Source organism: Neofelis nebulosa, chromosome 1, assembly GCF_028018385.1.
Source record: "Neofelis nebulosa isolate mNeoNeb1 chromosome 1, mNeoNeb1.pri, whole genome shotgun sequence".
Classification (NCBI taxonomy): Eukaryota; Metazoa; Chordata; class Mammalia; order Carnivora; family Felidae; genus Neofelis; species Neofelis nebulosa.
The window spans coordinates 76,910,176-77,054,354 of record NC_080782.1 but is presented as its reverse complement, the minus strand read 5'-3'; the positions used below and the strand labels follow the sequence as shown (position 1 = coordinate 77,054,354).

At 35.5% G+C, this 144,179-nt stretch overlaps 1 protein-coding gene and 1 long non-coding RNA gene across 9 annotated transcripts; both read right to left on the bottom strand.

Moving 5' to 3' along the window:
* Positions 1–8,289: 8,289 nt before the first annotated feature.
* Positions 8,290–37,645, bottom strand: LOC131509879 (uncharacterized). 6 transcript variants are annotated; one of them, XR_009260755.1, is made up of 7 exons: positions 36,422–37,645; positions 34,956–35,081; positions 27,870–30,107; positions 27,500–27,680; positions 27,197–27,388; positions 18,701–18,812; positions 8,290–8,423 (listed from the first exon to the last, which is right to left on the bottom strand). It is a non-coding gene; the product is annotated as an uncharacterized LOC131509879 (long non-coding RNA). The 6 variants fall into 6 exon arrangements; XR_009260758.1 differs by having other exon boundaries at positions 18,701–18,807; XR_009260762.1 differs by lacking the exon at positions 18,701–18,812.
* A 13,318-nt stretch (positions 37,646–50,963) lies between these two features.
* SLCO4C1 (solute carrier organic anion transporter family member 4C1) lies at positions 50,964–139,805 on the bottom strand. Of its 3 annotated transcripts, none has more exons than XM_058726167.1 (13): positions 139,514–139,805; positions 135,167–135,430; positions 98,818–99,000; positions 94,173–94,269; positions 91,778–91,899; positions 88,951–89,069; positions 86,745–86,889; positions 86,193–86,388; positions 80,475–80,628; positions 76,452–76,642; positions 75,035–75,099; positions 73,408–73,545; positions 50,964–52,360 (listed from the first exon to the last, which is right to left on the bottom strand). In XM_058726167.1, the coding sequence occupies exons 2-13, from the start codon at positions 135,369–135,371 to the stop codon at positions 52,185–52,187; spliced, it is 1,791 nt and encodes a 596-aa protein (XP_058582150.1). In that variant the 5' UTR covers positions 135,372–135,430; positions 139,514–139,805; the 3' UTR covers positions 50,964–52,184. The 3 variants fall into 3 exon arrangements, with proteins under 3 accessions (XP_058582150.1, XP_058582143.1, XP_058582147.1); XM_058726160.1 differs by lacking the exon at positions 139,514–139,805 and adding an exon at positions 138,912–139,488; XM_058726164.1 differs by lacking the exons at positions 50,964–52,360; positions 139,514–139,805 and adding exons at positions 63,744–64,048; positions 138,912–139,483.
* Between the last annotated feature and the right edge of the window lie 4,374 nt (positions 139,806–144,179).

Here is a 144,179-nt window from a genome sequence, read left to right as displayed (position 1 = left end):
GTTGGAGAGGATGTGGAGAGACGGGAACCCTCTTGCACTATTGGTGGGAATGCAAAGTGGTGCAGCCGCTCTGGAAAGCAGTGTGGAGGTTCCTCAGAAAATTAAAAATAGACCTACCCTATGACCCAGCAATAGCACTGCTAGGAATTTACCCAAGGGATATAGGAGTACTGATGCATAGGGGCACTTGTACCCCAATGTTTATAGCAGCACTCTCAACAATAGCCAAATTATGGAAAGAGCCTAAATGTTCATCAACTGATGAATGGATAAAGAAATTGTGGTTTATATACACAATGGAGTACTACGTGGCAATGAGAAAGAATGAAATATGGCCCTTTGTAGCAACGTGGATGGAACTGGAGAGTGTGATGCTAAGTGAAATAAGCCATACAGAGAAAGACAGATACCATATGTTCTCACTCATGTGGATCCTGAGAAACTTAACAGAAACCCATGGAGGAGGGGAAGGAAAAAAAAAAAAAGAGGTTAGAGTGGGAGAGAGCCAAAGCATAAGAGACTGTTAAAAACTGAGAACAAACTGAGGGTTGATGGGGGGTGGGAGGGAGGGGAGAGTGGGTGATGGGTATTGAGGAGGGCACCTTTTGGGATGAGGACTGGGTGTTGTATGGAAACCAATTTGACAATAAATTTCATATATTGAAAAAAATAAAAATAAACATTGCCCTGTATGACTTTTTGCCAAATGAGGAAAGAAATTTCCAAGTCTTCTTCTTGCCCTAGTTTCTCCCTCTTGTATTCTTGCATTCCCAAGTAACGACTTTTTCTTTTAGCATCTTTTTAGAAATTCTATTGGATCCAAGATTAAAGGGCAATGTGTAGAATAGGGAATTAGCAGTTATGAGCAGTTATTTTGGTTCAAGTAATGTGTGAGTGTTTTATAAATACATTATTTGACTTCATATCAACTTACTGAAGTGTAGACTGTTTACTCCACTGCATGAAAAAAAAATGCATATAATCGTGGGAAAGAGATGACACTCTACAGACAGGCTACCTGGACTGAAATCTTAGCACTGTACCTTCTTGTCTTTATGGAAATAATGGCCCCAAAGATCAGGCACATTGGAATTTATTTATATTTTCTAAGTCATTTTCTTTTTTTCAATATGTAATTCATTCTAAACGCTTCATTTAGAATAAAGGTAGACTGAAAATTGGTCTTTCACTGCTCCACCCAGACCTGTGACAATCAATAGCAAAGGTGGCTGTTGTCCTTATTAGTTCAAAGTATGCGGAAGACAGAAAAAGGCCCCAAAGATGTCTATATCTTAATTCCTGAAACTGTCTATAACTTAACTTCTGAAACTGTGAATATTTTACCTTACATATTCACATTTAGAAGGATAAAAAATTTCAGGGGGAGGAGCCAAGATGGCAGAACAGCATGGAAGTTTTTTTGGCATCTCATGTCCATGAAAGACAGCCAGATCAACACTAAACCATCCTGCCCACTTAGAAAACTGATTTGAGGATTAACACAAAAATCTGCACAACCTGAACCACACAACTCACCAGGTATACGGTGCTGAGAGGTGAATTGGGGGAGAAAGAAGCCCCGGAGAGCAGGGAGCTGGTTTTGCTTGGCGGGGGAGGGGGGGGACGGGGAAGTACATGAAAAGAACCTCCCCCAAAAGCAGGTGGAGAGAAAGTGGAAAAGTGGAAACAGCCACAGGAAGTGAAATAAAAAGGGAGAAAGGAGAAAGGAGAGGGTTTAAATTCCTTTAAGACTCTATAAACAGAGAGCACAGAGTCTGAAACTCCACAGCTCAGTACCTGGTAGTGCTCTGTTGGGAAGGGCAAATCTCCAGGAACACAGTGGGGTCCAGGAAGTCCTCGGGCCACACGAGAGAAGCAGTTCCACTGCTGAAATGCATTTGGTAGAAGCTGTGTATCCACCTGGTCCCAGCGGACCCCAGAGAACAACCACATTCGCTGGTGCTGAAACAAGGTCCTTAAAGGTGAAGCCTGGTGCCAGATGTGTGTTGTGATTTTCCAAAATCCCTGAAACGCTGCTGCTACACGATCACACAAACTTTTTCTGGGGCAGGCTGGCACTCAGCCGCAGTCTCTGGGCATCAGCTACAGCACAGTTCCATGAACCTTCCTGGGTATGGCCGGCACCTGGCCATTGCTTGGTGAGACCCTCCCCCACAGCATCTCAGTGGGTCAAAGCCGCAGTCCCTCAGAAGTCAGGGGTCGGGAAACGCAGCTGCATCTGAGATAAAACTCAGGAGGGAGGTGCTGCCTGGCAACCTGACGGCTTGGTCACAGACAGAGTAAAAGTGGGGAGTGGACAGAAGCTGGAGATAAAGGATGGGTGTGCGATTGCTGGTCAGGGAGAGCACAGAGTTCCAATACTACACACCGGAGAGCTGGGTGAAGCCATTTTCACGAGACCCGCACTTGCGCATACACACCGCAAGCGTCACAACAATTCACCCCAGTAAGCTAAGCAGCGCCATCTAGTGGAGAAAGGAGCTGTTACACTAAGCCCCACCGAACGCGGCCAACCTCGCTCTTTAAGAACACCACAAATCACTCCTTCTGCTTATTTACAGATTATAAAGTGCTTCATAGTTTGACTTGAAGGGGAAACGGATGTAATTTCAATCGTATTTCAGTCTGTTCGCTGGTCCATCTATTCAATTTTCTTTTTTTTCTTTCTTTGTCATTTCTTTTGTTTTTCTTCAATACAGAAAGAGAAAAAAATTTTCATTTTCAATTTTTATTAAAAATATTTCATTTATTTTTTCTATTTTTTTTACTTTTTTGTAAATTTTACAAAATCTATTTTACTTCCATTATTTGATGTTATACTATTTCATTCTTTTCATTTTCTAAAATTTTCAAACATTTTCCTTTTTTTATTTTTCTTTTTTATTTTTTTGCCTTTTTCTTTTTTTCCCCCTCTAATCTGTCAAGCACCTTTCAATACCAGATTAAAACCACCTAGGGTCTAGCATCATTTATTTGATTTGTGTATGTGTGTGTTGTTTATAATTTTTTAATTTTAGGTTTTTTTCCTTATTAATTCCTTTTCTTCCTTCAAAATGATGAAACAGAGGAATTCACCTCAAAAGAAAGAGAAGGAAGAAACGACAGCCAGGGACTTAACACAGATACAATCAAGATGTTTGAACAAGAATTTGGAATCATGATAAGTAGCTGGGGTCTAAAATAGATTAGAATCCCTTTCTGTGGAGATAAAAGGATTAAAACCTACACAGGATGAACTAAAAAATGCTATAACTGAGCTGCAATCTTGAATGGATGCCATGGAGGCAAGGATGGATGAGGCATAGCTCGAAACAGTGACATAGAGGACAAACTTATGGAGAATAATGAAGCAGTAAAAAAGAGGGGGACTAAGGCAAAAGAGCATGATTTAAGAGTTAGAGAAATCAGTGATTCATTAAAAAGGAACAATATCAAAATCATAGGGGGCCCAGAAGATGAAGAGAGAGAAATAGGGGTAGATGGGTTATGTGAGAAAAACATAGTGTAAAACTTTCCCAACCTGGGGAAAGACACAGACATCAAAATCCAGGAGGCACAGAGGACTCCCATAAGATTCAACAAAAACTAACCGTCAACAGGTATATCATAGTCAAATTCACAAAATTCTCAGGCAAGGAGAGAATCAAGAGAGCAGCAAGGGAAAAAAAGTCCTTAACCTACAAGGAAAGACAGATCAGGTTCACAGCAGACCTATCCACAGAATCTTGGCAGGCCAGAAAGGAGTGGCAGGATATATTCAATATGCTGAATTGGAAAAATATGCAGCCAAGAATTCTTTATCCATCAAGGTTGTCATTCAAAATACAAGGAGAGATTAAAAGTTTCCCAGATAAACAAAAATTAAACGAGTTTGTGACCACTAAACCAGCCCTGCAAGAAATTTAAAGGGGGACTCTCTGAGGGGAGAAAAGACGAAAAAGAAAAAAAAGAAGAGAGACCAAAAGCAACAAAGACTAGAAAGGAGCAGAGGACACCACCAGAAACTCCAACTCTACAAGAAACATAATGGCAATGAATTCATTTCTTTCAGTACTCACTCTAAATGTAAATGGATTACATGCTGCAATCAAAAGACATTGGGTAACTGAATGGATAAGAAAACAAGATCCATCTATATGTAGTTTACAAGAGACCCACTTAGACCTAAAGATACCTTCCAGTTGAAAGTAAGAGGATGGAAAACCATCTATCATGCTAATGGTCAAAAAAAGAAAGCTGGAGTAGCCATACTTACATCAGACAATCTAGGCTTTAAAATAAAGACTGTAACAAGAGATGAAGACGGGCATTATATCATATTTAAGGAGTCTATCCACCAAGAAGACCTAACGATGTAAAAATGTATGCCCTCAGTGTGGTAGAACCAAAATATATAAATCGATTAATCACAAACATAAAGGAACTCATTGATAATAATACCATAATAGTAAGGGACTTCCACACTGCACTTACAACAATGGACAAATCATGCAAGCAAAAAATCAACAAGGAAACAATGGCTTTGAATGACACACTGGACCAGATGGACTTAACAGATATATTCAGAACATTTCATCCTAAAGCAGTGGAATATACATTCTTCTCCACTGCAAATGGAACATTCTCCAGAAAAGATGACATACTGGGACACAAATCAGCCCTCAACATGTACAAAAAGATCAAGATCGTATCGTGCATATTTTCAGCCAACAACGCTATGAAACTCAAAATCAACCACAATAAAAAAATTTGTAAAGATAACAAATATTTGGAGACTAAAGAACATCCTACTAAAGAATGAATGAGCTAAAACCTCTGGGATGCAGCAAAGGTGGTCATAAGTGAGAAGTATATAGCAATCCAGACCTTCCTAAAGAAGGAAGAAAGGTCTCATATACACAACCTAGCCTTACACCTTAAAGAGCTGGAAAAAGAAGAGCAAATAAAACCCCAAAACAACAAATACATGAAAAAATAAAGATTAGAGCAGAAATCAATGCTATCGAAACCAAAAACAAAACAAACAAAAAACCCAGTAGAACAGATCAATGAACCCAGAAGCTGGTTATTTGAAAGAATTAGCAAAATTGATAAACCCCTAGCCAGTATGATCAAAAATAAAAAGCAAAGGTCCAAACAAATAAAATAAGAATGAAAGAGGAGAGATCACAACCAACACAGCAGAAATAAACACAATAAGAGAGAATATTATGAGCAATTGTATGCCAATAAAATGGGCAATCTGGAAGAAATGGACAAATTCCTAGAAACATATACACTACCAAAACTGAAACAGGAAGAAATAGAAAATTTGAACAGACTCATAACCAGTACAGAAATAGAATTAGTAATCAAGAATCTCCCAAAGAACAAGAGTCCAGGGCCCAATAGCTTTCCAGGGAAATTCTACCAAATATTTAAGGAAGAGACAACACCTATTGTCTTGAAGCTGTTCCAAAAAATAGATATGGAAGGAAAACTTCCGAACTCTTTCTATGAAGCCAGCACTACCTTGATTCCAAAACCAGAAAAAGACCCCACTAAAAAGGAGAACTATAGACCAATTTCCCTGATAAGCATGGATGCAAAAATCCTCAGCAAGATATTAGCCAACAGGATCCAACAATACATTAAAAAAATTATTCACCACGACCAAGGGCGATTTATACCTGGGATGCAGGGCTGGTTCAATATCTGCAAAACAATCAATGTGATCCATCACATCAATAAAAGAAAGGACAAGAACCACGATCCTCTCAATGGATGCAGAGAAAGCATTATTACAGCATCCTTTCTTGATAAAAACCCTCAAGAAAGTAGGGACAAAAGTATCATAACTTGAGATCATAAAAGCCAAAAATGAAAGACCCAACACTCATATCATCCTCAATGGGGAAAAACTGAGAGCTTTCCCCCTAAGGTCAGGAACAACACAGGGATGTCCTCTCTCACCACTGTTATTCAACATAGTATTGGAAGTCTTAGCCTCAGCAATCAGACAATACAAAGAAATACAAGGCGTCCAAATTGGCCATGGGGAGGTCAAACTGTCACTCTTCACAGATGACATGACATTCTATATGGAAAACCCAAAAATTCCACCAAAAAACTTCTGGAACTGATCCATGAATTCAGAAAAGTGGCAGGATATAAAATCAATGCACAGAAATTGGTTGCATTCCTATTCACCAACAATGAAGCAACAGAAAGAGAAATCAAGGAATCAATCCCATTTACAACTGCACCAAACACCATAAAATACCTAGGAATAAATCTAACCAAAAATGGTGAAAAATCTACACTGAAAACTATAGAAGCTTATGAAAGACATTGAAGACAGAAAAAATTGGGAAAAGATTCCATGCTCCTGGATAGGAAGAACAAATATTGTTAAAATATCAATATTACCCAAAGCAATCTACATATTCAATGCAATCCCTACCAAAAGAACACCAGCATTCTTCACAGAGCTAGAACAAACAATCCTAAAATTTGTATGGAGCCAGAAAAGACCCTGAATTCGTAAAGCAATCTGGAAAAAGAAAACCAAAGGAAGAAGCATCATAATCCCAGACTTCAAGCTGAATTACAAAGCTGTAATCATCAAGACAGTACGGGACTGGCACAAGAACAGACACTCAGATCAATGGAACAGAACAGAGAACCCAAAATGGACCCTCAAAGATATGGCCAACTAATCTTTGACAAAGCAAGAAAGAATATCCAATGGAATAAAGACAGTCTTCAGCAAGTGGTGCTGGGAAAACTGCACAGCGACATGCAGAAGAATGAATCTGGACCACTTTCCTACACAATAATAAACTCAAAATGGATGAAAGACCTAAATGTAAGACAGGAAGCCAAAAAATCCTCAAGGAGAAAGTGGGTGATGGGCATTGAGGTGGGCACTTGTTGGGATGAGCACTGGGTGTTGTATGGAAACCAATTTGTCGATAAATTATATTACAAACAAAACAAAACAAAACAAAACAAAAACCCTTGAGCAGAAAGCAGGCAAAAACCTCTTTGATCTTTGCCACAGCAACTTCTTACTCAACATGTCTCTGAGGGCAAGGGAAATAAAAGCAAAAATGTACTATTAGGACCTTATAAAAAAAAAAAGTCTTCTGCACAGTGAAGGAAAAAATCAGCAAAACTAAAAGGCAACCGATAGAATGGGAGAAAACATTTGCAAACGACATATCAGATAAAGGGTTAGTATCCAAAATCTTTAAAGAACTCTTCAAACTCAACACCCCAAAAAACAAATAATCCAGTGAAGAAATGGGCAAAAGACATTAATAGACACTTCTGCAAAGAACGCATCCAGATGGCCAACCGACACATGAAAAAACGCTCAACATCACTCATCATCAGGGAAATACAAATCAAAACCACAATGAGATAACACCTCACCTGTCAGAATGGTGAACATTAACAACTCAGGCAACAACAGATGTTGGTGAGGGTATGGAGAGAGAGGATCTCTTTTGCACTGCTGGTGGGAATGCAAATTGGTGCAGCCACTCTGGAAAACAGCATAAAGTTTCCTCAAAAAATTAAAAATAGAACTACCCTATGACCCAGCAATTGCATTACTAGGCATTTAACCATGGGATACAGGTATGCTGTTTCGAAAGGGGCACATGCACCCCAATGTTTATGCAGCACTATCAATAATAGCCAAAGCAGGGAAAGAGCCCAAATGCCCAAAGATGGATGAATGGATAAAGAAGATGCGGTATATATATATATATATATATATATATATATATATATATATCTGGAGTATATACACACACACAATGGAGTATTACTTGGCAATCACAAAGAATGAAATCTTGTCATTTGCAACTATGTGGATGGAACTAGAGAGTATTATGCTAAGCGAAATTAGTCAGAGAAAGATAAACGTCATATGACTTCACTCACATGAGGACTTTAAGACTCAGAACAGATGAACACAAGTGAATAGAAGCAAAAATAATATAAAAACAGGGAGGGGGGACCAACCATAAGAGACTTTCAAATATGGAGAACAAAACAAGGTTCCTGGAGGGTTTTTGGGAGAGGGGATGGGCTAAATGGGTAAGGGGCATTAAGGAATCTACTCCTGAAATCATTGTTGCACTATATGCTAACTGACTTGGATGTAAATTTTAAAAATAAAATAATAATAATAATAATAATAATAATAAAATATTAAATATTAAATAATTAAAATAAAAAAACAAAAACAAAAGAAGGATAAAAAATTTGAGAGTTTATTCTAGTTTATCCAGGTATTTCCCTATATAAATTCTAAAATTCAGAGAACCTTTCTGGTTGAGTCACAGAGAGGAGACGTTGCTGGCTTTGAAGATGGAGGAAGGGAATCACAAACCACAAAATGCAACTGGACTCTAGAAGGTGGAGAAGACAAGAAAGTGAATTTTCCAGGTTCACTAGAGTCTCCAAAGTATACCAATGCAGTGAGACTGATGTTGGATTTCTAACCTACAGAACTGTAAGGAAATAAATATGTGCCATTTTGAGCCACTAAAGTTTTGCTGATTTGTTATAGCAGCAATAGAAAAACAATGCAAAAGTTAAAAGGAAAGGTACAACTTTCAAGTTCACAGCATTGCCAGCAGTAATCATAGAAAGAAAATTATTTATATTTTTTGTTTACTTTTAGAAAAATGAAACTCAAAGAAGAAAATCTTACCAGCTAAGAAAGGGTATTGTGTACATCTATTTATATGTGTAATTACTGCTCTTTAATTCAATTGTGGAGAAGAATCAATTATATACTAAATATTTTTTTTGTTTAACTTGCTTGGAAGAAAACTGTTCAGCTATTATTATCTTTTAAATTTGTCCAGGTTTGGATGCATTAAAAAACTGGAGGCATTACTCTTCCAAGTAATTTTTATTATTTTTTAATGTTTATTTTGGAGAGAGACAGCCAGCAGGAGAGAAGCAGAGAGAGAAGGAGACAGATAATACTAAGCAGGTTCTGCGATGTCAGCACAGAGCCTGATGCAGGGCTCGAGCTCACAAATTGTGAGATCATGACCTGAGCCTAAACCAAGAGTCGATGCTTAACCAATTGAACCACCCAGGTGCCCTTCAACTAATTTTTAAAATAAGAAACATCAAGATTCATTTTTAAACTAACTCAAAATTACTAGTTATATAAAGTTATTTAAAATACAATAATGATACCAGGAAGAATTTTGATATGCATGCATGAAGACATTTATTAGCCATTTACCATTACTCTAGTTTGTGCTATACTCTGATGTCTTCAGGTTTAACAGCCTCCTGCTGTCCTTATAGGAATGTATCCAATTGTGTAGACACAGAGTATATCAGGTCATAAAGGGAGGTCAGGTCATAAAGGGAGAAGCACTTACTTTAGCAAATTTTAGTGTTCTCTGCACTCCGTTTCAAGCAAAAACTAAATATGCAAAAACACAATTTTGCTTTTTATGGAAGCTTTTTTATGATCATTATTAAGGTCCCTAGTTAAAATCTCCTTAGGCTCTACCCTCTCTCTTTAAAAATAAAAAATATCTTCTGTAATTTGTGTGTTATTATTGTGACAACTTGAAAATAAATAATGACAATGTATAATCTCCTTCTGTTAATTAAAACACAAAGCAGTTTCATAAAAACATCTCTTCTCTTGGGTGTGGTGTGGGGATAGGGGTGGGGAGACAAAACAACCTCATCCAGAATTTCTATTATTGATCCTTTCTCTTTAAAACCAAAGGAGGGGCGCCTGGGTGGCGCAGTCGGTTAAGCGTCCGACTTCAGCCAGGTCACGATCTCGCGGTCCGTGAGTTCGAGCCCCGCGTCAGGCTCTGGGCTGATGGCTCGGCTCGGAGCCTGGAGCCTGTTTCCGATTCTGTGTCTCCCTCTCTCTCTGCCCCTCCCCCGTTCAAGCTATGTCTCTCTCTGTCCCAAAAATAAATAAAAAACGTTGAAAAAAAAATTTAAAAAAAAAAAAAAAAAAAAAAAAAAAAAGAAAAAAAAAACCAAAGGAAATGACATACAATAAAAGACAAAAATATTTTACATTTTTCATTTTCCCTTATATGTTTATATTTTTCATTTCATTTCAAAATGTTAGAATAAATTTTTATTTACAGCAGGGAAAATAGAAGAAATCTTGGTGAGAGAATTTTTAAATTTAGATCTTGAAGACTAGGCTTTCAGCAGTTGGGAGGGGAAAATTGCAGAAAACAGCTTTTAAAAAATGATGATTATGATAAGAGTTTCAATTTACCGATTACCTACTTTGTTCCAGTATATTGCTTTTGTCCTTTGATTTTATTACACTTACTATTTTTTTTAGAACAGAAAAAGTTTAGTGAAATTATATCCATTTTACAAATTATGAAACTGAGGTTATGATAACAGTAAAAGGCCACCCAGGATCACCAATCAAGTATTTGAATTATACATTTAACAAGCAAAGATGTAATCCAGATCCACTTGATAGTAAACACAAATGTGCTTTGCACTGTGAAAGATGAGATCACTTCTTATCAGTTTATAGGCATTTTCTGTTTTTTGGGAGAGACAGACACTGTGCCATAGTGATATAGTCTCCCATTAAAATAAATCTTTTTAGGGGCGCCTGGGTGGCTCAGTCGGTTAAGCATCCGACTTCAGCTCAGGTCATGATCTCACACTCCGTGAGTTCAAGCCCCGCGTTGGACTCTGTGCTGACAGCTCAGAGCCTGGAGCCTGCTTTTGATTCTGTGTCTCCCTCTCTCTCTGCCCCTCTGCTGTTCATGTTCTGTCTCTCTCTGTCTCAAAAATAAATAAAAAAACATTTAAAAAATAAATAAGTCTTTTTAAATATAAAATATTTTCTTAAAAAATTATAGAGTAAACATGAGTATAGAGGATATGCAGATATGGTCAAAATTGTGATGGTGATACACTAGTTAAGAAGTCTGGGCTACACTGCAATATGTTGAGCCATTCAAAGCATCCCAGCCCCCTTGACATTCAGTGCTCTACATAAGTCATAGTTATATAAAGTCTAAGATGGCGCCTGGCCTCTAAAATGAGACACTTCAGCTTCAGTCAACTTCACTCCAAATTTAACTCCTGGGGGCACCTGGATGGCTCAGTCAGTTAAGCATCTGACTTCTGTTCAAGTCATGATCTCATGGCTCGTGAGATCCTTGATCACGAGGTCAAGCGCCATGTCAGGCTCTGTGCTGACAGCTTGGAGCCTGAAGCCTGTTTCGGATTCTGTGTCTCCCTCTCTCTCTCTCTGCCCCTTCCCTGCTCCTGCTCTGTCTTCCTTTCTGTCTCTCAAAAATAAATAAATGTTAAAAAAATAATAATAACTCCTGACTTGTCTTGACACAAGAAAAGTCTTTGATAAACTGAACGTGTCCTAAATTTATAAATCATTGGTCAGGATGCTATTGCAAACATTCAAGAAATTAGCTCTGTTCTGCCACTAAATATTTCTGTGGACTCTGAAGTTCTAAGCATTTTTTGGAGACTCAGCATTCAGGGATGAGATCCTCTAATACTCCATATTAGATTTAATGTTCTAAATCATGGAATCAACACAGATCATCGATTTTTGATCATATTTTTTTTCATCGTAAGAAAAATAGATGCTTTTCTTCTTCGTGAGGAAGCTGTGAATTATTTTGGTAAGTATGATACTGAAATATCAATTCAGACCTCCACATATACTCAGGATAAGATGTTAGAGTGTATATCAGATATACTCAAAAAATAAAAATGTATTCAAGCCTTTCTAGGGTTAGTTTCCAGTATAGTTTTTTCACAAAATGCAAAAACTATTGGGCATTTTCACTGCCCAATGGGGAATATACTCCATGGCTCTGAATGCTACCAGTGTGAAGCACCTTCTAAAGTTCACAATGAGCACAGTGTCTCAGCTGGCATCTGTGGGGAATGCTTGTTGAGTACCTAAGGAATCACAAGTACAAAGCAGGACTCTCAGCCTGAATATTTGCACTGGAACACCACCTAAAAGTATTCCTTAGTCATAAATTTGTCTGGGATACTGATAATTCAATTTTAAATTACATGCCTACATTATGAATCCAGGAATCTTAGTTTGTTTAAAAAGGACCCTTACCAACCCCAAATGCACATCAAAAGTGGAACTAATTATTCTACTTCCTCCCTATTTCTTTCTCTTCATTTTTCCATCTCTCTCTTTTTCATTCGCAGACACAGATACTTACTCCTGGAAGCTATTTCTTCTAACAACTATGAAAAGGAAATATGATGCCTGGGCAACGAGGGTTCAAAATGCTCATTTTCTAGAGGTTCAACACTCGACACCATGTAGTAAAATGATACATCCATATTTTAAATTGTACCTTCAGATTCAAATAAATTACCAAAGTACATCATTTCTTTCATAGATTCAGTGAGTAATACAATAAACCTTTATCAATGGCTAAGGTGTACACGTATGACACCCCTGAGGCTAACTTGATTACATAACACAGATGTTTCTGAAAGCTTTGAAAAAATCAGAGGGAAGTGGAAGATGTAATCTAGGGAAATGAAATAATTTCAGTCTCTGAATGACAATTCTTTTAAGTTTGTCTATTTATTTTGTGATAGACAGCATGAGCAGGGAAAGGGCAGAGAGAGAATCCAAGCAGGCTCCATGCTGTCAGCTCAGAGTCTGAGGTGGGGCTCAAACTCACAAACCATGAAACCATGAGCTGAGCTAAAACTGAGAGTTGGACACTTAACTGACTGAGCCACTCAGGTGCCCCAATAACTATTTTTTAATAACTTAGAAAAAGTACTATTATGACCATAAATGGATTAGACAAACTTTCTATCTTACTTGCCTTCACAAGTCCTCAGTTATTAAATGTGAATGACGTTTGGAGATGGACAGGCTATTGATATTCAATGAAGCCTAAAAATACAGATGTTTCTTCCTCTAAAACTGAATTTATCATTTATAAAATTTTTACTATGGGAAAAATAAATTCAAATTCCTTATATTCCATAGTTCCACTGTAGTCATAAAATATATTTACTACTCTAAAATATAATATAAATACAGTAAGTCACAATTTCTGGGAACTTACTACCTTAAATATTAGTATATAAAATCTATTTTTTCCTCATTAAATGATTGCTGCAAAATCTTTAACCAAAATTACGAATTCAGCTGGCCTCATATGATGCATCCATCTCTTTATTACAGCAAGAATAGCAATATGTGGAATGTACATCACAATTGAGACCATCAAAAGTATATTTCCTATTATAAAACAATCTCAAACTTAACATAAAGTCTTTTAAACATTTCAAAAATGTTTATACTATTTGAGTGGGTTGACATGATACTATTCTTCCCCAAATGCTTGAGTGTGTTCCTCACTCACAAAGACAGTTCTGTACTCAATCCGGTATGAAAACTGAAAAAGGGATATATATATATATATATATATATATATATATATATATATATATACACACACACACACATAGCCACTGGGTGGCTCAGTTGGTTAAGCATCCAACTTCAGCTCAGGTCCTGATCTCACAGTTTGTGAGTTGGAGCTTTACACTGGGTTTTCTGTTGTCAGTGCAGAGCCTGTTTCAGATTCTCTCTCTCTCTCTCTCTCTCTCTGCCTTTCCCCTGCACTCTCTCTCTCTCTCTCTCTCTCAAAAATAAACAAGCACTTAAAAAAAAAAAATAAAATTGTTCACCAGTTTTCCCCACTAAAAAGCCAACCTCATCCCCTTTGTAATAAGCATTTTGTTGGAAGTTATTTTGAAACTGTAAAAATCCCATTCCTAATCAAACGTTCAAGTTACCAGTTTGCTTTTTATCAGTATGAACATAAGGATATCCATTCCATTCAATGGGTCATGATCCTTGTTATTACTATTAAGTCTCAATTTTTTTTCCAGGTTTGACCTTTGGAAACTCATCAAATATAGCTCCAATGTACTTTCAACGTATTCCCATTATTCTTGAACACTCCTTTACTTTATGGTTGAAAAAGAAGTTCCAGTCTCATCTGGTGCATTTCCTACCCAGCCCTGGTACTTCTTCATGGCACTTTGGTTCCTTTTTAGTGGAACAATGTTCAGAAATCAAGGGCACTATGTTAGTAATTGTTAGGGAGGTGAAGCTATTCCCAGTCATTGTCAGGGGAAAGAGCTAGGGAACATATGTAGATGAAGATAGAGGTACACACATGTACACACACACATATCCCATATATGTACTTTTGTTATTACCTTCATATATCCTATAAAACCAAAGTGTATTGCTAGTTTGTGATTTTTTGCTTCATTTACTTACCTTTAGAGCGACGAAGAACAAAGAAAATTACTTCTTATGTTTCTGCTTCATTGCCAGCAGCCAGTATTGTCAGGTTTTTTTATTTATGCCATACAAATAAGTACATAATAGCATCTCACTGTTGTTTTAATTTCAGTTTCTCTAATGATAATGTTGAATACCTTTTCACATGCATACTTACTATATATTTATCTTCTCTGATTTGTGTTCAAGCGTTTTGCCCATTTATTAAGAATTGTATAATTTTCTTATTTTTGAGTTTTAAGAGTTTTTTTATATTTTGTGGTTATGAATCCTTTAACAGGTGACTTGCAAATATTGCTCATACTCTTTTGTTACTTCATGCCTTTAACAGTTATTTTTTTCACAGCAAAAATTGTCTAATTTTGACAAAGGCCAATTACCTTTCTCTCTGTCAGTAATAACATATTTTAACTTGGTGTCTTAAACTGATGTTCACTTGTGCCCTGGGGCTGCAGCTTCAGCTGCTTTTCTCTCTGAAACTAGGCTTCCATTTGTTAAGGTAGTGAGGGCCCCTAAAGCCTTTCACACAGTGCTGGCTTCTCTTCTTCAGGACTCCACCATGGAGGCAGGCTTTCTTTAGTCTCCCAAACTACCTCCAACCACCCTTAGGTTCCTGGACAAGATCCTGAGAGATGATGCAAATACGCCTTTTGTCTTTAATATGAGTGAGGGATTATCTCCTCAAGGTTGTCCACGTTCAGGCTTCGGCAATTTGCTACAAAGTTTAAGTGGATTCCTATATGCCTATAATGTGTCCAGCATCTCAGCTTCCTGTACTATGCACAGTTAAGATTATTCTTGGGTCCTATAGCTCTAGAGGGACATGTTTTACATTAGATGTCAGGTAATTTGTCCTGTGACCAAAAAAGCTAATTTTTTTAATTTTATTTAGCTTGTTCTTAAACTTGGTTGAGGACGACCCACTCTTTCCAACTTTCTTTTCTTTTTTTTTTTTAATCAATTAATTTATTTGAGACAGAGAGAGAGCAAGAGAGAGAGGATGAAGGCACAAGCGGGGGTGGGCCAGAGAGAAGGAGAGACAGAATCCCAAGCAGGCTCCACACCATCAGGGCAGAGCCTAATGTGGAGCTTGAACTCAGAAACCCTGAGATCATGACCTAAGCCAAAACCAAGAGTCAGACTGACTGCGCCACCCAGGTGCCCCTGTTTCCAACTTTCTATACCCTAGGCAGAAGCAAAACTCTAGATCATCTTCTAAATGGGTTTCTCATTAAAAACCAAGCAATAAAGTCCTCAAAAGATTAACAAAATGTGCTATGTATGTATCTGTATATGTATACACATGGATACATGAAAATGAGAAGAGACGTTTCCATTTTATTCTTATAGTAAATTACAAAAAGGTTAATGAAGATTTTCAGAAACTCTAAACTGTAATGCAATTTATTACACAATTTAGGCTAATTTCATAGTTGATTTATACATTGACATTTTATATTAGATGCCAGTGAGCATAATGAGATATAAAATTACGGGACTGCATAAAGCTTGTGAAGAGACAGGAATATATATCAAATATAAGTTACTGTTCAAGGAAATTGCTGATTACCTGTCCTTTACTCTGGGTTATTAAAGATTAACGTTTTCAAGCATAACCTGAGAAAAATATAGTCTGGGGATCCCATCTCTGCTATCTCTCTAGACACTAAATGAACAAATAGCAATACTTTATGAATTTTACACCTCAAATAGTTCAGAGTGCTTTCTGTATTTTGCCTCATGGCATAAATTTTATAGCTTTACCTAAGCCAACTACTGAAACAAATAGTGTCTCCCTCCAGAAACAAAACTTTAAAAAAAAAAGCCAAAACCCCTGAAGAAATTTTTAAAAATATCAAAATTATGTTGTCATCTCCTTGAACATGCAACTAATGATGCCATCAACACAGCATTGGCTGTGGATAACAGACCAGCAACAGGACTGCCCACTACTGATAGGCCAATTAGAAAACACACTAAGAAAGATTTAACTGTCATGGTACCTGGGTGGCTCAGTTGGTTAAGCATCCGATTCTTGACTTTGGCTCAAGTCATGATCTCACTTTTTTTGAGTTCAAGCCCCACGTTGGGCTCTGTGATGACAGCACAGAACCTGCATGGGATTCTCTGTCTCCCTCTCTCTCTGCCCCTCCTCCACTCACTTTCTATCTCTTGAGAGAAAGAAAGAAAGAAAGAAAGAGCAAAAGAAAGAATCTTTTTTTAAAAAAAGGCTAAGATAAAGAGTAGCATGAGCACTCAAACTTCGTATGTGAAGAAGACAACATGGAAAGGCATGTTCATGGTGTCTTGAAGCATTCCTCACTCAAATGAGTAGGATTCAAGCCATGCCTCTATTGACAGCTTGGTGTAATATATTCCATTAGCTAAACTAAGTTTTTCATCAGATCTATTTGGGAGTTTACAATTAACTCTTCACTGTGAATTCCTCCACATTTTGTAGAAAATGCTCAATTTGAATCATGAGATAAAAACAAGCATCCTACCGAGTCGCAAAGAAACTTACACTTAAAATGGCACAAGTATGGAAAGGACATTGATTTGGATTGTGCAGCAATTTATCTAGGATGACACAGATCCATACACAAAACTCACAGAACAGGATAGAATTTCGTTTCTTTTAACCCTCTCAAGTTACGTATACAGAATTTATGAAATTTACCCTTTGTTTTTCCAGGTTAGTTCCTATCAATCCCTTTTCTCTCAAAAAGAATAAAATAACTCCTCCTTTTGTCCAACTCTATCTTTTAAACTTTCTGAAATTTCAAACTCTGTTTAGGGTCTATCAGTATACCCATCCTTCACCACTAAATTAACCCTTTCTTGCCAGATGTGCACGTTTTCCCCTTTGCACTGCTGTGTTCTCCAGTTGTTCATTTTTTGGAATCAGACTTTTGTTTTGTTTTTCTTCCCAACTTCCTAGATTCTCAATTTGGGATATTTGCCCAAAGATGCTGATGTTTGAAGTTGGAATAAAGCATACCCTGTATCAATACTGAGTGAGTCTGAATGAAAATTTTCCTGGAAGTTAAGGAGTTAAGCACTAAAATTCAAAGGCAGCCTCTGTGGAGACCAAGACTGTGATTCAGTTAACTTTGGTTGAAAAATGGACACTAGATCTATTTTGTTCAAACCAAATAATTTAAACCTTTTTATTACATTGCTAGAGAAATAGAATTGTTCAGAAAGCATAGTACTGATGAATTAGGCTATTGTGACTTTAAATTCAACTTGGAGAAAATCCTATGCTACCATTATAAGACGTTTATAAAAACTAGGAAGTAGTTTATTTTTCTACAAAGGCTGCCTTCAACCACACACCGTTTTATCTGTTTCCATTTCCATATCCCATGACTTCTGTATCCCATGACTCCCATGAGTCATTCTAAGGTATCAAAATCCAGGCTCAGCAACTAAGATTCATGTTCAGGTACTAAGCAACTTCATCTGTTCTAAGTTAAAACTTTAATCTCTCTTTCAAGCCAAAGCTTTCCTCCTCTTGCACAATCCTAAACTATTGTTCAGATCTCTGGTGGGAGAAGTACACTCTGATCTTTCACTCCCACTTGACTTCTTTCTTTCCCAGCTATTTTCTGGCTTTTCTAGAGCCATTGAGAAACTTAGAGAAACCAGGTAAAATTTATATTTGCACTTCTCTCTTCCTGACTCATACTGGATGACCTCCAATGTCCTTCCAAATGGCAGGTAAAAAAATATGGGCTTTTTGTGTGGGAGAGGTAAAGTTCTTTGAAGGCCCTATGAGAACTTTGGCCTTTCACTTTTTCTAGAGATAGGCTATCACAGTTGACCTGCAGTCTTGTGATTCACCCATGCTCAATTGATGCTCGCTGAAGTATGCAATACAACCTACTTTTGGATTCTCTTTGCCCAAACAGGTTACCATATTGCTTTTAAATTACTATCTTCGGAGTGCCTAGGTGGTTCAGTCAGTTAAGCATCTGCCTCTTGATATCAGCTCTGATCTTAATCTCAGGTTCATGAATTGAAGCCATGAAGTGATAAATTTTTATGATAAATATCATAAAATATATGGTAAATTACTATCTTTGACAGAAAGAGTAAAGGACAAAGCAGATCTTTTGCATCGTGCCACCTGATTCCAGTTTCTTTCTTATTTTTAAACTTCATGGTAGTTCTTGACTAACATTTGTTTGTCAATGATTCTCTCTTGTAAATAAAGTATACTAAAAATAAAAGACTGATACTTCCCAAAACACCAGTATATTCTAAAGGAGTAAAAAATGTTCATTCTCAAATATACCATTGCAGTAAATAAATACATACCTGAAAAGAGTCAGCCTCCTTTCTTTTCTTTGGAAGTATTTTATTAATGTCCGCCTGTAAGGCATCTGGAAAGAATCTTGAAGTATTCAGGTCTTTACGATCTAGATCTATCCTTCCAGGATAATGAAAACACCAGCAATGTCAAGAAGTTTCTTTTTTCACAATATTAAATGTAAATACACAATCACAAATTCCCCTTACCTAAATTTGCTTATTTTCTAACTGACCAGCCAACAACTTGAATGCCAGTTGTATTCAGAATAATGAATTTGAAATTGCCAGTGACAAAATTTCCTACTGTCAACTTCTATTTATATAGGGGAAAAAATAGAAGGCAGTGGATTTTACTGACCTGACACTGAAGCTTTTTATAATTGCAGGTCCAAAACATTGTACAAGGTGAAATGCCAAATAATTCACACATGGGCAAACAAAGACCACAACAAGAGGAAGCAAAGTCTATGCATACAATTGTTTTCTACTTAAATGCTTTACACATGCTCGAGTTTGCCTGGAGTGCCAGACTCCACAGAACCAGGTAAATACATAAATACAATTTGTATACTACATCAAATAATACACACTTAACAAATATTTAGCTTTGTATATTCTGTTTATAACATACCTGCCTACTTCAACGAGAAGAATGTCTTATAAGAAGGGGTGTGGTTCAGGGCTGCTTCCAAGGCAGAAGGGACACGGGGAAAACCATACTATAGTAATCTTTCTCTCACACTGTTTCTTATGGGTAAAACCCAGTAGAAACAAACATTAGATATGGTCTAGAAAGGCTAAACACATGCACACACATACAGAGAAATGCTTGTGAGTTTCCTGGCACTCTCTATACTTCTTATATGCTCCTGCCAGTTAACTCTCCAAACTTCTGCACTGTGTCTGTTTGGTCTAGGATGAAGACCTGAATAGAAAACATCATACCCCTCCCCTCCATGCTTTTTGGCCTTTTGTTTGGTTGGGCCAACTGAGTGCCCAGCGGGGTGCTGGAGGGAAGGATAGGGCAGAATGCTAAAAGCATAGTTGGGATATTTATTCTCCAGCTCCCTCTCTGAGAAATCAGCATGGATTGGCAGCACCCTTCAACCCAAATGAAGGTCACGGTTTCACTCAAGGTGGCTCCCTTCCACAAAGCAGTCTTCTTCCAGGTTGCAGAAGCCCTCCCTTTCCCTGTTTCTCCAAGTCAAGAGTGGTAACAGCTGTTACTCACTCCATGCTACAACTTTCTACCACTTTTTAAAATATTGTTTTTATTAAACCATTCTTAAATCATGCCATTTGGAGTGTGTCACAGTTTCCTGCTGGAACCTTGACTAACAGACATGAGGGTCACCATTACACCTGCTTCATTCCCCACCATACACTAAGTTGTGGGAATAATGCATGACAAGGGCACATAGTAATTATTTAATTCCAGAAAGGAAGGTAGAAAAGGAGCTAGGGAGGGAGGAAAGAAGGAAGAAACCTGCCTACAGGGTTTACATTTAAAATTAACAATGGAAAGGCTTATCTGCTTTTGTATTCCCCCTTTTGGTTATTACCTGGGGGGGGGGGGCAGCACTTAGACTAATTGTAGTGAGTCTCTGTCTTAAATCTTCCCTCCAACATCTCACCTGGACTCTAAAAACAGTATTGACTGCTTTCTCTGTTTTGATTTTAGATCTCCTATAATTCATTCTCTGTAAAGTTGTCAGGGTGATTTCTCTAAAAACGCATACTTTACCCCTGCAGCTTCTAAGCTGCTCACAGTCTTGTAGGTCAAGTCCAAACTCTTGAATGTACCACAAATAATGTGCTATCTCTAGTTTCTACCATCCTCTTTAGACTTATCAAATCATTAATGTCAACCCTCAAAACCTTGTTCCAGGATACAATTCTACTATGTAAAACAGCAAATGTCCAAAATTACATTTAGACATTGTTTTAAACTTAGGAAATAAAAACAAACACAAAGTACATACATTAGTGAGCAAGAAAGGGTAGGGACTTTAAAATGTGGGCCATTGAAATAAACTAAGGGTGGGGCACCCGGGTGGCTCAGCTGGTTAAGTGTCTGCCTTGAATCTGGCTCAGGTCATGATCCCAGTGTCATGGGATCAGCCCTAGGCTGGGCTCAGTGCTGAGTACAAGCCTGTTTAGGATTCTCTCTCTTTCCCTCTCTGCCCCTCCCCCTCTGCTCAGGAGCCAGTGCGCACATGTGCTCTCTCCCTAAAATAAAAAATCAAATTAAAGTGGCATTAAAAAAAAGAAAAACTAAGGTTGGCAAAGGACTAAAAGAATAACTTTAAAATGTCTTTTGGATCACAAAATCCCATTAATCCAGATCTAAGTTACTATACTAAAACTAGAAGTAAAAACTCCGTTGAATGTTTAAATTTATTATTTAATAATTTGCAATATAAAGTACAGTTCAACTTTTTAAAAGGGTTATTCTTCTATTTGTATATCTCAAACTTATTTCCTTTTTTTTCTTTTTTCCCTCTCTAAGTACCTGTTTCAGTGGAGGAACACAGCTCATCCAAGGGGATGCCCAATGGAATACATAGATTTGATAAACCCCTCCCCCACAAAAAATCACATGATAGGAGGTGTTCCAAAAAGCAATTAATCAACAGAGTAGGACACACTTATTGTGTTGTTCTTATCGTGATGTGCAAGCTAAACACCATGCTTTTGGTTGTTGCTATTTCACAGATCTTGCAGAACATAATTACAGAATTATAGACTGTCTACCAGAATAGTTGTCTAATCTCAAACAGATCACACACAGCTTGTCCCATTTGTTTTGGTCCCCTTTAATATCAATTACAATGACTGTCAGTTTGACACAATTTTAGAACAAAGATTGTAAGATTATACCTGGTTATCTATCACCCACAGAAGGAAAATACAATGTTTCTCATCTCTATTATACTAGCCTTTTTCCATCTGCCTTCAACATTTATAACTGTCTAAGGAAACGAGGTGTCACAGTGATAAGTTCCTGTCAGTGAAAACTTCAATAAAACAGCTGCATATTTTCATGCATAAACCCCTCATCTATTGATTTCACTTAGGACACTCTTGGTTACAAGCCAACTCACACACACTTAAGTCAAAAGGCAGCTGTTCACTATAAGAATGTTGAGTGTAACTTTGCATTTTGCCGTCAAATTAATGACTGGGTCCCAAATGGAAATCAGAAGCTTTAAACATTCCCAATTTTAATACAATTACCCCAATTGTTAGTGTTATAGATTAAGTTCTCCAGAAAGCAAACTCTAAGACAGAGTTCAGCATACAAGATGTTTTGGAAGGAGCACCGCCAGGATCAATTGTGGAAGGGAAGATAAAGAATTAGAATTGAGCAGAGGAAGAGACCAAAGCCATACAGGTTTTACAGGCTCACCAGACCCAAGAATCATCTGGAGCTAAAGTGATCCTTCAGCGTTGTCCCGATTTGGAACAAAATAAGTGAGCCTTATACTTCTGCCTCCTTCACTCATTAGATGTGAACTGACCCTGGAAGGGCATGACTTTAGGTGAGACGGCTATGTCATTGAGACAATCACTCAACAGGTGAAGACTATTTGCTTCAGCACCTGGATAGTAAGTCTTTCCTTCAAGAAAGATCTGAGTGGCACATATTCCTGTCTATGTGGACCCCCTTTGTACCACCAAGCTCCATCCTCATGTATGCCCAGGAAACATCATCCTCTGGAATCTAGTAAGCCTCAATTTTGTAAGAAACGTAAAATAAAAATACGAAGGTTAGTAGAAATAGCTGCCCAACCCACCATCAATACCAATATCACCTTCCTTCATTACCTATACTAGACTCCCCTTGCAGCTGCCAACTCTGCTGGTCTCCAGGGCATATCTGGTGACATGACCCAAACCCTCATTCCAGAGAGGACTGGACCCCAAGTCACTGTGCTGTTTTCAAGCTAGAATTGCTATAACTGTTCATTTACAGTAAAAAATGGGCAACAGGAATGTATTAGTCTGTTCAGCCTTCCATAATAGAATACCACAGACCAAGTTTGAATAATAGTTCTGAAGGCTGGAAGTCTAAGACCAAGGTCGATTAGAGTCCATTCTTCGAGTAGGCCTTTCTTCTTCCTGGTGTGCAGATGGCTGCCTCCTCACCAAACCTTCACATGGCCTTTCTCCTTTACACATGCAGAGAGAGCATATTCTCTGGTAGCATAGCTCTTCCTCTTCCAAGGATACCAGTCTTATTGTATCAGGGCTCCTCTTAGGACCCCACTTAATCTTAATTACCTCTTTGAGTACTCTATCTCCAAGTGTAGTCATATTAGGCATTAAGGGTTCAACACACAAACCTGGGGGGAAGGGATACAATTCACTCCCTAAGAAGGAAGACCTAAGGGATACCTAAATAGTTTATCTTGCCCTGCCCCAATTGTGTAATTGAAGTCCTACTTCCTCCTGATGATCAGGATCAATTACTCCTGCGAAATGGTATCTCCACTTCTCACCTATTAGTCTCTGGACGCAAGAAGTTCAAAGCGTCCAGTTGGCTGATGTAGATTACAGTCCAATGGGATACAGGCAAATGTGTTCTCACTATGGGGACAAGGACATCTGGCCCTGAAGGCTAGAGTTGCAGGGAGAGGAAACATCCAGCCCACTAAGGTAATTATGAGTAACAGTAAAGGAATTCACTCCTGCTTCTCTACTCTTGAGTTCCGTCAAAGATAACCATAACTGAGCATTGGTTAAAGTGGTAAAAATAGATTGTACTCAGTAACTACGGACAGTAGGGGAAAGAGTTGAGCTCCATTCTGATTTGTGAAAAGGCAATTTGGGCATTTTAAGGGAGAATGAGGGAGGGAAGAGACATTATGCATATAAAACACTTCTTAAAGTTTTAATCAACATGAATTAGCTATTGTCTGCATTTCCAAAACAGATAGTTGGACACAAAATTTTATCTGTGGCTTTGTGACAGGACCAAGATAACTGGTTCCCATGGATAACTCTCAATGTAACAACAACCATGAGTATTACAACAAAAAATAATAGTATTACAGTAACAATTGTTGCACGATGTCTGTGTGTCAAGGACTATACCAAGTGTTCTACATGGATTACTTCCTTAATCTTTACAAACTTTCTATTAGGTAGTTACTAAATATGTGTGTATACACACACACACACACACACACACACACATACATGCATGCATATATATATACATATCACACATATACACACTCTGGCAGTGTGGAGCCTGCTTGGTATTCTCTCTCTCCCCCTCTCTCTCTGCCCCTCCCCTGCTTGCTCTCTCTCTCTCAACATAAATAAATAAACTTTTTAAAAATTAAAAATAAACACATACCTGCATATTTCAAATTGTATGATCCTAAATACATTAAATATTTTTCTACAATGAATCCTACATTCTACAATATAGATTCAAACACCTAAAAAATAAATTTTTCATAAAGTAAAGTTCACCATATATTCTCTCACTGAGAAAAACAATGTGCTTTTGATGAATTGTTAAATGACTTAGTTATAAAAGAACAAGATTTATTGCCCTACAAAAGCTAACTCCTTGATGGAATTTACTCTGTCTTCATTTCAGAGAAAGAAAAATAAAATCAAAGTGTCTGCTATTGTCCTCCAGTGCCAGTCAATGTCATTTGAAACTGCCTCGTTACTGTGTAAAGGCCGAATCCATGAGCTTGCATCAACCATTACACTCAAGTATGTTAGAGGAGAAAAGAAAGCAAAATGTGTGGTTATGGAATCATACATTGCCCAGGCCTGCATCATTCTGACCATAGAACAAACTACTGAACCATGGAAAAAACACTAAATATATTGTGGGATACAGTTTCCAGTTCATCTTAAGTATTTGCTTCAAGTGGATTCCATGGTCTTTAAAGTCCTCTAAAGTCAATAAAATAAAGCTCAATAACTTTTGAATTTAAATCATCACATTGCCATCTTGTGGCCATAGAAGAGAAAACTGATGATCAATAGGAGCCTCTCCCTCTGCTTGTAACTTGGGTTATAAGGACACGATAGCTCACCTGCGTGACTTATGGGAGGCTAAAAAAGCTCTGTTGCTCTGACTGGCAGCTATAGGACCTGATAGAGGACAGAACTTTTATATAATATTGGGATGTGATTGCTGAGCAGAAAAACACATTTTCCAAATGAAGTAGAAAGTAAGTAGAAAGTAAGTTAAAATCTGAAAAGGTCTTAGTATGAAGCATCATACAGTGCTCCATAGAAAGATGGTGAAGTCACATTTGCTCAGGAACCTCTACTGTTTTCTCTAACTTGGACAACTACAGAATGAATGCTTTTCAAAAGTGTAACAGATTGGACATCCAATTCATGCAGTTGGAAATCAAATTTAAAGCAGAAACCCCTCAAAGCAAAGTGTCCCTGTTTGGCTGACTTGAGACTCCACTCAGGTGTGCATCAAGACAAATACCAAGGCCAGATTTCTTGTCTTAAATTCCCAAACCTATTTTGAGTTATTAAAAAAAAAAGTCTTTGAACTTAAATGTCATGCCTTAGTATGGCTGCATGTTAACATCTAATTACATTTGCCTGTGGATTCATTAATTCATCAAAATTTGCCAACTTTACTGTTGGAAACATATAACAAAAGTATGAATTCTGTGAAGCACGAGTTGCTTTTCTAACATATGACAAAGCTGGGAAATTTTCAAGAGAAAGATGATGCACATAGGTAACCAAATAAGTAGCTCCTGCTAAGTTAGCTGATGAGGAGGGGAATGTATAGTGGTCGAGAAATGACTCAGAGGAGGAAAAGGGGAGCAAAAGGCAGGGCAGGGCATTTAAAGAATATACAGGCTCTGTAAGATTGTGTTTTATACTGCCTTAGTTCAAGAATGCTTTGCAGTCTATGACCCATGATCATCTCTGTGACATTCCAAGGAAATTTGAGAGCAAGTGGCAGTTCCCACGAAGCTGGCCCCATGACTGGAATGAGCAACCACAGGCTGGAGAGACTAAAAGACCTCAAACTTATCTGGTAGAGTTCCTCTACAAGTGAGTGCTCCAAAAATATCTATTAGCTGCTCCCATACCTAAGTTATTTATTTCTAAAATTTCATTATTCGTCATGTAAGAATTCTGATGAATAATTTCCAGGCAATAAATAGTTCTTGCTATCCTTCAACTTGCTCCAGCTAGTGAAACTATGGAAAACCAAACCCTAAACTGTTTATTAGCTTTGAAGTGCCATTTTCCATTTCCTTTAAATCCCGAAATGTCTATGAATCTTGAAAGTGTCACATGTTTCCTTACTATAGTCTTCCATTGACTTGAGATAGTGGATTTTTATAAACAACCGAAATGTGTGTCTCTATTTCCACTTCAATAGAGAAGGTCTCCTGTATTTATTTCCTGTTAAGAGGTAGGTAGTTAAGATTAGAATTTAGGGAAAATTCACTGTTCTTATATACACGGATGCTCACTTTAGAAGTTAATAGAACCATCACTCCATCTCAGATAATGGTCTACCCTTTGATTATTTGTAATTGCTTGAGAGTAGTCAGCAGATCTCTAGAGACATTTGGAAATGAATTTACAAAATTGACTTGCTCTTGAAATAGAATGAAACAATAAAGATAAATCATTTTAATAGGAATCAAAATTCTACTCCTCTCAAATGTAAATTCTCTGAAGAAAATGTATTTTGGGGAATCCTTATAAGGATTTATAAATCCTTATAAATCCAAATATCATTTCAGGAATTTTTGACTTAAAGAAATTGAAAATAACTTCTGAAGAGGAGACATTCTGGCAAGTCAAAATTCCTGGGTTCAATTTTAATTGACATCTTCATTTAGGTGCAATAGTTGATGAAAGGAACAAGTTCTGGTGTGTCTGGGTGGTTCAGTCGGTTAAGCATTTGACTTTGGCTCAGGTCATGATCTCATGGTGCATGGGTTTAGGCCCCATGTTGGGCTCTGTGTTGACAGCTCAAAGCCTGGAGCCTGCTTCAGATTCTGTGTTTCCTACTCTGCCCCTCCCCACTCTGTGTCCTTTGCTGTTTCCTACTCTGCCCCTCCCCACTCTGTGTCCCACCTGTGTCCTTTGCTGGGAATCAGAGTTACACAGGCATGATGGATGTTTCCTGGAGGAGGTGTGCAAGCAGGTTAAGTTTTGTGGCCTAAACTGATCTTTATGAGAGAAATGGATGCATGAAGTATTAGCCTATTGTCAGACTAGAATCTGGGCCAACTGGCAGATGGGCCTGCAGGCATATATAAATGATCTTCGTTCATGACATATTAGACTTGGTTCTAAGAAAATGTAAGCTAGAATCAGAAAATGAACATGCTCTCCAGTTCTGCTCAATACTCTGTAGCCCTAAGGACTATAGCCCCCCCAACTCTGGATCCCAATTTTCCAAGTATCAGAATCTAGGTTTTGGCACAGACATTGGCATTGACAAGGTGGGCATCAGCTATAGTGACAGACACATACCCATGCTTTTCACAACCAATAGCCATCATGGAGAGGGTTGGAGCTGCTGAGGAAGAATATGGCAGATGTTGACATGGTAACTGGAGAGAGACAATTCTTTTATGTCTTCTGCTCTCTACTCTTCTGGTAGATTCACATGCACAGTCTAATGAAGAGCAAGGCCTCTACTACACAGCAGCAGCATTTGGTTATCTGATAAGGTAAAAATATACACCAGAGAAATTACCTTACTATAAATCCATAGCCTGTCCCCTCCAAAATGCCCCATAAATGTGTAGAGTAGTACGGGTACAGATTACTCACCTGAAACCTTTACCAAGAGAAGACTGAGTATTGTATTGCAAAGCAAGACTAGCCCTTTGTATTCTAATTTCTTTATTCATCAGCATAATTGCCAATTTACTCAGACTTCAGGATTTTTATTGTTGGTGATGTGTATTAATTTGAAAGCATGTGATAATCAGTTGACCTCAAAGTACAGGCTCTGAAAAAAATTGTGTGTTTAATCTGACAGTGCAATTGATTTGAAAATTATAATTGGTTAATGAATATAGAACACTTGGATCACATTCATTTTTCTATTACTTTCATGGGTTTTCTTCAATTAGTTTTACTATCACATATTCCTTTTCATTTTTAACTCCACCAAAATGGGGAAAATATGGACACTCACTTGAATAAATCTCAGAATAACAGGCGTATAGACATCCAGAGTTGCCTTGGACAACAATGAGCATGAGGCTGCTGGTGTTCCACTGAGGGTGTTGTTTTGGTGACCAACACTCTTGAAGCCCTGAGATAGCCAGATCTGAAAATTAGATCACTCTGACAACTCTGTGATGGCTCAGGAAATTCTCCAACTACGTCAACATCTGGCTCTAACCCTAGTGTCTTGTCTTCTCATGTTGCCTGTCCCTCAGCAGAGCCTGAGTTAGGCTGTAAGTACAGGATGAAGAATAAAGCCAATATTAGGCAGGAAGACAACCTAAGCAAATTGGAGAAATTTGACATTTACTTAAGATAACCACTAAAATAACATGTAAAGACTGGTGTGATTGAAGATTAAGAGCGATCTACCTATTCCAGGAAAGGTACAGACACCTATCAAGCTATCATTCTCAACTCTGGATTGAAAGAACATTCTCCTCCCCTCCACCTTCTCCCCAAAGCTTAATAGGCTGCCTCATGTTTTTCAAATTCCACATGGAGTAGCCCAAAAAAACTTTTTTTCAAATTTTACTCAAAATATATTGTATTTCATTAAGAGCCATTCAACACAATAATTCAAGGACATAGGGGGAAAAAAATCTAAGTCTGGAAATTATCTCATGGACTATCCAAACACACAGACTAGAAGAAGTATAAATTGTATCCCATGATGATGATAAAAAAGCAGAAATATTTTCTCATTTATATCCAATATAAAAAATGTACCTTTTCCTTTTCCTAACTAGATTTCACTGATATTTTTGATAATACATTTTCCCTTGTTATTAAGGACATGAGAATCACAGTCATTTATAGTTTTGAAGACATATGTAGTCCCTGAACATAATTAAAACTATATCATTTAACAATGATTATTGTTACTGCATTTTATTTGTTACCCATGCCTTCCTTTAAATTTATTTTAGTTGAATTCAGTTAACTATATCTGTTATTGTTACCTACTGTGTTTTCAAAATCTCTAGCCTGCAAATGCCATGTTTTTGAATCACACTGGTTTTACATAATCAAATCTGGGACTCCTCACCATTAAGCACAAATATTTAGATCACTCTTATTACTATAATTGTATTGGGATTGATTTCAGTTTTCCTAATTAATATTTTCTACTTCCATGTTCTCTTGACAGTTTAAAATTTTGTTTTCAAGTGTACCTGAATGGCTCAGTCAGTTAAATGTCCAACTCTTGGTTTCAGTTCAGGTCATGATATCGTGGTTTGTGAGTTCCAGCCCGGAATCAGACTCTCTGCTGTCAGCATGGATAGATGCTGTCAGCATGCTGTCAGAATACTGCTTTCTCAGGATTCATAGCAATAGATGACTCAAGTACAGGGAAGTAAATCTAAGGTGCTAAATCTGTGATCATGGTCATTTGATATGAATTGAAATTAAAACGTATTCTCTCACTCTACCCACTCATTACCCAGCTATAGAATCTCACTCTAGATACATAAAACATAAGATCACTGCCCAAGAGAAACCAAAGGTCCACACCTGATGCTAGAACTGCTTCACAAATGATAGGTGTTTATTTAATAGACACTTTCCCCCCTAGCTTCTTCAATTCCATGTATCCTTTTCTTCCACTCATGAAACAAACAACCAGTGTAGTTTTCTTCCCTTTTAAATACATTTAAGTTCTTGCCAAAAGAACTTACCCCCTTTAGCTCTCTTTGTTCAATGAATAAAATTAGATACCTGTTGACCATTTCTGGGTTTCCAGTAATAACTTCCCCCTGACCATTTCATATCCTTCTAATTTTGTAATTGAAGAAAAATGGCAGTGATAAGTTTTAAAGTTTGCCCCCAACAAATAAAATAGTGAAAAGAGGTTCTAGATTTTAGTTTTTCACCTTATTCAAATCCATTTAATTAGGGGGAAAAAAGTTACTTTATTAAGATGTAATGTTTCACCTTAACTTTATAAACACAAGAATAGTTATCCCAAACTATGATTAAGCTGACCTTAGATGTAGTAGCATAAGCTAGAAGAAGTATTTGTATAAATGTAAAATGATGTGGAGCACCTGGGGGCTCAGTTGGCTGAGCATCTGACTTTTGATTTCAGTTCAGGTCATGATCCCAGGGTTGTGGGATCAAGCACCAATTAGGGGTCTGTGCTCACAGCATGAAGTCTGCTTGGGATTCAAATTCTCCCTCTATCTCTTCCTCTTCCTCTATCACTCTGCCGCCAAAAAAAAAAAAAAAGGAAAGAATGGTGTAACTTACAGTCCTATCAAAATATCAAATATCTATGAATAAACAATGAAATATCTGTAAAAACTCTACACATAAAGTTACAAACTATCACAGAGTGGAATTAAGACATAAAAAAATGGAAGGATAAAACACTTGAGAATCAGAAAACTCAATACTATAAATATACTATGTCTCTGTTAATTGATTTGTAGATTCAATGTCACACCAATCAAAATCCAAGCAGTTCTTTTAATGGAGATTCCCAGGTTGATTCTCACATTTCTGTAAAAAGGTGGAGAAGCATGGACACCTAAGACAGTGTTGAATAACATACACTTATAGGACTACAGTAGTTAAGACCATGTAGTACAGGGGCAGATAGAACAATACAAACAAGAAACACATACAGATAGAACCTGATTTCTGGCAAAGTTGGCATGAAGAATAATAAAAACTAGATATCTTTCTAATAATTTTTGCTGAATTTATTGGATATGTGGATATCCATAAAGAACAAATAAATTAATCACTATCTCACAACATACACATGTACTTACATACAAATCATAGTGTCCTATAATTTAATCTTGTTGGTGATTACATGGGTGTAATCTTTGGAATTACTTTGGAAAAAGATCATCAGAATTTACACTCACGATTTACCCATTTTTCTCTACGTGTGTTATACTTCATGTTATACTAAAAAGTATATTCTCAATAAAGTCCTTACATGGGGTGCCTGGGTGGCTCACTTGGTTAAGCAACCGACTTTGGCTCAAGTCATGATCTCATAGTTTGTGGGTTTGAGTCCCAATTGAAGCCTGCTTCGGATTCTGTGTCTCTCTTTCTCTCTGCCCTTCCCAGCTCATGCTCTGTCTGTCTGTCTCTCTCTCTCTCAAAAAATAAATAAACAATAAAAAAATTTAATCCTTATAGATTTCTTTTATAAATTAATGATATTAATGGCCTATCTATATGTATGCCTTCTGCTCTGAAATTTTGTAGATGCCAATTAGTCTGCTATGGGTTGCCATAGTAAAATACCATAGAGTGAGTGGCTTAAATAATTGAAATTTATCTGTTACAGTTCTGGAAGCTGGAAGTCCAAGATCAAAGTGTTGGCAGGTTTGGTTTCTCCTGAGGCTTCTCTCTACAGTTGTAGACTAAAACACGGACTGGAACTTTTTAGCTCACTGTGTCCTCACAACATTTTTCCTCCATGCATGTTCATCTCTGGTGTTTCTTTCATTTCTTGTAAGGGGGCCTGTCATATTGGATTGGAGACTCACCCTTAAGACTCATTTAACCCTAATTATCTCCTTAAAGGCCTTGTCTTCAAATACAGCCATACCAGGGATAAAGGCTTGAATTTTGAGGGGACACAATTCAGTCTGTAATATCACCCATTCTGATTTGGGGACCCAGATGTGTGACTTGCTCTCCCAAACTGGATGTGAAAAATATGCAGAGCCATAAGTCTGGATTCAGGATAAAGATACGACAATGAGGAGGTAGCCAGCCATAAGTGCATCTTTCCAAGAATATAATAAAAATCTTAATGACTCAATAAGAAAGAAGGAAAGAAAGAAAGAAAGAAAGAAAGAAAGAAAGAAAGAAGAAAGAAAGAAAGAAAGAAAGAAAGAAAGAAAGAAAGAAAGAAAGAAAACCACAAAATAATACCTTACAAACAACAGCAAAGATGAGATGGAAGGAGACAGTGACATACATGTTCATATGCCCTCGTCAAGGTTTTGGCCCAGATTATAGTCAGGGGACAGTATACTGGATACTTTGAAAGGAATGTTAAGGCAAGAAAGGTTTGGGAATCTAAAAAGAAATTAGTTTGTAGGCTGATTCACAAGATCTTCTGGCAGCCATATTAAGGTATGATGAACCACATCAAGTCAATAAATATGAATTATGCATGCACCATATGCTTAGATCTGTGCTCAGTATTTTTAAAATATATATGGAAGATTAAAAACAAAGTATATGGAGGATAAAATATTCTCCCTTCTTTCAAGGGATGCATGACCGTTATGGAGAAAGAGGACAACACCATTAGTCTTACAAATAATGGGCACAAATGGTCAGATGTAGGGCTCATATAATCAATTGTAAGGAAACAGTGCCCCATGATTTTGCTGCAATGCTGTGATGCAAACCTTGTTGTAAAATTAAGGTTGACATTTAAAAAGGAACACCCTGGGGCACCTGGGTGGCTCAGTTGTTTAAGTGTCCGACTTCACCTCAGGTCATGATCTCATGGTTTGTGGGTTCAAGCCCTGCATCAGGCTCTGTGCTGACAGCTCAGAGCCTGGAGCCTGCTTCCGATTCTGTGTCTCCTCTCTCTGCCCCTCCCCCACTTGTGCTCTGTCTCTATCAAAAATAAATAAATGTAAAAAAAAAAATTTGTAAAGAAACACCCTGCCCAATATGTTACTGCAATATGTTTCAAAGTATATTTGTACATAAATATTTCATTTTCAATATGTCCATAAAGCCAAATGCCATACAGATTCCCAGTCTCCCTTCTATGAGGCAACACATTTTTAGTTATGGAAACTGAATTCATATTAACCACTGAATAAGTATGTATCTACTAGATTCTTAAGAAACCGTTGACAGGTAGAAAGCAATTCAATAAGAGATGCCTGATCTCAAACCCTTTGGAAGGATTTGTTGATTTTATAATTGACTTAAATTTGAGAGGGATAACTGGCTTATATGTTGTTGTGTTTCTACATGGCCTTAGGCAAAAAAAAATTTGAATGCACAGTCCATTTCTCCCTCTTTTGTGTGTGGTTTTAAAGCCAAGAGTACAAAATATACTCTATATTTTGCTTTTCATAACTAATAGTTTGTGCTGAAGGGGTTAAGTTCAAGGCATATTTCACTACACTTTATATAACACTTATAGGATAATAACCATTTTCAATTATATCTAGTCAGGCATCAAGACTCAACAATTATTTTTGTAAAATCTCATTCCTATTCTTGCAAGTAAGCAATTCTTTTCATCTAAACCATGTTTTTCAAAGTGGAGTCAAAATTGTCCGTGAACATATAGGCTTTCGCCAAGGCAGAGAGCTCTGAGGCAGACCTGTATCTTCAATTTATCAATTCATATTCTCTCTGTCCTCCTCATTTCTTTCTCTGTTTCCATAGAGATCCTTATTGCTTTGCTTTTTTTTTCAGTTTCTCCTTCTCTCTTCATTTAATGGTGTTGCCTCTCTATCCTTTGTCTCTGTCTCCCTTCCTTCTTATCCTTCTCTCTGCTTCCCTCTCTCCTTCACACACACCCACAAGCATTATTTTATTTTCCTCTCTCTCAAACGTAGCACCAAAGAAACCAGAGCCAGACTTCAAGAAGTTTGTTCCACCCGTACAGTGTGACCTTGGGGGCAAAAAGAAGCTACTCATGAACAAATAAAAATACTCTGAAGCAACTGCAGTTCTTATAATCCAAATAATTTGTCATGAACAGGTATGGGTCAATATGCACAAGGTCAGGCCAATAACAGTACCTCACTCTTCTGTCCAAACAGTGCCAAGTGCTGGGCAAGGTATGCAAACCAGGCCAGATGCAATCCTTCCCTGGGGAATTTTCTAACGGAAAAGACCCTCTACCTCTCAGGATCTGCACTGAAAAGATACAATCCAGGGATGCTCATCACCATGCAATCTTGAGGATCTTAAAGTCTTCAACTAATTGGATGAGGCTCATCTATATGATGGAGGGTGTTCTGCTTTACTTAATGTCTACTCATTGTAAATATTAAACATATCTAAAAAATACCTTCCCAGCAGCATCTGGACTACTGTTTGGCCATAATAACTGGGCACCATAGTATAGTCAAGTTGACACATAATATTAACTAACCATTGCTGATAGTATGTGAACTAATCGTGTACAGATGATTTTAGAAAAGACATCGATCAACTTTTTGAAATACTTATTTATGATATTTGTTTTCATGTGACTTGAAAAAGCATAACTAAAATACCAAACCTATGATATTAAGCAGATTATCGCAAAGAATATTTTCAAAGCTATGTAAGATAAAATAAATGTATTAATTAAGTGATAGTCCAAGCTGTATGTGTCAAAAATTTGAAGGTGATACTAAAATTACTGAAATCTGGAAAATCCCAGCCTAAGACCTTGTACCATTACAGATGAAAATATCCTTTACTGTTAATAAAACTAGTAGACATTTTCCAAGGTAGATTTTGATGAATTAAAGTCATATGCTAAGGACAGCATAGGAGACACATTCTCTGCAGTTGGAAATGACCAATGATGTAAAAGCAGAGATTGGGTAGGACCTCTGAGAAATATTTTGACCTTTGCCCTTCCTTTTTCTACAGCTTAGAAAGATGCTATAATAACTCCAACAGCCATACTGAACCACAAGTCAAGCTTAGGATGAAAGCCACATGCTAAGCGTGGTAGAGTAGAAAGAAGAAGTAGTCAGGGCCCTATTATTCATGACACCAACATACTATTCCTTGGCTTTCCACCTCCAATTTCTTATACCTGAAGAAAGAAATAAACCTTTCTCTTAATGAAGCCACTTGAACCGGATTGCTGCTTCTGGCAGCTAAGTGCCATTCTTAGTGCAACAGGAAGGACTTCGAAGGAAATTGGAAAAGGAAAAACACTTTTACCAGCTGGTAAGTTAGGAGGAGATGTTAGAGACAGGGCATGAAAACACACTGCTAAAACCATTCTAAAACAAACCCTAACTCAGGAAAGAAAGTGAAAGTTTTTGAAATATTTAAGACTAGTTGACAATGTTATCATAGTATTTTTTTCCATTTCAACACTTACTCCGTCTTGAATCTTGTTTTAGTTGAAATGTGATATAGAAATGTGAATATGACCCCCCCCCCGAAAATGCTCAATAAGGCTTTGATCTTGGACAGTTCTGGGTACAAACAAACCAAAACTGAAAAACTGCAAAAGGAAACATGAAAGGGTCTATATGAGCTAAAGGATTAAAAATGCAAATTATGAGGACACACACACACACACAAACTAAAGAAAAAAATCACTAAAGAAAAATTAACACTGTCCTTCCATCTTACGGATAATTTAATATTTGTTAGCCTTTCATGGTGTTTACCATTATGTTAAATTCAGAATAATAAAATCTGAATTCACCAAACTTATAGGCTTATTTATATTTTCTTAAAGACTTCTTCACTTTCCATAATTATGATTAATAGTGAAATTTTCTTGTGTGTAGAAAGATATCAAACAAAATATCAAAGTGAAATAAAATAATTTTTAAATAAGTACTTACTGGACATTTGAAGAGCACAGTACTTTATTACACGGAGGGTGATTATAAGCAGTTTCTCAATTGGAAATAAGGTATGAGGTTAAGACCATGGCTCTTTATAGTACACATGGTAATAACCATGAGGATGAGCTATTGCAATAATAAAATATGCTTCTCTTTAGTTTTTTTAATATAATTTATTGTCAAACTGATTTCCATAAAACACCCTGTGCTCATCCCAACAAGTGCCCTCCTCAACACCCATCACCCACTTTCCCCTCTCCCCCACCCCCCATCAACCCTCAGTTTGTTCTCAGTATTTAAGAGTCTCTTATGGTTTGCCTCCCTCCCTGTCTGTAACTTTTTTTCCCTTTCCCTCCCCCATGGTCTTCTGTTAAATTTCTCAAGATCCACATATGCGTGAAAACATAGGATACCTGTCTTTCTCTGACTAACTCATTTCACTTAGCATAATACCCTCCAGTTCCATCCAGGTTGCTGCAAATGGCCAAATTTCATTCTTTCTCATCACCAAGTAGTATTCCATAGTATATATAAACCATCTTTTTTATCCAGTCATCAGTTGATGGGCTCTTTAGTTTTTAAAACAAAATGTATCCTCATTGTTTAGAATGTTAGAGATTTTCTTTTGTTACCTGGGATTCAGTGCTTATCATATACTTTGTTTCTCAGTTTTATTTCTTTCATGGCCACTTGCTTGCCACATTCTAATCTAAGGAGGTCAAGGAGAAATACTAAGAGAAGTGAAGGAGTTTTAAATGAGATGTATCGCTTAAACTTAAGAAAGTCAAGAAAGAGTTCTTAGCTCAGTGCTCTCAGAGAGGGCCATATACCTGGAAGGGATTGAGAGTAGTGGACATTTTTCAGAAGCTCTCTTTCATGGATTTCTTCTCCACTGCCTGGGGCCAGACATCAGAATGATTCACCTCAATGATTCAAAACCTGATTCAGAGATCTAGTTAAAAGAACTTTGTATTTCTTATTATCCTACCTTGTTTCCAGTGGCAAAATAGATCATTCAGGATAAATTGGAATGTGTGAAAGTACAAGCAAGTAGATTGGGTCAGAATCATTACTGCCATCAGAGGGGAGCCTGGTATATCAGAGCTTTTATTAGTCCTTATAGTAAGCAAAATATCCTAAACAAGTAGAAACGTGTTAATTAAATGCACATATTGATTGCTCACACTTCATATAAACTTTAAAGCGATATCCCACCTTTGCATCTTACCTGTCATATTTAAGTCCAGAGATCTAATCTTCCTAAATGTAAACAAAGTAGTATTTTCCCCGTCGACCCTACAACTTTCAAATCACTAAGAACACTAAAATTATCATGGAATATAATTTTTGTCTTAAATCCTATTAGGGTTCTCAATCTAAAGTTATTTGAGTCCTAAAAACCAATCTTTCATCCTTAGTTTTCATATGTACAACATCAGATGTTAATAAATGTCATCACAAACGACCCTGTCCCCTTCAAGCTTATTTTTCTGCGTTTGCCTTACTCCTACATCTTCTCCTATTTAGCAGAATTACTTGAAGTTCTTGTGGCTCATTAACTAAATTGGGCTGAAGCTACTACAATACCCAGGTGAGAAGCTATGTGGCCTAGGCGAATGTGGCAGCAGTGGAAGAAGAATTGAGAGTTAATCAAGCTCAGGGTATCATTTTTAAGATTGAGACGATTTCCCTGTTCATGGTTTGGTCATGGTTTGGTTGTGAAATAGAAGGTGTCATTTATGGAGACTGAAGGACTCTCAGGTTTATGGCAGAAAACAATTCAAATAATGACGCTTGATAAAGAGCTCTATTACATATTCAAGTACAAAAGTCAAGCAGGCATTTATAGTTACTGACATCTGAGTTTAGGAACACAATGAATGCTTGAGATATAAAGTAGGGAATTACAGGTGTAGAAGATGGTATTTGAAGCTTTGAAATTAAATCAGACCATCTGGATGTGAGTGTAAATAGAAAAAAAAAACAGGAAAGAAAGAAAGAAAGAAAGAAAGAAAGAAAGAAAGAAAGAAAGAAAGAAAGAAAGAAAGAAAGAAAGAAAGAAAGAAAGAAGAAAGAAGGAAGGAAGGAAGGAAGGAAGGAAGGAAGGAAGGAAGGAAGGAAGGAAGGAAGGAAGGAAAGAGAAAGAAAGAAAGAAAGAAAGAAGAAAGAAAGAAAGAAAGAAAGAAAGAAAGAAAGAAAGAAAAGAAAGAAAGAAAAAGTTGTGCCGATAAGCACCATATTCTCCAAGATGTAGTGATTCAAAGAAGAGAAAAACGTGCAGGTAGTGTGCTACATGAGGGGCAAGTCTTTCCTAACACCACAAGGGTCTCTGTCCCAATTAATGGAGTTTGTAGTAATTCTGGCTACGAGTTAAAAAAAAAGGAGAAGAAATCAGAGGAGTCTAAAAAGGAAACACTTGTGAAGTAAGAGTAAAATTATGTGTGCAGGGTTCTGAAGACTGTTGTAACCCAGAAGTCAAGTAAAGAAAATATTTGAAAAAGGTGAGATAGACCAATGGTGTTAAATGTTAAGAGATCCTGTAAGGGAACACTATGGATCATCCACTGGGTTTCAAAGATAGAGATCCCAAAGCACTTATACAAGAGTAACTTTAGGGGCACCTGGGTGGCTCAGTCGGTTGAGTGTCCGACTCTTGATCTTGGCTCAGGTCATGATCTCACAGTTCATGAGATTGAGCCCTACATCTGCACTGACAGCGTGGAGCCTGCTTGGGATTCTCTCTCTCCCTCTTTCTCTGCCCCACCCCTGCTTTCATGCTCTCATTCTCTCTCTCTCTCTCAAAAATACATAAATAAATATTTTTTAAAAAGTAACTTTAGTGGAGCAGTGGAAATGCAACTCTGATTAGAGTGGGTTGAAGAGAGAATAGGAAATGAGTAAACAGAGAGAATGAGTATAAAAGAAGGTATTGGACCTAATGTCTGCAGATATTGTTTTTGATTTTCACAATAGCATAAAGTTATAAATTACAGAGAAAAATAAGAACACATTGTGGCTACTAGGAAAACCTCATTCAGAGCTTTCCTAAATGTCCTGAGTCACAAACAGGCATGAATAAAGAAATTTGCTATCCCCTCAGCACTGAAACCGGTTATAGTATATAAGTCACCCTAAATGTGGGGCACCTGGGTGGCTCAGTCAGTTGAGCAGTCAACTTTGGAGCAGGTCATGATCTCAGTTCGTGGGTTTGAGCCCATGTTGGCCTCTGTGCTGACAACTGGGAGCCTGGAGCCTGCTTCAGATTATGTGTCTCCCTCTCTCTCTGCCCCTCCCCTGCTCATGCTCTGTCTCTGTCTCTCAAAAATGAATAAACATTAAAAAATTACAAAAATAAATGACCCTAAATGTAATTGTTCCTCTACTCCAAATGGTGTGGTACTGTTGGAGTTGACAGAAACAGAGATAGAATAGATATATATATCCAAATGTGTGAATAATGGAAAGAAAAGATCTTACAGAACTCCATGTGTGGTAGAAATACAGTCTGAGCATTCCACGTGGTTTCTCATATCACAGTATTATTCTTAAAGTGTCTTTCTTATTTTTCACTTATTCTATTATTATTCACTTATTCTATTATTATTCACTTATTCTAGATCATTCATTTTCATGATGTTTCACTTAATTTATTTGAGAAAAAGAGAACGAATATTTACATGAATCTTTTAACATTACTGGGAAAAACAAAGTAACGATCTACTCTTAGAAGTGCCTATTTATTAGCATTTATTTATGCAAGTAGGAAAATAAAGGCAGGTCATGTGTAAGAAGTGCCACGTTTGTTAAATACCTCCTGATTTATATTTTTCTCTTCATAAGCTTCTTTCTCCTTTCAATCACTATATACCACTAGGATCTCAAGAAAGGAAATAGATAAATATCATTACAGAAAGGAAACACTGATTTAAGGGAGATCCTGACAGAAGACATCTTGGAAAATAGCTGGGGATGACAAAAAAAAAATTGACATGTTGAACAATCCCAAAGAGAATACATTACCAAGTTATCAGAATTAAAATTGTTTGAGTTGCTGAATTTGAATGAGTTTACTGTATTATAAATTAATATAGAGAGGTTGGCATGGAAGGACATGAGAACTGTGCTAGCCTACAAGGTCATAGCATTGTAAGAAAAAGCAGATAAATTATAGGAAGTGAACACTATTATTTGAATACATAAATATCAAAACATAAATATTTAGCCCTAATACATGATTTCACATAATGGGTTTATTATTCCTAGAAAATTTATTTTGTGAGGAAAGGATGTTAGTCCAATGCCTTACCTCATAATTCTTCACCCTTTCTACATATTAATATGGGGGGGGGATGCAACTTTTCCCCTTTAAAACAAAGGTTGATGTTAGCATAATTCAAGCCTCTCTACTTCCAAATTTCAAATGATGAAATGCAAATTTTGGAATACCAGGAATGACCAAAAGGATTTTTTAAGCATGTGACTTCAATTAAAACTAGATGATACGTTAGGCTGGGAGAGAAAATTTGATTTGGTAAAAGCAGCTTCTCCACCCTCAGTAGGCTTGCCCTTGCTTTTATGACACTCAGTAAGAAGGCACTTTACCTTTGTTTTTCGATTAAGTACGACTTGTCCATGTTCCTGATGGCTCTCCGGTGTCATCTTTGTACTGTAGCGATGTTATAGAAGAAAACACAGAGCTGATCCATATCATTTTGAAGGCAATCTTTTTCTACCTATTGATGGGCCAGTTTCTAAAATAGTATAACTGAAGATGGAGATTAAGCTCCATTTTCCTACATGACCCTCATAAAATATCAATGACAGAGACAAATAGCAAGAATCTGAAAGTATGGCAGTATTTTACAACTAGAATTTTTTTTGCTTTTTTTTTTTTAATTCTTAAGTTTTTCTATTAGGATGTTCCTTTAAAGGCTGAATCAATGATGTCAAGAACTTTTCAGAAACCCCATGCTCTGGATTTTGTGATTACAATAAAGCTTTTGCACAGATGCCTGCTATTTACTTACTTATTTGTTTTGCTACACAAAGAAAAATCTCATTCCTGAAAGCAGAGATGCTGACTTGATTTCTCTAAACTTAGAGAATTAGAATATTGTGAAAATGGAAAAAAAAAAAAAGATCTCTGGATCCCCAAAGTTACAGGTAACAAATAGCGTATGAAAGAACAGGGCCAAATAGTCAAAACTAAGAATGAATAGCATATTATTATTACAGTAATTATTACAAAGAATAAAATATAATTATGATTAATTAATACCATATTTAATTACATAAACCCATATTTCTTCTCATAATTTCATTCTAATCGAAGGAAAGGCAAGTGGTATGCAAGTATCCAGGCTCCGATCTATGGATACCCCTAACAAATCCTTTAAATCTCACCATTAAATAAAGAATAGTAACTGCATTTAAGAGCTCCTTTTATTTATGGACATAGTTAATTAAAAATAAAAGAGTACCCTTAATTGAGAACTCCATTTCCTAATATTTATTCCTTTGAACCACCTAATTCCACAGAGGATAATGTGTATAATCATGAGAGAAAAAACGACAAATCATCAGACCTTTCTTTTTAAGTTTGGTAATTTTCAAGAAACTTTGTTCTCAGGCATAAGGAAAAACAAGTGAGAATATTTGTATTCTCTGTAGTTTACCCTTTTCCATTTTCAAGGCTTTAACCAGATCTTTAATTTTTTTTTTTTTTTTTTTCTGAAAGAGTTTTGCAGGGTAGGAAAACAAAATCTGCTTGAAGCCAAATCTTTGCTCTGTTTTTTGAAAAATATTAGTCTGGTGAAAACATTATTTTAAGTGTGATGGGGAGTGGGGGGAGAGGAAGAGACAAATCTTTTAGAGGGTTATGACCATTCATATTGGGAAGTAAGCCAAAGGAAAAAGAAGTCAAATTAATGCAGTTTTCTTCCCTCTGAGAAGACAGCAATCCTGAAGAGTATTTTAAGCCTTTTTTCAACATTTTCCCACCTCTTCATATTTGCCAGCAGTGATAAAAGCCAAGAGAATGCATTGAAAGGGTGGTAAAAAGGTCAATTGAAGATTAGAGGAAGATAAAGAGGCATCTGGGGGTAAAGTAGCATTTCTATTTCTCTTCTAAATTCTCTGACAGTGGCAATGCTGGGCCAGTAAACTTTGATGTGATATAACTTTATTTCTGATTTATTTTGTGAAGAGAAGTAAAAGTTATAAAAGGTAAATAGTGATTACAACTGATTTATTTATACTGCTGTTTCTTTCGTTTTATTTATCAGTGGGAAAAAAGTCAAATGTTGTCAAACAATGTAGATGATTTCCTATGGTCTTCTACTTACCCAGGGCTTCTGTTAGTATTCAGTACATTTTATGATGCATGTTATTATTTCTAAGTATTGAAACCCATTTCCTGGACTACGTTTAGTTATAGGTTGTTCAGAACAATTATTTACTGGATCTAAACCTGCCTCAAAAAGATACTTTGTGTGTGTGTTTGCAGGGAGAAGAGAATGAGGTTTCATGTTACTGTACCTTAAGTGTATTCTTTCATCATTTTATAGTGGTTAATTTGAATAACAAAGTCATTTAATCTTCTCAAATCTCCATTTCCTCATCTATTAAACTCACCTGAAAAGGTTGTGTGGACTCAAGAATTTAACATAGGTGAAGACATTTGGACTGGTTTTAGGAACATAACAGGTTCTGAATATATCTGATCTGTATTGATTTCGTCAAGTGCCAAATATGAGATAATTTGAATGCATGCAAGGATATATACGGCGTGTTCTGTACTCTACATTTTTTTTTCATTTTTTAAATTTATTTACTTATTTTGAGATACAAAGCATGAGCAGGGGAGGGGCAGAGAGAGGAAGAAAGAGAATCCCAAGCAGGCTCCGCACTGTCAGCATAGAGCCCAATGTGGGGCTCAGTGCAGGGCTCAAACTCTGGAACCTTGAGATCATGACCTGAACCAAAATCAAGAGTTGGATGCTTAACCACTGAGCCATCCAGGTGCCCCTGTACTCCATTTCGGAGGCACTTTTTATACCTAGGCCAGTAGCAGACCAATAAGATATAACCAATAAACTTTTTACATTTTAGCATTATGTTTCTGATGATGATTTGGGAGAGGTCCCTTACGTTAATTCCTGTCTGAACCATCGGGAACCTTTCTACCAACTTTTTCAGCACTGACTGAATGGTCAGCAACACCAGCACTATTGACAATACCGGAAGACTCAAAGTTAATTGGGCTAGCAGTCTGCTTATACCCCATGGATTGACTTCCCCCATACTTCTCTTCTCCCCAGTTGTGGTACTCCATCATGATTTTAGTCATGACCTTTCTTTTATTGCTTAGGAAAAAATTACTAACAGGTCATGGATAAGCCACATAGAAAATAGCAAGCTCATAATAAATACGCCATGGGACAAAATGATTGGCAGATAACGCCCTGGTATAGGAACTAGGTGGATAGAGGACACATTTACTAGATTTGTGTGACAAGGAATGTAATTTTTATGATTTGTTTAAGGCAGAGATTTCCACATCTTCTTTAAAAAAATAGGCAATATGATAAAAGAAATGTATGTTTTATGCTAGCACTATGAGGACACTTTGACATTTCTTTCCATTTTCTGACAGCTGTTTTTGCAAGTTTCTCTATAATATTTCCATAAATCAGTAGCTGAGTATATAAAATTATGCAGTCTCCATAAAATCACAGAAAACCTTCCTTAGGTAACTAACTTCAATATTTTCAAAGTCTTTGTTTTATATATTTTATTTTATTTTTTTTCAACGTTTTTTAATTTATTTTTGGGACAGAGAGAGACAGAGCATGAACGGGGGAGGGGCAGAGAGAGAGGGAGACACAGAATCGGAAACAGGCTCCAGGCTCCGAGCCATCAGCCCAGAGCCTGACGCGGGGCTCGAACTCACGGACCGCGAGATCGTGACCTGGCTGAAGTCGGACGCTTAACCGACTGCGCCACCCAGGCGCCCCTGTTTTATATATTTTAAATGTTAGCTTAAAATGTTGGTTTAAATTATAAGCAATCAACTTCCTGGCACTTTCAGCAGGTTCCATATATGGGTCAAACCTGCTCCCATGACTAGAAAATTCCCTCAGGATGCCAGCAAGTAGGGCAAAGGTCTGTGAATAAGCTCCCTAGGATGTGCTGAGGGAATGTGGTTGGGCATTGACAGTATCTTAGTTTAGTAAGAAATTCTAGAGTCCAAAGATTTATGATTTGAATCTGTGTGACCTTGAGGCAAGTAATAGAATAAGTATAGTCAACAAGACGAGCAATGTGTAAATCCAGTTTGGGTAGCACTGAGTATGTGATTCTATTTGGAGAATCAGAAACGCATGTCTTGGACTTGAGAACTGATTCAGGCAACTTATATACAATATAAACAAGAAGACAGTTGGGAACAGGAGAAAAAATGACATCCAGGAGGCAAGAAAAGAGAAAAAAAAGAACAAGCTTAAAGTTTAAAGAACCATATATTTAACAAAATGTCATTTGTATTGGCATTAAACTAACAGCATTATGCTAGTTTTGCAATATTGGAATTTTTTATCCAAGATATTTTGCGTCTCACATTGATTTGGAGATGTACCGAAGTTCATGGAACATTTGGTTTTGCAATATTAAATTTTCACCTATCACTGATCTGAGGGTGGCTATATGAGGAAATGTACAAACTAATATTTACAAAAGTAGATATAGTTCCCCAAGACCTTAGTTTTCAAATGTTGAAGAATAAAATACTCTTTGACTTTCAGAAACAATACCCTCAGGAAAGCCTGAGAACAAATGTAAAAAACTGAAGTCAAAACTAAGTTCAGGGCGCCTGAGTGACTCACTTGGTTAAGCATCTGAGTCTTGATTTCAACTCAGGTCATGATCTCTTTGTTCCTGGGATTAAGCCCTGCATCTGGCTCTGCACTGACAGTGTAGAGCCTGCTTGGGATTTTCTCTCTCTCTCTTTCTCTCTCAAGTAAATAAACTTTGAAAAAAAAAGAAAATTAAAAAAAACAAAAGTTTTATCTTAGTTAATTCTGAGTGATTAAAAACAAGATACTTCGTTGAAAATTAGTCTGTAATCTTACTTATTTGTACACACTATCATACACCCCAGATTTTCCCTTGCCTTTGTTCAATATTAATGCTGTTTTAATATTCACGAATTCATAAATAACATAAAATAACACTATCACTGTAAGTTAGCCATTGTTGGGATTGCACATGTTACTGTTCCAGGCAGTGTCATAGTTCAGTTCCAAGAGCCTCATATTTTGTGACTAGAGAAAATATGATGGAATACAAGCATGTCAGAAAGGTACTAGTAGGAGGGAAGAGAAAAAAGACTGCGAGGTCCTTTTTGGGAGATCCTTCAGGCTTGTTATTTCTCGTGGTAGCATCTTAGCAACATTATGAACTTTTTCTTTTTTAGTTTAATTTTAAAGCTTCTGATATACAGATATTCAGTGAATTCAGTAGATGATTTCTCATTTTCTCAATCTTAAAGCTTCAGACTTGATAAAATGAAGGAAATTTTCAACTTTTAATGTTTGTGGGCCCACCCTGCTCAAGGAGTCTCAGAGGAACCATACTTTAACAGTCACCCAAATCAACAAAACCTCAAAGCACACGGACTCAGTTTCTGCCCAGAGTACACATTGTACAACTGCTTCATTAACAAATAACCTTGGAGGAAACATTCTAAACATAAAGATACCAGTAAAACCTCCCTAGTTCCCACAGGATTGGAATCATGCAGTCCTGCATATATTAAAAGCTTAAGATAAGGTCTGTTACTTTCTGCAATGCCTTTTGATTTGTAACTCTTTATGTAAAAAGTATATACAACCCTGAATGGTCCTTCCGTGGAGCACTTTCTTCTTTGTGAATGAAGATCCTGTATCCTGGGCAGCGGTCCTAACTTGGACTTGAATAAAACTCTTTTCCTTTACCTTTAATTTTTTTAAAAAAGGTGTATTCATTTGTATTGACAGACTGCTTATCAGTAATAGAGAAATAATGATTACTTTGATTTTCAGAGTACTTTATTGTTGTGTGTACACAGACCTTTTTAATTCACAAAGCTCTGTGGAGCACATAACTCGTAAGGCACACATTGACCTAAAATTTATTCCATGTGAATGACTCACAGAGTCTGCCTTTCTGACCAACTCCTGATTGTTTTAATGCCATAAGCTGCCTGTATCTAGTTTTCAACAAAATAATGTGCTTCTGAGCATAAAAATGAAGTATTCTGTTCCCAGAATACTTCTACTACTGTGGTAAAAAAAAAAAAAAAAAAAAAAAAAAAAAAAAAAACTTTACCTAAAACTCAAGGTTTGATTTCTTCTATGAGAAAAAAAAAAAAAAAAAGAAAGAAAGAAAGAATATGTGTGTGGGTGTGTGGACACTGAAAACTTGGAGTTATATTTAACCATTCATAGCAAATGAATCTAAAACACTTTTTTTTTTTAAATAAATGCTGGCAAGCATTGAGCCTATATCCATACAAGGTAGAAAAAACTTGGCAATGAATCAAGACTTTTTGCATTCCCTTGACTGATTACATTCTTCATTGTTTAGCTAATTATTCTGGCATCATGTGCAGACACAGAGTCCGTGTACATTCCATATTTTCTGATAAATCCCAAATCTCAGAAATCAGGATTTTGAACAAAGTCTTCAAACAATGGGCTTCCCTTTGAGATACATCAATTCCTGTGCATCTTTTTCATAAATACATGCATGAAATAGAGTGAAAGATGATATGCTATCAAAGGTGTATCAAAGTTTAAGAAATTGTAACTGAAGGGGGGCGCCTGGGTGGTTCAGTCAAGTGCCTGGCTCTTGATTTTGGCTTAGGTCATGATCTCATGGTTTGTGAGTTCAAACCCCACCTTCAACTCTACACTGACAGCACAGAGCCTGCTTGGGATTCTCCCCTCTCTCTGCCCCTCCCAAACTCACTCTCTCTGTTTTTCTGTCTCTCTCTCAAAATAAAGAAATTGTAATTGAAGGAAAATTTTAGACATTCCACTAAAACACCCACAAAACCCTTTGTAAGTCTCTGTTATTCTCCATGAAAATAGTTTCCCTGAATAAATCAAAAGGTTTTTAACTTTAAGCTTTATATAAGTAATATATACATAGAGTTTGAAATGTCAAACAGTGCTGAGATCTTAATAAAAATAAGTTCCACTAACACTGACCTCTTCACCCCACTCCCCCACACATATACCAACCTACTGACTAGAGATTAATTATTTTCAAGTTTGTTTTCTGTTCCTTCTTATTTACTAGTTACTAAATAATATTATTTGTTGTTAATTCATTGTCAGTTATAGATGGTATCCACTAATTTCTTATTAAGACAGGTAAAAATATATTATTTTTATAGAAGTAACATTAACACACAATGTTATATTAGTTTTAGACGTACAACATAATGATTCAACAAATCTATCCTTAGGCTATGCTCTCCACAAGTATGGCTACCATCTGTCACCACACCACGCTATTACAATACTATTGACTATATTCTTTATACCATACCTTTCTTCCTCATGACTTAATTCGTTCCACAACTTGAAGCCTTTACCTTGCACTCCTCTTCATCAATTTTGCCCATCACCCTCCAAAATATCATATTTCTTACGTATTGCCCTCCATTGATTACCTACTGTAATAATTTTTATCCAACCTGTATTCAGTCTTTTATTACTTGTATTATCACATGTCTCTAAAATAAGTATTATAATTATGCTTCTATTTATATCAATCTTGGTGGTGGTGGTGTTTTCTGGCAATCCACCCCTTCCCTTCCCTTCCCTTCCCTTCCCCTCCCCTCCCCTCCCTTCCCTTCCCTTCCCTTCCCTTCCCTTCCCTTCCCTTCCCTTCCCTTCCCTTCCCTTCCCTTCCCTTCCCTTCCCTTCCCTTCCCTTCCCTTCCTTTCCCTTTCCTTTTTATTTGTATGTTACTTATTTTTGAACCTTGGGCTGTTTTATCCAATATTGTGGCCATCAGTGTCTAAAACACATTATCAGATTCTATTTGCGAGGCTCATGTTTTCAGTTCCAGCCTCACAAGTAACTATGCTAAATTTTGTATGTTTGTATCCTTCAGCTCAGCTCCTCATCTCTTCTTTCCTCTTTGACTAGTTACGGTCTTCACTGGTTAAATTTTGCTGGAGAGTTTACTTCCCTTATTCCGATTATTTTTGAAATATCCAGTTGAGGCTATTAGAACCTATTGTAACAAGGAATTTTGAAACAACTCAGGAAATGTAAACAATTCAATTAATCAATTTATCAATAAATACTGATATTTAATCAATAAAAAACCTGCTTGATATTCTGTGGGAGAGAATGGGAGAAGTTTGTTGGACATGTTCAGGTGTATAAAATAATAACAAGAATAATAGAATCTTTCTCTTTAATTATTAAAACATACTATCAGATACCATGGGAAGCATTTTTCATAGAGAAGCATTGGGTAAAAAAGCTGTCAGTTCTGAAAAAACATTAGGATTCTTATTTAAATCAACATGTTTAGGAGTAAGCCTCAGACATAGCATTATATAAATCATTAGGCAAATCTAATGTGTGAGCCAGGTATGGAACTTGAGACAAGAACCTGGGTTTGGAGATCAGTTATACTACTTAATTGTTACTTGACATTCTTAAATTGGTTTAGTTCCTTCATCCCTAAGAAAACTGTATTATCTATATCTTATAGTTATGTAAAAATCATATATGAAATCTAAAATAATGATTACTTTTTCTTGAGAATAAACATGTACCAGGCGCTAAACTAAATAGTTTTACACATAGCTTTTAATAGGCATTCTAACAGTACATGGCAGATATCTACTTGATCTAAATATAAAAAGTAGAAGCTTAGAGATGTTGAAAGTGTCACTCAAGGTCACACAAACAGTATTTTAGGAAATGGTTTTCAAACACTGCTATGGTCACTGAAGAACTTAAACTCTTAGATACTACATTGGCAATAATAGGCCCTTAAGAAGTACTGGCTATTTTAATTTTATTTGGAGAGGCTAGCTGGGTTATTGGTATTCTTGGCTAAACTTATCACCCTCATAGACTGAGAAAAACTCTCTGGAAATGCCCTCTATTCCAGACAAATAAAGGGCCCTCATGTTACACTAGCAGTGTTTCCTCAGAGGACCTCTCTGCCAACCATTGAATCTGAATGAATCTGAATCTGTTCCGATTCAAAAGGACAAGCTCCTCGGTCAAGTTCTTAACTGTAAAACAATAGAAATGATCTGAATCACTCCTAATGGGGCAAGTCATCTAAACTCTCTGAGCCTTAATTTAATAGAAAATTTAAAAATGAGGTGTGTCTAAACGATTTTAGTTACTCAAAAATTCCATCTAGTTTCATGATTTTCCATCATTTTTATCACATTTTTTCTTTTCTGTCTTACTTTTAAGAAAAAGTATGCCTCACAGAAATTTTAGAAGTTATATCAGAGATCCCTTGGTACCTACTTGTTGACATTCAATTGATGCATTTAGGTACAACATTGTCTTATCAACCCTCAGGCTGACACACTTCATGAATGATAAAATGAGTCATACACTTATTATTTCACTATTCTTCAGTGTGATTTAAAAATACTTTTTTAACTTTTATATTGCACAAAATAATTTCCCATGGAAATGTGATTGAAAGAAGAAAGTTCTAAATGAAAATAATAATTTCGTAACTCAAAATTGGAATCACACCTGCATTAAAAAAAAAAAACACAAAACACCTGCAATTCTTCCAAGTGTTGATAAACAATTCTACATTATTTCTGTTTCTAAAATTAATTGGGAAGTAAGACATCTGAGATTAAAAAATACATTATTTTTGAGTAGCATAGTTCAAGAGTAACCCAATGTGAAAAAAAAAGCTAGTTTTTCTGTTCTGATTTCTACACCAAACCTCCTTATAACTGAATTTTCATACTGTATTTCAATAAAAACAGAATATGGAAATGAATTGGTTAGTCTTCCTGACATAAGTATTTATTACAATATTTACTCGATAAGAAAACTTAATAATATAGTATGACCGGAGTCCAGAACCTACTTTGCAAATTAATTCCTACCTATTATAAACTTGAAAAACCCAAAGTCTTTTTTCTCATATAATTTCTAAAAGACATGAAAATTATGTGTACTTTTTTAAAATCTTAGAATTTTGCATGTCATATTTGGATGTAATTTAACATTTTAAAATATTTTATTTTATTTTCAATTTTGTAAAGATACATCATTCGAAGTTGCATAATTTCCTTCAAAATTTCATTTGTCTAAGAGATCTTGTTCTTTTCCTTGACTATCTTAACCTCATATACTTCCATTGGTATTCCATGTGTTATTTTTTATGTTATTTTTTTAATGCTCTGTAATCATAATTTGTCAAACAGTCCTGCAAAGAGAGTATCTTTCATACTTTTTAAAATCATTATGTTCTTCCACGATTACTACTGGATGATTTACAATGTCACTCTAATCTATCTTTCTTTTTTTGGTTTGTTTTTCAATCGATTTCACCCCTCCTCCTCCACACCTTCTCTCTGGAAACCACCTGTTTGTTGTCTGTATTTAAGAGTTTGAGTTCATCTTTTTTATTTGTTTTGTTTCTTAAATTTCATGTATAAGTGAAATCATATGGTATTAGTCTTTCTCTGGCTTATTTCACTTAACATTATATCCTCTAGGTCCATCAATGTTGTTGTAAATTGCAAGATATAATTCTTTTTTGATAGTTGAGTAAGATTCCATTATATATATATATATATATATATATATATATATATATATACACACACACACATACACATACACATATATATACACACACACGTATATATGTATATATATATGATATTCCATGATGTCATATAATTTTATATATATATATATATATACATATATATATACACATATATATATGTGTGTATATATATATGTATATATATATATATATGTATACACATACACATACTACATCTTCTTTTCTATTCATCTATCAGTGGACACTTGGGTTGCTTCTATAGCTTGGCTATTTTAAATAACGCTGAAATAAACATAGAAGTACACATATCTTTTTGAATTAGTATTTTCATTTTCTTTGGGTAAATATCCAGTAGTGGAATTACTCAATCATACACTAATTCTATTATTAATTTTTTGAGGAACCTCCACAAGTTTTTCACTGTGACTGCACCAATTTACATTCCCACCAACAATGCATGGGGATTCCTTTTTTTTCCACATCATCATTAGCACTTGTTATATCTAGTCTTTTTGATTCTAGCCCTTCTGACAGGTGTGAGATGATATCTCATTGTGAATTTGAGTGGCATTTCCTTAATGATTAGTGATGTTGAGATGTTTTCATGTGTCTGTTGGCTATCTGTATGTCGTCTTTGGATAAATGTCTATTCAGTTCCTCTGTCCTTTTTTTAATGGGATTGAGTGTGTGTGTGTGTGTGTGTGTGTGTGTGTGTGTGTGTGTATGCATGTGTGTTGAGTTGCATAAATACTTTATATATTTTTGATATTAACTTATTGCATGTATCATTTGCAAATATCTTCTCCCACTGCATAGGTTGCCTTTTTGTTTTGTTAATATTTCCTTGTTCTTTCCTTTTCCGTGCAAAATCCTTTTTATTTTGGGTGTAGTTCTGATAGATTAAATTTTCTTTTGTTTCCCTTGATTGAAGAAACCATGTCATTATTATACTGGACTAAAGGTTAAATCCATTTTGGATTTGTTTTGTGTGTGGTGTAAGAAAGTGGTCCAGTTTCATTCTTTTGCATGTTGCCGTCCAGTTTTCCCAACACCATTTGTTGAAGAGGTTGTCTTCCCCAGTGTATATTCTTGCCTCTTTTGTCATAGATTAATTGGCCATATAAATTTAATCTTGTCCTCTTCATGTTCTATTCAAAATTTGTTACTCCTTTGAAATATTTCTAAGATACCAGTCTCAGATCTATGAAGTTGAATGACATGGTTTCAAAAATACTGACAAAGAAAACTTTATCTTCTTTCAATTTCCTTCTAAGATCACTTTATGTCCTGAAGTATCAAACCTATCAGAAAGACTATATTATATACCACCATGTAAGATTGTCTAGTCTTGGTAGCTGATAGACTCATCAAATTCATCTCCTGTCTGACCAGAAGTGCATTCAAACCTAATTAAACATAGTGGACTGCCATATTGTTTTTTTTAATTAAGGAAAGGAATATTAAACTAATCATTATATTCATACACTGGAAATCTATGAGGTTGCTTGAACAGTGGGTTAGATATACCTAGAGAGTTATTGACTATGTCCATGAGATTATAAATGAAAGGTGGAGGGAGGGGGGTGAAGTAGAGCAACATTCCTTGTAACACGATTGCATTTTCCAGTTTTATAAAATTAAATAGACAAAGATTGAGAAAGGACTAAAGGGATAATAGGATTATTTTGTTTCAACACTCCTATAACAATATTGTAATTTTAAGTAATATGGAAAAATATCAATAAAGTATAATCTCCTGAAAAGAAAGTTCCAGAACCTGACTTGAACATGATTTCTCATATCTTACAAATTTTAAAACTTTAATTATAAAGACTTTTTCTCATAATTTAACCATATGTCTTCTTTGTCAGTTATTTAAAAAAAATTCTTCTTTCATAACACTATGGAAAGTAGAATGAGATATTAAAGTTTAGATGCTGAATTTGACTCTCTGGAAAGCCACATACTCTAAATTTGTTAAAATAATGTGAAAAAATAGGTATCATACTTACCCTAGGCACTAACCTTGTCATTTTTCTGGCATGCCACATAATCCCTGTTAGATTGCTCTTCATCTCTAAAATCAATTTTTAAAAAATGAGTTTCATACCTGCCTTCTAACTTTTAGAACATTGTGGTAATGTTATAGAATACAAATCATTTCTTCAACATATAAAAAAAGTGAAAATGTCTATAAGTATAAATCTATAATGATCATAATCTGTAATGTTTGAATAGGTCCAAACTTGGAGGAGAATTCTGTCTAGGATCATACTCTAAAACAAAGGCCAAAACCTCAGGAAATATAGTAAAAAACAGAATCTCCTCCCAACAGAAGGAGACAGAAAGAAACTACGACCGCAAGTTTTCTAAAGTAACTGCTCTAAGAAAACAGAGAGAGAAGAAATATTTTCCCCAGGGAAAATTAAGCCTCTTATTTTCTATTTGTATTTGCCTTTATACATCACACTAGGCCATAACAAACTCACAAAGGTCCTGTGGAATATTTAAAAGGGTTTTTTAAATATTTATTTATTTATTAGTGATCTCTACAATGTGATACTCAAACTCACAATTCTGAGATTAAGAGTGAAACACAGCAGGGGTGCCTGGGTGGTTCAGTTGGTTGAGCGCCCGACTTAGGCTCAGGTCATGATCTCATGGTTCATGAGTTCAAGCCCCGCGTCAGGCTCTGTGCTGACAGTTCAGCGCATGGAGCCTGCTTTGGATTCTGTGTCTCCCTGTCTCTCTGCTCCTTCCCTGCTCACACTTTGTCTCTCTCTCTCAAAAATAAATAAAGATTAAAAAAATAAAAGAGTAAACACAGCAATATTCGACATCTATTATAATCCATACAGACTGCTAGCTTGAGGGATTCAAAATCTTAACATTTGACTGCACTATATTCCTTGAGATGATGCCATATCTTTGCAAAGCTAGGTTTTCAGCAATCACTATGATAAACAGCAAGTACTCATGAAAACCAATGTGGGATAGGAAAAGAGGATGGCAGTGTCAAATCTGATTACAGGTTTGAGAAGTTGCACTGTGTCCAAAACATGCATACATTAACAATTGTGATTAAGAATGAAATAAAAATATAAGTTTTCTTTCAATGTGCATGTGGTTTCTGTCAAATAACAAACTTTTAGGTAATAAATATTTATTAAATTTTTGGACCCATTTAGAGATCAAATATAATTGTTAGCCACTTTTTTTTTTTAATTTAGGAGGGGAGGGGCAGAAGGAGAGAGAGACAGAGACAGAGACATAGAGAATTCTAAGCAGGCTCCACACTCAGAGTGGAGCCCAAAGCGGGGCTTGATCCCGCGACCCTGGGATCATGACCTGAGCTGAAATCAATAGTCAAATGCTCACCCAACTGAGCCAGCCTGCTCCCCCTTAGCCACTTCTTTGGGTGGAGATGCACCATGGAAAAATGACAGACACAGCTAGTTCGTTGTGAACCCCCTGGATCAATACTTAATCTCTGCAAAACTACTGTGCAAGAGAGGAATACAGTACACTCATATCAATCTTGTGGCTCTTACCTTCATAACTTTAATGAGAGAAAGATATGTGCTGCCACCCACCCATGGAGAGTTAAGTGCAGACTCATTTGAATGAGAATGATTCTGAGACAGACTTTCGATTTAGGATACATCTGGGATGGCACCAAATTTAGGTTTTGTTTCCTCTCCCTATCACCAGAATCCAGTGATGTCTTGTCATTAGAATAATAGAAATTATTATTATAATGGGAATGAGCATATGATTCACCTTTATGTGAGCATGAAAATGAATTCATGAAAAAAATTACTTATCATCAAAATGGAAGCATCCACTCCACAGAGGGCCAGACTCCCTGGGCCTAGCAATTCACTGAAAATTGGGGAAATTCTGACAACACATCCTTCATCAGTTAAACAATTATTAATGTGTTAAGTCTAGCAAATTTGTGACTGGAGAAGACAGTACACTGGAAAAGGCCTGTCTTCAGTTAGTCAAGTATAGCCCATTGCATCTCCATTCTTTTAAGGTTTCATGTGTATAGATTGTGTGTCTGCAGTATAGCTAATTATCTAGGCATTAAAGAAAAAGGAGAAGAAAAGGCAAAAAGGAATTAACCTGTATGCCATTGTATGCATCTGTGTTCTCCTATAAATACTGGATTCATGAACCATTGCCAATGAAGGTCATTCACTTTAACTGGAATGAAACACAATAGCAATGTAATTTTCTTAATCTCCTGTATGACTTTCCTTCCATGCATTACATTTCCATCCCTCATTTCTTTTGTCTCATTTCATGTCTTCTATTATAGTGGCTTTAATATGCTTACTCCCCAATCTCTTATTGGCCCACATTCAAACCATTTACTGTAGGTAATTAGCTTTACTATGTCTGAGCCTGTGTTATCTCTGCCTGTTCGGTTCACAGCAGCCTTTTTATGAGTATTCTTCTTCTATCAGAATTTAAAAGAGTCAAAATAGGATCAACGTCTGTTGAGGACATTGTGGCTTAGTTTTTCAGTTTCAAGCAACCAAATGTGATGTTATACTCTTTTGAGTAAGAACACAAATCATTGACCGATGTGTTGTTTAATTAAAAAATAATAGCTTAAGTCAGACCAAATTTAACAAGGGCTACTATATTACAGAGTCTCTAAATCTAAAATCAAATACCAAGAACCACAAGGATATGCTATATAAAATATGCTTAGAGAGACTCCAGGGAAAATTGAAATGAAATCAAAGAATTTGCATCCCCTTGACCAAGGCAGCCTTAACATTTTTCTCAGCCTAACTAACCATTAGACAAGCTTCTTTCTGACTCTAGGCCCCTGCCCTTACTTTTCTGAGAACATTTCCTTTAGAAAACTGGTCAGTAAATCCTTTCCCAGCCCCTTTGAAATGTAAGTATTTTTAAAAGGTTGCCTATTTTACAACCTAAGGATGTCTTTCTCAAGACCTGGGAGCCATCTTTTTGAAATGTAGTTATCAAGAAAAAGAGCACCCCTATCCTCATTTCCCCCCATTTTTGTGGAAGGACAGAAGCCTAACTTCCGTGGACTCCTTGATCTCAGTTGTAAAACTTCCTGTGATGAAGTTATGATTTTACTTATATTTGGAATCTAAAAACAAAACAAGTGCACAAACCACAAAAACCCAGAAACAGAATCATAAATACAGAGAATAAACTAGTGGCTGCTGGGGGGAGAGAAGGAGCGATGGGTAAAATAGGTGAAAGGAATTAAGAGGTCCAAACTTCCAATTATAAAATAAATAAATCATAGGGATGAAAAGCAGAGCATGGGGAATATAGTCAAAAATACTGTAATAACATTGTAGGGTGACAGATGATAACTATACTTATCCCAGTGAGCATAACTTAATGTATAAAATTGTTGAATCACTATGTCATACATATGAAGCTGGTATAATATCATATGTCAACTATACTTCAATTAAAAAAAGAGAGAAAATGTTTACTTTTCCTTTTATAAAAGCCAGTTGGCAAACACAGATGGCCTATGATCTTTGTCTCACCCCCAACTTTTATTTTTATTTTTTCAATTTAAATTCAAGTTAGTTAACATATAGTATGTCCAAGTATTCTTTCAGGATTATTGGTTTCAGGAAAATTTAGTGATTCATCACTGGCATATAACACCCAGTGCTCATCTCAACAAGTGCCCTCTTTAATGCCCATTATTCATCCCAAGAAGTGCCCTCCTTAATGCCTATCACCCGTTTAGCCCATCCCCCCACCAACTTCCCCTCTAACAACCCTCAGTTTATTCTCTGTATTTAAAAGTCTCTTATCATTTGCTTCCTTCTATTTTTATACTATTTTATTTTCCTTCCCTTCCACTATGTTCATCTGTTTCGTTCCTTAAATTCTACATGAGTGAATTCCTCTGACTTATTTTGCTGAGCATATACACTCTATTTCCATCCACGTTGTTGCAAATGGCAAGATTTCATTCTTTTTGATTGCCAAGTAATATTCTTCTTTATCCATTCATCAGTTTATGGACATTTGTGCTCTTTCCATAGTTTGGCTATTACTGCTATAAACACTGGGGAGCATGGGCCCCTTTGCATCAGCATTTTTGTATCCTTTGGATAAACCCCAACTTTTCGAAACCATACTGCCTTTTGTTTCTGCAAAGTTGCATTCAGACTGAGTTCTAATCTCTCTTCCTTATTATAACAACCTGAACAAAGTCTTCCTTTCCTGTTTAACTTCACTCAGTGCAATTTTTGCTTTGACACATTAATGCCTGATAATATTGTTTTTAAAAATATTCAAAACCATCAGTTTTATCTCATAGCTTTTCCCCAAGGCTTGCTCTGGTCAATGAACTGGGTGTTGCAGAGTTGGAAAGTAAGAATTCAAGAAAATAAGCATTTTCATTTCCAGCTTATATTAACAAGTTATTCATTTCAAATTATTATATTATCATTGATTCATGAAAGAAATGTTTGAAAATAAAAAGTAAGTCAGGAAATGAAACTTAATATTTGATCATTCTTGATTTTTCCTTAATTATCTCTTGACAATACACAAAGGTAATGGAGAAATAAAAACATGGTCTAAATCTAGACCTGGCATTCTATTTTATTCTGCTATCATAGTACAACCCAATACATATTTACTGAAGAAATTTAAAACTGTTTATATGTTATCCTTTCCTTTAAATTACAACGATCGTATGCAATATTTTTTGTTGGTCTATGGTGAATTGTCAAGATGAGGATTGTTTATGGGTTTGGAGTAGGATAGATGGCGAGTTTAGAACGTAAAGGCAGGGGAGTCTAGGAGTCAACTGGGTATAGCCACTCATCAAAATGGAGAAAACAAGAGAAGGAAGAAAGGAGGTGGAGGAGGGTGGGAAAGTGAGGTACTTGGTGAGTTCAGTTACTGACAAATTGAGTTTTGATGCCTGTGATTTAGCCCAAGAAAGATGTCCACAATAAACCTGTATATGGAGAGGCAGATCAGGGCTGGCATTCGACATTTTGAAGGCATGAGGGGAGAGAAAGGATTTTCTGCAGAAGGGAGAACCTTGAACTCTTCAGATGTGAAAGGGATGAAAGAGAGCAGAGATTAATATTCTACAGAACAGAGGGAAATTGATTGAGCAAAGTCCTGAGAAAGAAGTTCAGGGGGATTCAGAATGGATGAAGGAACGAGGTTGGTAGTTTACCTTGAAAAATGAAGATGTCTTTTCCACTGAGCTGAGATGAAAGACAAATACATGTTAATCTGAAAGCAGGATGTAAAGAGATGTGAATAGAAACTGAGAATAGTCCTATTTAATAGTCTCTCTTCTCTATAAAGTAAAAAGCAGTATTACCTATGGAAAAGAAGGTTAGATGCTTCTAATCAGGGCTTCTAAATGTCTGTTCCATTAGGGAGATAGCTCTAACTAAACCAGTTTGGGCACAGAGCTGTGCAAGTCATTTGTGATCAGGTATTGCTTTGTAACATCACATCAATCCATCACTTGCTAAACCATTAACACAGCTGTCACTCTCCTGCATTAAAATCCCAGACAGAGTTGCTGAGTCACTTCCATTGTGTGTTCTGGAACCCATTTGAACCCGCCATATTATATTTCTTTGTAGATTTACTGACTGTAAGCACTGGCTTGAGAAGGGGACAGGAGAAAAGGGACTATATTTCTGTATTAATTATCAGTGCTATGCCTGACACCAACTCTTCTACCCAAAAAAAAAAAAAAAAAAAATGCCTGGTGATAAAAACAAACTGTATTTTAATATGATTGATTAAATACAGTTCTATTTACAAATGTCCCTGAGGACCCGAAAAATATAGACAAAGTGCCTCTCTGTCTCTGTCTCTGTCTCAATCCCCCCCCACCCCCGCCCCCAGCATCTTCCCCAATTTTTGGAGCTCAAAACAGCCTGGCATTAAGTAAAGGATCAATGTTTCTGGAGGCTGAATGCTTTGACTTTTGGCTTAAATCTTGAATTGCTTTACTTGTTAACTCTTTATATACTTATGCTTTACTTTGCCATTTGGATGCTAAGTTTTTGAGGAGAGAAACTCTAATCACAACACTACATGTTAAAGCCCCAACTAGCATAAAAAGAAAACTTTGAGAAAGGCAGTTTTATAATAAAACTATATACATAATATATTTGGCTAGCCAAAAGGGTTTGGGAATATAAACACGCTTGAAATGTCCTTTCAACAGCAAGTATATAATAAGTACAAGAACACATTTTCAGATTCATTGTTTTCAGATTCATTTTTAAAATTCTAGTTTGAAGTGGTCTTATAGAAATCGATGGGAGGAAACCCCAGTATAATAGTAGGAAATGTTAATAATTTTAATATGTAAAAAATTCATGCTTAGCAATGGAAAGACAACCTCATCAAAATATTGATTTTTTTGGCATTTCTTTTCTAAGTTTTTTAAGGATTAATTCTAAAAAGAATTGGAAGATAATTTAAATAGCTATTTGCTATTTAAAAATAAAATATAGATTAATATCAAAAATTCACTCTTGGTCTATATCTAGAGAGAAAAACTGTTAAATTGGAAATATGTATCATTCTATTTCTACATGAGAAAAGAAGTCAAAATAGCAAAAGTTGAATCCACCAATGATTCTCATTAGTTACCAGTTTCTCTTCTAACTGGAAATCTTTCCAATGATCTGTAATGAGAAAACAATTCTGGAAAAGTTACTAAAAGGATATGAACAATGATAATGAAAAAAATGCAAATGAAATTTTTACCAAAGAGCCAGAAATACTCCAACAACAAAAAGGTTTCTAAAGCAAAACACTTTTTTTACTATTATAGTACAAACAACACCGCCACCTTCTGGTAAAAATATAAATTGCAACCTCGGAAAGGATTTTTTGTTTAGTGCTTCAAATTTGCTTATTTACTAACTATAACTTCAGAAAATATAATTTTTAGCATTGACAGATATTGGATAATTCCCATAAATAAAAGTTGTGTTTGGGGTTTAAAAAATATCTACGTAGTTAACGTCAGCATACCAATGATAAAAACAAAAGCATGAGACTTGGAGCCACAGATACCCAGATTCAAGTTCTAGTGCTGACACTTACTAACATTTTGGCCTTGAAAACTTAATTTCCCTGGGCTTTAGCTGTCTCATCTAAGAAGAAATTGATAAGACTGTAGTGAGTCAAAATGTGTAATACATCTAATGCATTTCCTCATATCCAACAGATCCACAATAAGTAATATTTTCACTAGAACTATGTGGTCTTTTCTTTTTTCAGTTTAAAGTGTTTTGTAAGCAGTATTACCCAACTGGCTTTGCTGTTTATAATTTTCCGACTTTCAAACTGCTTATCAAAGACATATGGTAATTATCTTTACACCATTCACTCATATAAAAGGAAAGCCAATAATCTATTTAATCAATTGAAAAGCAGGACGTATATACCACAAAGAAAATAAGGCAGACAGTTGATAAAGTGATTCATTTTTTCCTTTTCTTGGGCAAGCTTCTGCTTTGCTGACAACTAGCAAAAAGATGTGCCAGAGTTTCTGTAATTGGGAAGCCAGATGAGTCCGCTGTTTCCACATTCTTTGGAAGATTCAAGAATATAGCTAAGGAGCATGTACCAGGAAGTCTCTGTCTTATGTCGGTCAGTGCCTTTACCATCTCCATTGAGCTATGTCAATTCTCTATTTTTCTTATCAGAATTTATCCCATTACATCACCATATGCTGCCATGCACTCAACCCAACTACTCTTGGATCTCTCCATGAAATAATCCTGTAGTGGGTGTTATATCCACATTATTACTGAAATAGCTCACTAATGCAGGAAAAGAAGGAATCTAGTGATGTTCTCTGATTTTTTTATTTCTAAAATCAAGAGCCTTTAGAAAAATTTAAAAACAAGTAACTCTCCATTGCTTTCCAACTTTCTACCACCCTTTCTTCCCCAACTCACTCTACCCCATCCCAGAGAGCACATGCTTCTAGAAAAAACCTCAGTAGTATCTCAACTCTCAGCAGTTTCCAGCAATGATTACACTTTAGAATAAACTAGGAATTTTTAAAAACTATTTTGAACGATGGAGAGGGAGAGAGAGAGAGGGAGAGGGAGAGAGAGAAAGAAAGGATAAGCAGGGGAGGGGCAGACAGAGAGAGAGAGAGAGAGAGAGAGAGAGAGAATCCCAAGCAGGCTCTGGGCTGTCAGCACAAAGCCCAACTCAGGGCTGGAACTCACCAGTGGTGAGATCATGACCTGAGCCAATATCAAGAGTTGGATGCTCAACTGACCGAGCCACCCACATGCCCCAGAATAACCTAGGAAATTTTTAACAAAGCAAACTTAATCAGACCTGGATGGCACTTGACATTGTTAATTTTTAAAGTTCCACAGGCAACTTCCATTTTAGTCATTGCCAACCACTCAACCCAAACTCTAGTCAGAGAAAGAGTTGACACAGAATCTGAAGCAGGCTCCGGGCTATAGGCTGTCAGCACAGAGCCTGATGCAGGATTCAAACTCACAAACCAGAAAATCATGACCTGAGCCGAAGTCAGATATTTAACTAACTGAGCCACCCAGGTGCCCCCCATACGTTGAGAAATTCTTATCTTCAGATGTTATGAGTGCAGCTATTCTGCCGAGGCTTCTGCTCTGTGTATTTTGGTCCCTAGACTTAAGCCAGGAATTTCTAACTTTGTTCCTTTCCTCCCTCACCATATTGGAATACATACTCCATTCTGATGGGACTGAACTAAGAAAACATCCAAATAGGCAGGAGACACTAGCAAGATCCTCTTAGGGAATTCTCTATAGACTTGGAAAGACACAACAATAGTTGGCTTTTCAACATTGTTTTTAGTATCAATTCTTTTTGCAAATCAAATATATAGTAAAATGCACCATTTTAATATGTACAGTTCAACAATTAAAATATATATATATATACTACCATAACAGAGAATGTTCTACCATGCCCTTTTGCAGATGTGGTATTAATTATTTCTTTAATGCTAATTTGCTGGTTTACATCATCATTCTATAGATAATTAATATGTTAACATAAGATAAGCTGGGTAAAGCTTATAGGAGAATTGTTTGTACTATTTTTACAGCTTTTCCTAAGTCTAAAATTATTACAAAATAAAGCATCAAAAAAAGAAAGTCAAATTAAATCTGAAAAGAAAAATTTAAATGCCAATTATTTGAGGACGATTTTTATAAGCTGTTCATTTTAGCAAAAACACTAAAATGTTTTGATACCATTTACCCATGCAGTTTTTATCACTCACATGTAATGTGTAAGTTAATGTTTATTGTTTTGGGTACAAAAAAAGGCCGAAAAATACTGAAATATGCTGCAGTGCAGGAAAAGGACATTACCTCTAAAATTAATGTCCAATCTGATTTCTTTAAAAAAATAGTACTGAGTGTTTTGATAACCCAAGAGGACTTACATACAAAACCTTCACACAACACATTACTTTTGCAGTTTCAGATAACTGACAAGCAGCCATCTGCAACTGTATACTACTAACATAAATCTTATATGTCCATCTGTCATCCATGAAAACTATAGTATGGAACAATATTTTAGCGTGTATTTCATAGTGAATGCAGTTTATATTGAATTAAATACATCTATTGAGATACCAGAAATCACTGAATTAAATTACATTCACCAAGTTCAAAAGTACACTTATTTTCCCTTTCCCAACCATCAAATGTGTGTATTCATAAACAGATATAAAACATACTGCAAAATCTATGCCAATTAATAAGGTTAAATACTTAACAACCTAATACAAATATTCTCATTTTTAAAGATACATATATACATTTTACATAATTAAAGAAAATATTCAAAGAAAATATACAATTTTACTTATATTTTTCTCCAATTTACAAAGCTAGATCAATTGTATACATTCTTTCCATACATAAGAGTGTATGGAAAGTTACATTTTTATGTCCTACAATTAAGGAAATCTAAATATTAAAAATAAGTTTTAAGACATATATCCAATTATGTACAAAAATAACCACAGGTCAACTTATAATTTCAAGTTCACTTTAAAAATCATACAAACTGTGAAAAAACAATACTATGAAAAAATTTTGTTCTTAAAGTAGCATACCAACACATATAATCTAGTTGATCCAAAAGTATAAATAATAATTATAAATTACAGTAGTGTCTAAACTGCCCTGTCATAAAAGGAGGTATTCTTTGTAAATATGTGTAAGAGTCTGACTTCATTAAAGTGCCAAAATTATTTTCACTTTACCCATTTTCATTAAAAATTTATAAAAATGTATCATCTTATAAAATTGAGCACACTGAATGCAAAGAAACCCTTGATAACTAAAAATCATTATGAATGCCAATTATTAAGTGACTTGTTCATCAAATATATGCATATATAGGGTGATTTCTTCTTCTCCCTAAATTAAGTATGAACTTCAACATTTTTCTTAATCTGTTATTCACAGATCTATTTCCTCCATATTCTGAGTAGACAAAGCTGGCTTCAATCTGAGCTAAAACAAATGGAGTGGTATCATGTTATATGTGAAATACTTTATCTTTCAAATAAATGATCAGTAGAAAAGTGGAGTTTAATGTATTAATCAAACAACATTAATACAGGCCCACTATCAGCAAAGTACTATTTTAAGTGCTGTAAAAATAAATAATATAGTAGGTGACAAGTTTTTAAAATGAGAAAAATTAAATTACTGAGTATGTAAATACTGATCAACAGTTTATTAAGAAGTCTTTTCAAAGAAAGCCACTAAAATGTACCTAAGTCATTTAAAAAAAATCTTTTCATATATAATTGGCACTTTACTGAAGTTGGTATTTCTCCCGGAAGACATATAATTGGATAATACTATTATGGAATCACAAAAGGAAAGTGTTAAAAATAAGAAATAGTAGCAAATTACTTCCTGCAATTCTTGATTTAAAGTGAAAATATGTAAATATAACGCTATTCCTGAATTCACTGTATACTGGGATACAAAGAAGATAATCAATCTATGTTCTAATAGTTCAGTAACCTTTTGTGATGGACAGACTAGTGTATATAAATTTAAAAACAAAGTAGCTGGTTTTAAATTAATTAGTTTTCAAGAATAGTTCTCAAAAATCATCACATAAATTTGGTTAAATTTTTATACCATAAATTTTCTAAACAAGCCCCAACTACTGGTAATGATAATTAAACTAAAACAAGTTGCAAGAAGAATAGAAATACCACTTTGTTTTTAAGATATAAACTTTTAACTAATCACTGGATTTTTTTCTAGTTTAGTTTATTAGTTTTTTTATTTCACACCTGTACAATGGGAAGTGTGTGTGTGTGTGTTCTGAGGTTTTTGGTGGGTTCTGAAGGCACAAGTCTGTTTCTTATATTAAAACAAAAACAAACACATTCATAAATATACAGGAAATGCATTTAATTATAAAATACCAACTTTTAAAATATGATTGTCCATATCGGGTGGATAATGCTGCAATGGCAATGTGAATTCTTACAAATGAAGGCCAATTTTCCGGTTGTAAAATGGTCTCCTTTTGCTATTTCACCCTTCATTTCCTGCATTGCTGAGATCACATTCTACTGAAACAGTCACAACTGCATTCTGACTCTGAAATGATACATCTGTGTCTAATGGTGGCGGCTTATACAAAATGATTGCACACCCATTGAAGAAAATGGTGATAATTTTACAAGTAACACCTAAATACAAAAACAAAAATTAATCATGCATTTGGGTCTTTAAGTATTACAAAAAAATTAATTCTCACTGAAAAATTCCTCATGAATAGAAACTACTTTAAAGAAGAGCATTATTTACAGTTCTATATTTTAAATATTAAAAGTTTTACAAAGAAAGGTGATATTCTTCAGTAAAACATTTCTATACAACTCAATGAACTAGTCTTTATTTTCTCTTTTTTTTAAGTTTATTTATTCTGAGAAAGAGAGAGACAGAGAGCACACATGCAAGTGGGGGAGGGGCAGAGAGAGAGATGGAGAGAGAATAGCAAGCAGGTCCCCCACTGTCAGTGTAGAGCCTGACGTGGGACTCATTCTCACAAAACAGGAGAAGATGACCTGAGCCGAAATCAAGAGCTGGATGCTTAATCAACTGAGCCTCTACTTTCTTTTCAAACAGTAAAATGTACGATAACTGTTCTTTTCTTGGTTATGCTTGTACATTCTTATAAAATAAGTATTACAGAGAATTAAATAAATCCATGTTTCATTTCTAATTTTATTATCATTGTATGTATAAAAAATTACAAGGAATGAAGCCAGTGACAAAATATAATAGCTTACTATATCCTTGAACCTAAGTAAGTTGTAGAATTTTCATGTCCATGAAGGAAAACAATTCTTAAGATAAAAAGCCTCTGGGCCTCTTAGGAGAAAGCTTCCATGAAATAGATCACATTGAATACTCATCCAAATTTAAGTATCAACTAAAAATATGAAACAGATTCACTTCACAAATTTTGTTTTCAAAGAACTCTGATTCTGAACTTGGCTACATGAAGAGAAACTATTTCTAGCCAGAGTATAAGCATTTAAGTCACGGTTGAATAAATTAAATGACCTCATAATGTAGTTTTTACAATACCTAAATGTATTAGCCATTAGTATTTTATTCAAAATGCATATATGAAAAATAGGAATTTTCACTGAACTATGCATTTATAGAATTACATGTAGGAAGAATAATTACATAGGGATTATTGTCACAATGTTTTTAGAAAATTTAAAGGTATGTATGTTTTGGGGAAAAATTCTCATATTCATCATAGAGTAGGAAAAGGAACAAATTCATTATCTGTAGCTTTTGGTTAAAAAATACAAGCATAACAAATTAAATAATTTTTTAAGCATAAAAACACAGTGAATAAAAATGTTTAATAAGTAAAAGTGGTGGAAAGATTAATTTCACCTAGTTAATATTTATTCTATCATATTTTTGAATTTATGTATTTATTTCTTCAGGGGGCATTTTATTATTCTGTCATTATAAATTCAGACATCATTCTCTAGGTTTAAACACATTGAAGCTTAATAAGCTATCCTGATACATATACCAAAATACAATCACAGTCACAACAAACTGCACAATATGTAAATATATACGTGTGTGTGTATTGTATCTAGGACTTCTGAATTTTTTTATTGAATTATACTGGCATAAGATTTGTATTAGTTTCAAGTATATAAGAATAATTTGATATTTTTAAACATTATGAAATGATAACTACCGTAGGTCCAGTTACTGTCACCACATAAAGTCATTACAGTATTATTGAACATAGATCCTATGCTGTACATTACAACCTGTGACCTATTTTATAACTGGGAATTTGTACCTTTTATTCCCCTTCACCTATTTTGCCTGTCCACTCCTTCCCTCCCCTGTGTCAACTACCAGTTTGTTCTCTGTATCTACCAATCTGTTTCTGGCTTGTTTTGTTTCTTTTACTTGTTTGGCTTTTTTTAGATTCCACATATAAATGAGATCATATGTTATTTGTCTTTATCTGACTTATGTCATTTAGCATAATACCACCTAGGTCCATTCATGCTGTCACAAATAACAAGATTTCATCCTTTTTATTCCTGTGTAATGTTCCACTATATATATAGACCACATTTTCTTTATCCATTCATCTATCAATGGACACTTAGGTTACTTTCATATCTTACCTACTAGAAATAATGTTGCAATGAACATAGGAGTACATATATTCATCAGATTGGTATTTTCATTTTCTTCAGATAAATTCCCAGAAACACTCAGAAGTAGAATTACTAGATCATATTTAGTTTAGAATTAATAGATCTATTTTTAATTTTTTGAGGAACCCCCACACTACTTTACATAGCGGCTGCACCAGTTTGTATTCCTACCGACAGTGCATGAGAGTTCCCTTTCTCCACATCCTCACCAACACTTGTTATTTCTTCTTTTTGATAATAGCCATTCTGATAGGTGTGAGGTGATAGGTCACTGTGTTTTTGATTTGCATCTCCCTTATGATTAGTGATGTAAAGTATCTTTTCATGTGCCTGTTGGCCATGTGAATGTCTTCTTTGGAAAAACATCTATCAGATCCTCTGCCTATCTTTTAATCAGGTTGGTTGTTTGCTTTTTTGTTGTTGTTATTGAGTTATATGATTTCTGTATATAGTTTGAATATCGACCCCTTATTGGACATCTCATCTCCAAGCATCTCTTCCCATTAAGTTGCCTTTTCATCTGTTTATGGTTTCCTTCACTGTACAAAAAAAGTTTTTTAGTTGAATGTGACTACATTCCCTTTATTTATTTTTGCCTTAGTTTCCCTTGCCTGAACTCAGAGATCCAAAAAACTACTGTTAAGGCTGCTGTCAAAGAGCTTACTACGTTTTCTTCTAGGAATTTTATGGTTTCAGCTCTTACACTGAAGCCTTTAATACATTTTGACTTTATTGTTGTGTATGGTGTAACAAAGAGGTCCAATTTCATTCTTTTGCATGTAGCTGTCCAGTTTTCCCAGCACCATTTATTGAAGAGACTGTCTCTTCTCCACTGTATGTTCTTGCCTGCTTTATTGTAGGTTAATTGAGCATATAAATATGGGTTTACTTTTGGGATTTCCTTAGTGCAATTGAAAAAGTTGTTTTCTTGATTTCTCTTTCTCATAGTTTGCTATTAGTGCAGAGAAATGTGACAGATTTCTGTATACTAATTTTGTATCCTGCAACTTTACCTAATTCGCTTATTATTTACAATAGTTTTATGGTGGACTTCCAATACTATGTTGAATAAAAGCGGTGAGAGTAAGCATCCTTGTCATGTTCCTTATCATAGAAGAAAAGCTTTTATCTTTTTACTGTGGAGTAAAATGTTAGCTGTGGGTTTGTCATATGTGTCCTTTATTTATTGAGGTATGTTCCCTCTTTACCTACTTTGTTTAGAGTTTTTATCACAAATGGATGTTGAATTCTGTCAAATGCTTTTCCTTCAATTATGGAAATGATCAGGTTTTTTATCCTTAATTTTGTCAATGTCATGTGTCACACTGATTGGTTTATGGGTACTGATGAACTCTGCATCCCTGAAACAAATCCCACTTAGTCATGGTTTATGATCCTTTTAATATACTGCTGAATTAAGTTTGATACTTTGTTGAGGACTTCTGCATTTATGTTCATTAGGGATATTTGCCTGTAATTTTCTTCTTTGCAGTGTCTTTGGTTTTAATATAAGGATAATGCTGGGCTGAGAAGGATTAAGTATTAACTCTTTAAATGTTTGGTAGAATTCACCTGTGAAGCCATCTGGACCTGAACCTTTGTCTGTTGGGTATTTTTTGATTACTGATTCAATTTCATTACTAGCAACTGGTCTTATTCAGATTTTCTATTTCTTCAAGATTCAGTCTTGGAAGACTATTTTTCTAGGAACTTATTCATTTCTTCTAGGTTATCTAATTTGATGGTGTATAATTGTTCATAATATTCTCTTATGATCCTTTGTATTTCTGTGGTGTCCACTGTAATTTCTCTTCTATCATTTCTGATTTTATTTGTTTGGGCTCTCTTTGTTTCTTGACGAGTTTAGTTAAAAGTGTTGATTTTTGTTGATGTTTTCAAATAACCAACTCTTCGTTTCATTGATCATTTTTATTTATTTGTTTGTTTATTTATTTATCTCTTAGTTCACTTACTTTTTCTCCTGGTCTTTATTATTTCCTTCCTTCTATGAACTTTGGGCTTTGTTTTCTTTTTCTAGTTTCTTTAAATGTAAACTTAGATTGTTTGAGATTTTTATTGTTTCCTAAGGAAGGCCTGTATAACAATGAACTTCCTTCCCTTTTACAACTGTTTTTTGCTGCATCCCCCAAATTCTAGAACATTGTGTTTCCCTTTTTATTTATCTCAAGGTATTTTTTTAATTTCTCTTTTGATTTCTTCTTTGATCCACTGGTTGTTCAGTAGTGTGTTTTTATTATTTTATTATTTTATTTTAATTAATTTATTTTTAAATTTATATCCAAGTTAATTAACATATAGTGCAACAATGATTTCAGGAGTAGATTCCTTAATGCTCCTTACCCATTTAGCCCACCTTTCCTCCCACAACCCCTCTAGCAGCCCTCTGTTTGTTTTCTATATTTAAGAGTCTCCTAGTTTTGTCCCCCTCCCTGATTTTATATTATTTTTGCTTCACTTCCCTTATGTTCATCTGTTTTGTATCTTAAATTCCTCATATGAGTGAAGTCATATGGTATGTGTCTTTCTCTAATTTCGCTTAGCAAATACTCTCTAATTCCATACATATAGTTGCAAGTGGCAATATTTCATTCTTTTTGATTGCTAAGTAATACCACATCTTCTTTATCCATTCATCCATTGATGGACATTTGAGCTCTTTTCATACTTTGGCTATTGTCAATAGCATTGCTATAAACATTGGGGTGCATGTGACCCTTCAAAACAGCACACCTGTATCCCTTAGATAAATACCTAGTAGTGCAATTGCTGGGTCATAGAGTAGTTCTATTTTTAATTTTTTGAGGAACCTAAATACTGTTTTCCAGACTTGCTATACCAGTTTAGTAGCATTTTTTTTTAATCTTCACATATTTTGGAGTGACTGGGTGGCTCAGTCAGTTAAGCATCTGACTTTGGTTCAGGTCATGATCTTACAGTTTGCGTGTTCGAGCCTGATGTCAGGCTCTGTGCTGACAGCTCAGAGCCTGGAGCCTGTTTCAGATTGTGTGTCCCTCTCTGTCTGCCCCTCCCCAGCTCACTCTCTCTCTCAAAAATAAATAAACATTAAAAAAATTTTAATAGAAAAATAAATAAATAAATCTTGACATATTTTGTGAATTTTCCAGTTTTCTTCTTGTAACTGATTTCCAATGTAATACTTTTGTGGCAAGAAAACATACCTGATATGATGTCAGTCTTCTCAAATTTATTGCAACTTGTTTTGTGACCCTGCATGTAATCTATTCTGGAGAATGTCCCATGTGCACTTGAAAAGAATGTGTATTCTGCTGTTTTGGCATGGAATGCTCTGTAAATATCTTTTAGGTTCATTTGATATATTTAAGGCCATACTTACATTATTGATTGTCTATCTGGATGATCTATCTACTAATGTGAGTGGGGTATTAAAGTCCCCTACTATTATTGTATTACTATTTCTCCCATTAATACTGGTGATACTTGCTTTACATATTTAGGTACTGCTATGTTAGGTACAGAAATGTTTACAAATGCTATTGGATTGATACCTTTACCATTATGTAATGCCTTTGTCTCCTGTTCCGGTCTTTGTTTTAAAATCTATTTTGTCGGAGGGGCATCTGGGTGGCTCAGTCAGGTAAGTGTCTTGACTCTTTGATTTTGGCTCAGGTCATGACCCCACAGTCCATGAGATTAACCCCCACTCTGGACTCAGCATGGAGCACAGAGACTTTGGATTCTCTCTCTTTCTCTGCCCCTCCCCTGCTCATGCTTGCTCTCACTCTCTCTCTCTCTCCAAATAAATAAATAAGTAAATAAATAAACTTAAAGTCTATTTTGTCTGAAGTAAGTATGCTATTCCAGCTTTCTATTTTTATGGAATGTCTTTTCTATCCCTTCACTTTCAGTCTGGGAGCTTATAGTAGCATATACAAGGGTCTTGTTTTTTATCCATTCAGCCACTATATGTCTTTTGATTATAGAATTTAATTCATTTATATTTAAAGCAATTACTCATAGGTACGTACTTACTGCCACTTTGTTAACTGCTTTCTGGCTATATTTGCAATCTGTTTCTGATCCTTTCTTCTTCTCTTTTTCTCTTCTCCTGTGGCTTATTTTCTTTTATTTGTTTAGATGCCTTTCTCTTTTCCTTTGTGCATTTACTATAAATTTTTTTACATGTGTGGTAACCATAAATTTCACATATAACATCTTACGTATATAAGTCCCTTTCAAGTTGATAGTAACTTAATTTTGAACACATTTCAAAACTTTATACTTATACTCACATTCTCCACATTTTAGATTTTTGATAACACATTTTACATCTTTTTACTTCATGTTTCCTTAACTAATTATGCATTTTAAATGAACTTTACTATTTTTATCTTTTACCCTTAATACTTACTTTATTAGAGGTTGATCTACTATCTTTATTATTTATTTACATTTACTGGTGAGATTTTTATTCTCATGTTTTCTCATTAATTAGTGTCTTTTCTTTTTAGCTTAAGAGAAGTGCCTTTAATATTTCTTGTAAGGCCGGGTTAGTGGTGATGAACTTCCTTTAGTTTTTGCTTACATGGAAAACTCTTTATATCTCCTTTAATTCTAAATGATAACCTTGCTGGCTAGAGTACTCTTGCTTGACAGTTTTTTCTTTTAAGGTTTTGAATATGTCATGCCATTCCTTTCTGTCCTGTGCAGTTTCTGCTGAAAAACCTGCTGATAGGCTTATTGGGTTTACCTTATAGGTAATATATTTCATTCCCTTGCTGCTTTTAAGATTCTCTTTTATCTTTAACCTTTATCATTTTAATTATAATTTGTCTTGGTGTGTCTCTTTGGGTTCATCTTATTTGGAACTTTCTGGGATATCTGGATGTTGATGATCCAGATGAACATCCAGATGATCCAGATGTTGATGAATCTTCCCTTTTCTAGATTAGGGAAGTTTTCGGCCATTATTTCTTCAAATAATTTTTCTGGCCCTTTTCTCCCCTCTTCTCCTTCTGGGGCCCCTAAAATGCAAATGTTACTCCACTTAATGTTCTTCCAGAGGTCCCTTAAGGTATCACTTCTTTTAATTCTATTTTCATTTTGCTCCTCTGAGTGTTTTCCATTGCTGTCCTCCAGATCACTGATTCATTCCATTATTTTGTCCATTCTGCTGCTGAAACCCTTAGAATATTTTTTAGTTCAGTTATAAGTTATGTCCTGTACCTTCTTATATTTTCTACATTTTTCTTGAAGTTCTCGCTATTCATCCATTCTTTTCCCAAAATTGGTGAGCATCTTTATGATCATTGCTTTGAACTCTTTATCAGTAGGCTGCTTATCTCTATTTCCCTAAAGTCTTTTTTTCTGAGAGTTGCTTTGTTCTTTGGTTTGGAATATATTCCTCTGTCTTCTCATTTTGCTTATCTCTCTGTTATTAGTCTATATGTTTTAGGTACAATGACTACCTTTTTCAATCTTGAAGTCGTGGGCTTGTGTAAGAGCTGTTTCATGTGGCCCCAAAACATAATCTCCCCTGGCTACAGACACAGGCCCCCAATGGATATCCTTTTGTGGGCACTAAGTGCTAGCTGGCTACAATAGGGACGCAGCTGCTTTATGGGGTAGGTAGGGCTCCAGGTGCTTGGCCAATCCAGTTTTGGCTTGGCAGCCATATGGGTAGGGCAGTGGTTAAGGTGTTTGCCTGATCCAGTTGGAGCTTGTCTGCTACATTGGGAGGGTGACGCTCAGGAAGTTTATCTTTCTAGTTGTGGCTAGATCTCTACAGTGGGTGAGGAGGGTACTGGGAATTTTCTCAGCCTGGTTACAGTGCAGGGTGCACAAACATGACCTCTGGTGCTAGTAGACGAGAGGGAGGGCACAGAAAATGACATTCAAAGACTGTCACCACCAAGTTGGGATGAAATTACAAAAATGACACCTACCAGGGCTTCTGTCCCTGGATAATGTCACCGCAGGTTCCTGCCTCTCTAGCAGCCACCTTAAATTTAGTAAGTGGGTCTTCTGTGCTTATAGTCTGGGTGTTTTTCAATCTGTTGCTTTTGTGCTGGGTCTCAGAATGAGTGGGTCTGCACATAAGCCCTTTAAGAGTGGGATTTCTGTTCCCTATAGTTCTGTGATTCTCTTGATCTTAATCTCTGTTTATTTTCACAACCAGATGTTTTGAGATCTTGTCTTTCCAGTGCCAGTCCTCAGGGTCAGGGTGCCTATTGTGCAGCACAATCCATTCACTAGTTGAGGAACTGCTCTTTATTTTGGGGATCCCTCCCAATTGTGGAGTTACTGTGTCTGGGGTGAGATCCTCAGCAAGGCCACGTCTCTGCCTTTCCTACCCTACTTAATGCATCTCTTTTGTCTCTTGTTATGGGGTGCTGTGTCGAATGCTAAGATCCTTTTTAGAAAATTATTCTATATGTAGCTGTAAATTTATTGTGCCCATGGGAGGAGATGAGTTCAGGGTCTTCCTATGCCACCATCTTGAAACCTCTACCTCTATTTTTAATTTAAATATTTTAATATTTTAGGTTGTTTTTAAATTTTTAAATTTTAACTCTCGCAAAACACATGCATTGGCGTAATCAATCTTCTGCAATCTTAAATGTCATTTATTGCTTAACCAAGACTTTCCAAGATGGGCTACCAAAGGCAAAAAGGGTTAAACATCATAGCTAACCTTTTAAACTATAAAAACATTTCTTACAACATGCCTCCGAGCCAAAAGATACTTCCGTACCTCAGCTCTAAGTACTTTCCAAAGAGCAGGTATCTAGATGACAATCATTCCAGAGAGTTTTTCAGAATTGTCTTTTATCTTTTTGTCAGACTTTCAAAAAAATTTTTGACAGAAGTTGTTTTAAAAAATTACATGTGATTTCATGAAAGGTAAAATGTTATTCTCTTCTGAGACTGAGCCTAACAGACTCATTAAAACCTTTCATCACATGCTGTGTTAACTGATCTCTATAGGATACCCCAGTAGCATGGACTAATAAACATTATAAAACTTAAGTAACTGGGGTGCCTGGGTGGCGCAGTCGGTTAAGCGTCCGACTTCAGCCAGGTCACGATCTCGCGGTCCGTGAGTTCGAGCCCCGCGTCAGGCTCTGGGCTGATGGCTCGGAGCCTGGAGCCTGTTTCCGATTCTGTGTCTCCCTCTCTCTCTGCCCCTCCCCCGTTCATGCTCTGTCTCTCTCTGTCCCAAAAATAAATAAAAAATGTTAAAAAAAAAAAAAAAAACTTAAGTAACAATAAGATTTTTTTTTTCTTCTGACATTACCAATTTAATCTAAAGTTATCAAGAAATCACCACTTACTTATGGCTACTAGCATGTAGGCCATCTTGATGTTATCATAAATCCAGCAAGCGCCTCTAGTTCCACATTCATTAAAATCCCACAGAATACACGTGCTGTCTATTGTGATACCAAATATAATTGGTCCAGGTATTGTGCCTAGAAGAATTATATGTGAAATACACATCAGTAAAGATTATAGCCTACAGCTATAGATTTTTATATACATGGTTATACATATATTTTATATAAATAAGACTAGGAATTAATCTGCACATATATAAATCAATCAGTTCATGTACAAGTAATAGGGGTATAAAGAAACAGATAAAACATTCTAAAATAATTATATAATTATTATGTGCTTCTAATCAATGCAAAAATTCATTTTAATAAGAATATCTGGCATGCATTAGGCTAACATTTAGCTAAGTAAATATTTTAATTTACTGCTTTCCTAATTTAATGAATATGTTTGAAATTAGCTATTTTAATTTTAAAAAATCAAAATTATTGATGCACAAGTGCTAAACTACAGTATATGTGTTGTGTGCATGTGCATGCATGAAGAGTGCACATGTGTATGCACGCACATGCACATACATATACATTCATACTAACATGCTTAGGAATACTATCTCAAAAACACCCCCTCCCTCGCATGAAGTCACGAGGCTCTAAGCTGCCACATCTTTAGGAAGTTTCCAACTGTTGCAAATCAAATACATGAAGTGTTATTTCTTAGACAAAGATTTCAGTTACATCCAGTCTGTTTTTTCATGACCTGAAGCCTGACAGAGTCAAAATAGCACTGGATTGAGAATAAAGTTATCATTTTCCTATTCTCATTTTCACCACAAATTGTGTAACCCTGGGCAAATCCCTGAATCTCCCAGAACCTTAGTTTATTCACCTGAAGATGGGAAAGTTGGTTCAGGGGATTTCTAATGCTCCTAACTTTTGGTTTTTAGTTTTATAAATGATCTTTATATTATGGGTATAATATTGTGGGAATAATCATACACACATATAATTATATGTATAATACAGTATTTCTGTCCTTCTGTTTCTTCCTACATCTGGAAACTTATGAAATTTTCTATAAAATCTTTCTTCCATCAGTTCTTAACTAGCCACAATATGTATACCAAATTTTAATTGAAATTTGTTAACTCATTATTTTTCATTGCTAATACGATATAATTATGCCCCAAATGGAGATCAATGCTGGGATAAAAGGAATTGCAATAGTTATAAATATGATTCTATCATAATTTATGTTGATAATAGGTTTTACATGAATAGGAAAAATTTATGTATTTTACTGTGCTCAATTAAAAATGTGTTGATGGTCCTATGTTATATTTATAATAAATATGATACACTCTTTAAAGTTATATTTGTAACAGAATTGGAAATGACAGTTAACCAATCAGGTAGGTTAAAGAGTAAAGTCATTATTTTCTTATGTGATCTGTAAACAATACTACATCTCAAATATTAGAAAACAACTTTCTTCAATGACAATTACATAGTTTTCTATGGCATTTAAATTATTTTCTTGGCATATCCCTTAAGTGAATTAATCAATAATGCTAATCAACAAAAATAACCAACAGTCACCAATGAATTAAGAAAAATGGCATACCAACTAATCGAAGCAGCATAAACTGTATTCCCAATGCTAGGGACCGTTGCCTCTGATTAACACACCTAAAGATATCAAATACGTATACGTTAACTAAAAGTGGTCATATAGTATATTTGCTCTTAAAGCCAATTTATTTTTCTACCAGTTTAGCATTTCTAGATTAAGTAAATGTTATGTGCATGAAATAAACAAACTATATGTAACAGCTTATACAGAGTTGAACCTTTCTGGAATTATAAAAGAAGAAAAATGTTACATGAACTAAAACACTGCAAAACACCAAAAAGAATCAAAGTTCGACAAATATATCGAATATGTATGAATTGAAACAAATGTAAAAAAGAAAGCACATGCATTAATAAGACTTGTTTTTTACTATCCCTTAAGTCACAAGTCACATGACTTAAGTCACAAACAAATAAATATTACTCTAATTCTTACTAAGTTTTGAGACAGAAACCATACATAGGGGATAAAGTACTAATTCAGGTTTTGTAAAACCGTTGTTGAGGCTCAATCTGATTCAACAATGATTCTTTAAGTAATGACTATCAAACATGAAATGAGACATGATACTGGCACACAAGAGTTAGACAGGAAATAAAAGAGACCAACTAGTTCTTAAAAACAAACATGTAGTTGAAAAGTTTTATAGATAATGTTCCAAAAATGAAGTTTTAAAAAATCACTTTCTCAGTTCTCTAAATAACTCCAATTTCCACATAGGATAATGTTACCAGACTATTTAATATTTGCAGACAGAATCTCCAAAATTTCCATTGGACAAAAAGTATGTGAAAAAGTAATGAGTATCAGGGAACAAAAACTGAAGAGTAAAAGAGCTAGAGGTTGTTAGCAAAGACATAGAAAGACTGATGAACTTACGAAAGGGCAGATTTTTTATCAAAAAAAAAATTGATAAGTATTTTTATCAAGTGTTGTGAAGGAAGAAGAGCAAATTGAAAGCTCAAAACACTGCCAAGAGCCATGTGGCATCTAGCTTCTCATCTAGTAGAGCATTGTTTTGAGAAGGTTGAATATCATTGCACCTACTATATGAGGTAGAATTCAGGTCATTCTGATTCTGACATATGCGGAATACTCTATATTTCCATCATACTCAAACACGGTTGAATAGCTTAAACTGAAGCCTGATGAAAGAGTCAGAGAAGCTAAAGTCAAGTATATTCCAGATAGGCAATATTAAGACACTTTCACATACATGATCCCATTTAAACCTCATATATCTGGGGTTCAATGAAGTAGCTTTTCCAATGTCATAGAAGTAACAATGTTATAAGAACTGAATTAGTTTTAGAACCAGTGGTCAATATATGAACCAAATGAACCTGAGTCTATTTTCTTTACACTCAAATTGTCTTAGGGATGGCAAATTTCACAATATAATACATACCTTAGGATGGACACAGTTATAGGAGTACCAGCCATAAATGTAAAGATAATTGTAGCAAAGAAAATGCCAAGGAATATGGGCAAATTTGCACATCGACTTTCACATTTTCCAGCTTTAGCTTCAGAAATAAAACTTGCCGAAGTAGGAGTTATTTCTGTATTCCTTGCAATACAGGAACAATTGTAATATTCCTACAAATATTAGACATGATGATATTGCACGTGCTTATCTTGAAAACATATTTTATCATTGTAAGTTAGGTGATTTACAGACATGGCAATCATTTTACACAATCTTAATCTTTGAACAACAAATAATGCTACAAAAGAGTAATTAACTCTTAAGAGATTAAGTAAGTGAAAATAAAGGACCACATTTATGAAGTAGAATCATCTGTATTTGAGTTGTGTTCACTGCTTCAACTTGTAACTATTACTGACTCATAACTTATAAAATAAATGGGCAAGAATATACCAATTATCTGACCTCACCTTCCAGACTACTTTTAATAAATCATATTTGTTCAAATTATTTTCTTGCTTTCTTTTCCATTATAGAAGGTAAAGAAGCACACTATCTACAATAGTTTGAAAGGACAAACACTATAATTTTAACAAATGTCACCGCAAAATTAACTAATATAACACAAGTCTCTAGGAAAAAAAGATGTTGCTTTCAAGTAAACAACTTTACTATCATCTTCTGAACTTTCTGTAATTGCTTTACTAAAAGCAAGTTCTATCCCTTCTAAGATGACATATTTATGACAATGGTAAGCTAGAAGTTATTGCTTCATTATCCTAAAGGCTATTTTATATATAAATATATAAGATTATGTAATATATACTTACATATAAATTAATAATACAAACTGTTGGAAGGTAACATGTTAAAAGATTAAAATTATTACTTTTGTAGGAAAGAAATTCAGAGTTTAGGGGTGCCTGGATGACTCAATTGGTTAAGCTTCCGACTTCGGCCTAAGTCATGATCTTGCCATTCCCAAATTCAAGCCCCGCATTGGGGTCTGTGCTGGCAGCTCTGAGCCTGGAACCTGCTTCAAATTCTGTGTCTCCTTCTTTCTCTCTTCCCCTCCCCCATACTCACTCTGTCTCTCTCTCTCTCAACAATACATAAACATTAGGAAAAAAAAATTCAGAGTTTAAGAAGTTTGTTAGGCATAACTACTTTTTAAATGTTTTTTTACAGCTCAATTGCATTCTTACTATAAATCTTTTTACAAGTCTAAGGCCTCAATAAAGTCATAACAGAGCCATAGAAGTCAAAGGGAAATAGTACTTTTTTTATTCTAAAGGCCAGAGACCTTTTTTCAGTGCTAAAGCTAATCTAAGGCCAGTGGTACTGACACAGGATATCCAAATATGCAGATGACACTCCCAAAATGGAATATTACATACTCAGCATCTGGATATATCAAATAACGAAGAAATGTAGCCTTTAAAATTTTAAGAGAAAAGTATTTTCTATCTTGATGAAACTGTATACCTCTCTTAAATAAAAAAGTATACAATTTTACCTGCAATATAGCTAGCTCTTACTCAACATTTGCTTTGTTGTTTGGGTCAGTGTAAAAATATAAGACTAATATTTCTGTGAACAAATGTGCATAGGTATTTACTGTATTATTATCAATGCATTTTGCCTATCTGAAATATTCCATAAGAAAAAAATCCTGTGAAAAAATGAGTTGTGACATGGACCAGATAGACATGAAAAGCTAGAACAAATAGAAAATTTGTAAGTCAAAATAACTTGCTTTTCCTAAACAATCCCTAGAAGACAATTTGCTACTTAAGATGGAAATTACAGTACTTGGAGAAAAATATAAATATCAAATTAATTATATCAAAATAACCAATACCACTTCAAGTATGTTCTGGGTATTAAAGTTTTTTTTTTCTTTTTTTGGTTTCCTTATGCAGGATAATATTTGTGTCTAACATTTTTAGTTATGGGAGTAAAAGTCCACAAATATCTTTTTGTTGTGATCTACTGGTTAGAGTTATTCAATAGCCCTTAGCAATCATATTTTATACACAAGAAAATGTTACCTACATACCTACCTCTGAAAGTAATAGTTACCTATCATTCAGATACTTCTGATTCTGTAACATGCATCATACTCATTTGTGAGTATGTAAGTTTGTGGATCAATTTTGTGGAATTTGATCCCTTATAAATAGCACAAACACCTAATTTTCTCAATCTGTTTTAAAACTAAAGGAAGCCCAGATGTGTACTGGTTTGAAGGCATGATAACCCTGAGACCTGAGATCTTAAAAATCTTCTGGAGGCCATTTATTTTTCATAGGTACTTTATGGTAATGATCTAGTTTTATCCCATGGATTAAAATTGCACATATGGTACCCAAGTCCGTTAGGTCTACTATGATTCACCACAGACATTTTTTTGACACATTTTTCAATGTTCTTAGATGATTGTTTTAAAATCTATAAGCTAGGTAATATGGAAAAAAATGTACATTGTTCCTCATATTCTCACACACCCTGCAGGAAGATCAAATCCTAGTATGTTCAGATAAATTTCTAATGTATTTATTACACACAAAATCATTAAAGATATGTGTACATGTATATGCACACATATATTTATGTGTGTGTTTATGAACATATAAATGCATACAACCACACACATACACACACAAACACATCCAAGTTGGCTTTAGAAGAAATCTGAAGTAATTTTATAGATTCTTTCAATTAGCTTTTTCTACTTATTTATGTATAAATCTTTTCTTACAGTCTTAAACTTATCTTTATATGGTAAAAGAAATGCCATTTCACTAGTCTACATTTCAAATATTCAAGATTGTACTGTTTTGTCATAATTGTTATGTATCTTACTCATTGTGGTCTCTTATTTCACAGTATATATTTCTCTCAGATCTTTTTAAAGTTATCACATTACATTATTAATCCATAACATATTATGTACTACTAATAATCTGAATGCTATTTTTCCCCAAACTCTTAAATTTAGCTAAGATGAAATCTTTAGATTATAGATATAGTACAATAAAATTCTATTGGATCTTCTTAAACTATTTAGCTGTTTAAAAAAATCATATCTAGGTAAACTAATATGCATTCTAACCTAGAATTAAAAGTAAATTTGTATTTGAGAATTAATGATTTGGGGCATTTTTTTTTTTTTTTAAATTTTTTTTCAACGTTTTTTATTTATTTTTGGGACAGAGAGAGACAGAGCATGAACGGGGGAGGGGCAGAGAGAGAGGGAGACACAGAATCGGAAACAGGCTCCAGGCTCCGAGCCATCGGCCCAGAGCCTGACGCGGGGCTCGAACTCACGGACCGCGAGATCGTGACCTGGCTGAAGTCGGACGCTTAACCGACTGCGCCACCCAGGCGCCCCAGATTTGGGGCATTTTAAAATGAATCTGTGGTGCATCAAATAAGAATAATAAATATTTATTATGTTTCTAATATATACACTGTAATTAGTAAGAATAGAAGTTCCCTGACTTCTAGGGGCATAAAGCATGGTTGAGAAAATAACACAATGTAAAAAGGTAAATAATATTTCATTACTATAATAGAAGTGATGTAACAATATGTAGGTGATTAACTGCCAAATTTATTTTTCAACATTTAATGCATCTGAAATATAAAGGAAGAAGAGTCTTTTCCAGCAGGAGTGCTTAGGGTCTTTAAAAAACAAAAAAATGTATATATGCATACACACACACAATTAAGAACACTGTGCATGAGCTCTACCCTCTTAACAAATTTAAAGTGTGTAATACATTATTGTTGACAATACATACAATGTTGTATAGCAGATCGCTAAAGTTTATCCATCTAACTTGACTGAAACTTTATGCTGGCTTCTGAATGAAGGAGGTGGGCCAGCAAGGGAAGAACAGACAGGTACTGCATAACTCCACTAGAAGGACAAAGAAGGTCATCCATAAATGTACAAACACACTACCTCATTAAGGTAAAGCAGAAGACCCAAGTTACCTTTGGCTGTCTTTTTAAAAGAGAATTTTTACAACCTGCAAAGCAGGGAGAGAAATACTGGACCCCATCTCCTCCACAGACAGGATAATAATATGATTGAAAGCAGTTACAACCGGCATTACAAGGAGCAGTCAAGTTTCCCAGTTCTCCTGTCCTGTCATCAAGAAATGAAATGAGGCAAATTATCTATATTATAACTTTTAATGAACAGTTCAGAAGCATTGTTAGATCTTGCCCTTCAGTCATTTATTTACTCACTCAACACATACTTAATTACTGAATGAATAAAACAAATCAAATGTCTGCCTTTTCACACAAAATTTAATTTCTTGTGGGAGAGAGAGTCAGCATAAACAATACTTATATAATACAATGTGTCTCAGTGATAAGAAAAACAGGCAGAGTAAGCAAATAAAGCAGGGTTTCTCATTAGGTACTACATTATTCTTTGAAGGGTAGCAGGGAGGGAGTGCTGCTTTTGTGGATTATAGGATGCCTAGCAGCACCCCTGGCCTCTACCCATTAGATGCCAGTAGTATCCCTCAGTTATGACAACCAAAATGTCTCCAGACATTGCTAAATTTCCCTAGAGTGTGGAAAATTTTACATCTACAAGGATGAATAAAATAATGGTATTCAAAATACTCATACTCATTTTATCAGTGGGAAAACTAGGGCCCAGAGAGATTAAGCTTTCTATCTTCACCAAACATTCCTGGTTCCCAGGCTCAGTTTTGTTCCATGCTGCCTTTTAATAGGATGCAATATCTTTGATAACATCGTTATGTTATCTTCAGGGTTACCCTAACCAAAGATACTTCTCCAATCCCTGTTTGTTCATTCATTCAACCAATAAACATTGAGCAAATGCTAGGCCCTATGCTAGGTATCAGGAATACAAAGCTGAGTAAAGTACTTGCTGTCCTCAAAGATTTCACAGTCTAGGAGCAGAGATAGACACAGAAAATTATACACTAATATGGTGAACATGGTTACAGGTATTTGCAAAGTGTACTTTAGAAGCACTGAAGGACAAGCTGAAGTTTAGGTGAGAGTCTTTAGGAGCTACTACCTGAGAAAGTCTTAAAGGATGAGTAAGAGTTAGCTGGATACATGGGGAATGTGAAGGGCACTTCAGAAAAGCTGGTAGGTACAAAAGCATAAAGGTGAGATATAGCTTCCTATATGGACAAATATGAATGATGTCTGAGGCAGTGGGTGATCAGAAACATAGTTGAAGAGGGGTCAGAGACCAGATAATTGAGGGCCTTATCGACCTGTTAAAAAAACAATGGGTTTTAACCTATTTTTGAAAATGTAATCAAAGTATTTTTACACTGGAAAGTGACACTGTCAAAAGCACATCTTAGAGAAATAATGCCAGGAGTGATGCAGAGTATAAATGTGAAGGAAGGAGACCAGTTATAATATGCCAAACAGTAATTTATGACAATTGACAATATATAGGAGAACCAAAATAGAACATTTGATTAAAGGAGACAGATTTGGGAAATATTTTGGCTGATTCTGGATGTAGAATCATCTAAAATATTGGGGGTAAGATGTGGTGTTTGAAGATGGGTATAGGAGAAAAGAGTCAAGAAACTATTATTAGAAAAATAGTCAATGCTTGAAAAGTTTATTAAATGCTCTTAATATATACATATTGTTTTTAAAATACATAACACATTTTAAATTTCCTGAATATTTAAAATATACACGTGTATAAACATACACACCCATACTACATACTGTCTAACTTGGTGTTTTGGTAGAAAAAGAGAACTAGTTTGGGGAGGACATGATGAATGAGGTTTTATACATACTGAAGTTTAAGAGTATCAGAATTTGGTGAAGAAATATGGCCTGGAGCTAGATATCTAATATAGTTTGCATATAAATGTGGCTGAAAACATGATAATGATAAGATTAGCCATATAAGGAGCATAGAGCAAGAGAGTAGAGGTCTCCAGTGTCCATTTATTTCATGAATACATAGTAAGCTCCAATATTGTGCTAGACTCTACTCAAAGTGATGAAAACATATCTAAAAGAAATAAATAGAAAAAGGGAGGGAGGAAAGAAGGAAATGGAAAAGGAAGGCAGGCAGGTAGGGCAGAAAGAAAAGGATAATAAAATCCCTTCTCATCACCATGAAGCTAACTTCCTTGCTTTCCACTGCAGGTCAAAATCAGTAAATGAGTGATTTATCTAAGAATTATAAGAGAATAACTGCTATGTTGGAAAATGATATTTAAGGGGTAGGTGGAGAATAAGGAGTCAAGAAAGAGTAAAGGAGAGAAAACAAATTGGAAACAAATCAGTGGAAGTTGGAAGAAAAGGTGATCAAAGAGTGAATTGTAAATAATTCATTACTCTGCCTGGAGTCTCTTCCTCTAATCAATTCCATAGGCTGCTGCTAGATATCTTTATCAAGCACTATTTTACCCACAAAAGCAAGCGTTATAGTCTACCTACAACTAGCTTACAATATAGATACAGAAGTAAGGTTACTACAGAAATACTACCCCTTCAATTCTAGAAATGGCGTCTACACATTTTTAAACTTAACTTTTCCAACATAAAATTCTCACACTATCAATATGTGATTACTAAGAACATGAAGGTGTATGACAGTATGATGCAAACCTAAGGAGAAACAGAAATGTAGCATATATTCCTTTTAGTTAAGTGTATATAAACTACTTAAACCTATATATTTTATAAAGGTTAATTTCATGAGGTAAAGGGGAAACTATTATTAGAAAAATAGTCAATGCTTGAAAAGTTTATTAAATGCTCTTAATATATACATATTGTTTTTAAAATACATAACATATTTTAAATTTCCTGAATATTTAAAATATACACGTGTATAAACACACACACTCATATATGTGAGCAACACATTTATCACAAATAATAGAATTTAAATGTCAATTTCTTATTTGAATCCCAACTATTCTATAATTATGTCTCTACTGTAAGGAAAGATTTCCCTAAACCTATCATAACATCTTAATAGGTACGCATCTTTAAGGTGCTGTTTCGTAAGTAAAGCAATTCTCGCTATAGACCAGATAGAGAAAAAATACTGTGTGTACTAACTACAGTATTTCATATTTCACAAGGTTCTAAGTAGAAAGTAAAACACAAATCACAATTATCAACACTGATTACCAGAACAAACCCAGAGTCAAGGCAATATGAAAACAGTAGGAAGCTTTAATAACTATTTCTAGAAATGACAGTCTGCTTTCAATTGTTGTGTCCACATTAAACATTTAATAATAAATTAATGTAAAATATTACAAATATTAAAAATATCCTCTGAAATGATTAGAACTGTTAATCTTAATGTTTTTTTTTTAAAGTTTCATTCATTTTTGAGAGAGAGAAAGCATGTGTGCATGCACAAGTGGGGGAGGGGCAGAGAGAGGGAGACACAGAATCCAAAGCAGGCTTCAGGTTCTGGGCTGTCAGTGCAAAACCCTAATGCAGGGCTCGAACCCACAAACGGTGAGATCATGAACTGAGCTGAAGTCAGATGCATAACTGACTGAACCACCGAGGTACCCCAATCTTAAGTTTTGAATATATACTATTTAACAGGATTTTAAATGAACCTATCAATAAGCCTAATTCATTAATTCATAGTTGCAAAGCTGTGTTTAACAACCATAACTTCTTTTTCCTCATAACTAACAAGGTATGTTTTGTGCTTCTTAGTCTGTTTCTCTTTCCATATACTACTTTTTTTTTTTAATATATGTGTTTGTTGGATGAGGCTATCGTGAGTAAACTACGGTATGGACATTTTAATATGCAGTGTACAGAGCTAACATGAAGAATTTGAGGGGCACCTGAGTGGCTCAGTTAAGCGTCTAACTCTTGATTTCTGCTCAGATAATGACTTCACAGTTCCCGCGTTGGAGCCCCGTGTCAGGCTCTGCACTGACAGTGTGGAGCTTGGTTAGGATTCTCTCTCTCCCTCTCTCTCTGCCCCTTCCCCACTCAAGCACATGGGTGCACACTCTCTCTGAAAATAAATAAATGAACTTAAAAAAAAAAAGAATTTGAGGCCACAGAGGAAAAAAAATTGACAATGTCTCACCTATTCTGTGACATTAAACTCTACCTCCATCTTCATTTATATCTAAATAAATACACACAACTCAAACTGACACCTTCTCTCTTGTCTTCCCTTCTGATTAGGCAAAGGACAGCTTATCTGGTAGGAACTCTTGTTTAAGGCAGAAAATAGCAAATAGATTCACATCCACATCATTCATCTTTCAAGGTAATTAAACTAGTGGTAAACTATCCAGAACTTTCTGTTCTAAAAGGAATATACAAAAAACAAGTGGTTTCTCAGGATACGTTTGGGTAAAATTTATAGGTGTAAAGTCAGGTCTGCAGTACTTACCTGTACCTACCTTTCAACATTTCCAGATATTTTTTCATTTAGGAACATGACCTAAGTCCCATTGGAACTGGTTCCTGAACCTACCAGCCTTTACTAGGCATTTATGCCTAACATACTCCCTCTGCCTTTCCCTCTTCTCAAATTTTTAACTCTCATAGCTTTTTTTGTACCCTTAAAAAATATGTAAACCAATTTCTCTGTTATACCATGAAACTTTTTCTGAATCTAATCAAAGGATACTGAAAAGCTCTCCTTCTTTTGAATTTCATAGCCCTTTGTGTGTCTCTCATTACCTAATACATTGTTCATTTACCATTTTTTTCCCAATCACTCCTGCTACATTGCAAACTCCTTTAGAGCAGGGATTTTTCAGCCAGAGGATGTAGTAAAAAAATGTTGAATAAATGTAATAGAGGTGAACTTAACATTGCTTTAGAATGCTCAGCATCTCATTAATGTAAAAGAATGACAGAAACTGCAAATCACAATCGTTACTGGCAAACTCATCCAACAAAGTACATTCTATTTAGGTTATTGGAATGCCATACTCTACAGAACTGTGGAGTCCTTGACCTAGAGTACCATCTCCCTTACCAGCCTCAAACACATTCAGTGAAACAATTAAAGCAACACTGCAGGCTATGAATGCACCACTATGCAACATCCTCCTGCCTGATCCGCTAATTCATGCCTTAGGATTTCAAAACTAAACATACAAGGCAAAAGTAAACATACAAAGATAAAATGGTCATACCAGTTACAGGTGGAAACATGTTTACAGGTCATAACAAGAAGTCATTTATTTCTTTACAATAACCATGAACTTCTAAAGTGGAAACAATAATCATTAGTATAACCTAGGACTAGCTTCATTTTAATTTATCTGCAGACTATTTTCAACCCCCCTAATACACTAATGTCACCATAGAGGCATCTCCATTTTTAAAGATTTAAATCAATAGCAACATATGAAATTCTCCCTAGGATGTGAATCCTTTCAGGGCAAAGATTCTGTTACTTTAATCTTTGTATCCCTGAACATAGTTCAGGATACATTGCCCAGGATAGAATAGTTGAGTAGTTACTCCTTAACTGCTCTCCAGATAAATACCCAACATTTAATAAGATGTCAAATTATTTAAACCAGCAAAACAAGAAAAAAAAAACCTTACATCTTCTTATATACGAAAAAGCCAATTTTTCATTATTTTATTCAAGAAAGCATATACTTGAAAATACACACACAGCTTTTACTCTCATATCAATATCAAAAAGTACTGAAATATATTTACCCATTATATGATTCAGACACACCGGCAAAAGGCTCATTTTCACAGTTGGCATAAACAAATACAAAACTCAGCACAAGCGCAACTAAAGATGTGAGCAAAGCAAACTTCATTGTGTTTTTACATGTCATTTTGAGTTTTGAAACAAGTACACCACCTAAAATCTGACCAAGAGCAGCTCCAGGAATTAAAACAGCCCCTGATGAGAAAGAAGACACAGAGAGTGAGAAAACATACAGGTGTAGTCAGTTACTCACATGACAAATTGGGAAACATCAAAAACAAGCACCAGTACTATTTTAACACATGAATGCTATCATGTGATTTATAATGTTTTGAATATTAAGATCAACAAATATTCTCTTTAGCTATACAGCCTCTGTATTTCGTGTTCATACAACAGACTATTAACAGAAAATCTGAAACTTTTATCAAAATCAGTAGTTTAAATTTCAAGAAGTGGCTATCCAAAATGATATATTATTCTAATAAAAATTTAATGTAGTAAAGTAAAATTATTAGATTAAATCTGAACAAAGAAAAAAAATGGTTTACCTCCAAGGGTAGCTGCAAAGCTGGAAGACAATCCAAATTGATTTTCTATAAATTTAGGTAAAAATGTAGCAAATCCAGTAGTAATTAAGGCTTCTGAGGAAGTTGAAAAAACTAAACACATAAAGACAGTATTCCTCATCAAATTCTAAAGAAAAAATATAGTTCACCAAATGAATAACTATGATTATACTGCAAAATGTAACATTAAAATGGCAACATGATGAAATGGCAAATTTTTAATAAACACAGTATAACTATCTATAAAATTTCAGCATTTCCTCCAGCATAAAAATGAAATATTAATAGCTTGATATATACAACATTGAGAAAATTTATATGTGGAGCACCTAGAGAATTGACAGGTAATTGATTCAACAGTAGGGTGACTGTGCCTTTATCATATGCAAAGGATGGGGTAAAGGAGGTAAAAGCCAGGTTGGAAAGGTTTTCTCCAGTATATAATAAACTTTCATACATTAAATCTACCCCTTGTCTGATGTTTTGAATTCCCATGTCTACTAAATGAAGAACTTGGTTATAAACACAGATGAGAATGGTCTCTTAGTATCAAATTTGTATTGTTCTATGAGTAAAGGACTCACTAGTTAAGAAACTTAGATAGTTATAGAGTTCAGCAATTTTAAATAGGTGGATACACTGCTGGACTTCTCAGAATCTTAAACTATCAGAGGAGAGTACAGAGATTAATTAATCTAATATATCTGCCCACAAAGTGAAAACCAAATTATACTTCTGGAATATTAAGTGAAAAAAAATTTAATTAAATCAAGCAAAATACACACACTCACAACCACTCACAGGAGTCATGAAGAGGCAAGGCAAGAGAGTTAGAAGTCAGATCCAGATGATCTAACTTAAGAATAATAGTAGTGACAAAAAAGAGAAAAGTACCTGAACGAAAACTTTCAATAATTTTTAAAAATAATAATGGCAGAAAACATTTAAATCTTCAGGTTTAAAAAGATAATGGATTTCTAGCAAGAATTAATGGGGAAAAAAAACACATACTTAGGCATAACCTAATATATTGCCTGAAATCAAAGATAGATGGAAAAAAAAATGAATCATACTAACTTGGATGGAACTTCTCAACCACAACACATTTAACGAGAAAAGAGTAAGATAACATCCACAGAATTCTGGGACTAAAAGAGTATGATCAGAAAAGGTCCATTTAGTCAGAAATATCATTCAGTATTCAAGGATACTTAGATGCTACTCTGTCTGAGGAAAACTAGCAATAAAATACTGAATCCAGAGGGATCTGAATCAGAATTGAGACCTCAAAGCATGAAACCATAAGAATAAAAAAAAGCAGTAATATACATAAAAATGGTAATATACATAACAATTTATAAAATAAATAGAAATATATGACCTAGAACATAACTATTACAAAAGAAAATCGTTGTTGGGATTAAAAATCATGAACAATGTCAGAAAAACATAAGAATATGCCTGCATGGGAGGGAATAGAGTTAAAAGGTAAGATAAATCAATTAAAAACATTTCAGGCTTTCATTTAAGGAGGAAAATGAAAATGATTGAGAAGGAAATAATTTCAAATCTTGAAAAGGTAAAATTACAAACTCCCGTATGTACAAAACTTTTATGATGCTAAATGAAAGAATGTTTTTCTGTGCAAATACAACAGAACAGACCATAACACTTGTTTCTTTAATCTCAAATTCAAACCAAGTAACCACTAACTGCCACCTATTTCACAAGGGAAAAATACTGGTTAGACATTCTCTAATATATATTTATAATTTAGTGATAACTGATCTATTACATAAAGGAAGTGGCATGGAATAACGAACTATAGTGCTAAAGAGAAACCACTGAATATTGATATTGTTATTAAGACAACTCATGTTCTTTCAACCATTCTATCCTGGAATAGTTCTCATTTACTCAAAGCATAATAAAATTAAATCTGAGGAGTTATTTATTTATAAGAGCTAGAATTATAATAAGTAAGCAAAAATGTAGTAAGTAAAAATATGTATATATATATACTTATTTATATGTATATATAATATAAATATCTACCTATATATGTGGAGGAGGGTGTGTGTGTATATGTGTGTGTGTGTATGTGAGAGAGAGAGAGAGAGAGAGAGAGAGAGAGAGAGAGAGAGAGAGAGAGAGCGCGCAAGCATGTATGTGTATAGTGTTATTTTACCTTTAGGGCAGCTGGAAAATCTTTAAAGCTTGTTCCAAAACTCTCCTCGGTGTCTTTTAAGGAACTACTCTTATCCTGGTGAGTCTGGGAAATTCTTTCACCTTGAATTTTTGCTGTACCTAAAAAAGCAGTAAATGTACTTCTTCTATCACTTCATTCTTCATTTTTTTAATGCTTACTTTTAATTTTTTTTTAATTTTTTATTCTGAAGTTAGTTAACCTACAGTGTAGTCTTGGGTTCAGGAGTAGAACCCAGCAATTCATCACTTACATATAACACCCAGTGCTCATTCCAACAAGTGCCTTCCTTAATGCCCATCACCCATTTATCCCACCTGCCCCTCCCCCATCAACCCTTAGTTTGTGCTCTGTATTTAAGAGTCTCTTATGGTTTGCCTCCCTCTGTTTTTATCTTATTTTTCCTTCCCTTCCCCTATGATCATCTCTTAATTTTCTCAAATTCCACATGAGTGAAATCATGTGATATCTGTCGTTCTCTGACTGACTTATTTCACCTAGCATAATACCCACCAGTTTCATCCATGTTGTTGCAAATGGCAACATTTCATTCTTTTTCATCCCTGAGTAGTATTCCATTCCAGTGTGTGTGTGTGTGTGTGTGTGTGTGTGTGTGTGTGTGTGTGTGTACATTGTGTGTGTGTGTGTGTGTGTGTGTATATATATATATATATATATATGCATACATACATACCACATCTTCTTAATCCATTCATCAGTTGATGTACTTTAGGGCTCTTTCCAAACTTTGGCTATTGTTGACAGCACTACTATAAACATTGGGGTGTATGTGCCCCTTCAAATCAGCATTTTTGTATCCTTTGGATAAATTCCTAGTAGTGCAATTGCTGGGTTGTAGGGGAATTGTTTTTAATTTTTTTGAGGAACCTCCACACTGTTTTCCAGAGTGGCTGCACCAGTTTGCATTCCCACCAACAGTGCAACAGGTTCCCCTTTCTCCCTATCCTTGCCAATACTTCTTTCTTGTTTTGTTAATTTTAGCCATTCTGACTGGTGTGAGGTTGTATCTCATTGTGGTTTTGATTTGTATTTCCCTGATGATGAGTGCTTTTAAGCATCTTTTCAGGTATCTGTTTGCCATCTGGATGGATGTCTTCTTTGGAAAACTGTTTATTCGCCCCATTTTTTCACTAGATTATTTGTTTTTGGGGTGTTGAGTTTGGAAATGCTTACTTTTTAACTGACACACACTTCTACAAGTTTATAAAACCATAACATAAGAAGCCAGTTCCTCTGTCAACAAAATTGCACAAACATTTACGTATATAATTTTTTCTGAGAGCTAGAATTATTACTATCAGCTAAGGGAGTTCCAACCAGTCTAAAAATTAAGATGAGACAATTCTGTTCCAATGATATATTTATCCTCTTTATTTAAAAATATCTCTTAGGGGCGCCTGGGTGGCTCAGTCGGTTAAGTGGCCGACTTTGACTCAGGTCATGATCTCACAGCCCGTGAGTTGGAGCCCCTCATTGGGCTCTGTGCTGACAGCTCAGAGCCTGGAGCCTGTTTCGGATTCTGTGTCTCCCTCTCTCTGACCCTCCCCCATTCATGCTCTGTCTCTCTCGGTCTCAAAAATAAATAAACGTTAAAAAATAAAATAAAATAAAAAAATAAAAATATCTCTTAAATTCTTTTCTTCTTTTTGAATGGTTCTCTTTTTCATCCATTATATATTAAACAATGTATGTTCAAGGTTCTTTTCTTTTACTCTCTTAAGTTCTTTTTTTTTCATTTTTTTAATGTTTATTTTTGAGAGAGAAAGAGAGACAGAGCATGAGTGGGGGGAGGGCAGAGACAGAGGGAGACATAGAATCCGAAGCAGGCTCCAGGCTCTGAGCTGTCAGCACAGAGCCCAACATGGGGCTTGAACCCACGAACTGTGAGATCATGACCTGAGCTGAAGTTATACGCTTAACCAACTGAGCCACCCAGGTGCCCCTACTCTCTTTAATTCTAACATGCTTCACAGATGAAGTATTTACCATGTATTATCATGTCTCTTTGATTTTTAATAATGGTACTGTGAATAAATCTGAGAAAACAGTCAATACATGGAATTATAAATTGGATGGCCCGGGGTAGACGGAATCAGTGAGACCAACTACTTCTACTCTGCCAACTTTTCTTTTGCCCATTCCCAAAGTTAATCATCTACCTTTTACATGTAATAGAAACAACTATTTAATCTTCAGCCTAGAGAAAAATACTTTTATAGATAATTTGAACTACATGATTATATAGAAGCAAAGTTTTCCAGAGAAGGGGAATGGATGGATATTCTTTTCTATTAATCTTTTCTTTTTGGACAAACTGTCTAATATTGAAATATGGTGAAAAATGAGTATACTACAGCATTACTTTTATGACGATTGGAAAAAAAGTACTTGTTCTCTCATCAACAAATAACATCAATGATTTAAGGCAGATTAATTATTGGGTAGTGAGTAACTGAATACAAACTAATAGTTTGAAAGATACTTGTACTTTGCATATACATAAAGCAAGATTCCAGACAACACACAGGAAACAAATTTAGTTAAGTATATAGTAAGAAAGTGCCTACGTACAGTTTTATTGATTTTATTACCTGGAAATAAAGGAAAACCATAAGTATTAAGATTGCTACCCAGTATTTCCTAAAGACAAATGTTCAAAAGTTTGCATAGGCAGACAAATGAAATTCTATAGAACAATGAATTTTCTAGGGTTCTTATCAACTATACAAAAAGCAACAGTTGGCCTAGAATTGGAATAAAACTCTTTGATTTTAACAAAAATGAATACCTGGTAAATGTTTTGGGAAGCATAAAAAAGGAATTATCAAAGACCAAGCAAAGAGCCAACACAGAAGAAATCCAATCCACCATGCCCCCAGCCATCGTGGATCATCTTCAGTAATATCTATGCTATACGACAGAAAAACAAAATGTAAAAGTCAACGTTACCTTGTTCACTAAAATTTAGTTATGATAACTATACTTTGTAATTCAAGTACATATATAGGGGAATATTATTACAACATTCAACATTTAAAGCAGAGTCACTGTGATGAATCAGACAACAGAAAGCAGGCATAAATGAAAACTACAATAATGGTTTACAAAGTATATCAAAATGGCACTATGACATAAAAGTGTAAAATATTTAAGAGTAAATATATATATGCTAAATATCTGAAAGCATACATAGAATTTCTAAACTACCTAATTTGGCTAAGTTTTTCTTCTCAACTATATTGATTACATCTTATAACAAATCACTGATCTGTGTTAAAAGCACATACACTGTGTCTTAAGGCATTCACTTAAACATAAAATTCATTTTATTTATTTATTTATTGAGGTGTAACTGGCATACGATATTATATTAGTTTCAGGTATACAATATAATGTGATATTACCATATATTACAAAATGATCACATTAAGTCTAACATCTTAGCTGCAGAAGTATTTTTCTTGTTTTGAGAAATTACAAGATTTACTGTCTTAGCAACTTTCCAATATTCAGTACAGTATTACTAACTATAGTCATAGTGTTGTATATTACATCCCATGACTCACTTATTTTATAACTGTAAGCTTGTACCTTTTGACTCCCTTTACCCATTTCACCCATCCCCCACCTATAACATATAACATATCCAAATGGTAGCCACAAATTTGTTCTCTGTATCTATGGGCTTATTTTTTTGTTTGTTTGTTTGGTTTTTTTTTTTTTAGATTTTACATATATATGAAATCATATAGTATTTGTCTTTCTCTGTCCGACTGCAAAGTTCTTCTTAAAGTAATTTCTTTTTTTTTTTTTTTTTTAATTTTTTTTTTTTCAACGTTTTTTTATTTATTTTTTGGGACAGAGAGAGACAGAGCATGAACGGGGGAGGGGCAGAGAGAGAGGGAGACACAGAATCGGAAACAGGCTCCAGGCTCCGAGCCATCAGCCCAGAGCCTGACGCGGGGCTCGAACTCACGGACCGCGAGATCGTGACCTGGCTGAAGTCGGACGCTTAACCGACTGCGCCACCCAGGCGCCCCTTAAAGTAATTTCTTAAGTTTTATAACAGTTCCCATCATTTTAGATCAAGATATTTCTGGGGCTCCTGGGTGGCTCAGTCAATTGAAGGTCCAACTCTTGATCTCAGCTCAGGCCTTGATCTCAGAGTCATGAGTTCAAGCCCCACAGTGGGCTCCATGCTGGGCATGGAGCCCACTTAAAAAAAAAAAAAAAAAAAAAAAGGTTTCCCTCCCAAACACACCATTACTACAACTCATGTAATTCTCCACTGAAATTTAAAACCTTTCTTAAAAACCCAGCTCTCTGTTTCAAGGACTTCATCTGCACATCTTCTTATATAGTTTCTAAAAATTAACCTGGGACTAACAGCTCAAAGAGCAAATCACATATCCATGAGCACATTTTCTATTCATTACTCACAGTCACACAAAGGATTGCACGGTTTTGATTCCTAGTGGTAAAATGAGAAAATATGGACTCACCAAAGGTTACTGACTTCTCTATATTCCGGAAAAAGAGAAGGTAACTCAGTGGTTAAAAGGAAGATTTGGGAGTCAAAGGTCTACTTGGATTTATGTCTTAGCCACTTAACAACCTCTGTATATCAACTACCTTATAGGATTATTAAGAGAATTAAATGAAGAAGTATGTAAAATAATGTAACACACAAAACCTATAAAAAAACTATAGAAAATAGTATGGGATAAATAAATATTACCTCTTATTATCCTCTATGGCCAGAGCTGGAACCACACAATTGCAATTCTTATGACCATATCAAAGCTACTACAGCACTTAGTTTGAGAATCATAGACTTTTGAGACTTTTCAGGCTATCTACATCCAGCTAAATCTACTAAAAGCACAACTAATTTTGATTAAATTCTTCATTCTGAGCAATGCATGAAGTCCTAGAGGTGTATTTTGAAAATTTTCAGATGACTATTAAGCATCCTTATTTATGAATAAATTTATTATACTAAGGGGTGGTATGGCATTAATTCATGAAGTGCAGATAAAGTATTATATAAATATTGTGTGTATTCAGTTCTGTTTCCTGAAAAATCCCTCATGCTATCTGAGGAAATTCTTTGAAAACGTTCTATGATGTTAACATTATTAAAATAAAATAAACATATAAAAGAAAAAGAGATGTCGCCTTGCCTTTGTCCCATGTTCACATCAATGTACATGCTTAGCAGCTGTCCTCCCAACACATAACCAATAGCAGGGCCTAATACTGACATAGAATAGCCAATTCCTGGAAGAACAAAGACATTGAAGATAGTCAACAGTACAATTGTGCTTTGAAAAGCTTACAGCAGTGAAGAGAAATATTTTACACTAGAAAAATCATGAAATGATTAGAATTACACCAAAATTACACATTTTCAGTAAAAAAATACCATTGAATAGTACTTGTCAAGTCAAACAGCTTAAAAAATATTTTAAAAATAAATATAAAACATTTTAAATATAAATATTTATGTAATTCAGTGTATAAATTGTTAGACTGCAATAACCGCAATAAATCTAAACTATAAATTCATGGAAATTTACGTTACGTTACTTGGTGGCAGAGGTAGTGCATCTACTACTACCCTTTGTGGATGGTGGTATTAGTTACTGTTCACAATTCTTATGGAAAAAATGATGTGAAATGAAAAGCCTTTTCTATTGTGTAGACACTCCAAAAGCAATCTGTATTTTGCACTACAGCAGCTGATTTTAAAACCTGGATCTGGTCATTAGTCTTTTTCATAAAAGTAAGCCATTAATTTAAATTCCTACACTTAGTGAATCTTCCACTTTAACTTGCAGCAGAATTAAACTAACCTTATTTCTCTGATACTTAAATTTTTGCCATACATAACATTTAAATTTTTACCAAAAAAGATGTGTACATTAGTATCTTCATATATTACCACTTTCTGAATTTTTTATTAATTGCTGAGATTCTCATTCTCATATACAAAAGAACAAAATATAACATATCCAAAGATAAGCATGTGTCAATGGCAAAAATGACTTATATACTTGACCAAGTCTCCAAAGTAGAAGCCATGCAAGATGATCTGGAAACATATAAGAATTCTGAAGGACCAGAGTCAAGATTCTGAAGAGGGACATCTAAAAAAATGGGACTGATTTTTTTCCTACATATATTGGCTGATTCTACAAGAGACACTGGGGGTTAGCAATCCTTGGTAGTGTCTGGGAAGGAAGGAAACCAAAGTTGTAGTTCAGGGCTCCTAACTTGGAAGTTATTAACTTCCTCTACCCTACATTTTACATTGGCACCTAGGAGGCTATACTCTAAAAGTAAGGGTGAATTACAAATAGACTTGCTCACAAAGTAAATACAGCTTTGCTTCAAATAAACTCAACCTGCGAAGTCAGATAAAGGGCATCCCAGACTGCAGTGTTACCAAATATATCAGAGATTGGGAGTTTATTAAAAGACAGAGTGGGGTTTGGATAAAAGTGGTACAAGTATAAAACACCTTTATCAAAGTGAAATGAAAGAGATCCACAACAGATTCCTCAGAACTAAAGATTACCAACTGGAAAATACAATTAAATCAGTAAATATTTATCGAGAAGCACAAAAAATAAAAACAAAGGATAAAAAATACAGAAAAGAGTAAGAGATGAAGAATGCATTAAAAAAAAAAAGGCTTAGCATACATGTAATTGGAGTTCTAGGAGAGGAGATAATAGGAAAGAAGTTATATTTAAATAAATAATTATAGGAAATATCCTAAAGCCAATGAAAGTACAAAACAACATATAAATCCAAAACATGTAAATCCAAGTCATATAAATCCAAAACAAGTTAAATAAAAGGAATTTTGCACCTACACACATCATATAAGTAAAACTGAAGAAAATCATATCAAACAGAAAAATCTTAAAAATGCAAACATATATAAGAAACATTGGAAGTGAAAAGACAAAGAAACAGTATTTTTAAAGTACTGAAAAAAAAAAATCAACGGTCAACTAGTTATCTATTCCCAGTGAAAATATTTATCAGGGAAAAGCGTTAAAACAAATTTTTACTTAAAGAGTTCTAGAACCTTTGTGATAAACAGGAATGTGATAAAAATATCAATTAATTTCAGAATTTCATAATATCAAGTTTGCATATAAGGTCATTAGTAGATGAACAGTAAAGGATATTGATAAAAGGAGGAAATTGATAAAAGCGAAGAAATGAAATAATAAACATTAAATTATCAAAAAGAAAGAAAAAAGGCTAAGAAATAAGAACATAGAGCAAATATGTTTTGCACATGTTAAGATGAAAGACTTAAACACAAAATAACATTAAATGAATTAAAAAGTTGGAATTAAAGAACAAAGATTGTTAACCCAATGAAAGCATCAAAGAAATAAGGGAATAAAGGGTGAATGGCCTGGAAAAGATTGTAAGGATTGAGATGTTACATTAACTACTTTTTTTAATTCACTCTAAAAGGTAGCAAATTTTGATTGTTTTCTTTTTGCCCCTTTTTGCCTTGTTATGTATAAAATTTGTTTCATAGAATAATGTATGCTACCAAAAATAGATACTGTTTTAAAAGAAAGAAAGAATGGAGGAAGATTTTGGAAATGGGGAAATAAAAAGAGATAAAAAGCATAAAAAAGGAAGTTTTTCACACAACAAAACTTAAAATACCCACTAAAAAATACTGGTTATCTGAAATTGAAAAAAAAATCAGGTATATAAGATACTATAATTAAGTGTTCATATTTTCCTTAACATAAAGAGATAAAATGTGTTTCCCAGTTTTGTTACTTCTGTTGTTTTCCTTTGCTCTCAAAAATTACCATTTGATAAATTCCTACAGTATAAGAAAGAGTTAACATAGCAGGCCTGTGACTGTTAACTTTAGAAAGACCTGTTTGCAAGGCTGGCCCTTGGCTGGCATTTGGGATTTATTTAACTGTCCAGAAGGATGCCACCATTCCCTAACTAATTAGGGTGCCTGCCTGACTGCACCTACACTGTACAAACAATATTGTTTTGCTGACCACTTGTATTCCTTTTAAGAGTCTAGAACTTTTAATACATGCAAGGCAAAGGGTCCCTACATGATCAACCCCCGATAAAATCCTTGGACATTGAACCTCTAATGAACTTAACTGGTAGAAAACATTTCAAACTCCTTGCTGGCAGAATCAATTGTGAACTGTCTGGCTCCACTAGGAGGAAGCTAAATCTTCAAAGCTTGTACCTGGTTTTTGTCTGTACTTTTCCTTTTGCTGATTTTCCTTGGCATCCCTCCCTGTAATAATTCACAGCTATGAATATGATTATATGCTAAGTCCAGCAAGTCCTCCCAGAGATTTATCAAATCTGGGACAGTCCTGTGAGCCTCCACTCTACCTACCGTGTTTAAATAATTTTTGTAAAACTTCCTAATTTTGTGTTACTAACATATGAAGATTAAAACTGTTTTATGAGAATTATTGATCAGAAGAGGACTTCAGAAAGGAAATATGCTAAACTGAGAGAGTGAAAAGCATCATTACTAGCTAATTGAAATAAAAGCATTACTAATTAGTTAATGAAAGAGAAGCTATACAGATCAGCTAGAACTTGTAGAGAGAGACAAATGAGACTTTGCAGAGAGACCAACACAAAACAAGTAGAGAAAACAACTAGAAGTGTAATGGTTTTCATATTAAGGAAGAGCCTAAGTAGGTTTAATAGTCTCCATCAGGGCTGTTTTGAACATACTTGACTTCCAGTTACTATAGCAATAAGTTCTTGTTATATACCAAATGTTTGTGTCCCCTCAAATTCCTATGTTTAAACCTGGGATGTAGGTTTCCAGTTTGATGGTAAGAGGTGAGATATTTGGAACTGATTATGTCATGAGAACGGAGCCTTCACAAATTAGATTAGTGCCCTTCTAAGAAGATGCCCCAGAAAGCCCTTTCTTACCTGTCTGCCATGTGAGGACACAAGAAAAAGATGGCTGTCTATGAACCAGGAAACAGGCCTCACCAGCTCCTGAAACTGTGGGTACCCTGATCTTAGACTTTCCAGCCTCCAGGACCATGAGAAATAAATTTCTGTTGTTTACAAGCCAACCAGTGTATGGTATTCTGTTACAGCAGATTAAAAGAACTAAGGCAGCCCCCTATATTAGAATAATAAACTGATAAGATGAAAACTTACAGAATGTGAAACACATTAATTTGATGTAAGGCCACACACAGCCTAGTACACTCTACCTTGCAAGAATATCACAGAAGGAATTTAAGAGAAACTTACGTTACCAAAAATTAGGTTCAGCACCGCCTTTCCCCTCACCCCCCCTCCCCCAGCCACCAACCCAGAATTGAGCCACACATAACCAGGATTAGTCTGAAATGAAAAGTCCACAGAGTTCTGGGTACTATCTTGTGGTTTCTTTTGTTGACTCTAGTTAAGTCCATAAAAGATTTAGTAAATCAGGTAGAATGGCCAACTCAATCTCCCCACCCTGTGTAAATTAACCTGGAATTCAATTAATCCAGACAGCCTACTGCTTGGATGGCAGTTCTAGGAGGGCTGGCATGCCCGGAACAGGATATAGAGCGGGATGTCAACAAAACTCATAACCGCATTCAACTGAAGGACATGTGTCAGTAAACAATCTAAAAGAGTAATATTGCTCTATCTAATATTTAATGGAAATTGAATAGAAATGCCTATGAAATTACAACTTTTCATAAGCATATGTTATGCTTTTAGTTATCAATTTAAAAAGCAATGAAATGATACTGAAACATTTATTTTATAGAGAAAACTTACCTATGTAAAGAGAAGATTTGTGTGTGGGCACAGAATCATCAATAAAAGCTGTTCCCAGGGTATAAAGAGGAGTTCCTCCTGTTCCCAGCAAGAGTTGTCCCAAGATGAACACATACAAGTAGTTAGAAAGTGAAGAACTTGAAGAGGTACAACTGGCTCCATTCCTTGTTGCTGAGCAAGTATCTTTGGGGCAAAAAAATTAAATTGTGAATTTACAGAAATTTAATTTATCTATCTGTCTTTATAAATCAGACTTGCCTAACATAACCTTCTTAATTTCTTTCAATCACTTCACTTTATTTTTAAAATACATTACTAAAGAAAATTTATTAAATATTATGTTAAAATATAGAAAACATAGAACAAAACTGAGAAACATTACTTTAAAAATCATAATTCACAAAGTTCGGGGTAAATTAATGTAAACACAATTGAAGCATGTGGTGCCAGGGAAGGAGTTTTCAAATTAAGAAAACAAAAAAACAAACAAACAAAAAAAATTAGCCTTTATTTTTCTTTCCAAGTTATAATACAGTATGAGAACCATAATGAATTCATCAATCAATACTTTAAACACATGTGAAAAGTATACTTAGGTTATAGTATATTTTGGCTAAAACAGTAATTTCTCAATGTTTACAGCAAAGCCATAATATTTGAAGTTATGTCTAATTCTTTATTGTAGCTTGAACTATTTTATTAAATTTATTTTTTGAAGCAACCTTTGGCTCTAGAGGATATTCTTCTGAATATCATCAAAGGAAAAATGCTTATCTTTAAGATTTGATTAAAATCTTAAAAATCACACTCAAAGACTGGATATTATAGTAAATCTAGATTTCCTAAACTCACTGGATAATATTAATGAGCAATGATGCTTGTTAAAAATACATTCCCAGCCCAGGACACCTGGGTGGCTCAGGTTGTTAAGCATCTGGCTCTTTCTTGATTTAGGCTCAGGTCATGATCTCACAGTCATGGGATCCAACCTTGCATAGGGCTCCCCATTGAGTGTAGAGCCTGCCTGGTCTCTCTCCTTCTCTCTCCACCCTTTCCCTTCTCATGCACTCTCTAAATAAATAAATAAATAAATAAATAAATAAATAAATAAATATTAAAAATACATATATTCCCAGCCCTTTCCCTTTGAATCTGGTGTAATATCTAGGAATCTGCATTTTAACAATAGCCTTAGCTAATTCTATTTTCACTTCCTTAATATCAGATCAAGATTACTTCCTGAATGATGTAAGACCCCCAAAGCACCAATCCTGAAGATTCTTTAACTGATTCATGGCCATCAACTTTCAGATTCAAATTTTATGTATAAAATATTTTATTTACTTATTTATATTTGACAGAGAGAGAGAGAGAACACGCACACAAGTGCAGAGAGAAGCAGAGGAAGAGAGAGAGAGAGAGAGAGAGAGAGAGAGAATCTTAAGCAGGCTCCATTCTCAGCTTGGAACCTGACCATGGAGCTTTATCTTATAACTCTGGGATCATGAGAGAAGCCGAAATCTAGAGTCAGATGTCAACCGACTGAGCCACCCAGGTGCCCTTGCACAAAATACTTATTTTTTTTAATGTAAAATATACCCTATAATTTTGTACATATTCAGATTATAAGAGGTTGATGAATATTCAGGCCGATAATTTGTATCTATAACTGGGCTAAATCTGCATTATTTGTGTTACCTCCTTTGCCATGTCAGATATTTGAACTGTGATTTCTGGTTTCATCATTCACTTTCTTGGAGGTAGTAGATTAGACTAAGAATAATCTCATTATTTGATACATTGCAAAATTGAACATACAGGTATTTCTTAATTTATTATTTTTCATATTTTTTTATGATAGGTAAATATATTTTTTTACTAATCTGGTAGGTATTTTGACCATGTGAGTATTCTCTGGGGTTTTGGTGTTTGTTTTTTTCCAGAAGAAGTAATACATAAAGTTTCAACATGTTTGTTTAAGTAAATTTTAAATACCACAGAAGATCAAGAGAAAGAAAAAATTCTCCCTTCCCCCACCTGTCTCCACTTTATGATCTTCCATGTAACTCAGAGGGAGGTAATGACCTTTGTTAACAGCTCTTTTAATTTTTTTCAGACACTTTCTCACATATTCACATGTTTCCTATCCATTTACTATTTTTACACAAGTACAGTCATACTAAACATACTACACCTATACTCAACAACTTCCAATTTTCACTTACATCCCGGACATCTTTGAAATTTAACTGTATTTAAATTTCTTTGTTGGTACTGTCATAACATTCCATAGCATAAATGTCTTCTAATGTATCTACTTAATCCACAATTTACACTTAATAATTAATAATTAATAACACATACTGGGGCATCTGGGTGGTCATTCGGTTAAGCGTCCAACATCAGCTCAGGTCATGATCTCGCAGTTCATGAGTTCAGTTCCATATCGCACTGTTGGCTGTCAGCACAGAGCCTGCTACAGATTCTCTGTCTCCCTCCCTCTCTGCCCTCCCCTGCTCACACATGCTCTCTCTCTCTCACTCAAAAATAAATAACATTTAAAAAAAAAATAACACATATTATTATATTATAAATATATTTAGGTCATTACAAACATGTTGTGATAGGTATTTTTATAATTTCCTTGGCATATTTATGCAAGTCTATATGTAGTAGATTCCAAAAAGTGGAACTGCTAAGTCAAAGTGTATAAATATTTGTATTTTGATATTGTCAAACTATCTTATCAAAAATTTAAACAAATATGCAATCATACCAGCAACACAGCAACATCTTCCATAATAAAATTAAATTACTACCAATCTCACTGGTTAAAAAATACCAAACACACATATTTTTTTCAATTTAATTTTTAAGGTCATCAATAAGCATTTTTTATTTTATTCGTCATTTACATATTTTTTCTATGAATGTTTCAAATACACTTTCGAGGTCCTAGCTTTGATATTTGCCTTATAAAATCTTCCCTTCTCCAAGATAATGTACATAGTAACACGATTTTATCCTAACATTTTACAGTTGACCTGAAAACGATGCAGGGGTTGGAGCACCAAACCCTGCACAGCTAAAAATCCATGTATAGCTTTTGGGTTCCCAAAAATTTACTAATAGCCTATTTTTGACGAGAACTCTTATTGATAAACAGTTAATTAACACATATTTTGTATGTTACATGTATTGTATATTATTTTCTTACAGTAAAGTAAGCTAGAGAAAAGAAAATGTTAAGAAAGCCATTAGGAAGAGAAAATACATCTCCTGTACTGTATTTATTGAAAAAAACCTGTGTGTATAAATAGACTCACACAATTTAAACTCATGTTTTTGTGTTTTTCAATTGTATTTTTAATTCATATGTAATAAAGTTTAGTGGGAAAAGACAGAGATGCAGCATTCTGTTGGATTAACCAAAGAGAATCTTTTATTAAAGACACTCAGTTTTGTTTTTTTTTTCATAAGACAGAGCTGAATCTTTTTTTTTTAATTTTTTTTAATGTTTTTTATTATTTATTTTTGAGAGAGACAGGGACAGAATGCGAGTGGGTTAGGGGCAGAGAGAGAGGGAGACACAGAATCCAAAGCAGGCTCAAGGCTCTGAGCTGTCAGCACAGAGCCCAACATGGGGCTTGAACCCACAGACTGTGAGATCATGACCTGAGCCAAAGTCAGCCGCTTAACGGACTGAGCCAGCCAGGCGCCCCAAAGACACTCAGTTTTATGTCACTGATCTTTGCAGTCTTTCTCTGGCTCAAATCTCTTGTAATTACTTCAGCTCTCTAAGCCTTGAGATATCAATATCTCAGCCCAGCTATAACCCATTTCACAGTACTGCATAAAAGACTCTTTAATACTTAACATTTTCTTTTATTATTTTCCCCAAGTAAACAAGGCCAAAGATCTACTTATGAACACTACTATATCCAATATACTACTCTATTATTTCTGAATAATTTATTTCTATTGCTTTTCTTAGAATTGATAAAAAGAAATGACATACTAAGCCACAGAAAGGCATGGATGAATCTTAAATGCATATTGCTAAGTGAAAGAATCCAGCCTGGGGAGGTGAGGTTAAGACAGTGAAGTAGTACGTGGTTGCCTCATCCCTCGAACACAGCTAGATAAATATCTAATCATTCTGAACACCCAGGAAATCTATCTGAAGACTGAGACAACAAACTGCACAACTAGAGGGAAAGATGAGGCTACAATGTAGAAGGCAGAAGGTGTGGAGATGTGATTTAGGGGAGAAAAGGATCATGGGTGCCAGGGAAGAGAGGGGAGCCCTGATCATGGAGAGAAGTGAGAGTCTGAGAGATTGGAGGGGGGGTGGGGGGCAGGTAGGAGGAGAGCAGTGTACAGGGGATAGCACAAGAAAAACACTTCCCTAAAAGCATGGACTGGGAAAATGAGAGGGGCTGATTATTGTGAGTTTTTTCAGCCAGTGGAGCTCAAAAATTGGAGTTTTAGAAGTCTTCGCTGTGGGGGTGTGGAGCCCGGCAAGTGAAGATGTGCCCCTGTGGAGAAGAATGGAGGAGGCCTGGGAGTAGACAACACAATCTGAGGAACCCCTGGGACAAACTGTGAGAAGACAGTTTTTGCTTCTTGAAGTATATCTGGTAGAGATGTCATTACTTCTCAAGGAACGAAAGAGACAGCAGGCTCCACTGCACTGTCTGGTTCCTTAGCATAGGGGAGAAACACCTGCTAAGGGTAGCAAACTTGGACTCTTTTTTTTTTCTGCATTTTATAATCCACATTCCTGCCTATGGGTATGACTGCACTTCTGGGACAAACTGGCACCCTCCCCAGTGCAGCAACCCTCCCTGAGAGGACCAGCACAGGTCCACACCACACTGGGTCTCTAAAGTTTGGAGTTCTAAAACTCAGTGTGCCTGAGATAAAACACAGGTGCAGTGCACTGCTAGGAAGGCAGACAGTCCAGATACAGACAGGGTGAAGGTAGGAATTTGAGGGAAGCCTGGGAGACATGAGGAAGAATGTTTGCTCTTCTGTAAAGGCTTCCCGGACAATGGTGGGATCGAGCTCCCCTCCCTGGGGAGGAAGGAGAGGGCTGGCACCATTTCTCTCACCCACCCATCAGCATGGACAGACTTTGTGGAGCAAAACAGCACCAATAATGAAGACCTCAGCCACTACACCAATTCCCACACCTCTGCACTCTGCAGGTGCTTCTTTACTAGGGCAAGTGTGCCTGAGAACCAAAATAGTGGGTCCTTCCCCCGAGAAGACCAGCACAAACTTCCCCCCACACACCAAGTCAACCGACCACAGAGTGCTGCAAAGCTTCAGCTCTAGTGGAAATAGGATGTAGTCTCTTTTAACAAGCAGACCAGACAGAGCACACCTAGTTAAAACCCGCCACCCTCTGGACAAGATCCAAATACTTCCCATTGCAGGCAAGGAAAACCCTGCAGAAGACTGCCCTAAAAAAGAGCAGACAAAACACAGCAGCAGAGTGCACACAGCATACACTAGAGACACTTCTTGAAGCACCAGGCCCTAACAGTATATGACCTCTTCTTCACAAAGGCATTTTTGTCAGGAACAGAAAACACAGCAGGTTTTCGTAACACAGACAAGAAGACAGAGACCTAGACAAAATGCCAAGATGCAGGAATTCATCCCAAAAGAAAGAATAATAAAAGGTCACAGCCAGGGATCTAATAAAAAAAGATAAATGTAGAGGTGCCTGGGTAGCTAGATCAGGTAAGTATCTGACTTCAGCTCAGGTCATGATCTCATGGTTCGTGAGGTCGAGCCCCACATCAGGTTCTTGGCTGTTAGTGCAGAGCCTGCTTCAGATCCTCTGTCTCTGTATGCCCCTCCCCCACTTGTTTTTTTACTCTCCCTCTCTCTCAAAAACAAATAAAAACATTAAAAAAAAACAAATATAAGTAATATGTCTGATCCAGAATTTAAAACAACAATCATAATGACACTAGCTGGGCCTGAGAAAAGCATAGAAGACACCAGTAGTCCCTTACTGCAGAAATAAAAGACCTAAAAACTAGTCAGGCCTTAAAAAAAAAAAAAGTTATAACCAAGATGCAAAATCAACCGGATATAATAACCACAGGATGGGAGAAGCAGAGGAATTAAGTGACACAGAAGATAAAATTATGGAAAATAATGAAGCTATAAAGAAGAGGAAAAGAAAAACACTGGATCACAAATGTAAACTCAGGGAACTCAGCAAAGCCATAAAGCATAATAACATTCCTATCTTAGGAGTCCCAAAAGGAGAGGAAAACAGAAGAGAGCAGCAAGTTTATTTGAGCAAATTATACCTGGATATTTCCTTAATCTGGGGAAGGAAGCAGACATCCAAATCCAACCACAGAGACCTCTCATTAAAATCAATAAAAGCAGGCCAACACCAAGATATACATAGTAAAATTTGCAAAATACGGACATAAGGAAAAGTCCTAAAAGCAGCAAGGGAAAAGAAATGCCTACCTTACAAGGGAAGACATATAAGGTTAGCAGCAGACCTATCAATAGAAACTTGGCCACCTGAAGGGAGTGACATGATATATTCAACGTGCTGAATGGTAAAAATATGTAGGCAAGAATACTTTATACAGCAAGGCTGTCATTCAGAATAGAAGGAGAGATACAGAGTTTCCCAGACAAACAAAAACTAAAGGAGTTCATGACCACTACACCAGCCTTTCAAGAACTGTTATAGGGGACTCTTTGAATGGGGAAAAAAAAAGTGACAAAGACTACAAAGGAACACAGAAAATCGCCAGAAACAACGACTTTACAGGTAATACAATGGCCTAAATTAATATCTATCAATAATCACTCTGAATATAAATGTACTAAATGCTCCCCTTAAAACATATAGGGTATCAGAATGGGGAAAAAAAAAAAGATCCATCAATATACTGCCTACAAAAGACTCATTTTAGACCTAAAGACACGTGTAGATTAAAAGTGAAGGCATAAACAACAATTTAAAATGCTAATGGACATCAAAAGAAAGCTGGGGTAGCCCTACTTATATCAGACAAACTAGATTTTAAACCAAAGACTATAACAAGAGATGAAGAAGGGCACTATATCATACATAATAAAGGGGTCTATCCAACAAGATCTAATAATTGTAAATACTTACGCCCCCAACTTGTAAGAACACAAATATAAAAATCAATTAATCACAAACATAAAGAATCTTATTCAGTAATAGTAGGTGATTTTAATACTCACTTACATAAACGTAAAAATCATCTAATCAGAAAATCAACAAGAAAACCATGGCTTTGAATAACACACTGGACCAGATTGACCTAACAGATACTTTCAGAACATTTTATCTTAAAGCAGCAGAGTATACACTCTTTTTGAGCGCATATGGGACATTCTACAGAATAAATCACATACTGGGTCATAAATCAGGCCTGAATAAATACAAAAAGACTGAGATTATACCATGCATATTTTCCTACCTATGAAACTTGAAGTCAACCACAGGAAAAAGTTCAGGAAGACCAAATACATGGAGGTTAAAGGACATCCTACTAAAAATGAATGGGTTAGCCAAGAAATTAAAGAAGAAATTAAAAAAATACATGGAAACAAATGAAAAATGAAAACACAATGGTCCAAAATCTTTGGGATGTAGCCAAAGCAGTAATTAAGAGGTAAGTATATAGCAATATATAGTATATAGCAATATAGTATAAAGGTCTATCTCAAGAAGCAAGAAAAATATCAAATAAATAACCTAACCTTACAACTAAGGGAGCTAGAAAAGAAGCAACAAATGAAGCCTAAAGCCAGCAGAAGAAAGGAAATAATGAAGATTTGAGTAGAAATAAATAATATAGAAACAAACAAATAAACAAAAAACAGTAGAATAGATCAATGAAACAAGGAGCTGGTTCTTTGAAAAAATTAATAAAATTGATAAACCCCAAGCCAGACTTATCAAAAAGAAGAGTGAAAGGATCCAAATAAATAAAATCACAAATGAGAGAGGAAAGATCTCAACCAACATCACAGAAATACAAACAATTATAAGAGAATATTATGGAAAATTATATGCCAACAAATTGGCCAATCTGGAAGAAATGGATAAATTCCTAGAAACACATAAACTACCAAAACTAAAACAGGAAGAAACAGAAAATTTGAACGGATCGATAACCAGCAAAGAAGTCAGTGTAATTAAAAATCTCTCAACAAAAGTCCAGGGCCAGATGGCTTCCCAGGAGAATTATACCAAACATTTAAAGAAGAGTTAATACATATTCTTATCAGTTTTCCAAAAAATAGAAATGGAAGAAAAACCCAAACTCATTCTACCAGGCCAGCATTACCTGAATTCCAAAACCAAAGACCCCACTAAAAACGAGAATTACAGGCCAATATCCTTGATGCACACAGATGCAACAATTCTCAACAAGATACCAGCAAATCGAATCCAACAGTACATTAAAAGAATTATTCACCATGAACAAGTGGGATTTATTCCTAGGTAAAGGTGATTCAATATTTTCAAATCAATCAATGTGATACACCACATTAATAAAAGGATAAGAATAAAATGATCCTCTCAGTAGATGTAGAAAAAGAATTTGACAAAGTAAAGCATCCATTATTAATAAATACCCTCAATAAAGTAGGGATAGAAGGAACATATCTCAGCATCATAAAGGCCATATACAAAAGACCCACAGCTAATATCATCCTCAATGGGGAAAAACTAGTTTTCCTCCACAGTCAGGAACAAGAGGAGGACATCCACTCTCACCGTTGTTATTTAACATAGTACTGGAAGTTCTAGCCTCAGCAATCAGAAAAAAAAAAAAGAATAAAAAGGCATCCCAACTGGCAAGGAAGAAGTAAAACTTTCACTGTTTGCACACAACATGAAACTCTATGTAGAAAACCCGAAACACTACAAAATATGCTAGAACTAATACACAAATTCAGTTAAAATCACACGATACAAATAAACATACAGAAATATGCTGCATTTCTATATACTAATAATGAAGCAGCAGAAAGAGAAATCAGGGAATCGATTCCATTTACAATTGCACCATAAACCATATGATACTTTAGGAATAAACATAACCAAAAAGGTAAAAGATTATCCAGACTCTGAAAACTATAAAACACTGATAAAAGAACCTGAAGAGGACACAAAGAAATGGAAAAACACTCCATGCTCATGGACTGAAAGAACAAATATTGTTAAAATGTCTATACTATCCAAAGCAATACATACATTTAAATGCAATCCCTATCAAAATACCCCCAGAATTTTTCACAGAGCTAAAACAAAAAATCCTAAAATTTGTATGGAACCACAAAAGACCCTGAATAGCCAAAGCAATCTTTTAAAAGAAAAGCAAAGCTGGAGGCATCACAATTCCAGACTCCAAGCTATATTACAAAGCTGTAGCCATCAAGACAATATGATACTGGCATTAAAAAAGACACATACAGATCAATGGAACAGACTACAAAACCCAGAAATGGACCCACAACTATATAGTCAACTAAGCAGGAAAGAATATCCAATGGAAAAAAGTCTCTTTAGCAAATGGTGCTGGGAAAATTGGACAGTGACATGCAGAATAATGAAACTGGACCCCTTTCTTACACTATACACAAAAATAAATTCAAAATGGATGAAAGACCTAAATGTAAGACAGGAAACCATCAAACTCCTAGACAAAAACACAGGCAGAAACCTTTTCGACCTCAGCGGCAGCAACTTACTCCTAGACGTGTCTCTGGAGGCAAGGGAAACAAAAGCAAAAGTGAACCAATGGAACCTCATTAAGATAAAATGTTTCTGCACAGTGAAGGAAACAATCAACAAATAAAACTAAAAGGCAACTGATGGAATAGAAGATATTTGCAAGTGAAGTATCTCATAAAGGGTTAGTATCCAAAATCTATAACTTATCAAACTCAACACCCAAAAAACAAACAATCCAGTGAAGAAATGGGCAGAAGACATGAATAGACATTTTTCCAAAGAAGACATCCAGATGGCTAATAGACACATGAAAAGATGTTTAACATCACTCATCGTCAGGGAAATACAAATCAAACCTACTATGAGATACCACCTCATACCTGTAAGAATGGCTAAAATTAACAACACAGGAAACAACAGATGTTGGTAAGGATGCAAAGAAAGGGGAACCCTCTTACACTGTTGGTGGGAATGCAAACTGGTACAACCACTCTGGAAAACAGTATTGAGGTTCCTCAAAACATTAAAAATAGAACTACTCTACAAGCCAGCTATTGCACTACTAGGTGTTTACCCAAAGGATATAAAAATATTGATTCAAAGCGACACATGTACCCCAATGTTTACAGCAGAATTATCAACAAGAGTCAAATTATGAAAAGAGCCCAAATGTCCACTGACTGATGAATGAATAAAGAAGATGTGGTGTATACATATACAATAGAATATTATGCAGCCATCAAAAAAAAGAACGAACCTTGCCATTTGCAACCACATGGACAGAGCTAGATTTTATTATGCTAAGTGAAATAAGTCAAAGAAAGACAAATACCATGATTTCATTCAACTGGAATTTAAGAAACAAAACAAACAAACATAGGGAAAGAAGAAGAAAAAAAAGAGAAGGAAGCAAACCATAAGAGACTCTTAACTATAGAAAACAAACAGGGTTGATAGACGTGGGTGGGAAATGGCCTAATGAGTGATGGGTATTAAAGACGGCACTTGTGATGAGCATCTAAGTGATGAACCCCTAAATTATACTTCTGAGCCCAATTTAACTCTATATGTTAACTAATTAGAATTTAAATAAAAATTTGAAAAAAAAAAGAAAAGAAAAGAAAAAGGGCATTAGAAAAAAGTTAGGGAAACCTGAATGAAGTATGGACATCAAGTAATAAGTATAAACATTAAGAGATGATATATCAACACTAGTTCATTAATCATTAAAAATATAGCATACAAAGTAATAATGATAGGGAGAAATTGAGGCACCTGGGTTGCTCAGTCCATTGAGTGCCTACTCTTGATTTTGGTTCAGGTCATATTCCCAGGGCCGTGGGATGAAGCCCCATGTCAGGCTCCATGCTGAGTATAGAGCCTGCTTAAGATTCTCTCTTTCCCTCTGCCCCTTTCTCCCACTTGCTCTCTCTCTCTCTCTCTCTCTCTCTCTCTCTCTCTCTCTAAAATAAAGTTTAAAAAATAATAATAGAGGGAAATGGTTGTGGTATATTTGGTATATTTGGAAATTCTCTCATACCTAATACTACCTTCACAATTATTCTGTATATCTAAAATTGTTCTAAATACCAAGTTTAGTAAAAAAAAAAAAAAAAATTACAATTACAACTAAAGTCTTACACTTTCATAAAAATTAAAAATAAAAATATACAGCAACAATATTAATCAGGCAGATAGTATGAGACATGTAAGAATAGACAGAAAAATGTAGAAGAGACTTTAATATTCATCTTTCTCAGTACAAGAGTGAAAATTATTAAAAACAAGCAAGGACACACTATAAACACCAAATGTTGGCTAACTTGACAATAGATTATATTTAAAATAAAAATAAAAATAAAATAAGCAAGGATAGATAAGACCTAAACAATATTATCAGTAACACTGCATGTAGGAAAACATGTCACATTCTACACTATGATGAAATTTTGTCTTCTATTTTTAGGTCCCAAGAACAATTCTAAAAAAATTGACCAAATATTATGCTATAAAAATATTTATACACATTCCAAAGAGTAAATAACAATAACATTCTATGACCAAAATGAAATAAACTAGAAATTTATAATGCAATAGAAAATGAAAATGCACATAAAAAAAGTTGAATTCAAAAAATTTAAACTTAAAAAAAATTTTAACTCTTAAGTTATTTTTGGATCAATAATTTTGGAATTATGAAAATGCTCAGAAATTATGATACTAAAAAAATACATCAAAATTCATATTCTACAACTAAAGTAGTACTTATAGGAAAGCATCTCATTCAAACAAAACAAGAACCAAATAGAAAAAGGAAAATAAAAATTTTAAATATATAAAAGTAAGTCACACATCCTGAGTTACCCCCAACACTCATACTACTGGAGCAACATGAGCTTATGATAGAATATCTATGGAGGAAATAAAATGCAAAAGAATATCTAGAAAAAAAACACTAAAAAGGGAATAGAATGAGGAGGACCCTCTAATTAAAGCAATAAAGAATTAACAAATGACTAGAAATATGATTAATGAAATAAAAAATAATGTTAATAAAAAGTAAATCCTTTGAAATAATCAATAAAATAAACCACTGACTAACATAATGAAAAAGCAGAAATTACAACTATACAAATACACGGAAAAAAAGGAAATGAACTAAAAGGAGATGACTTTTTAAAATTCACAAGAGACTACTTAGAGCAAATTTCTAGCAAATATATTTGAAAAACAAGAAATTAATTCCCAAGACCAGATAGTTTCAGAGATCAATTTTGCCAAAACTTTTACATACCTAATGCTATTCAAATTATTCCAGAATATAGAAAAAGAATTAAAAATTACCAAAATATTTTTTAAGTTATTCATTTATTTTGAGAGAGAGTGAGAGAACGAGAACATGAGCAAGGGAGGGGCAGAGAGAGAGGAAAAGAGAATCATAAGCCGGCTACACACTGTCAGTTGTAGAGCCTGATGCAGGGCTGGATTTCAGGAACCATGAGATCATGATCTGAGCCGAAATCAAGAGTTGGACACTTAACCAAATGAGCCACCCATACACCCCATAAATTACCAAAATACTTGGTAATATTGATACCACATGAAAAAGATCAACAACAGCAGAAACTAATAGACCAATCTCATCTCTAAGTATCAATACAAAAAAATTTATTAGCAACAAAATCCAGCAACATATTAAAAAAAGGTAGCATGACTCTTTAAAGATGTATGCTTTAGAAATTTATTAAGAAAATTTAATATATTAGATCTAATTAGAAAACTCAACGATCACTTTCATAGATTTTAAGTAGACATATGACAAATGTCAACTACAAATCACATAATCAACATAAAACAGGAACAGATATGTCTCTAACATGATCAAATAAATATATGGGCATGTAAGTATGGATATATACATACATATGCATATGCACATACATACTACTAAAGTCAGAAAGAAGTAAGACAAGGATACTATCTTTGCAACTTTTCAATATTGTATTGTGGGGAGAAAGAACCTTGAGGCCTATGATCAAGGATCAAGAGGTAAAACTAACTCTATATGCAGAAATTACAAATTCTTTCAGGAACAGTGAAAAAAAATCAATGGAAAAACTACTAAAAACAGTAAGAAAATTTAGTAATATAAGTTTATTTATAAATATAAAATTAATATATGAAAAGTCAGTAAGTATCACATGTTCAAGTTGGATAATGTGATAGAAGAAAAAACAATTTACAATAGAAAAAAGAAACTAAATACACCTAAATAAATGTGAACAAGCTGTATGAAGACTACTGCCTACCTAGAATCACAGTGAAGCAAGTGAGGTGGGGCAGAAAAATACAGTTTGTCACAGAGGTGAGGTTCCACAGAAAGATTCTAAATATGAACAGCAATCTCTGTATGTGGGGAAAAAGGTAAAAGCTCAAAAATTTACGTATGAGGAACATCCATCTCAACTAGAGAGAATCCCTGCTTGTCCAGAACAGGGTTCCAGTTCCTCTCCTACATAAAATATGTTAAGCAAGAACTCCAAGATGGTCCTCTGAGAGTCCCCATCGTAATTCCTGGGACCGTGAATAGGACATTACTACATCTTTGATTACGTTACAGTGGCAAAGAGTTTTTGCAGAATAAGATTATTAATCAATTGACTTTGAATTAGGAAGGAGATTATCTGCTTGTGCTCAATCCAATCATATAAGCCCTCTAAAGCAGAGGTCTTCTTCCTCTGGCAGCAGCAGCATATGTCAGAAAAATCTAAAGCCAAGTAGAGATTATACGAGCTGCTGCTGGCTTTAAAGATGAAAAGGACCAGGTGCCAAGGAATGTGCAGAGCTTTTAGCTGATAGAAACACTCAAGGATGACTGTCAAGGAAGTGGAGATCTCAGTTAAATGATTCCAAAAAACTACTTCACAGTAATTACTTCAACAGTTTAATGATTACTTCATTACTGATTACTTCAACAGTTTAATGAGCATGGAAAGAGATTCTTCTCTAGAGCCTCAAATGAGAAGGTAGTCAGCTGATACCCTGAGTTTGAGAGTCTGATCAGAGAACCCAGCTCAGCTGTGCCAAACTCCTGATCCATGGAGATAGTAAGATAATACATTTGTGCTGTTTCAAATTTAGTTTGCATAATATGTTATCCAGCAATAGAAAACTAATACAAACATCTCATAAAAAATTAGCCAAGCAATAATTTGCCTCATTCAAACGTAAATAATAAACAAAGAGGAAAAGCAAATGACATGGCAAAATAGTCTCCAGGAGAATGTAACTATGATGTAGATTTAAAAATTACCACATTGCCATACTTTAAAAGTGATGACAACAATTGCTTCTTTTTTTTTTTTTAATCTTTTTTTTTTTTTTTTGAAAGAAAGAGAGAGAGAGAGAGAGTGCAAGTGGGGAAGCAACAGAGAGGCAAACACAGAATCCAAAGGAGGCTCCGGGCCCTGAGCTGTCAGCACAGAGCCCAATGCTGGGCTCAAACTCACGAACCATGAGTTTATGACCTGAGCTGAAGTCAGATGCTCAACCAACTGAACCACCCAGGTGCCCCAACAATAGCTTCTTAAAAGCAAAAGCTGAAAACAGGGATTTAAACTTTTTTTTTTAAATGTTCATTTATTTTTGAGAGAGACAGACAGACAGAGCATGAGCAGGGGAGGGGCAGAGAGAGAGAGGGAGACACAGAACCTGAAGCAGGCTCCAGGCTCTGAGCTATCAGCACAGAGCCGGATGCAGGGCTCAAACTCAGGAACTGAGATATCATGACCTGAGCCAAAGTCAGACGCTTAACTGACTGAGCCACTCAGGCACCCCTGAAAACAGAGATTTAATAAGCTCATAAATGTGATGAATAAGAGAAGTGGAAAAAAATGGGCTGAAAAAACTCAGAAAAGGCATGAAACAAAAATGAAAACTACCACAGAAATAAAAGTACATCAAAATGGGCAAAAGAAAGAATAGCACTATAAGAATCACAAAAAGACAGAATATATATTTGTGACTTGAAATATAAACAAAATTAAGTGCATAAAAACTAAGACTTAAAAGATTAGAGAGAAAATTATAGACATGAGATCCAGACAAAGAAAATCAAACATGTGCATAATCAATCAGAATAGGAAAAAGCATCTACTCTGAGGTAAAACTTAGGAAACTTTCCCGAAATAAGTGAAGGCCGATCTCTAATTTAAAATGGCATAGAACATCCAGGAAAATTTGATGCAGGGCTTTTAAGACATTCCCTTATGAAGTTACTGGATTTTAAAGATAAAGAGAGACAAGTACAGTCAAGAAAAAAGATAGTCACTTATGTAGAGGGAAATGAACAGCTTTGGTTGGCATCAGACTTCTCTAGAGCAACATTAATCTCATAAAGCAAAGGAATGATAACAAAAAGTAATCAGTGAAAAATAATGTGACTCACAAATTTTATACTCAATCACTCAAATATAAAGGCAAAAGACAAATATATAAACATATTTCAAATCTCATAGAATTGACCTCTCCTGAAAAAAACAAAAACAAAAACTACTAGAGGGTACATTTCAGCCTACCAAGAAATATCGCATTCTGAGAAGCCATGGAGACCTGAAGACCATTGCATCATAAAATATTAAATAATTTATTAAATTTCACTTGTAATAACATAGCTTTAAAAAATAGCTAGGTTTACCTATTACGTGAATTCTGCAGTATTATTAGTTGAGGTAACTACTTGAACCTAGAGTTTCAACATCTATTGAGAAATGAAAAAATTTCTGACAAAGTATTTCCAACACTAATTTAAAAGCATGTGATTTGACAATACACCACAAGAGGGAGCGCCTATGCTGTTTATGAACATAGGGAGTGTTCCCAATAAAACTAAGGCTTAGAATTTCATTTAATGGACAAACCAGTGCCCACTCCTGCCCACTAACATATGCAGAAGCTAAAGGCAAAAGGTAAAAAGAAAACGTACATATCAAGGTAGGTGTAAGTTAAATATGAAGCTCAGCCCAACCCTTATTCCCACACAGAGGCCCAAAGTTTACTATCCCCAGGCATTTATTTACCTTCCAAACCTTGAAGTTAAGAAACCATGTTTTCTTCTGGGCCAATCCTGCTGCCAGGGGTAGGGCACGATGCTGCAGTTTGAGATGAGATTTCACTCCCCCAGTCACATTTGGGTTTTTGTTTTTTGTTTTGTTTTGTTTTGTTTTGTGTTTTAATTTTCAGGAGGTGCTCCTGAGAAGAAACATAGTTTTATAGGAAACTTGGTCTGCCCAATTACCTGCATTAGGTAATTTGAGGTGGCTGACTTTAATCAAAAACAGCCTCTCTTTCTTCCTTCCCAGGGAATGACTACAGTTTTCTCCCCCAGCTCCCCTTCCCATCTCCCAGCTACTGCCCTAAAGAAGCAGAAAGGGCTGTTGCTTTTGTTTAAACCTGCCCAGGTCCAAGTCTCTAACCAGCATCTTCTGGCCTAGAGAGTGTAGATCATCCCCACATGCCTGTCCTACAACCTCTTTTCACTAATCCTACCACCAGTCTTTCAAAAACCTTTCTTTAAAAACATTTCTTTAGGGGTGCCTGGGCATAGTCAGTTAAGCAGCCAACTCTTGATTTCAGCTCCGGTCATGATCTCACGGCTTCATGAGCCCTGCATCGGGCTTTGCGCTGGCAGCAAGGAGCTTGCTTGGGATTCTCTCTCTCTGCCCCTCCCCTACTTGTGCTGTCTCTGTCTCTCTCAAAATAAATAAACTTTAAAAAAAAAGTTTATTTAAAGAGAAAAACAAGTTAGCTTTGAGTCTGTGTCTATGATATGGGTCCCTCTATGTCCAGGGCTAAGGGCAGCTGGTGGCAGAAGACCCGAGAAAGGAGTAAGAAAAATACTCTTCCTGAATATGAGGAACCCATATTCTGAAGCCCTCATCCAACTGATGTAGGAACAGGAGATGAGCCAGGTGGCACCAGGGACTTCTTAGGGTGCTGTTGTTCATAAACGTAGAGGGTGGGTGGCAAACAGTTGCACAAGGAATCTCAGACAATTCAGGACTCTAGCTTTGTGGGAACTGAAAAGATGACAAAGCCTTTGCCTATGTAATCAATCTGCCTAGGATGCCAGCCTGCTCACTCATCTCCTATGGGAACCTGAGTCAAGAAAGTGATTTTCAAAAGCAGCTGTAACAGCATCTATATCAAGATGCTGTAAATAGAGAGAACAACATACTTTTATTAAATTAAAATTAGGACACAGACCACAAAAGTATTTTCATGGTGCAGATGAAAAGTGTGAACACACATTACATCATGAAACAAAGCAGTTATTTATCTGAAGGAAGACAGCAAAGTGGAAATGAAATAACTTAGAAATGTGAGAGAAAGAAAGCAGAGATGAAACATGAGCTGGCAGAGCTCAGGAAAGAGAAAAATTAAAACCCCATAGAAATGAAGATAAAATTGAAAGGGCCACAAAGGTGAAGAGACTAAAAAAACATAATAACAGTCATATAGTATAGAAATGAGAAAAATGAGAGAAATAAATGATAAAGAAATAGAAGAAATGTTAACTGTATATGGTGGTCAAAAGAGATCACATATACCCATAATTTAAGTACCTGAGGAAAAAAAACAATGTCATGGAATAAAATACTCAAAGATATAATTTAAGAAAATGTCCCAAAAATCTAAAAATATGTATGTAAATCCATATACTTCAATTTCCATAACTGGGTGCCAGAGAAACATGATATGAACAGTCGTCACCAACACAGAGCCTGGACTGGACTTTGAAGCCAAATTGCACAGATGTATGGACTACTGAGAATATTCTTTCTAGAGAATACCAGCAGTCTACTGTGTATCAAGTGTCACAAACACTTCTAAATGACTTCAGAATACAGGTGGCCAGAGGCTACTGAGAACAATATAAGAATGGATAAGAAATTTAAAAATGTCAGTGATCAAATTATGAATGTACAAATGAGAAACACTTTAGTTATGAATATGAATAGCACCTTCTGATAAATAACATATAGACCTTTCACTAAAATGAAATATATCCTAGGGGCACCTAGGTGGCTCAGTTGGTTAAGTGTTCAACTTTGGATTTTGGTTCAGATCATGATCTCACGGTTAACAGTTCATGAGATCTAGCCCCACGTCAGACTCCATACTGACAGCTCAGAGCCTGCTTGGGATTCTCTCTCTCCCTCTCTCTCTGACCCTCCCCCACTTGTGCATGCATTCTCTCTCTCAAAATAAATAAACCTTTAAAAAATAAAATGAAATATATCCTAATTTGCTCAGATTATATTGCTCAAGAGGGAAGAAAAACGAAATAAATAAATATAGTTATACTTATGGTGCTTCTCAATACTCAAAGCTTTCACATACATTTCCTAACCTAACCTTTATAACTTTCTTTAATCATTTTATAAATGAGGAAACTGAAGCCCTAAGTCACATGCTATGCATAATCAGATTTTTCTAATATAACCCAGTACTCTGATTATAATCTTCTAATCCCCCGATGTATTCTCCGTGATCTCTAAATTACAATTTAATAAGCTGAACTATCACCTAGAAAATTATAAAGCAAGATTTCCCAAGTATATTTTATGGAACCCCAAGCTTCTGAGAATTTCCATGACCCAAAGGCTTCTATGGTCAAATCAGTGAAGGAAATATTCTATTAATACACCCTCCTCTTAGAGAGTACTAAGCATGCATTTATACACGATATGATAAAGTTTTTCACATGTCATATATTCAAGTTACTTTTTTCTCCATTAATGTATAATATCTCACAGAATATGCTTAGAAAACACACTTTTGAAGAATGCTGGTTTCAAGTATCACAAAAGGGTCAAGTAAAACAAAAGAACCTTATGTAATTAAATTTTTTAATTTAACACTTGTATAGATAACTCACAGAGTTAGTTTATCAGTGATCACTTAATGACTCCTGTTGCCAAAATTTAGGATTTTGCCTTTCACCTTCTTTCTTACTACCCCTCTCCTTTGAAATGAACATCCAGAGTCACAAATGTAGAAACTGAGAAGATGACTCCAAATCTCAATTTTAACCTTCCAGTATCTCTTATGCTCTAGAACTGTATTTCTAATGCCAGATTTCTACCTCATGTGCCGAAAACAAAATTCATCACCATTCTCAAAAACCACATTCTCTGCCGGACTCCAAAAACTGTTTACAACATCTATTTTCTAGTCAAGTTTAAAACATAAAAATCATTCAACATCATATTTGTTGCTTAAAACGACCACACCATATGCTTTTCAGCCTGAAACTATACCCATTGTTCCAGTTCAAATTCCACTTATTATTAAGTTTTCCCGAGTTGGCCAAAGGAAACTCTTTTTATTCATTTACTATCTTTCTTCATTCAGTGACAATGAACCCTGAAGTTTTAAGTTGCACCAGATTCTTGCTTATCATGCCTTACTTATATTTGATCTTTATTTATGTTAACAGCAATAACAGTTATATTTACTGAATGGTCATCTTATGCAAGATCCTTCCCTATCATGTATTATCTAATCCCCAGATAACTACTTGCAAAATCTCTAAGACTTAAGAGCCTAACCTTTTAACAGATTCATCTCATGGTTAATAATGACATAAAGTACAATTAATTGGTTACATAAATAATTTGGGATGTAAATTCAAAACATTTCTGTAAGGGTTTCTATCAAAATAAAACAAAAGCAAAAACTTTTAATATAATATCTTACAGTCAATCTACTTATCTTCTCTAAAATACAAACCCCTGAAAAATAGAATCCAACACACTATGAATCTAATAAGAATGACCACACATGCATAAAACCTTTGTAAAACATTAGAAAATCCTATGTATAATATTTACCAAGAAATCTGAAATGTCTTAAAATAAATATATTGACTTTAAACTGTACAAAATTCTGGGGTGCCTGTGTGGCTCAGTCAGGTAAGCTTCCGACTTTGGCTCAGGCCATGATCTCATGGTTCGTGAGTTCGAGCCCGCCTAGGGCTCTGGGCTGACAGCTCAGAGCCTGGAGCCTGCTTCGGATTCTGTCTTCCATGCTCTCTCTGCCCCTCCCCCACTCACACTCTGTCTCTCTCAAAATAAATACATATTTTAAAAATCTTTAAAAAATTATACAGAATTTGTATGGATCTATGATTCTGAATAAATTGAAATGGGAATCAAACGTTTACCTCTAAAATCAACCTATCTGAAAGGCTTTTTCTGGAGAATTTATGTCAAAACTCAATCAAAAACAATCAACACTTTTGTGTTGTTTAAACTATTCCAATATAGAGAAGAAAATATAAAACTTCCCAATTCGCTATAGAGTATTAGCACAACCTCATTTCAAACAACAGTCATTTGTAAGGAGGAACTTTAAATCAAAATATTTTTAAAAGACTAAAATTAGAAAATATGTATGGATATTTTTTATGTATCAGGTAACACTGCAGTAGAATACAGACAAAAGGAATAACTGAAGGAAATTTAACTTTTTTTTATAGATATGGATTGTTTTATGGGGTTGATTCTTTACAAAGGAAGACTTAAGGGAACAAACAGGTATTAACACCACTAGGCAGTTACCAAAACACTGCAGAAAGTGCATCTTAGGTTAAGGCACATACCAACTTCTGCACCAACTCTGGTGGGAAACACGCCAGGAAAATAAACACTACAATCTCTTTCTTTCCAATATGTAAACTCCCACTGGCTAAACCCAACTAGAAGCCAGAGGGCAAAAGTGCTATAGTCCATGGGGCTTCTTCTCTTAAACAGGGTGATAAAATGAATGACAGATCTCAAAGGACAAAGGATATACACCACTGTCCATTCTTTTTTTTTTTTTTTTTTTTTTGGTTTCTTAGTATCCATTTTTATCTTTGTCCAGATGAAAAACATATCTCCCGTAACACAAGAAATCCACAAAAACCTATCAGCAATACATCATCCTGGGGTAATACCAATCCAGTTATTCTCCCACCTGAAATCAACACTGAAATGTTGGTTATCACCAGTAGTCTTCACATAAGGTGTCAGAGAAAAACACGGGCAGTAGGATAATTAACAAGATCTATAGTACTTCGCTTTATAGCTGGTCAGAAAGCCTGAGATGACAAACATCCCTTCCTTTCCTGTCATCCAGGCTGTGTTCCCTTTACTTCCTTCCTGTAACTCAACAGGCCTGAGATATTACATAGCATCTGCAAGTCTTCAGCTGTTTTATCTCTGTTTGCTTGCCATAGTTACCCTTTTAACAAGTACTATTAGGTATGGGAGTGTTAAGAGTCACCCAACTGAATTCTCTCAGTCGGAAATACATTTTCTTGGACACTGTATAGAAACAACCCAATTTCCCTTCCCCTTAGTAACTAGAACCTATCATTTCTGCCAGTTCAGTGACCATTTTCTCTTCCTGTTGATTATTTAATATAAATAGATAAAAATATAATTAGGGTACATTCTCAGCTTTAACTTTAAAGAAATAATGACTGTGTTGTCTGATAGAAGCATGAATCCTTTGGGGACTAGGACTCCACGGTCCAAGGCAGAAAGCAAAAATTGCATAAATGGATTTTTACAGTAGAAGAGGCACTAATGCTTTGCCACTCCTTAGGTCCTTACCCTATGCATTCTGGCTATAAAGGATCCAGCAAAACAGAGTGGTTTCTGCCTTATTCAACACATACACCATGTTCACTATGGTAGAAAATTTTATTCTGCAAATTATAACATAATAGACATCATTCCAGTAAATCGGTGATTTCTGGGTTTAGGGTACACAGGAAGACACACTGGTGAGTTTCATGAGCAGGAGTTTGCTACCATACTTCTTTTGTTGCAAATAAGTTTCTTTGTCAGAAATGATGTTGTGTAGAAGATAACAATAATGAATAAGGCATTTCATAAGTCAAACAATGTTGAGTGTCGATAGAAGCACTGAAGGGCAGTGAAAAGAAGTTCATATATAGAATATATAGTTACATCAAGCAGATAATTTGCAACAAGGAGACATATATTTTAACCACCTCTGGGTATACTGGTTGCTCTGGGGAATATTGGCATATCGGTAGCTCTCAGGACTGAGCCCCACGGTTGGTAAATCAGGCAATCCATATGCAGTGGGGGTAGATAGACCAGTCTTGATGAGGGAAAGGCATGTTTTTGAATCCATGCTTGTACCATGAGGGGTACTTTCTACATGGGACAATTCCACAAGACACTGAGTGACATTCACTCTACAGACCATCTTTGTTCCTGATTGAGAACCTCTTCCACAAAGGATACCCTTAAGTGAGCATTAACAAGTAACGAAAATATCTTTACATTCACATACAAAGTAATAAAAACAAATAGCATACAAATTTGAGATGCCTACCTATATGGTTACTTATGCTTTCCAAACCTACTTGTATCTACCATTTCATTTAATAACAAATACTTCTTCACATGTCTAATTTTATGATTTGTTACAGTAGATAACACATACCTCATCATGGGGAATTCAGGTCATAATCATGCTTATGTCTAACACGCCAGCATCTAGTAGCAACCCAAGAGTTTCTTTTTTTTTTATTTTCAATGTTTATTTATTTTGAGAGAGAGAGCGTGCACACGCGTGCACATGCGTACCCCTCTCCCCCCCCACACACACACACGTGCATGGGGGAGGGGCAAAGAGACGGAGAGAGAGAAGCCCAAGCAGGCTCCATGCTGTCAGTGCAGAGCCCGATGCAGAGCTCAGTTTCATGAACCATGAAATCATGACCTGTGCCGAAACCATCAACTGAGCCACCACCCAGGCACCCCAAGAGTTGCTTTTCAAATGGAGAACACTGTAAGCAGACAAAAGTGTGGTCTTACTACAAAAACCTAGAGGCCTCACTGTGGAGGCCTGTCAGAGGCTCCCTACATCCTCCCTGCCTGCTAAAAACGATACCTATACGTGCTGCAAGAACTTTACCTTGTTTAAGTTCCTAGTCAATTCTGGCAGCCTTAGACATTACCTAATAAATACATTACATTAATGTATACAAATGAGGTAGGTGAGGTCTCCTAAATCCCAAAAAGTATACCAAGGGCTATTCAAGTGCAGAATGTACAAGGTGCAAAGTGGATACCACAACATGGCCCAGGCCCTACTGTCATGGTAAGCTGCTGATGTCTTTGTGGCTTTTCTCTAGCATACATATACTTTACTAAGGCTTCTAAAATATTTCAACTAACCAAGTCCAATTAGCTTAATACCATCAGTATAAAGTTCAGCATGACGTTCTATGGGATAGTATTATGATCACAGTACCTCCAGACCAGAGTTTCTCAACCTTGGCACTAGTGACATTTGGTACTAGATAATTCCTTAATGTGGCAGGGGCTCTCCTCTAGGCTTTGTGGGATGTCTATCAGTGTCCCTGACCTCTACCCAGTGAGGCCAGTAGCACCCACCTATTCAGTCATAACGATCAAAAATGTTTCTAGAAATAGAAAATTGGCCTCAATTCACAACCACTGCTCCAGATCACATTATACCAAAGAGCAAGACGACATATGTAGTAATCATATAAGGGAGTGGTGGTGTATTCTTGTTCCTCCACAGAAAAGCTATCTTGATTATCTGTGCAGTGGAAAAGTGAAAGAAAATATTTGCCACATCAAGAAATACATATGTCAGGGTCTATGTTGATTTGCTCCAGAAAAGGTATCAAATCTGGAAACGTGGCTAGTAGTATTATGTTTACTTTATGATTTAAAGTAATAAAAAATAAAATCAAAATAAAGTTATAATTAGTATTATGTTTACAGTGATCTAAAGTCATTTTCCATGACTTTACCCTACATTTACACCAAATTCATAAAAAAAGTGAGAATGTGGTAGGAATCACCACACCTACAACTTTCAGATCTTTGATGGTATCACTAAACTTCTTAATTCCCTTAAGGAATAGTATTACTTCTGGTTTACTATCTCATTTAGGGGTTTCTAATTATTTCTTCCTACAATAAGATCACTCAATCCACAGGTCAGATAATCAATGTGGGGATTCTACCAGTCAGTGTATCTATTACCTTTCTACATCCTAAGACTAGAGACAATTACAGGATGAGGATCTCACTGTGAGAGCAGTTTTGGACCAAGTCTGTCATTGGACCTCTATTAAGTCCCATTCTTAACAGTGGACCATGGCACTATTCTAGAACTCCAGAGATCAGATCAGTTCAGAGCCATTACCTAATCACCTCCAGTGAGTATGAACACTGCCCTTCCCCTTCAACACTGGATAAGAGGCTTTGGGATGGGTTTAGGAAAAGAGAAAGCATCATATACTTCTGGCTTTGTTGTAAAACTCTTCAAAGAGATCTAGCCTCCCTCTCAATAATGTCTGTGTCTGTAAACTAGATTAGGTCTGGGAATTGGTAAAAGGGTTGTGAAGCCCTACAGTATTGACTCAGATTGGGTTTCTTCCCATGAGACTTAGAATTTTCCCACTTATATATGTCAACTCAGTCTCTGAAACTTGTAATGGGGATTGGAGCCAACCTTGCCTCTGAAAGTCAGCATATCCCCTTAGCTTCTATCTCTCTAGGATCTGGATGGGCAAATGAAGAATATCCAGTACAATTTATAAACTACAGGTCTTTCTATATTTGTAAAAAGCAAGGGTTACAATAAGAATATAAGATTCAATTAAATTTCATGGCAAAAACCCTGGGTGTTAATTCAATTTATTAAACATTGACAGAGTAGCTAATATTTTAGCTACTGAGAAAGATGAATTATGATCCCTGCATTCTCCCCAAAATTCAGTCTAATGTAGTAACAGTGGTAATTAATACTATAAAAATTAAAACCTGACAAATACAAAATTTATATGCTCGAAATATAGCAATAAAAAAAGACAAAAGAAAATTAAGCATAAATGCCAAAAAATGAACAGGAAATATCAGAATTTAACAAATTAATATGAAGAATGGATAGAAATCATAGATTAAGGATAACAATAAGTGAAATTTAAGTGAAAGTAAATAACATTAGGACTGGAGAATATACTTCAGTTTGAAGTAACCAGAATTCTGTCACAAAGATTGTATCCTGAAAAATGCCATATTTAGCAAAAACAAAAGACCAATATGTCCTCTTCTTAATACCACTGAGTCAATTTTAAAAATTCAGACAAAAGGTAAAATAGTTTTTATTATAGCAACTTATTAACTGCTTTTATAAAACTGAAATTGTAAACATGACCAGATTGATGAGAAAATGGAGATAATAGGAAATACAATCTCTGAAAAGAAAATGGCATGGCTATAGATAATTTTTCAATAAAGAAATGTTTTTCACATTATGCCCAAGGACCCCATGAACAATTTAGTTCTATTTAAGATCCTTAGAATTATTGCAAGAAAGAAATACAGTAAGTTTGTTTATTCATTAACTTTCTGAAACAGTTCCTTCCTCCCTTCTTCCCTTTCATGTGGCAGGCTCTCTTCTGCATTATAGGATGTCCCTTTCCTTATTCAACAAATATCTGCTGTCCCTATGCCAAATGATATGCTGAACAATGGTGCGAGCTTGTGCTGAAACTCGTTTTAAGTAACATAATTTAATATCCTACAGAGCTTTACGGGACATTGCCTTTCTGCCTCTTCCAATAACCCACATAACTGACAGTAATGATATTGTGGGTGGCCAGTGGATATCTGCCAAGTATTTTGGATGGACTGAAAGGGAACAGCAAGATTAGAACTTTAGAGTTGGAAGAGACAACTGCTTCGCATTCAAATCGTATAAAAGGTAAAATTCAGAAGGCCTTTGTGAGCAACAAAGATCAATTAAAACAGACTGTGACATGGATAAAAACAAGGCTCTGGCCCCATTGTTGATATCATTAAATGGATTAATGTGGCACAAGGAAATACTTTTAATTGGAAAATACAGCCTACATAAAAGTACCTAAGGGTATGACTCTCCCATTAGTCTGACAGGCTTACTTAAGTCCAGAGAGAGGCATGAGTTTAAGAAAGATACGCTCTATAACAAAACTTTAAGTGTGGTTATTGGCACATATACCTGAATCAATTAGATAAGAAACTAGTTTGAAACCATTACATCCTACCAAATGAACCACCAGCCTCTTCTCAGGGAGATTATGACTGAATGAGTATTAAAATGACCCTTAGTCCCAACTTTTATAGGTAAGAAACCCCATGACACAGATTCTAACCACCCAAGGAGTATATTCTCCATTTGCCACCTTCAAATATAGCCAAAGATGAGAAAAAGGACCAAGAGAGAACACTGAACCCCTCCCAAGAAGCAGGTTTACTCAAGGAACAAGCATAACATCTTCCCAGTGGGATTTTAGGATTTCTCTGAACTAATGACATCTATGTATTTTCCCCTTTCCAACCAGTAATGATTACTGTGACAAATACATTTCTTACATGTTTGGGGTATTAAAGGGGGGAAAAAAACAGACACTGCTAATACTAATGGGAATATAAAGAGTCAAAATTCAAAATGTGTCACAGACTTAAATGGAAAATGGAAAACTATAACACTTTTTGAAATAAAAAAAGTAGAAATTCTTTAGGATCTAGGACTAGGCAAAGAATTCTTAAACTTGACAACAGAAACATAAAAAGAAAAACTGACAAACTAAACATCAAAATTAAAAATTTTGTTCTTGTGAAGAACCCTGTTAAAAGTATGAAAAGACAAACTATACATTGGATGAAAATATTTGCAAATCACCTATCTGACAAAGACCTACGACTTAGGATACATAAGTAACTTTTAAAATTTAACAGTAAAATATAAACAATCCAGTTAGAAAATAGGCAAAAACATAAACAGACATTACACTAAAGATAAGTAGATGGCAAAGGAGCACAAGCAAAGATGCCCAATATCATTAGCCATTAGGAAAATGCAAGCTAAGGCCACCGTGAGATTTTATTGCAACCTATCAGAATGGCTAAAATAAAAAAATAATACAGCACCAAATGATGGCAAGGATGAGATCACTCATACATTGCTGATGGGCTATAAAATGGTACAGTCACTCTGGAAAACAGTTTAATAGTTCCCAAAAAAAATAAAATAAAATAAAATGACGTAGAACTACCACATGACCCAACTGTTTCACTCCTGGGCATCTATCCCAGAGAAATGAGAACTATGTTCACACAAAAATACGTACAAATGTTCACAACTTTATTTGTCAGAGCCAAAAAACAGATGAACTCAGATGATCTTTAGTAGGTGAATGGTTAAACAAACCATGCATGGTACATTCATACCCCGAAATACTTAGTAATCAGCAATAAAAGGAAAACAATTGACAAACACAACCCAGATGAGTTTTTAGAGAATTATTCTGAGTGCAAAAAGCTAATTCCAAAATGCTAAATTCTGTAAAATGATCAAACTGTAGTAAAATCTTTAAACAAAAATATGTAATCATGGGGGCACATGGGTGGCTCAGTAGGTTAAGTGTCTGACTCTTAGTTTGGGCTCAGGTCATGATCTCATGGTTCATTAGATCAAGCCCCACAGCAAGGTCTGCAGTGCTGAGCCTGCTTAAGATTCTTTCTCTCTCTGCCCCTCTCCTACTCGTATATACACATGCACTCTCTTTCAAAATAAATAAACAAAAAAACAACCATTAAAAAGACAGTTATCATGATGTAGTTTATCATATGAAAAATTTTCAAATATAAATATTCAACTCTATGAGAATGGTTAAAATTTAAAATGGAATGTTATACAAGAATAAGAATGCTCAAAGGTTGCAAACTATACACAGTATTATATTAACTCTTCAAGAAATAGGCACACTAAAACATTAACTAACATAGTCCCAAAGTTGTTTCCCTTGAGAAAAAAAAAAATAAAGAATTGGGTTTTTTTCCCTATTTCTTAGTATTATCCAAATTATCTGCAGTGACCAATAGAACTTCTCTAACCAGAAAAATATGCTAATAAAAAAAAAGGACTAATAAGTTATCTATGAAATGAATATAAAAAGATAAATACTCTGCAACTATTTTTAATATATAATAACTAATATATATTCTTAAAGAAAAAGTAGATATCTATAAATTTAAATGTTTCCTTAAAATGTACATTTGAATGCATATGGGTAAATGTGATGTAAGATGTACGAATATTAAGTGTGTGGATGTGGTTTATGCATGAATGTGTGTTAATGACTGTGTAATGTAAATGTGTGTATTATGTGTGAATGTGAATACATGTATAAATGTATATATATTAAAAAGGCGAAACAATATTAACAGTGGATAATCTAGGCTCTGGTATGAAATTTTTTTTTATTTCCTTGCTTTTTTGTTCCATTTATTCCATTTTTTTCCTTTTATTCCATTTCTTTTTGTTTTTGTTTTTGTTTTGATCTTCTGAATGGCTTGCCAAAGATGCATGATATTTAAAATTAGATAAAAATTGGGGCGCCTGGGTGGCGCAGTCGGTTAAGCGTCCGACTTCAGCCAGGTCACGATCTCGCGGTCCGTGAGTTCGAGCCCCGCGTCAGGATCTGGGCTGATGGCTCGGAGCCTGGAGCCTGTTTCCGATTCTGTGTCTCCCTTTCTCTCTGCCCCTCCCCCGTTCATGCTCTGTCTCTCTCTGTCCCAAAAATAAATAAAAAACGTTGAAAAAAAAAATTTTTTTTTTAAAAAAATAAAAATAAAAAAAATAAAATTAGATAAAAATTAAAGATATTTAAAAGGGGTATTTCTACTATTTAAAAGCTAATATTTTGGTATACTATTTTGAGTGAATCCAATTAAGATGAGCTACACCAAATAAATCTATTTTCTTATCTCCTAAGAATATAATCCTGGACACTTGTCTAATTAAAACCCTCTCTAATACATGATTTTGGAAGTATTAAGCCAGACTTTGGATATACATCAATATCAAGTGACACCAACAACAACAACAACAAAAAAAAATAGCTACCGTATTGAAAGATTTTTACTTGTTCATAGGATTTTGTATCTACCATTGCCAATAACTAAACAAACCAAGATAGGTAGTTTTTTATATTAATATAGCTGTTACTTAATTAAGATGAACATCATTATTATTCATTGCTACTAATTAACGAGCACTTACCATGCACCAGGCACTGCCTATCACTGCATGTTTATAGTCTCCTATGAGGTAGGGGTTACTGTCATCACCAGGATTTATAATAAAGCTTATAGTATAGGGCCACATAGTGTTCAAAGAAAAATTTAAACTCTGTTTTGTCTGACCCTAATATTCTTGCTGTACTGCATACTTTCACTCATGTGTTAATAATATTAAAATAAAAGAGAAAAGATACTTTAAAACACACATCGGCTAATTTGTGCATTTTTAATAACAGTGACTTAGAAAATAGAATTTCCTCATTTCTTTGTTGCCACAAACCACATTTTTACCAATCTGAGGAAGCTACAAAAAGCATTGCTTAACTTTTGCCTCCCATACATTATACTGGTTAGTTACAACTATGCCTATGGTCAACTTGAATACCTTATCAGAGCATTTCCTTTTATTTTATACATGAAAACAAATAAGGGTAATCACTACTCACAGTCTATCAAAAAGCAATCCCTACATTTTAGAATCACCTTGGAAGCATGGTAGCTACATAGGGACATCAGCAGTTCAGCAACTAATTAAGGCAAAACCAAAAGTAGAATATCAAAGCATTTTGTTACTATTTCTGAATATGCTTCTCATTTTAGCTTCCTTTTTCACACTGCAAATTTTTCAGATCCCAAATCTTACCCATAAAGATCATCTATGCTTTGCTTCTGATAACACAATTCTTCCCATTTCAGTGGCCAAAGAAAGAGAAAATAACCCATTACTTTTAGGCCAAAGTTTATGGCAAATGTGAGCCATATCTGACATTATTCTTACTGCCTTCTGTGGAAGGGCATGTCATTAGACTCCTAATATGCCTCCATTGAAAGGATCGTTTATTCATTAACGCATGTGACAACTCAACAAACCCTTCTTGAACACCTACAATGTATATCACATGCTGTTCTAGTGCTGGCAATAATGAATTTTATAAATTCAACCATGGCTTTCAAAATGAGTTAAGACAGCACAGAACAGATTTTCCTAAAGCCTGTTCACCGAAACACTTACCTGGAGGAGAAAACATAAAATGAACAGAAGCAGAGTAAACAGGGCAAGCATAACAATGGTCAATAAGTTCAGAACTGCATACATCACGTGCCCTAACTAGAGATTCACAAAATGCATTAACTCTTTAATGATGCAACAGAGATACTCCATAAGTTTCATTTTCCCAACTCATTGAACCATGGGAAGTATTTTTAATATATTCTTAACATCTTCAGAAACTGCTCTGCAGATCATACTTTAGGAAATGCTGGGACATTATATTCTTTTGCTCAAAGGCATGGATTTTAAAATATCTATCTATCTACAAATTATAGCTGTGAGCAGGCAGAACTGAGTTTGTTGCTAACACCTCACTGACACATGCTTTCCTACTTAATTTTCTCCGTTGGTTTCCTCTATTTCAGAAACTTGGTCATTTGAATTTCAACCAAACTGGATACCTTAAAGGATCTAGTATTTCATGATGGATGTGAAACTTCTATTTCAAAGTAATTTATAAAGCAATAATACTGAAACGAAAAGAAACCTCTGTGCCCACACAGCTTTACAGAATAATTAAGCATCAAGATGGACATACATTTCCCCAAATGGACTGATAAAATAACATGAGTAATTTTAAAATATATAAATTCCTGAGAACTACCCACACTTGCTAAATCAGGATCTTCAAGAGGCATTAAATAACAGTAGCAAGCATCCAAGGTAACTCATATAATCTAGGAAGTTTGGGGAAGCCCGAAGTGCCTTGTATGTGAAAATTTGTGGTGGTTTCATCTGGAGCACTGACTATCCTAAAAGTTAGTTCTAGCTCTTCTATTATGTGTATTAAATTTTAAAATCTTTGAATCATCTGCTTTATTATATCATTACATTTTCTAAGATATCATCTTTCCTTTTTTAATTTCTGTTATAACAAAATTGAAATATAAGAAAAATAAAACTGATTTGTATAAGGAAGAAGGAATATCAAGAAAGAAGAACACTCAGAGGCCAAGCAAAATTAAAGCATACTGTATTAAATTAGTGATGGTAAAACTGTAAGATTCTTGGCCCTATGTCTTCTCCAATCTAGTCAAGTATTTCATGTTTAAAACAAATCCTTATGAACACAAGATAAGACAAACAGTAACTAAAATTAAATCACACTGAGTCCCACGCTAGTCATTTCCCTAGTTCAACATTTTAAAGTCACCTTGCATAACTAATGTTCTTTTGTACAGAATTCTTCCTAAAATACCAATCTAAAACATTAGAAATTTAATGCTATAATAAATGGAAAGTGTTGAGAGCTACCTTTTTCTGAGAGAAAGGAATGGAAAAGACAAACATGAAAATAATATAACTTAGGAAAAATTATCCAACTATGGGTCAGTAAAGAAAAAGAGCTTTACTGGATTTAGTAATTACTTCTCTATAGTCTCTAAGCATTTACTAATGACTCCTTCCCAAAGGCTCAAAGAGACAAAGAGATTATTTTGCTTAACACCACTGAATTAACACTCATCAATAAGGAATTAAAAAATATCTGGATGAAAACAAAATGTTATGTTTATTTATTACATTTTTAAATATTTGAAAGTTATATTGAAATACGTCATAACAAGTTAAAATATATAAAAAGTGAGTGTCAAATATTATGTACTTAAGAATATTTTATGACACTATTCTCAGGTTAACATATATAAAAATTAGGCCCGAGAAGCATTTCTCTTAATTTTAATTCTTCCCTTTTTTTGTATCCAATAACAACCAAAACTTCCCTTTCAAAAATGTTATTATCTCTGAAGTCAGATAATCGCTTAGGTTTTTATAAAAGCTTCCCTTAAAAAAATACTCTCCCAAACCTACTTAAATTTATTTTTTACAAGCTGTTTTCAAACACACTCTTCTACCGTTTGCTAACCCTCACCTTCTTTTGTGTTTTCCTCACACCTGTGGAAATTGTACATGTTTATCATATTTCACATTTTGTCTTCTTCTACTTACAAACTATATTATGTTACTTTAATCTCCTCTTATAGGGATGATCTCATTCAAAGGGAGCCCCAACTTGCTCTCAAGTTCAAAAAACAGCAACAACAAAAAAGCACACAAAGGAATATGCTAATTCTCTCAATGTTATATTACCTAAGAAAATTGTACATTCCTTGATTTCTAATTTATTTACAGAAAGTTTTCAACTCTTTTGTATCCTTTTCCCACTTAAATCTCCTTTTCTTCTACACTCTCCTTAGACTTGGACAAATAATTCCGATTTTTGGTTATGGAATCCAAAATTTGCAAAACTGGTATAATTCACTTGAACAGACAAGTTATTATGTTTTTAAGAAAGTAAAGATCATTATAATGGGCTATTTGAAACTGGGGAAGAAATGGTTTAAATTCATAAAGATAATTCTGTAATATGTAAACACTTAAAAATACACTCAACAAAATATTTAAATTATCCAATATAGTTAATAAACCCAGTATGAGAAATAAAAAATTGAAAAACATTAAACAACGCATGAAAAATATTAGTTTTAGTTGTTATTGATCTATCTACGAAATCACCATGAAGTCACTTCACCTCATGTCCTAAGGTTCTACACTGTGAAAGAAGGAATTTAGGATTTCTAACATTCCTTTTGTTTCTAAATGCCTGGGTTCCTTTAGATATGTCATGCGATTTCAGTCCTGAGTTTTGTATCTGTTTTATTGCAAACACCTACACATACACACAAATATACAACAAAGAAATCCCTATTAAAGAAAACCTTCAAGGGAAAAACAATGCAAAAATTCACTAGGCATTTTTGTATACTGATTGTGGGGGAGTAACTGATATACCCCTTCCTAAAAGTCAATGTGGCATTATCTATCAGAAATTAGAATAAGGAAGCTCTTTAAACTCAATATTTATACTTCTAGGAATGGAGACTAAGAGTAACTCACACACTTATATACACATGTATGCTCAAACATATATACGTCAACACTGGATATATAATATGCAGTAAACACTTAAGACTAAACCTGATTTCTTGATTTCCACGCCTAATTCTGTTCTTCTATATTCTAGTCAATAGCCCCAGTTGTTCAAGCCTAATATTATGAGTCATTATTCATTCCTCTTTCATAATTAATCTACCAAAAAAATCTTCTCTTTTTCCTTGAAAATCTATGGAAAACCAGTCACTCCTCTAGATCTCCACTGCTACCAACCCAGTCCAACCACCTTTGTCTCTCACCTGGACTAGTTGGTAAAAAAAACTAACTCTCGGGTGATTTTCTACCATTTACTCCCCATCCTTCAGAACAAGAGAAGCCAAAAATGATCATTTCAAAATGTAAGACGATGCACATCCCTATGAAAAACTTTCTCATGACTACCCACTGCACTTGAAGGAAAATTGAAATGCTTCATGTTGGTGTCTAACTGCCTCTCCAAGTTCATCACATGCGACGTTTTCCATTGCTTTGATCATGCTGGCCAAAGTGACATTTCTTAAAACCTACCAAGCTCTTTCCTGCTCCAAGGCCCTTAACCATGTTCTTCTCCAGTCTGGAAAGCATCTATCAAGGCCGGTTCCTTGTTATCCAGCTATTATTATAACAGCTTTCCTTTGCCCTTTTATACACTATTCCTTCATATTATTTGTTCCTTCATACACTCACCTTAATCTTCAATTATCTTGTTTATTTATCAGCTTTGTATTTCTTCCACTACATAAAACCCTGATGGCATGAAACTGTTTCAATACTATTATCTCAGCACTATGTACAGTCCATATCAATAAATATTTATTGCATGAATGACAGAAAATAAGAGCAGCCTGAGTTTTTGTTTTCATTTGCCAATGATAAGCTATTATTTAAATTATGAATCTTAGTTTACACTAAAAACTTCACACAACAGCCAATTCCTCTATCTAATCTACTTCAATTACAATAATAAAAAAACATCAATAAGACATATCAGAAATAACTTGGTGAAAACTTGCATAGTACACTATAACAAACTAAAAGTTTGTGATCTGGCAATAGCAATCTTCTTGGCTTCATCTCTGCTGCCCACCCACACACACACCTTAACTTGTGGCCGTTTCCCATTGAGAAATATAAATTGGTCAGATTAACCTGAGTTTTGTATCCCTTTGCAATTCAAAGTGTGTATGGCAAGGGATGAAGCTAAGAAGGCTGCTGAGGACAGATCAGGTTTCTGTACTGGAACAGGTGTTATGTTTTAGTTTAGAGAGTCAGATATTTTATCAAAGTTCATATAGTTTAAGAACAAGTAGGGCATCTGATCAACTGGAAGAATGAGGGATTTGATTCAGTACAAAGTTTGGCAAGTAAATTCTATACACACAATAATATTTTTACTATCATAAAGTCAGTACCATGTTTCTTTTGTGACTACAATTAAGATTTTACCTTACTGTTAAGATTTCAATTATTTTTATTAAAGCCTAGTGTATACACTGTTCCTAAAACTACCCCCAGTGAAATTATGTGAAATTGGCCTTACACAATCTTTTCCATTCTTAGATAATGTACTAGAATCTACATAAGTGATCTTTCCACTGATAACATATTCTCCTTATCTCATTTATTCCAAACTCTACCATGCTTTAAAAACATGGTCTTTGGTCTTATATGCTTGCATATTCTATTTTTATTTCCAAATGAAGTCTGCTAACCTAATTAGTACACTCCTAAAACCATGCTAAATAATATGTACTTAATTGTTAAAAATATTTTCCTACTTGCTGTCATTCTATAATTAGGAATTTGGTCTTAGGAAGTGTCAACACTTTAATATTAATTTTCAATATTAACATTTCACAAATGTAACAACTTTAACTTTTTAAAAATAATGCCTGTATCGCAGCAGTCCCCAATTCTCCTTTCTTCTTACTCTAACTAAGGCTTTTCTTCACTTACTAACTCCTGAAAGCTAATTTTATAGCCCTCTTCTTCTCAATATTTACTATTAAAAGTCCCTGTAAGGACAAAAAAATGTTAAGGTCTTCAGCACATCCCTCTGGCTCTATCATAATTGTTTTTCCACTAAAACTGAATCTTTGGGGAGCACCTAGGTGGCTCAGTCAGTTAACCAGCCAATTTCAACTCAGGTCATGATCTCATGGTTAAGTTCAAGTGCCTTGTCAGGCTCTGGACTGACAGCTTGGAGCCTCCTTTGGATTCTCTGCCTCCCTCTCTCTCTACCCCTCCCACACATGTGCTCTTTCTCTCTCAAAAATAAATATAAATAAACATTTAAAAGAAAACTGATTCTTTGGAGGAAAAAAGAGGTAGAAATACAATAAAATTTCCTTTTGAGCCTTTCAATAATGTACTCTTTCATCTAACTGGAGCAACACATTAGATAAGTCATGAAGTTCTGTGTCTCTAAACTACAGTCATAGACATACAGCTAGCTTCAGTTCTTAGGAAAAGCTTCAGTTCTCCTATAAATTTCACCTCTTTACCTCAAGAATCAGGAATCAACATGTCCAGGGTGCAGAGCTATAAGCACAGAAATGAAACCAAAAACAGGAAAACTATACATCTTAGAACCCCAATGAGATTACAAGTGCACAGGAAAATTGATCACTGCTTTTTGAGGAGGACTGTGTGTAATATGGGGAATGCATATCAGATGATTAACAACTTTAATAACTACTGAAGGGATGAATGATGCAATCTATTTCTGCAATCTCCTACTTCACACAATTCACATCAAAACAAAGCAGTAAGCAGTAGAGGAGACTAATCCCTTATCATACTTACCTGTACAAGTAAGTTGCAAGATAGAAGTAAAGGCTTTGTTTTATAGTACTTCTTAAATTAAAACATACATACATACATACATACATAAATAACACAACAGAAACTTACCTTCAAATAGGGACCCCAATTGGTATTTTCCACTAAAAAATTTTGGCAGTGAAAATACAAGTGCTCCCAGTCCTATCATAAAGGATGCAAATGCAAGCCACCTTGGTTTGTGTCCTCTTTCACCAAAGAATGACACAAATAAAGACAACACACAGAATGAGATATCATAGCTTGATGATATCAGGCCCGTCAGGGAACTCTTCATTTCATAGCGCTTCTCAATAGTGGAAATGCTAATATTTACGAGGCCATTTACTACAATACCTAAAAGAAAGAAAAGAAGATTTATGTGCATGATTTTTATTAACTTTACCACACAGATTATGATTTTCAACAAAATATACTAAAGTTTGATTGTGCCTTTAAAGTGTGGCTGTTCATTCATTTTGATTTTTTTTTAATGTACCAATTTCAAAAGTCTCAAAGTTAGCAACTCAAACATACTTCCTTACAAATGAGTTTGCTTTTAAATAGTATACTCGTGAATTTTCAGGTGTCAAATAAAATTGATGCTTACCACATACAAAATGTAGCTGACTTCATTTTTCTTTATATGACAAATAAAAAGTCAGACTGGTAAATTCTCATGAAGCCAGTTTGCTACAGAGATTCCAAGAGTACCATACTCTCATGGACTTCATTCAGGAAAGTATAAAAAAATTACAGGTGACTCCAGAGGTCATTAAAGTAATGCCCCATTGCTTCCAAGGTTGTTCAATTATTAGACATATTTATATATAACTCGAGTTCCTTGCCTTAGTCTTAAGAAAGGTGAAATTGAGCTCTCAAACCTTCTTTCTTCTAACACTTTTATAGACCTTAACGTTACCATTTAAAAGGTCCTAGAGCAAAACTAAACACACAGCAAGAGTGTTTTCAACAATGGCATTCTAAGTCATATGCAAAGTAAGCAAACAAAAAAAGCACACTCACTCTGCTTATTACAAGTCTGATGGAAAAATATAAGGTAAACAAGGAAAACTGGAAATCCAATTTTGACTGACTTAACAAAAAAGTCTTGTCCAGATACAGATTAACTTTACAATTTAAACATTAATATAAATTGAAAATAAACAACATGTGATCAAATTACAAAGTTTGAAACTAGATAACCCCTTTTACTTAAGAGGATACCATGAACTGTTTTCATTTGTTAATTAAGAGAGTATACACAAGCCATGATTTCTACAGTTTCTTTAAATTTTGCTTAAGACTGTAACTGGAAATGTGTTGCAATACAGTTGATATAACAAGCTTTAAAAGTCCCACCATTAAACTCATTTTACTTTTATGCCAGCTTAGTAAGTCAAAAACCAATTTACAATTCTTAAAATTTCAAGGTAAAGTGTCTAATGAACCTAGGAATGACATGCTTATAAGAAATCTGAGAATATGAAAAATTCCCTAACCAAAAATCAACTCCTCCCTAACACCCCCACTTCCAAAAAAAAATCAACTTCCCAGCGCACTTACAATACTGATTAAAAGTCACTCATTAAAACTCATTGCCTTTATGGTAAAACTTCTCTGAAAAAGTACATTTGTAAACTCTTGTAGAGGCATAGCACTTTAAGCCTATGAATCCCACTCTGAATTCTATGCTACACAAGTTCTAAGAACACTGCTTTAAAAAAAGAAATTCCCAGAAATATTGCATACTGTATCTCTCTATTGTATATACATGAAGATAGGAAGCACATTAGGTGATTAAGTGCTATGAGAAGTCCTGTTTATGATTGAGAAATTCTGGGTTAAGTCAACTAATCTGACAAGTTTGGACTTTTATGGTTTTGGTTTTTTGGGTTTTTTTTTTCCCCCCAAGCACTTCTTAATATACCATGTAAATGGTCCTCCCAAGGATCATGTCTGAGAAACATGGTAATAATTCAAACTCAATGGCAATAATTCAAATTTAAACTGAAAAAAGAATTTATTGGATCACCTTCATCTAGGATTATGCTTCTTATATTGGGGACCTCTGGGTAGATGTAGCTCTAAGCCAAAACTGACACATTTTTCTAAGAGTGCCAATAATATCTGATAATGATTTTAAACAATATTTTATAATAGATGTATGTATTCTGGAATAAATGACGTATTCTGGAATATAGAAATTTCAGCATATGTTTTAAGATAAAGCAAGAAATTTTACTTGTGTCCAACTTCTTTGAACTTTGCATTCCTTTGGCACTGAAGTGCGTCAACAGAGGTTTTGGACAACAAAGATCAAGACACTGAGAGAAGGTGAACTAATGAGAAAAGCAGAAACCAAAATAACTTTGTAGCGCAAAACAACCTTTGACAGAAGAGCTGCAGTTGACTTGCAATCAAGGTATACTCACTTAACACCTAACATGTGCAAAGCAAGGGGCAAGGAGCTCCTTTCAGACAGGGGAGCGGGAACAAGAATAGGAAGATTAGATTTACTCTTCGGTTAATCTTAAAAAAAGAGCAATTTCCAACCCAACCCCCCCCCCCAAAAAAAAATTTCTTGGATTGCATTTCTTCCAATCACCCTCGGATGGCCTCTTTACAAATACTGTGAAACTAGGACTCAGGTGACCCAAATATACCTACATACAGTACCACCAAATTCTAACTAGCCTTCAGCATTTCCTTCCTCTACCTTAAGGCCACCTCTCTTCAACGTGTGGGTCACCTTGGCGTAACTTCCCGTTTCTTATACCCCCCCCACCCCCCACCGTGTTCCCCGCATTCCATGTTGCGGCTGCTTTTACCTTCTGCAATCTTTCTTTCCTGGGAGCCATTCTTCCTCTACTCTCCCACTCACTCCTCCAAACCAGGCTTGCCCTGCAAACTCCTAAGGGTATAAACCTGGACTTTATCAGGTAACTCCCAAGAGAAACTGAAAGAGATCCTTAAACAAAACAGATACTGCACAACTCTTTCATTTCGAAAGCCTCGCCCTTCAACACCGCCTCGAGCGTTTGCTAGCATTCACCTGTGCCTACGTACGGCTCAAACTCAGTATCCTCAACAAAACATGAATGCTGCTGTCTAACCTATTCATGCAAGCTTCTCCTTTGAGAACTACCCTACCCTCATCTAAAAGTTAATCCTGGGGCGCCTGGGTGGCGCAGTCGGTTAAGCGTCCGACTTCAGCCAGGTCACGATGTCGCGGTCCTGAGTTCGAGCCCCGCGTCAGGCTCTGGGCTGATGGCTCCGGTCCTGAGTTCGAGCCCCGCGTCAGGCTCTGGGCTGATGGCTCGGAGCCTGCAGCCTGTTTCCGATTCTGCGTCTCCCTCTCTCTCTGCCCCTCCCCCGTTCATGCTCTGTCTCTCTCTGTCCCAAAAATAAATAAAAAACGTTGAAAATAAAATAAGTTAACCCTTCCCTTGCAGAAACAATGTAAAACAAAACAAAAACCTCCTTTTAACAAGGGCTTTAGGAAAATAGATGCTTTTGTGGTATAGAATGGATTCCCCGAAGGGCAAACCGTTCCCAAAGTAAGGTTCCAGTCATTTCCACCCTCCCTGAAAGAATCGAATGGACTCAACTGAGGTAAAACACGAAAGATAAAGAGCCCTTAGGGAAGTTTCAAAAGTTGCTACAAAGGAAAAGCTAAAATGCGGAGGCCCGGCCCTGCTGACGCCTGTGGGGGCGCTTCAGGACCCCCGGGCCGGGGCAGGCACTGCGCGTCGACTAAGCGGAACGCGCGCACCTGCCGGGTCCCTCAGCGTCCCGCGCGGGGCCAATGCCCTCTCCAGCCGGCGCTGGACTTTACCTTGCGTGAGGGCCAAGAGGCAATAGAAAAGCAGAAAGCCCTGGGGTGTGTTGCAGGGCTGGAGGCACTGCGGTTGCAAGTTCCCACACCCGCAGGGTCCCTCCTCAAACTCGGGCGGCGACTCTGGCCTGGACAGCTCCTGGGAAGCAGAGGGAGCCGCTGAAGGCTGGTGTGCCTCCGGTGACGTCTGGGACTCCGGGGGCTCCTGTGGCTTCGAATTCGGTCCCTGGGATTTGATGGCCAAGTCAGAGACTTCGACGTGAGAGGGCGATGCAAACAAACGGTGCGGGGTGTCCGGGCTGGAGGCGACGAAAGCCGGGTTCTCGATGCCTTTGCTGCCCTTCATGGTCAGGATGGGTTCTCCCAACTCCAGCGCGTCGGAGCGGCACAAAAACCCGGTTCCCCTTTGGAACCTCCCCTGCGCAGGTGGCAGCGCCCCCGTGCGGAAGACTTCCCGCCTCCGTGCAGGAGCTGTCTCGGCGCTGCCGCCGCGCAGCCGCCGCCGCCGCCGGGACCTACCTCCACGAGCTCGCAGTCGCCTAGAGCAAAGGGCGCGGGCGCCTGGCCGGCCCTTGTGTGATTCGCGGCAGGCCGCGCCTCACCTGTTGCTGCCCGGGCCAACCGGGATGAGAGGCGTGTGCGGGCGGCCAGGACGCCGCCAGGTGACCCGGCGAGGCCCTTCAGCCGGCCTGGCTGCTTCCTAGAGCCCGGGGACAGGGAACTAACCAGAGCTTGTGAGAGTCTGGTGGCCGTAAAGCTCCCCCTGGGTGCTGACAGGAAAGCTGTAAACAGTTGCGTCAGGAGATCGTTCCAGAAAATATCCTGCGTTTTACTTCCTTTACTAGGTTCGACTTCCAAGAATCAAGCAGCCGTAAGTACAAGACTTAGGATTTTGAGCATCTTGGTGACACTTTTACCTCTCATCCGCCCTGGAAACAGAAATCCCCACCAGCCACCTCCCCATTAAGACCTGACCGCCATAAACGTCACAACATAACCACCTTTTTGGTTTGACTTCCCCAAAACTGAAGATAACAGAAATTAGGAAACTTTAAAAGCCTATATATGATATTCTTTCTGCTGTATATTTCACATCTAAGATCAACAATGATGATATTCATGTAATAATTTCTACCTGGGGAATAAATTAAAAACACACACACTTTGAAGAATCGAACACCATTACGCAATAGTAGTTAAAGTTCATTCTTGTATTCATTCATCAAGAAACGGTGGTTAGGGAAGGCCTCAGTGAGTTTGAGCAAAGACCTGAAGGAGATAAGGGAGGGAGTCCCTTATGTTGGTAGAATAGAGGGGCTGGGGTGAGTGACATGGTTGGAGAACACTAGGAGTTGGGGGCAGGTAAAGGGGTGCAGATGAGGTGGGGGATAAGTGAATGGGGCCAAATTTTGGAGGCCATTATAAGGACTTTGGCTTTCACTGTGAGTAAAATAGGAAAGGTTGGAACCAAGGAGTGACATGATCATGTCATGATTGGGTTTTCAAAGGATCCATTCTCTCTCCCCTTCTAAAGATACACTAATGCATCCTAAAAATATTTTAAACAAAGACATTTTAAAAACTATATCAAGATCTCAACGTGTTTATCTTTCCCTAAATTAAATGTTTATGGCAATAAGGAACATAATATAAATCACACACACATATTTGTTTTTTGCTTTATATCAGGGCTACATACACAGAACTATTAAGTTTCATAAGAATACAGAGTATTAAGGAACCCACTTCCTCAAATCTATTGATGATAAAAAAAAAACTTCAAAACAATGTGTCTAGACTACCTTTAGCAAAGTTACCAGAGTTCTCAGATGTTACTAGATACTATACTTGCTATATTATATTGTTTGCAACACACTAATGGCCCTTTCATTCAAAGATTACTTCAGGGGGTGCCTGGCTGGCTTAGTCGGTAGAGTATGCTACACTTAATCTCAGGGTGGTAAGTTCAGGCTGCACGTTGGGCACTGAGCCTACTTTAAAAATTAATTAATTAACTTTTAAAAAATTCCTTAATTATGAAAATCTTTTAAAAAAGATTACTTCACTAAAATTAATCAAGCTCTGTCAACTTTTAGAGAGATTTTCAAGTTTTGCTTTCTTAATTTAACACTAAGCTAATTGCCTGTCCAAGAAAATACTTCTAGATTCAGTACTAATACCTCCTGAATAGCAATGATTTGGTAGGATGTGATGGTCATATCCAAGCATAGCCTTAGTTCCAGAGAAGAGAATACAGTGATGGAAAGGTTACCTCTCATCCTAAAACAAGATGTGTTTAGGGGTGCCTGGGTGACTCAGTTGGTTAAGTATCAAACTCTTGATTTCAGCTCAGGTCAATGAGCCTGGCAAAAGGGTCCACACTGGGCTTGGAGCCTGCTTAAGATTCTCTCTTTCTCAGGGTGCCTGGGTGGCTCAGTCGGTTAAGCGTCCGACCTCACCTCAGGTCATAATCTCACCACTCTTGAGTTCCAGCCCCGCGTCTGGCTCTGTGCTCACAGCTCAGAGCCTGGAGCCTGTTTCCAGTTCTGTGTCTCCCTCTCTCTGCCCCTCCCCCACTCACGCTCTGTCTCTTTCTCTCAAAAAAAATTTTAAAAAAATTTTAAAAAAAATAAAAGATTCTGTCCCTCCTTTGCTTATAGGCTCTCTCTCAAAAAAAAAAAAAAGGAAAAAGAAAAAAGTGTTTATTTCTTCTAACTATAGTCACTAAGCTTATTTAACTTTTTTTTGTTTTTGAGAGAGAGACAGAGAAACAGAGAATTTTATTTATTTATTTATTTATTTTAATATTATTTAAATTCAAGTTAGTTAACATATAGTGTGATCATGGTTTCAGGAGTAGAATTTAGTGATTAATCATTTACATGTGACACCCAGTGCTCATCCCAACAAATACCTCTTTAATGCCCATCCCCCCACACAATACCCTTCCAGCAACCCTAAGTTTGGCCCAAGTCAGCCGCTTAACCGACTGAGCCACCCAGGCGCCCCTAAACACTATTTCCTTTTTTTTGCTTTTTTTAAATTTTTTTTAATGTTTATTTATTTTTGAGACAGAGAGAGACAGAGAGAGACAGAGCATGAATGGGGGAGGGTCAGAGAGAGAGGGAGACACAGAATCCAAAGCAGGCTTCAGGCTCTGAGCTGTCAGCACAGAGCCGGACGCGGGGCTCGAACTCACAGACCATGATATCATGACCTGAGTCGAAGTCGGACGCTTAACCGACTGAGCCACCCAGGCACCCCCCCAAACACTATTTCTTAATGAGATAAACTAGACACATGATAGGTACTAATTTGTGAAAATTTGTTTCAATTATATATGCTTTATTTTCTGAGATGAGGGATTGAGATTGAAAGTAGATGTATCTTACTGGAAACAGACATACATCCTGTTGCTTGTTCCCTGATAGTCTAGACTGACTGAGAACATAGGGAATAAGTAGAAGTAGGAACTATTTTTTTGTTATTTTATTTGAGAGAGAGAGAAAGAGAGTGAGCACACCAGCATGCACATGTGAGTAGGGTGAGGGGCATAGGGAGAGAGAGAGAGAGAGAGAGAGAGAGAGAGAGAGAGAGAGAGGGAATCTTACACTGGCTCCAAGTTCAGTGAGGAGTCTGACTCAGGGCTCAATCCAAAGATCCTGGGATGATGACCTGAGCTAAAACCAAGAGTCAGATATTCAACCAATTGAACCACCCAGGCCTCCCAGAACTATCATTTTTTAAATATCTGGTAAATATTATTCCATTATTAATGTTTACTAGAACAGTAGCTATTATTATCTACATTTTACATATTAAAGTATCTATATTCCAGGAAGAATTAGTAATTCTCCTAAAGTCATATAGCTATTATTTATTTAGGACTTGAACTCAAAGTTCTCAGCCAGATATCCTCCCTGGTCTTTGCATTTTCTCCCTTTGAATCTCAACAGCCTATCACTGTCATTTAGAATTTTTGCTAGCAATTCTAAGAGATCAACAGTCATGTAATCTGATGTTGATAAGGTTTAGAAGACTAATTCTGCTCTGAACTGCAGATATTCAGATTTTGTAGATATCCAAGTCAGGCTTGATATGGAATCCCCCTAGCCCTTCTAATGTAAAAAGTTTCCACAGAAATGGACTTAAAATGATGTCTAAAGGTGTAAATGTACATATGATCACCATTTCATCTATGAAATATGAACTAATTTAAACAACCAGCAAATTTTGCTTTGATGAGATGATTAAACGGTCATGGCTTAACTCTTGCAACTTTGAATTAACAAATTCAAATTACACCATCAAAATCAAAGTAGCATACTCATTGTGCACTTAAATCCATATTGTGTAAGGAAAGATCTCCACTCTTGCAGTGCTGGAGAGTAGAACTTTTTTTAAAGATTAGCGAAAGTGCTATTGCTTCATCTTAAATACATCTTGCTCTTACTGAAAGTGTTATCAACACCACTTTCCTGTTCCCTTACATCCTTTGTGCTGCAATGATGGAAGGAAGGGGGTTCAGGTTTGCAACAAAGACAACAAAACAAAGCAAAGCAAAAAAAATTTTGATAAATGTTGTCTCTTGTAATTCTGTGGAAAGTTACCACTTTTTAATTCTTTTGTCAATCTAGGGTAAATCTAGTAAGCATAGTCAAAATACACCATGTTAAATTTCAGAAGGTAATGAATAAATTGCTATTCTTTTAATGGATCTCATTTGCTGTATTTTTAAAGGGTAGAGAGTAGGATAAAGAACAGTATCCAAATTTTATAGTAAAACTCCAACAATGGACACAGGAGCAGGTGTCCCTGCCTATGGATCATTCTCTGGAATGTGCAGTAGGTTTTTCCTTCAGGAATTAGATGAACCAAGATGAAGTGGCTTAATGACAGAAGCTATCATGATTATCTCACTAACTCCCCTTACTCTGATTCCGTACTTAAAAGAAACCTAATCATTATATTTTGGCCTTCCATGGAGATATACCTATAGGATGGAAATATACTTAAATACCTATTTTAAGTATTTTATCATTTTTTATGTGTGCTTTTAATAATTTATTAGTTCCCTTCCACTTGCAGACTAGATGTAAATCCTTTAATAGTATGACACTATGTGGCTCACAGAATATTAAAATTCCAGGGTCTTGAGAAAGCCTAAATACAAAATGGTCAAGTGCAGATACTGTTGAAGTAATTAAAAATCCAAGTATTAAAGACTTATTAATAACACTGGATCTTATATTTATTAAATAAAAGCAA

Bases quoted from the DNA above. Each gene is read 5' to 3' on its own strand.
- SLCO4C1 (XM_058726160.1), bottom strand. From the start codon at position 139,257: ATGAAGGGCAGCAAAGGCATCGAGAACCCGGCTTTCGTCGCCTCCAGC. The intron at 91,900-94,172 runs GCAAGGCGACAT...TCTGTCGTATAG, and splicing joins GATGTGAACATGGGACAAAG to CATAGATATTACTGAAGATG. The intron at 75,100-76,451 runs GTATGTATTATA...TGATATCTTTAG, and splicing joins ATAACTGTGTCCATCCTAAG to GTGTGTTAATCAGAGGCAAC.